This window comes from Echiichthys vipera, assembly GCF_963691815.1.
Source record: "Echiichthys vipera genome assembly, chromosome: 23".
NCBI classification, from domain to species: Eukaryota; Metazoa; Chordata; class Actinopteri; order Perciformes; family Trachinidae; genus Echiichthys; species Echiichthys vipera.
The window spans coordinates 2,912,770-3,038,530 of record NC_139848.1 but is presented as its reverse complement, the minus strand read 5'-3'; the positions used below and the strand labels follow the sequence as shown (position 1 = coordinate 3,038,530).

General features: G+C 43.9%; 5 protein-coding genes across 13 annotated transcripts in view; 4 read left to right on the top strand and 1 right to left on the bottom strand.

The window, feature by feature from the left end:
- The window catches only part of LOC310964905 (receptor activity-modifying protein 1-like), a 140,097-nt gene extending 126,340 nt beyond the window's left edge, over positions 1-13,757 (top strand). The window contains exon 4 of the mRNA XM_083938215.1: positions 13,746-13,757. The gene's annotated coding sequence lies outside the window, so the exon portion shown is untranslated. The remainder of the gene's footprint in view (positions 1-13,745) is intronic.
- Positions 258-5,795, top strand: LOC310964892 (cyclic AMP-responsive element-binding protein 1-like). 2 transcript variants are annotated; one of them, XM_083938195.1, is made up of 8 exons: positions 258-373; positions 1,322-1,415; positions 1,522-1,668; positions 1,970-2,070; positions 2,304-2,443; positions 3,002-3,178; positions 3,348-3,501; positions 3,710-5,795. In XM_083938195.1, exons 2-8 carry the CDS (start codon positions 1,329-1,331, stop codon positions 3,852-3,854), a joined length of 951 nt encoding a protein of 316 aa, XP_083794321.1. In that variant the 5' UTR covers positions 258-373; positions 1,322-1,328; the 3' UTR covers positions 3,855-5,795. The 2 variants fall into 2 exon arrangements, with proteins under 2 accessions (XP_083794321.1, XP_083794322.1); XM_083938196.1 differs by having other exon boundaries at positions 278-533.
- mettl21a (methyltransferase 21A, HSPA lysine) lies at positions 5,844-7,568 on the bottom strand. Its single transcript, XM_083937625.1, has 3 exons — positions 7,393-7,568; positions 7,195-7,306; positions 5,844-6,274 (listed from the first exon to the last, which is right to left on the bottom strand). Exons 1-3 carry the CDS (start codon positions 7,537-7,539, stop codon positions 5,877-5,879), a joined length of 657 nt encoding a protein of 218 aa, XP_083793751.1. The 5' UTR covers positions 7,540-7,568; the 3' UTR covers positions 5,844-5,876.
- LOC310964842 (cyclin-Y-like protein 1) lies at positions 8,895-13,175 on the top strand. Its single transcript, XM_083938136.1, has 10 exons — positions 8,895-9,819; positions 9,913-9,987; positions 10,088-10,122; positions 10,280-10,386; positions 10,891-10,926; positions 11,480-11,531; positions 11,610-11,729; positions 11,835-12,001; positions 12,096-12,258; positions 12,484-13,175. Exons 1-10 carry the CDS (start codon positions 9,660-9,662, stop codon positions 12,598-12,600), a joined length of 1,032 nt encoding a protein of 343 aa, XP_083794262.1. The 5' UTR covers positions 8,895-9,659; the 3' UTR covers positions 12,601-13,175.
- Positions 13,758-34,140: 20,383 nt separating the features above from the next.
- tns1a (tensin 1a) lies at positions 34,141-120,809 on the top strand. 8 transcript variants are annotated; one of them, XM_083937885.1, is made up of 35 exons: positions 34,141-34,269; positions 54,697-54,811; positions 60,108-60,145; positions 76,911-76,949; positions 79,395-79,436; positions 85,830-85,879; positions 86,561-86,732; positions 86,831-86,881; positions 86,987-87,109; positions 88,736-88,800; positions 89,338-89,421; positions 92,957-93,069; positions 93,149-93,209; positions 93,305-93,380; positions 93,465-93,594; positions 93,962-94,027; positions 94,215-94,340; positions 106,548-108,227; positions 109,115-109,195; positions 109,554-109,717; positions 109,892-109,973; positions 113,102-113,176; positions 114,183-114,209; positions 114,527-114,602; positions 114,715-115,265; positions 115,353-115,439; positions 115,698-115,826; positions 116,044-116,139; positions 116,215-116,292; positions 116,388-116,459; positions 116,706-116,732; positions 117,047-117,215; positions 117,304-117,372; positions 117,475-117,504; positions 117,624-120,809. In XM_083937885.1, exons 1-35 carry the CDS (start codon positions 34,174-34,176, stop codon positions 117,751-117,753), a joined length of 5,070 nt encoding a protein of 1,689 aa, XP_083794011.1. In that variant the 5' UTR covers positions 34,141-34,173; the 3' UTR covers positions 117,754-120,809. The 8 variants fall into 8 exon arrangements, with proteins under 8 accessions (XP_083794011.1, XP_083794008.1, XP_083794007.1 ...); XM_083937882.1 differs by having other exon boundaries at positions 109,892-110,036; XM_083937881.1 differs by having other exon boundaries at positions 93,465-93,609; positions 109,892-110,036.
- The last annotated feature ends 4,952 nt before the right edge of the window (positions 120,810-125,761 follow it).

Sequence of the window (125,761 nt, the reverse complement as noted above, 5' to 3'; positions counted from 1 at the left end):
GATAGATAGATAGATAGATAGATAGATAGATAGATAGATAGATAGGTATTACAGTAAATGTATAATTCAAAGGTATAATAATACAACTTGGCGCATGCTCAGATAAGTTCGCCGAAATCGAGTTTTCTCCTCGGCTATCTCCGTAGCGTTCCATCGTTACCTTCGGCAACCTTCGGGAGTGTTCGGCCCTTCGCGTCGGCTCGAGTTCTGTCGATAGAGCTGATTCTCGCTGTCGTCGTCTCCCTCGTCCTCCTCTCCGTGTTGTTGTTCTCGGTGACGCGACGGAGGTGTAGCCTGACGCGGTCTCTTACGTGTCGGTCTGAATAAAAGTGGAGCTCCGTAGACCCGGGAGTGACGAAGCGAGTCTGTGTTGGTAAGAGGATACGCATCCGATGTTTGCTAAACAGATAGATGGCCGCCCAGAGGAGTTATTTTGCGCCTAATATCAGCACAAAGCCAACAAAGAGATCATGGCGGCGGTGTTGCCGAGGCTCTCAAAATGAGTCAGTCTCTGCAACACAACTGAGACATAGGTATTAATATGGGAGTGGGCTTGAATGTTGTTTTCCTTTTAAATAAAAAAAACAGTATAGAAATATGTTACAGAAGCAATTGGTCATGTAAAGTGTATTCATGTTAACACAGTGTTAAACTAACAAACAAAGTCGTTAAGTGAAAGTGGGTGAAAAAGCCCTAGTTTCAAACATAACTGGCAACTGAGGCATTTCCCTCCATGCAGGCTAACGGAGCTTGCAAACTAGCATGCTAGCGTTATTACTAAATGCATTATTAGTTGTTATTACAACAAAAGCACCAGAGTGTGACACGAACTGTTGTAGCAAAGCAAAAAATATTTATTTTTTTGTAATAAATACATGTAAAATAAATGGCGGCTAAATGTGCTAGCAGTCACATTCGCTTGCCTGCTAGCATGCTAACAGAATCAATGAAGCTCATGCTGCTAATGCTAGGTAGCTACATGCTAAGTTGGTAACACTACAGAGAGCTTTGCTAGCCAAAGGAGTTAGCCTCAGGCATTTATGGGAAGTGTGAGCCTTAGAAATGTTAAATGTTGAATGTAACGTGCAGCATGTTTTAAAATATGGTTTTATATATCTAAAAGTAATTCTGTGTCTGCACCTTAGCTAGCATGCTAAGCCACACCCTCCTTTTTTAAAAACATCAACAAGCTACTGTGGATATGAGGCACTACCTTGGCGTGTTTGCTACAGACCAGAGACCACTTTCTCACTGTTTTACTGCACAAATCTATGATAAGCATGATGCATTACTCAAATATACAGTTTCTTACTCCTTGCAGATTTTAAATGACAATGGAGGCTGGTGCAGACACACAGCAAAGTGGTGAAACAGTTGTCTCAGAGTCTGAGGCCCAGCAGATCACCCTTAGCCAGGTAAATCTTATTATTTTAAATGTACATATTGCAATATAAGAGTCACTGCTACTGCTGAGAACGTTTGATGCTCACAGTGTATGATTTCTGGTTGTCGTGGTTGCAGGCGACCATAGCAGCTGGCCAGGTGACGACCAGTGGTCCCACAGTCACCCTAGTACAGTTACCAAACGGTCAGACAGTCCAAGTGCATGGGGTGATCCAAGCTGCTCAGCCCTCTGTCATCCAGTCCCCACAAGTCCAGACAGTACAGGTGAGAAGGGAAATAACCTTTTGCATTATTTATTGTTTTATTACAGCACATCATAATTCCCCCTTTGGCTTTATGGTCCAAATAATAGCCACTTAATGCTGACATGCTTGATTCATAATTTAATACTTAACTTTGCGCCACAGTTCATTCAAAGAAATGCCATTATGGGCATAGTGTCTTCCAAAAGCATTGTGATGATAGCTGTAACCTGTAAACATGTCTTGCTATTTGCAATGCATTTGCAGTGTTTGTTGGGTCAGTTGTTTTAATAAGAGTGAAATGTTTTATTGTTCCTCTGCAGATTTCAACTGTTGCTGAGAGTGAGGACTCTCAGGAGTCCGTAGACAGCGTGACAGATTCTCAGAAGAGGAGAGAGATCCTGTCCAGACGGCCTTCGTATAGGTCTGTGTAACATCTTACCACAACAAGAGCTCTTTCATCCTGCACAAACATTTGTATGTCTGAGTTTGGAGGAGAAGAAATGTTGCTCTTTCATTTGTAAAAAGCTTCTCTTGCAATTGCTTCATATGTAAAATACATGAGAGGGAAGTTCAATCATTTTGGAGCATTTCTATAATTATTATTTTTTAAATGGAAAGAGTTTGCTGAGATTTCTGTGTGATTTTTTTCTACAGAAAGATTCTGAACGATTTATCATCGGATGCCCCGGCGGTGGCTCGAATTGAGGAAGAGAAATCAGAGGACGACACAGCCCCTGCCATCACTACAGTCACCATGCCTACTCCTATCTATCAGACTAGCAGTGGCCAGTACAGTAAGTTGTTTTGGATACTGTGATACAGGAAGTTAGGGGTTTGTGTTGAAACATGCAGGATTTCCTGCTATCATGCAGTGGCCGTTTTCTCTTTTCAACCGTGAGTCTTTGCTGAGGCCACTTAAAATTAGAGGCAGTTGAAAGCAAAGCCTTTATAATCAGATGCGGTACCATACGGAGCCAATATTGTTGTATGTTATTGGTTTATATCCACTCTGGCTCACTGGATTAACAGCGCTAGTAGAAAGCCTGTCCTTACACTATCTCTTTTGCAAGGGCACCATCCGCTTAGCTCTGCCCAAGATGATTGTTAGTGCCCGCATCCCAGAATAATTAGCTTGTGTAGCCAGACCACTCTGGCCCTGACACAGTGCTATGGAGGTCTGGCAATGGAAGACTAGTTTACATCACAACAAGGAAAGAGTCTTTTTCGGATAGATGGCTTTGTGTTGACTTGCCGCTGCTTGTATTGCAAGTTATTTGTATTTTCACTGGATTTAGAGAATATCTCTTAGGTTCATTTAAGAATAATTCTAACGTGACAATGTCCTTCTGCAGTTGCCATTACCCAGGGTGGGGCCATCCAGCTGGCCAATAATGGGACAGATGGAGTGCAGGGCCTGCAGACACTGACCATGGCCAACGCAGGCCAGCCTGGTGCCACCATCCTGCAGTACGCCCAGACCAGCGACGGGCAGCAGATCTTAGTGCCAAGCAACCAAGTGGTTGTACAAGGTGGGTAATAATATAACATGATGTTGTGCTTTTGCAGGTGAATGAATGAGTTTATAGTACAGTTTGAACGTGAAACTATACCAGTTAGAACAGGAAATGTCCTAAGTGAACTTGTTTTAGTTCCTGTATCTCTTCAGTAAAACACTGTGTGTCTGTGTTTTCCTGTCAGCCGCCTCTGGTGATGTCCAGGCTTACCAGATCCGCACAGCCCCCACCAGCGCTATCACTCCTGGGGTGGTCATGGCAACTTCACCTGCACTGGGCTCAGGAGGAGGCACTGAGGAAGTCACACGCAAAAGGGAGGTGCGACTTATGAAAAACAGGTATGCGTATTACGAGTTTGGTTAATGGCGGATATTTGCTCTAGTGTTTCCAGATCATTGCTTTAATATTGGATACCAATAGGTTTCCCCAACATCCTTGGACTACAGCAGCTCATTATTGGCTGTGTGAGTTAAATAATGCCATGTGCCGCTCCCTTTTTCCGTTTAACACTGACATGTACTCACACATGTTCTTAATGTCACACAGGGAGGCAGCCCGCGAGTGTCGCAGGAAGAAGAAGGAATACGTCAAGTGTCTGGAGAACCGCGTGGCTGTGCTGGAGAACCAGAACAAAACCCTCATCGAGGAACTCAAAGCCCTCAAAGACTTGTACTGCCACAAATCCGAGTAGAAATGTCGCCAAACGCCTGCCAGGAGCTTGACAGGTGCCCGTCTGTCCCCATGTACAGAGACTCACCGAAGAGCCATGCATCTGGATGCCACTCCCCCTTTTCTACTCCTTTTTTTTTTTTTTTAACTGCTGAAAAATCTGTCAAGTGGGAGACTCACCAGGAATAGAAAAAACACCCCACCCCCCTCCCACTTCAGCGAATTGAAATTGTAATTCTGTTCCCATCAGTTTCCCATAAAAGGGTGAAGCAATGTTAAGAGTGGACGCGGAGGAGACTACAACTATACAGGGTCCTTGTGGTGACAATGAGGCTGTTCTTGACGCCACCAAAGGGAAGCATTCCAGTCACTGGTGCCTGGACAAACTGGGCGATATCACCAGCAACGGGGGGCTGCTCAATCACCATCACGGACAACGACAGAACTTTTTACTGTTTAATCTCCCCAAGACACTTCGTTTGGAGGGGTTACCTTTGTGTGCAACGTTTGTAATCTTAACTGCACTCTCGCATTAACATCTGTTACTTACTAATGCTTTGAACTGTAGATGGACTGTGTCACGGACATTTGTTCTTTTAGCCGTGTTTTGTTTTATTACGTATTGGATTATCTGCTCGCATAATGCAATTTACTTTTCTTTTTGTTTTTACTTTTTAATTTGCCTTGATACAACATGAACAAAAGAACCTCACTGTTATGTTGGGTTGTAAAATGGTCGACGTGTTAAATGCAGCTTTAAAGACACATGATGAGAGGTGGGACATTTAAGGTTACAGAATCATTCAAGGGTTTGTTTGGTCTCCGATGCATGCCCCCATCAAATCCATAAGGCTCATTGTTTTTGTTCTACCAAGCTAAACAAAAACATCCACTCGTATATAAAAGGAGCAGACCCGTTTCAACAGATCCCAGATCAGACTTTGTTTCCCGCTCGTCACCGTCTCACTGGAGTTCACTGTAACCAGGTCCTCTGTGGCGTAAGATGCCGCCTCACGCAAATGATTTGGAAAAATCGGATTAAATCCAAATGTGCTGCAGCTCATGCACCAGAGTATGTAAAAAAAGTGTTCAACTAAGTTTGTGCTAAAAGTGGTATTTAAAAAAACAAACATATTTTTGTATTATCGATTTTCCAATCTGCTTTTTAAATTCGTCTCATTTCTTTGATTATTGTTGAACCAAAAAGCAAAAATAATGAGCCTTACATGTTTCGTTCTGAGATCAGTACGTTGAGACACATTACCCGTCATTGGAATCATGGATGCTTGGTGTGTTGGTGTATTCTACTGTCTTTGAACGTGTCACCACCTCTTTCATTGGGAAAGTTTGAATGAATCCTGTCTAAGGGAGAAGGAGAAACCAATGCCTGCAGTTGGAGGTTGACGAGTTGTTAGGAAGCTACCAGGACCCCTCTGTGTTGTGGTGTCCCCGGCTGTGAAGGCATCAGCACAGGCACGATTACAAAGTGGCACGCCCACTTTTCTCGCATACACAATCCTCCCACATTTCAACCAGAAGGCAACACAGCTAACCGCTAACCAATCAGAAGGTGTCCATGTGTGATTGGTTGCTTATTAATTATCAGGGCATCATCACGCATTTGATTCGACGTTATTAGTTGTGCGGAGCGCCGATTCTCACCAAGTACGACTTGACTGCACCTTTAACCCCTGAAAGGATTGTAAAGTGCAGCCAAGTGAAAAAAGACAATGACTTCACAGTGAACAAAAATAATATTTTCATGCTAAAGGAATGCCATGTATTATTTTAGGTATTATGTATAGTCATGAGCTAGTATGCTTTTTTTATGTTGCTTTTCATTCATTTTATATTCACAATTTCTAAGTGTCAGCACCAACTTGTATAAAACAATGCGTTATCTTAGAGCTATTCAAATATTACATTTTTGGCAGCTGTTAATAAATGTGTTTCTGGTAATCTTTGAGGCTTTTTAAACTTTTTATTTGATTCCTATACAAAAACAGTGAATTATTACAAATGACAGAAAAGCAGCACTCAGTCATCACAAGTCCTTCCTGGGCGGCTGTTTCCAGGACTTGTACACATGGATGTCTCTGTGTTTGTCATAGTAGACCTCTTCAACCGTGAACCGCTGCTTCAACATGCTCAGGAAGTCCGTGTCTCGCTTGTAGCGGATCTTGCAGGCCAGAAGCACCACCGTGGTGTCCGAACACAGGTGCTCCAGGGTCTGCAGCAGCGGCACGAAGGTGTCCTCCAGGTAAACAATGTCTGCCCCGAGCACCAAATCAAACCCTCCAGCTGGGTAACGTTCAAGGCCCTCTCCCCAGGTCAGCTCAGACACGACCACTGATCCCTGGGAGTCTTGGGGCAGGTTGGCCTCCACGTTGGCAGAGAGGAAGTCCAGGGCAGGCTGTCGGTCAGTGATGGTCACTTTGGCACCTGGAGAAAGTAGGAATGTTACTGACTGACACATTTTAAAGGCCTGTTGTGCCGTTTTCAGCACCCCTGCTGTGAAATGCACCCCCTCGCATTATAGGTGATATTCTGGATCAGAAGGCTGTTGTTTGGACCTATAGGAGTAGCTTATATACAGGTAACCACATTAAAAACACATACTGTTGAACCTATGAATTGCAAGAAAAGCTGGGATTCTATTTAGGAAACGCTGAGTCAAAACATTAACCAGCTCTAACTGGGGGATCCTGAGGCGTTCCCAGGCCAATGTGGAGATATAATCACTCCACCTGGTCCTGGGTCTTCCCCGAGGCCTCCTCCCAGCTGGACGTGCCAGGATCCCCCAGTTAGAGCCGGTTAATGTGGCCCTGGAAAGGGAAGTTTGGGGTCCCCTGCTTAAGCTGCTGCTTCCGCGACCCGACCCCGGATAAGAGGCTGAAGATGAGATAAGTCAAACACATTCAAATTGCTCAAAAGATCCATTGAATTCATGTTGTAATTATGGCTGCAGTATATTTCCACAGAACAAACAAAAAGGTGTTGTTTTGTGTTCGCTATTATCCAAGTTTGTGACTTTAAACTCTAAAATAGTTTGAAGACTGTAAATAACCAATGTTGTGGGTTACCTGTGTATATATATATATATATTTATATATATATATATATATATATATACACCTGTATATAGCTGTTTGTGGGTATATATATATGTGTGTATGTACCTGTGTGTGTATGTTTATATATACCTGTATATATATAAACTACTAAAGGTCCAAACAACAGCCTTGTGATCCAGAATATCACCTCTAATGTGAGGGGGTGCATTTCACGGCAGGGGTGCTGAATACGGCACAACACCTGCATTCATATTCATATTCATATTCATACAACGTGCACTCACTCACCGAGCAGGGCTGCAACAATGCCCACCAGCCCGGTGCCAGCTCCCAGTTCAATGACCTCCTTCCCCTTTAACTCCACCTTCTCCATCTCCAGGTACATGCACATGACCACCGCCTGGGAAAAGACACACATGATATGCACTGAGTCAAACCAGTACCCGATCAGTAGGACGGTTCCCCACTAATGCACCACTTACTCACCGCCTCCCACACAACCGCTGCCACACCGAGCTTCCTCCAGTCCTGGGCGAGGCGCAGGTCGCGATTGGCGAACCGGAAGTGTGCGGATGAATTGTGGAGTTTGGAAAGAGCGGGTAACGCGTTTTCTACGTACGGAACGAGGGCCATGGTGTGAAATAGGTATTGATACTATGCAGTCATGTATGTACCTGCCCCTGTTTGCGCATGCGCAGTGCTGTTCTTCTTCTTTGGGGTGTTAAGGCTGAGTCACTGCGTCACTACCGCCCTCCTCTGGAGATAAGGAGCTCGTTCAGTGTCATTTACTTAATTTAATACTTTCCGTCCTCTCTGTCTCCTTCAACATAACAAATATGTCCCGCTTCGTCATTTCGGGATAAAATAAAGGTTTGTTTTTTGAAACATTGTAAAGTTAAAAACCCTTCCGGTACCTAAACTGTACCCGCCCACATCAATGAGCACTCTGAGCCAATAGCGTACGAGCTTGGCTTATGAGTGACCAATTGGAAGGCTTCGAATCCGAGTGGGCGTGTCCGTCAGGATCTTTATTAACGGCTGATGATGGAGGGGGCGGGGCCTGAGCGTAAAGCCCCACTAGGTGTGTGAAGCTGACGTCACATAGCAGCAATAGAGTTTCCGTTTCGTCTGCGTTCCTGTTTTCAAAATAAAAGCACAGAAATGAACTGTATGTGAAGTTTTTAAACATTTCGCTGCATTAAGTATCTTTCCCCCTAAAGGTCGAATTTAAGTTTAAACTATAAATAAAACAAACACAGAACAAGAATAAACACAGAGAAAACACAGAGTTGTCCATAAGTGTTTAATATGTGCATAACAAACGTCACAAAGTGACTTTCCTCAGTGTTGAATCCTTCTCTCTGGATAATGACTTCTTTTTCATCAGAATTGTGATCTTATTCTTAAATTCTCTCAATTCTGACATTTTCTGTAATTGTTTTAGTATTTTTCTTTAAAAAAACATTAGATTTTAAAGGATTGGATCATGGAGAAGTGGTTCTTTTTCGATGCAATTGCGATATATTGGTAACTATCATGGATTCCAGATTAACTAAGTGGTAGATGTATTTTCTTTTTACATTTGACCATATTTTAAGTACAGCTTAAACAGTATTAACAATATTTCTTTCTTCCATTTGACTTGGAATGAAAACCTGCAGCCACAGCGGCCTTTTACTGGATCAGTCTGAGACACCTGCAGGGCTTTACATGAACCATTAAACGCATTGGAAAGAAACAAAGACAAAACGACTTTAAGATTTAAAATAAAAATAATTACCAAAATAAAAAACAAGCAAATAAAATCATTGAAAATGAAATAAAACCAAGAATATCAAAGGAATATAAGCTACAGTGCAGTAGCAGTAAAAAGAAATACAAGTACACGATGAGAGCTTTTATTTTGAAAAGCAGCAGCCGGAAGTTACCTCTGAACCTCGCTGCTTCGGGTGGGTTTGACATCCAAGACGTGTCTTTGGCAAATGCGATGAGATGGAAGCTAACACAGGCGAGCTTTTCACAAACGCCTCCCTCTCCGCTCCTTTACCCGTCTCCTAGAGTTGTTTACAGGTAGGAGGTTTGTAAAGAAGCCTTTTATTGTGACGGACACTTCCGCTGCAGGCAACAATGAATGCGCCCGTGCTGCTGAAAAGCCAAGAATGGCTCGAGGTGCGGAAGCTGTCGTTAGCCGGGTAGCCATGGAGGGAGCCGGGGGAGCTCGTGACTTTGTACTGTTAGCTTTTCTTCCGTAAGATGACTTGACGTGACTTCTTCACCGCGCAGACGTGTCCAGTCCACGCGTGTTATTCTCTCTGACGTGCACCGGTGCTTTGCTGCTGCGCACACGCCCTGAATATGTCAGCTGTCCTGCACACACTGCACACACTGCACACACTGCAGACACCCAGTTGGCTGGTGTTGCATCCCATTCTACTCTGAAGCAGGATCTTTCACGCTATCCTGCACACACTGCACACACTGCACACACTGCAGACACCCAGTTGGCTGGTGTTGCATCCCATTCTACTCTGAAGCAGGATCCTTCACGCTGCAGCCACACACACTGGCCTCTAATGTGCTAAACTTACATTTCAAAGGTTGGATATTCAACGTGGTGTTACATTTATTGACTGCCACTGGGGATACATCCGGTAAACTCTGCATTAGTGTTGTCACTGGAGACTAGTAGGTGATCCCTCCCTGAGTTGTATGGGCAACAGCGCTGGGTTTAGCGAGAGTGGCGTAGGTCAAAGATGGGAGGCTCAGTGTCTTGCTGCATCTCTCCCGGAGAGAGTCCCAAGATCCACAGGAGGGAGGTGGAGCTGGAGGAGTGTCCCATCACCACCACAGAGGACGTGAGCGAGGACACCGGGACCTACCTGCAGCACATCAGTGACAGGGAGCTCCCCGATGGTGGGTGATGGTGATGGTGATGCATCGGGCCGCTAGGTTTAGAGACTGTGTTCAGATGCACTGACCCTTCACTTTCGTGCTTGCGTCTTACAGAGTTGGCCCAGGAGGCGAACCCATCAGACCACCCGAGAGCCAGCACCCTCTTCCTCAACAAGTCACAGACAGATGGTCAGTTAGTTTTCTGCTACAAAAATGACATTACTATGGTTTTTCACTCTCCTCTGAATATCCTAAGCTCACGACACACTTTTCTTTCTCCCCATTTCAGTGCGTGAGAAAAGGAAAAGCAACTACCTGAATCATGTAAGGGCCAGGTCTGCATGTATTGATGCGGTTCTGGTATTGTTTTTGGTCCGTGAGATTGGGAAAGACACACCCACGCTCACCGAATTGGACCTAGAAATGCCAACAGCTACATTTGAATGTTGTCGCTCACACTGGCGTCTCTCCTCTCGAGCAGATGTCCATGTCCCCGGGGCTACTGACGAAAAAGTACAGTTCCTGCTCGACGATCTTCATCGATGACAGCACGGTCAGCCAGCCCAACCTCAAGAGCACGATCAAATGGTGAGTGTCCTTTATCTCTGCCTTCCACATATCTTCTCAGGTACAGGGATGGGAGTGGAAAACCAGCTCCACTTGAGAACCACTAACACATTTTAATTGTAATTGCATGCCTCTGAGCTTATCAAGCATGTTTTTTTGACGGTTGCTTATTGCAAAGTCACGCGCCCACGCTGCTGGAAACTTGCAACAAGAGGAAATCGTGACAAAGCGGAAGAATGAAGGGTTAAGGTACTTATAATGCAAGCTAACACGCTAACCCGGGGTTAGCACTGTGCTATGGTTTCAGTTAGGAGTGCAGCCAAATACATACGTTGTTTTTTTCAGCACTGCAGACAAAGTAACAAGATAGTCTTCACTACTAGACTCTATATCAGCCCTTAAAACTACGATAGAGGAAGACGTCACGTGCAAAATGCAGCACAGGAGCTCTTGTTTGGTGCAAAATAATAAAAAGCACGCCCAGTGATTCACTGTTTGTCTGTGTGGGTCTCTCTTTGTTTGCAGCGTCGCGTTGGCCATATACTATCACATCAAAAACAGGTAGGAAATGTTTGAAGTGTTGTCCCAGATTTCACCTCTCATGGGTGCCGTTGTACTGTTTTCCCTGTGTCCAGTATTTAGTTATGAAACAAGCCATAAGTGAAGAGGGTTTATTTTGGGTTTATGGAAGTGTTGTCATGATAACAACGTCTTGCTGGGGGCCAGTTGGATGGATGGATACATGGATATTTTGTTTGGCGGCCATTAGTTACATTTAGATAACAGAGTAATGATCTTGGGGTTATTTCAACCATTTGGCATCAGAGCAGCTGGGTCAATCTGGTCGCTGATGCAGCTTCAAGAGGTCCTGAATAAACACAAGTAATGTCACATGTTGTCAGTGGAGCATAGACAGCTGAATCCTCAGGACCTTAATCCAATAGAGACTTTAAGAGGTAGTGAACCACAGTTCGACACTGGTTGTTTCGATCATATGTCCAGTGTGTTCACAGAGTTGAAATCCCATTTAATTGTAGGTTGAAGTGAGAAAAACACTGTTAAATCCTGTAATATACATATTTATCATCATCATAGTAATGTTCTGCTCCTGCAGGGATTCAAACCGCTCGCTGGAAATATTCGATGAGAAGAAGCACCCTCTGACGGTGAGTAGAGCTGTTTGCGTACACGAGGAAGTTCTATTTACTGTTGGCTCTGTGACGATTTGACCTTCTGCCCGACAGCGAGAGAAGGTTCCAGATGACTACTCCGTGGTCGACCCAGAACACAAGCTCATCTACCGCTTCATACGAACGCTCTTCAGCTCGGCGCAGCTCACGGCTGAGTGCGCCATCGTCACTCTGGTGAGATTCCACGACAGAGTCCGACCCTCTTACCTCTGTCACTATCATGCGTGTGTATGCGTGTGTATATCCTGTGTGTGTGAACTGATTGTATGCTGTTGTTAGGTGTATCTGGAAAGGCTGCTGACATACGCCGAGATGGACATCTGTCCTTGTAACTGGAAGCGAATTGTTCTCGGCGCCATCCTGCTGGCCTCCAAGGTCTGGGACGACCAGGCTGTGTGGAACGTCGACTACTGCCAGATCCTCAAAGATATCACAGTGGAGGACATGTGAGTGTGACCGTTCATCCATCAAGTGACTGCTCATTGAACAAGAACAGCTGCGTAACCTGAACGCCTTTCTGCTTTGTTCCATGTTCTGCAGGAACGAGATGGAGCGCCACTTCCTGGAGCTGCTCCAGTTCAACATCAACGTCCCGGCCAGCGTGTACGCCAAGTATTACTTTGACCTGCGCTCACTTGCTGACGAGAACAACCTCAGTTTCCCTCTGGAGCCTCTGAGCAACAAGCGGGCCCAAAAACTGGAGGTGAGTTTGTCCAAAAGCTCCTTTCACACATTTACTGAACCCTTAAATTTAGATCGACATTCCCTGGAAGAGCTGGATGTGAGAACTCTCCAAACCAAACAGAGTATTCCCAGGAAAGGAGGAAGTGCCTGCGAAGAAAAGTAGCTCAAGGATGCAAAATCTGGCATCTCTGGTTGTTACGTTGGTTAGGCCATAACAGTTTCATGCTTACGTTTTTGTCTCTAGGCCATCTCCAGGCTGTGCGAGGACAAGTACAAGGACCTGAGTAAATCCGCCATGAGGAGGTCTGTCAGTGTGGACAACATGGTCGGCATCAAGAACTCCACCGCCGTGCTGTCTTAAGTCTGCGACGGAGGTGAAGCACCGGGCTCAGAGCGCAGTTACAGGATGTGATGTCACATGCGAGAGGTTAGACTGCATTCGCCATGAGATTTCCAAAGTAGGTTAGGACAAAATCCATAATTGAACAGTTCCATTACCAAACGTTGAATGCTGACTTTGGGGGAGCAAAGGAGCAGAAGTTTACCAAACTATATCTCTACAGTACGATGAATCCAGTCTCTATGTGTTCACTCTAAAGACCTTCAGCTATCCGCCTTTAAAGCATGATCATTCTGGTGAAAATATTTTGCGGACTGTCACATTTTTATTTTCAAGCGGATGTTTAACTTTGGGAGGAATCAGCATGAGAACGCTTCCCGAAGACACAAACCGAGGACCTCATCTTCTTTTTGTCGCGTCAGCCGATCTTTTCGAGGAGCCGCGTCTCTTCTCTCCACCAGCTGTTTCCCCCCCTCACCTTTATTCACACGACGACAAGCCGTCTCAAACTACCCTGTGGCGTAGTTCTGCACACGGACAAAGAGTAGACTTTGTTTTGCTTACTATGTAGGCCTCTATAGCTGTGAAATGTACAAGACTCTATTTAATTCAAATAAATTTCAGTCGCTGTTTGTAGTCGAGGTTGCTTACACGGGAAATGTGTCGTGGTGTTTTTTTCTGTTTGCGGAGTGAAGAAACAACCATGACGGCAGCCACGACGATGTTTGTTTCAAACACACACTTCATATATTGTACCCTAACCCTCTCCAGTTTAGCTCCTTACAAAGCAAAATAATCCACAACAGCTTCATTCAGGTATGAAAAGACTAGAAGACATACAAAGGTCTGGGTGTAACAGATGTTAGTGTTTTAGTATCTTATAAAGCACATTATGAATACATGAATTCACTTTGTAACAATTACAGCTCTTTCGGCTGGAGAGCTCTTTTGCACACAATAACTTCTCTATGAAAAAAACACAAGTAGAATAATGAGACACTAAGCCAGTTGAGGTGGTTTGGGATCATCTAGTAAGGATGAACCCTGGGTGCCTCTGCTAGAGCTGCTGCCCCCGCGACCCGACCCCGGATAAGAGGTTGAAGATGAGATGAGATAATTATAATATGCATACAACCATACTCCTGAGATGGAAGTCTGACTTGCAGCCCAGTGGATGCACCAAATGGTTGATTTTCCAAGCAGAAGCTCGTTACCGACTATTGACTGAAATTATCCTTATCAGTCATGACCGAAACAACGAGGTCGGGGGTACAAGCAGCCGAAATGTGTTTCCTCAGGAGGGGGTCTGGAGTCTCCCTTAGAGAGAGGGGGAGAAGTTCAGCATCCGTGAGGAACTCGGAGTAGAGCCGCTGCTCCTTTGTGTTGAAAGGAGCCAGTTGAGGTGGTTCAGGATCATCTGGTAAGGATGAACCCTGGGCGCCTCCCTAGGGAGGTGTTCCAGGCACGTCCAGCTGGGAGGAGGCCTCGGGGAAGACCCAGGACCAGGTGGAGAGATTAGATCTCCACACTGGCCTGGGAACGCCTCAGGATCCCCCAGTTAGAGCTGGTTAATGTGGCCCGAGAAAGGGAAGTTTGGGGTCCCCTGCTAAAGCTGCTGCCCCCGAGACCTGACCCCGGATAAGAGGCTGAAGATGAGATGAGATGAATATAATATACATATAACCATACTACTGAGATGAAAGTCTGACTTGCAGCCCAGTGGATGCACCGCATGGTTGATTTTCCAAGCAGAAACTAATGACCACAAAAACCTCTGTCGCCCAAAATACTCACATGACATACAGGTTTATGAACGTCTTTACCATTAAAATGATACAATCAGGATCCTTTCTGTGTAACCTTCACCATCCTTCACTTTCATCTGTGAGCAGCTGAGATGAGCAGCAGCTCAAACGTTACTGCTTCTTCATAATCTGAAAATGACCACATGATGGTGCACAGAGCCATTAAACCATGAGAGATTAGCTGCTGTGTGTTTAAATTATTACCCTTTGTACAGTTCAGCTGTTAAAACGCTTCCATTTTCCGCCTGTTTCCTCAACCAGACAAGATGTAAGTCTTCAAAATAAATCACTATGACCGACATCACCTGACTTTCATTACAACACCGAGGGTTTAATATTGAGTGAAATACATTTGTAGCTATGAGAACTTCTGAAAACGTAAATGAGTGCAAACGTATTCCTTGTTTATATGAAAGCGTATACAAAAAAAGTTTGATCCAAAAGTGAAATGAACTGTCATACAAAGGCACATGTATATTATATTTTCACTTAGGGCATGGACATACATTTGTACAGCGATTATCCATATTTCATTCAGTAGGATTTTGACATAAATGCACTTTACACGCCGACTGAGTTAAGATCCAACCAACTGAGATAAACACTAGGCCTCATGCAGCAACGCTCTCTGAACTTTATCTTCATTTTCTGTTAAAAGAAACAATAAAAGTCAACTTCAGATGCCACAAACAACTGATCAGAATTGTTTATTATCATATGGTTTCGCCCTTAAAACACTTTATAAGGGCTATGTGCCGAGTACAAACATTCGGACACAAGTACTTCGCCTGGAGGGAAGAAGTAAGTGAGCGCCAGTACTGCTAAATCACATATAATCATAAAACATTCGAATCTATGATCTATAAATGAGTTATTTATTGTCATTTGCACAATTACAAGAAGCAGTCAAGAAAAAAGTCAGGGAAATATATAAAAAGCATGAAAACATCTGAAGAAATGCTCATTAAATATGTATTTAAAAGAAAATCATACAAGTAAGAGCAAAATTGCAATGGAAGATATAATAGTATAGTTGAATTATGGGGCTAAAACATCAACATAATAACATGTAAATAAAGGAATGTATATACATTTATATAGAAAGTTCAAATTAATAAACATAATGCAGTCAGGTATGGAGTCAATATTTATGTATAACTACAAGTATATAAGGTTGAGTGACGGTGCACAGTTGTAACCCCTCCTCTGTCCTTTCCTTCTCCCCTGGTAACCTATTATTATTATTATGGCTTAGATTTATAAAGCGTCTTTCTCAGAGCTCAAGGTGCTTTACAGAGTCCAGGCTCCATTCATTCACACACACATGGTGATGGTAAACTACATAGTAGTCACAGCTGCCCTGGGGCAGACTGACGGAAGCGTGGCAGCCAATCAGCGCCTACAGCCCCTCCGACCACCTCCTCAAACATACAGCAGTCATACACATTCACACAAGGAAAGGTGGGTGAAGTGTCTTGCCCAAGGACACAACGACCATGACAAGTAGGACAGGGTGGGGATCGAACCACCGGTCATTGGTCAACTCGCACTACCAACTGAGCCACAGTCGCCCCACAACCTCTCATTTAACCTCTCAATATTTCTGTTGCTGAGCCTCCAGATTTAAACCTTTTCAGAAAGAGAAAAGTGTTCTACCCATAAGGATGAATATGCACATGTGCCTTTAAATCCCTCACACAACTTTCCCTCCACTTCATCCAACATGACATCCAAAATGTCCCGCTGTGTTTCCTGGGACCTTTCCCTCCTCAGCTCGTGTTTATTGTCTTTGTTAGTGTGTCAGCAAACTCATATCCATGGATGCTGCTGTAGAGCACAGTTCTGGAGATCTGTGTCATCTTTTGGACGCCTTTGGCTCCAATGGCTGTAAAACGCTACATATTCATTTGTCATGGCACCCACTACCTCAGGATGATCAACACTCAACTTGTTCCCATTAGCATGGGCCTCTGTGGCTGGTCAGTGGGGCCTTGAGGCTTCATGGAGGGTTAGTGTTGAGCCACATTCAGCCAACCAGCTTTCACCATTAAGGAACACATCACACTCTCCCTGGTAGAGGGTATGCTGTTTGTTCCCCCATCTGTCAAAACAACCTTTTGCATATTGTCCATCTGCTGCTGCCATGGCTGCATGCATCACGCGGCTCTCAGGGCGAGCGTGGCTCTTAAGTGTAACAACACTGTGGGATTCTACTTTTGAATGCTTTTGCTGCAGCTGGCACATATTTTTTTATAAAACCACGGACTGGACACCGCTCCAATCACTGCAAAGGTGTTATAGCTTACTGCATTATGTAATATTTATACACACAGCTTTTGGGGTATTTCTGTTGTTAACAGTTCTTGTTTTTGTCAATGAATTCATTGTTACTTTTTGACATTAATATTCTTTCTGTCAAATGTCGTCATCAAGGTTGTGCTGTGACTACATTGCATATATGTGTATATGATTCAACATTTGCCGGCTCTACTTTATAGCTTGAACATGTTTTCCTTTTTCAGTCGCTCCTTTGGAAAACCTAACCAAGACCGTTCAGAAGATAAGGTAAGAGTGAACTCTCTTTAATGCTGCTTCACATGTTGGGAACGACTCGGCGTGATATCAAATTAGGCAGAGTTTTCCTTTCCTCAGGTAAATTCCTCTCACAGTGATATCAAAAGGTGTATCAGAGAAGTTAATCAGCAACTGGTCACCATGCTTCCAGCCCGACGAGCCAATGCAAAGTGCTTTAAACGTAATCATTGTAACTCATGACGGGTGGTCGACAGCAGTTTTAGCTGTGACATCATCACAAGATATCTTGGCCCAAAGTGAGCTATAGCTTTTATAAAACGCTCATCAACTAAGGCGATACGAAAGTTTTAGACACTATTTTTCTAATTTAAACTAGATCTTTATTAATAAATAACGTTCAGAATGAAACGGGCCCTCCTGGACTCTGCCTGCACATACTGAGGTGGTAGCTATGGAACAGAGCCTACACTCATGAGTGCAGATCCCTGAGAGGGGGCGGGGGGGGCATGTCCCAATTGTCTCTGTAGCCCCCCCCCCCCCCCCCCCCCCCATAAAAATACCTTAAATTATTCAAAATTGAACAAATGTATTCTCAGACTTCACATTCTTCACATTTTAGATTTACATCGAAAAAGAAATGATTGAAATAATGTTATAACAGTATTACCGACTCCTCATGCCATCTCTGGTCTTCTCCACTACAGAGCAAACGAACGGGTGGTTCTTTACACAGACGCTGATTAACAGCAGGCTTTAAAAAAAAAGGGGGGATTTATATTTTGATATTCATCCATATCAGTTAATCATGCATAAAGTAGTCCCACACACTGGGAGGAGAGATTACATGCCCGAGACCCTTAAAAGTATGATTTACTAATATAACAGTTAAGTAAGCAGTGATACACGTAGTTGGCTGTTTAGGACAAATAAACAAGAAAGGTCAGCACAGTAAATAAATTCCATTTGCAGTACTTTTGGAATGATAGGGCGAGCCTCTACGAAGTTGTGATTTACAGTGACATGGTATGAGTTGTATACGGGCAACTCATACCCCCACCCCTCACCCCCCAATCCTGACATCGGACCTGCACCCCTGCCTACACTAGCAGCTAGCATTCATCCAAGTGACACTGTTGCAGGAAAAGTGAAGAGTATAGGTATAAGGGCATCAGTTCAGACGCAGAGGAACATCTCCCCTCAGTGCCTTTTCCTTTTAACAGCTGAAAACCAAGTAGGGATGCTCCTACTTTGTAGTACCCGTTTGTGCCCACAGAGAGGCAGCGCTGCAGTGTGTAAGACAGCCGGCCTGACTGCAGGTGTGAGATTAGTCCGTGTGTTAATGCGACATCCTCTCCACTCTCCCGAGCTCTGGTGCAGCTTGCGTGTATCCCTGTCAGACTGGAAGGACGGAGAAAGACTCGACCAGGATTGTTGCATCTGAACATTTCAGACGAAGACTCAAATCCTGAGGATGATGAATCCTGGGGCATTATTTATCACATCGTGCTGAAATTGCAAGGTGCCATTTAAGAGCCATGTTAGATATTACCGCTCTTAAATTCTATTAGGTGTCACTTAACATGCTTGAGTACAGCGTGTGTACCACCCTCAGTGTATACCTGTAAAGCTCATATCAGTGCAGGTACATGAAAACTGTCATAAGGTGAAATGAATAGTGTGTGTGCATGCATGCTTGTTAGTGCGTGTGTGTGTGTGTGTATCCTGTAGGGATCACAGTGTCAGTGCAGCTTCATTAATCTCTCAGCATCATGGGACTTGTCTGAACTCTAAAAGAGGGCTGGAGAGAACAAGCTGCCCCCCTGGGGAGTCACTCCGTTTACCCTCCACACACTCAGGTCACTCCTCATATCACACACTCTTCAACTATACAATGTCAAAGCCTCCAGTAGGCCTGGAAAGGGAGAACCGCTGCTGCTGATCTCCACAGAATGCATGTATTTGTGTGTGCACATTGTCCATTCGTGAAGAACGATAGCCAGTGAGAGGTGCATATCAGACAGGGAGACTTGTGGAGCCGTATGTGGGTCGTACTGAATGTGCATGATTTCTTCATGTAGCAAAAGGCAAAACTGTGCCACAACAGTATTATAAATATTTATTCCCCCTCAATAATGCATAGGAAAGCACGTATACTGATTACATTACAAAATATACTGCTATAAATATCTCGAGACCCTCACATAGGGATAGGATTCACACAACAGAGTGTCAGAGCAGCATATCAGGATAATATTTGCCTTCTAATAAAAGCTTTTTCAATGACGCCCCGCTCGGAAACAATGAAAGGAAATCACCTTCTTTAGCAGCTTTGAACCTGACGGCTGACAAAGTGGGAATCAGAAGTAGTCGCTGTAGTTGAAATAAGTCATGAACCAATCGAATCATCAGGTTTCCCTTCCCTTGTAAAGCATTTCACGCCGCTCCACAGAACCGTCCCGGGCGGATTCACCGCAAACGTTTCTCCCAGCAGAAGAGTGCTTCCCCTGTGTGGAAGATGAATGGGAAAATAAATGGCACTTATAATTAAATTAGCCAGGGAGGATGTAACACCTTTGGCCTCCATGCTGCTCTGATCCACCAGCCAGCTCTAGTCCCTGAGACGGCCATGATTCTCCCTTTATGACGTACACTGACGCCTTTGTTTAATGCCGTTTACACCGCAGCCACGTGTGTTTAAAGTGTAAAATGTTTGCGTTATTCTCCCTCCTTGAGGAAATGACATCAGAACTATACTAGTGAAAAGGTGTGGCGCACAAATATGTCACACAAAAAATACGCCCGGTGCATATCATCTTATCGTCTTGATAGCTAACTGAAAAAGTAGAAATAAACATGTGTGTGTCGTTGGTAACGTGTTCGTCATGTCCATGTCTGGGTCTCTGATCCAAGCTCCTACTGTCTCATGGCACGACTTCCATCTCAACTTCGCCACCCCACTGTTGCTACTGCTGAGCTGGCAGGAAAACGGCGGTTGACTGCTGCTGGTTCATCTCTCCTCTAATGAGCTTGTTGTAAGATTTAAACCTTGTTTTGCGCCCCTGGATCCTGGCATTGGGAAAAAGGACCACGACAGCCCGTCTGTCAGCGTTAAAGCAGACATTAGACAGATGCCAGCAGCCAACTTAGTCAAAAACAGAGTCAAATGCACTTTGACCTTTACTGAGAGTACGAGGGGAGCTGAGGAAGTGTATCTCCCTAAACCTCCCTGCAGGCTTCACAGTTAAAGGTAGGGACACACAGTGCGTGTAGTTGTGATGATACACGGAGCTCTGCAATTGAAAATGTCATACCTGACTGAGCTGCTGTGCTGCGCTGGCTGCTAAGAGTCGACAGTCCTTTTCACAATAGCTCTCATCAAAAACACAAAAGTGCTTATCCATATACATGTTTTCATTTGCACAGCATATGAGAAAATGTTGGCTGTGCTGAACTGGGCTGATTTTTTTATTTCTTTCCTGCAAGCGGTAGGCCCTCCGATGAGATTTATCCTGAGTTTGGCTTTTTATGGTGCAGAACATTCAATACGCAGTCATGCGGTGCTCTCCAGCCTATGGCATGTTTAACAGCAGTACACTAGTGCACCAGTGTCACTTTGCCACAAGACACAAGAAGGTAAAATGCTTTTCCATCAGCCATAAGGCTTCTGGTCACGATGGTCCTGTCTGAATAACGATCAGAATTAGATTATAATGTGAACTAGCCTTTAGAGAAATGCGGTACTTTGAGTTTCAGGCAGGATGATGCCATTTCCATTCTGTTCAACTGCGATCAATATGAGATCTGCATGTTTAAAACAATCTCTGACAATCTCAAATATCACAACAAAAATAAAATATGATTTGGCAATTTCATTATTAAGTTCCAACAGACATTTGATCAAAAGTATAAAGTAGGAATTTCAAAATAAAGGCTCATCCTAGAGATGATGATATGTATCGATATGTTCATCTAACAGTGATGATATTGGATCACTGATGGTTGAATCAATATATGGATCGGTCCAGCTGGACAGGAGGTGTGAACAGGGAGCTGTGAAGGGTGGAGGGTAGTGATGAGGCTGAGGCCCCGTGTTCCCCTGGTGACCGACGGAGTCTGTGTTTTAATGTTCCTCTGTGCGCTGTGATCAGCAGATGCATCAGAGTGATGATGACGCGCTGAGTAGAACAAAACTGTGTTTAATGGGCTACAGGCCCGGCTGCTGCGCAGTGCTGGCACAGAGCAGGAACGGGAGGTGGGGTAGTGAGGTGAGCTATGTGTGTGTGTACGTTTGTGTGTTTGAGAGAGGTAACAGGGCCAGGCCTCAGAGTTCACTGAGAACTATTCAGCCTATGCAAATGATGTGACTGTATGTGCGTATATACTGTGTATGTGACACTCACTGGAGTGGCATTACTTTGGTACGGGTGCCGTTAGATGAATAGTCAGGGGATCGCCAAAGACAGTAGGCTACATCCTCTTTCATGGCAATCCATCCCATATTCGTTGAGGTATTTCAGTCTGGACCGAAGTGTTCGATCGACCAAATGACTGACCTTGGCCACCCTAAAGCCAAGCTGCTATAGTAGCTTAAAATCTACCTCAGCCTTATTTTCTCCTCATCTGCGGCCCCTAGGTAGAGGCCACCGAAGGGAGAGCCCTTATACGGCATTTCACAATGTTTGTAAACAACGGGCGTCAAGATCCTTCTGGGTGGCAGAACGCGAGCAGCTTCCACTGACCTGAAGCGATCCAGCTGCTACTGTAAACAGTGTTACACAGTTAAAAATGAAAAATGTGTTGTGGTTGCGCCGCCTGATATACAGCAAAAGGTGAAGGGTTTTATCGATATCCTTCAGAAAATACTAAATTTATCCAGCGGACCTGTGGGTGAGGAGGTCGTCAAAAGTACTAGTGCCACAGAGGAGACTCAAGACCGCAAGACTGCCTGGTGGAGGAGTAGCCACTTCTAACGGGGCAGACTGGGAATCAAACCTCCATCATCGTGTTTGCGGAGACGTTTTCTCACAGAGAACAGATCAGTGTCACCAGACAGACATTATTTGTCTAAATTCTGTCAAACTGTTTAACTTACAAATATAAATAAGGGTGTAATGTTTAGAGTTAATTTAATGTTGTAAAACCAAAGTCTAACTTCTTATCTTTGTAACCATATATCGTTTTAACGGCCTGATTTATCTTTGTGTTGACAAAAAAAAAAAAAAAAACGCTGAATTAGCCAGGTGCTACTCTCGGCCCTGGGGGACACCCCGCCCTCCTCGCCGTAAACACTGGGAGCTGCTGGTCGTCCACATTTAACAGCTCCATAATATACCGTAAAGTCTTCTTAATTTACATATTTCATGTTAACCACCACCTGAGCGTTGTTCTCACTGCTTTCTCTCATCAAGGTCACTTGTAATTTGACATGTAAATGCCCATGTTCCTACCCTCACCTATGGTCATGAAAGCTGGGTAATGACCGAAAGAACGAGGTCGCGGGTCCAAGCGGCTGAAATGGGTTTCCTCAGGAGGGGGGCTGGAGTCTCCCTTAGAGAGAGGGGGAGAAGTTCAGCATCCGTGAGGAACTCGGAGTAGAGCCGCTGCTCCTTTGTGTTGAAAGGAGCCAGTTGAGGTGGTTCAGGATCATCTGGTAAGGATGAACCCTGGGCGCCTCCCTAGGGAGGTGTTCCAGGCACGTCCAGCTGGGAGGAGGCCTCGGGGAAGACCCAGGACCAGGTGGAGAGATTAGATCTCCACACTGGCCTGGGAACGCCTCAGGATCCCCCAGTTAGAGCTGGTTAATGTGGCCCGGGAAAGGGAAGTTTGGGGTCCCCTGCTAAAGCTGCTGCCCCCGCGACCCGACCCCGGATAAGAGGCTGAAGATGAGATGAGATGAGATGAGATGAGATGAAATTCTTAGAAGTTTGTAAATAAATTCTACTTCCACTTCAGTAATTTAAGCCATTTACTCTGTTTTCTCGGTCGGAAGGGTTCATTTACTAGTGGTGCCATCGGAGAACGCTTCGGCTTTTGCCACCCGGAAGAACGAATATTATTGTTATGACGTCATGGTGAATCGTCTTATCCTCGCTGCAGGACAGTACCAAAGCCACAGTGAATCTTTTGTTGACCTTCATGATCAAGTAACTGTACAATAGCTAGATGCCTCGGTCAAGACGCTGCAATAAAGCTAATGGAGCAAAAGAGAGTGGGGAAGGGAGAGCCGCAGAGCCAGGTTCCCTGTCCAACCTCCTTTGTGACACATATAGACTGCATGTATGTGACTTCTCATCGCGCACATCTGCTCTTACATGAGCTCTCCCAGTTCTCTTTTGCTCTGCTCTGCTCCCACTCTCTCTTCTTTCATGTCTGTCTAATCCTCTTCTGTATGACTTGTTCATACTCTCTGCTTTTTTAATCGGGATAATTAGGCTTAGACTTCTCCCCTGCCATTCCTTTCCTCACAGAAGACGGAGGAATACCTAAATAATACTCCTGTGATTGAAGGGTAATCATATAAAACATTATTTCAAGGTTATGTCTTTATGACGGCGGTGAAGGTGGAAGATAAGACAGTGAGGTGGGAGTTTATGGTCCGTGATGCTTTAGATTGTCCTCAAAAAGAAATCTGTTTTAGTGACAGCTCCACAGCTGGAAATTAGATGGTGTCAGCATCCAGATAAGAGCTTAAATTCACAATTTTCATCATGCAATAATCCAGTTTGAACAGATTTTTCTTTTTATTAATCTCTAAATTAATCAAAATCAGTGTCTTAAACGTGCAACCAGCATTTAGCTTGGACGATCAAATCCAGGTTTACGGCTGCTTTGCTGTAGATGAGTGTTATTGAATATGTCTTGACACTGTGAATCATATGTTTCTGTCAGAAATCCTTCCAAAATGTAAATATGTATGCACCACTCTCTCTCTCCTGCCTCTTTGCTTCCCTTGTTCTCTTCTCCCCAATCAAAGCCTAAAATTATATCTTCTCATTTCCCTTTTTCATTTATTTCAAGGAAAGAAATAAAGCTCAGCGCCCAGTGAAAGGACTTAAGAAAGACATTTTTTTGCAGTGCAGCATTGACGAACACTTATGCTGCTCAGCAGCCGCAGTAACAGTTAACAGGATTAGGCATGGCTTACATAAACATCTCCCATGGCAACAGTGCACCGGGCGCCAGGCAAAGACAGGGAGAGGAGTCGTCACCGGAAAACATCAGTCTGGTCAGCTGGCTTTGATGCACGATGTTTACAGCCATGTGGTTCCTGCGCATGCAAGATGTGTCCATCTTAGCCCCTTTAGTCACCTATTAAAGTCCTGTTTTCACAGCCTAGCGCCGTCCGTTTTGATCACTAAAAAAGAATCCTGCAATGTGAGTCATTTACATTTGATATGTTTTGGATATTTTGTGCAATTCTGCAAAATGTGTCCCTTTAATGTTTAAGCCCAAAGACTGCAGCTCAGATGCTCTTTGTTCCCGTAGCTTCTGCACAGTCTGTGTGTGTCTTTGTTGTGTGTGTGTGTGTGTGTGTGTGTCAGTGTTTTGTGGCCTGCCAGTGTTGTGACACTTTGGCAGCGATGCCTGAAGTTGTGTCCCGTTGGATATACTAGGCCTTTAGAACGGTTCATTTCCCATAATTCCCTCAGGAGAGACACATTGCTCACTGCCTCTCATGGCTTTGGCTCTGTAGTAGAGTCGAGGTCTGTGCTTCCCTCGCTGTTTTCCTCCAACTGTCTCTGCTAATATCTAGTCGACATTTTCTGTCAATGAAAGAGGTCACATTTGCCAGAGCTTTTAAGAGGACGGAGGACGGAGGACGGAGGGGGGGTTTGGCATTTTCACTTCTTATCTGTTCTGCATGGCTCTGTGCTAAATGTACACCATGTGTTACAGACATTTATTTTAGACTAAGATTTTCAAAATAAATAAACTAAAAAACAGATAATTTGTATGAATCCTTTAGAATCAGTTCAATCCTTCCTTGTAATCATCTCACTTCCTCCACCTTCAGTCTCTGCTGCAAACTTGACCCGCTCCCTCTACCTTCTCTGTGTCGCTGTCTCTGTTTCTCTGTCTGCTTCGCTCCGTCTGTCCTTTCCCGTTTGTCCCTCTCTCCCCTCTCTCCGCCTCTCAGCTGAGATAAGGAGATTTAGAAAGAAGGGAACAGCTCCAATGCCTGCCAAGTGGGAAAGGGTTTTGCCTTTGCTCATATTTTTCTGTCCATTTCCCCCAAATGTTCTTATTTGCTTAAGGAGAAGGCCGGCTACGGTGACACTATGTAAATGTAATGTCACTCATTGTGACAGTACTGTATTTGCAATACCCAGCATGTGCTCTTTCTCTTATACCTATATATTGCTCTTTCTCATTCAAGGCCACAGTGTACTTGCTGTCCAAGCTAATTCTAGGTCTGCAGGTGTGTCCAGACGAAGGACATATTTGAAAGTAACATGAAGAAGCAGGGCGACACGGTGGTGAGGTGGTTAGCACTGTCGCCTCACAGCAATGTTCTCCCCGTGTCTGCGTGGGTTTTCTCCGGGTTCTCCGGCTTCCTCCACAGTCCAAAGACGTGCAGGTGTTCGGTTCATTGATGACTCTAAATCACCCGTAGGTGTGAATTGTTGTCTGTCTCTGTCTGTCTCTATGTGCCCTGTGATAGACTGGCGTCCTGTCCAGGGTGGACCCCGCCTCACGCCAGATGTCAGCTGGCATCGGCTCCAGCCCCCCACGATCCCGACAGGAACAAGCGGTTGAAGATGAATGAATGAATGAATGAATGAAGCAGCACCTTAGTTTTAGAACCGCTACTTCTCACCTTTCATGGGACTCTGAAACTAAATGTCTAGTTCCTAACGATGAGGTATTAGCAGGAACTGTGTTTCCGAGGATCACATTGTTGATCTTCATCTCTAAAGCTCAATGAGTCGACTACAGATTGGTCCGGACAGATCTCGACATCTTCCCGCTGCACAGTAATTGCTGGGATTAAAGCATTTTCTTGTGAACGGCTTTAAGCGTGTGAAGGAATTCGCTGTTCTGCTCTGCCTGGTCTCATACAATCTCAAATGTTCTGTGATTATCCACAAGACATTCGGTCTCCACTCTTATGTTCCCTCCTTTTGGGCTCCATGGTTATTTTCTCGCAAATTGATCCCGTCCTGATATCCCATTGCTGAGTCTTGCTTTACAGATAATCTGGACTGCAGTTGGGATGTCGCTTTGCCTTACAGTACAAGAGAGTCAGTATTCAAATCCAAGGCTGTGATTGGTGATAAATGTGTTTAATTAGGCTGAGTAAGGGCCCGTAGGCTTCCTATCGATTTCTTGGCTCATTTAAGGAATTAAGGGGTCTGCAGATTCCTAAGCACAGCAGATACGACCAAGCAAATAAATGGAGAAGGTCCCATCTTTCAGGGAGAAAAACTCGCTTCCCTGCATGTGCTTACAGATATTTGTAGAAGTAGTTGTGAGTGAGATGCACACAGGGTGCCAGACCACCTCCAGTAAGTGAATTAATTTAAGCTATTTTACGATATAGCCTATGAATAAATAATAAATCTCTTTGGAGAATACCCAACATGCTTTTTCCTAAGACTGTTTTTCATGGTTCAGTGTTTTCTTTGTCCCGTGCCACTCAGAATAAATCAATCACGGCTGAAATATGTCTCTCTGACATTGTTGTTCCCGTCCTATTTATTGTCGCTGCCACGTCTGAAGGGAGGTCTGAACACTACATTCACCTTGAGATGTCTCCCCTGGCACTGGTGTGTTTGTCGACCACAAGGGGGTCTTTAACCTACATAGGTAGCTACATTAGCGGGGCTAAAAGCACGCCACAAACCTTACTGGAGAACAGCCAAGTCAGCAGCAGGACTTGAGCTATGAGCTGGATGTTTGGACATAAGGAGGGTGGGTAGCTTTCCTCAGGCTCTTTCCAAACTTGTTCCAAATGAAAATAGCCACAATCCTGCTGCCGTGTCCCAGGTACACATCCTGTGACGACCAGAAGGAGGACAATGAATTTGTTTTTTCTATAAATTTCACGCTGGATTTTTTTTATTTCACATCTCAGTGAAAAAACAACATTGATAGATTTTCCTGCAAACAAAAATCAACCTTTCCCACTCGCTCGCCGGTCCCCAGAAGGTGAAAGCTGCATAGTGGATGATTTAATGGAACAGAACGGAGAGTCAGGGGTCGATTCTAATTTGGCCTCGGACTGCAGCTGATTGCGATGATAACGATGCTGTTGAGTTGCATTACGCTGCTGTCGTCTGGCTGATACCTGATTGCAGCTTATCAGTGGCATTTACATTGCTGATTACCTTCTGCCTGCTGTGGCTGAACCCAGATCGGCTGTCCTTATCCACACTGTGAGACAGTAAAACTGACAAAAGACCACACAGAATTCTTGATAATGACTATAATGTCAGATTTGCAAGAAATATTGTGATACCAAACGCTCTTGCTACTGGAAAACTGCAATTGTTCCCCTTGACCACTGACAGATTTTACCATTTAAACACTGACATTTGCATATTTGACAAGTGTACTTTAAGGATAATCCTGTTTACATGAATATCGTTGTTTTTTAGTGTTGGTCAGTGTTTCTAGGGCATAGGTTAAAGGATCTCAACATTACAAAGTCATCGCAAAATGTGCGACGCATAGACATCGCATGATTAGGGTCAACATAGCCCATTGGTCAGAGGATAGGACCTGAAAAAAATTGGGTTTCCGGTACAGACCGGGCAGCGACAAACCTCCAAATTAACTCATGTGGATCATTTGTTTCCAACCTGTTTGAAATTTTACAAATACAAATAAAAGCTCAATCAACAAATTGATTGTGTTGTTGTCCTGAGAGAGTGTAGATCAACTTATTTGCCAATAGCTTCATCATCACCTCTTCCCTCTTGTCTTTCTTTCTCCCTTGGGGTTGGAGGAAAGGTTGGAAGTCACTGTGAGTGTGTGTGTGTTTGTGTGTATTCGGGGGGAGGGGAGTAGACATCGCTGGATAACTGAGTTTCCCTTGGCAGCAAGCCCCAGAAGTGTCACCGCTCATAGACCTCCACTCTAAGCGCATCCAAGCGCCTCCCTGTCCCGGCCCATAATTTGCTCCCGCTAAAGATGAACCTGTCACCTGGAGGTTTTCCCCAAGCAGAGGTAGACTCCATATGACTGTTGTACAGAAAAAAATAAATCAAGGGATCAAATTTAGCTTGAGACAGTTGCTTAAAACGCTGAATGATTTGGAGATCACTGAAGTACAATGATCCCGTGTCATTGAGAATTACTGATCAAAGCACCTTCACTTAATAGACTGAATCATTGATCACAGGCCACGAGGGTCACCTCTGTCTCTGCAGCGCTTTCTCTTGGATTAGATGTGATGAAGAGGGACATTTCTGAGACTACGAGGTGTCGTCATTATTATGTATTATGGATGGCACCCTGCACCCTGCACCCAGGAGTCAGGGCTGGCATGCCTGCAGTGAAAGGGCACGGGACGTTGTCGTCTTTGGGCTGGTGTTCCATGTATGTATGTTTCGGAGATTTGCACTTTCACTGCAGAATACCCAAGTCTAAGTCTTGAATTAATTGATACTGAATTGTCATTATTGGTACATTTGAAAGAAAGGAAGAAAGGCACAGAGGGCAGATGGGAGAGAAATGAAACAAAGAACGAAAAGAAAGGAATCTAAGGGCGAGTGGGAGAGAAGTGGAAGGCAGATGAGTCTGCGTGTTAGTGAATGATGAGGTGTGTGATGGGACCTAATCTGCTGTCTGCTCAGTACAGTGCACAATCTGTGCTCTGAATGTGAATGGGGATGCTGGTGCAGGAAACTCAACTCTGCACCCCCTTCTGTTTCTCCTTTCTCTTGCAGCTTGTGTTCCAAGCTCTCGAGCTGTCAATCACAACCACGACCAGAAGTTCTCTATCGGAGGCTCGTATGACATTGCTGCGCGCCTGCAAACGGTGGCGGTGAGCTCCTTTTACTAAATATTTTAATTATGGATGGGTGAACCGTTTTCACACCTGGAAGGTCACATTTTAAGTCGGTCTTCTGTCCGTCAAATCGCACCGAGTCTGCTGTGCTGCTGGAGTACGGTCTGGCAATGCAAGACCGCTTTTCTATCGACATCCTGCATCATCTTCTGCAGCAATGACCTCTTAAAGAAAAAGTTGTCATTTTGGGAAAATCAACGTATTCATTTTCTTGCCTAGAGTAAGATTAGAACATTGATACTGAAAACTCTCATGTTTGTGCGCTACATATGAAGCTATCACCAGCAGTCAGCTTAGCTTAGCATAAAGACTGGAAACAGCTAGCATATAGACTGAAAACAGCTAGCATAAAGACTGGAAACAGCTAGCATAAAGACTGGAAACAGCTAGCATAAAGACTGGAAACAGCTAGCATATAGACTGGAAACAGCTAGCATAAAGACTGGAAACAGCTAGCATAAAGACAGGAAACAGCTAGCATAAAGACTGGAAACAGCTAGCATAAAGACTGGAAACAGCTAGCCTGGCTCAGCTCAAAGGTAACAAAACCCACCCAACGACATCTCTAAATCTTGTTTGTGTCATTGGTACAAACACGTGTGTAAAAATGTCAACTTGACAATTTAGGGACCAAACCGTTTCTTGGTAGAGGCCAGTAATTTACTTCTTGATATAAGATAGATTGTCAACTTGTTACACTCCGTTTCCCTCCTCACAGAACAGAAACTACTTGAGAGAGCCCATATCCAGAGACACAAGAAGGCATATACAAACATGTCGTATCTGATAGTCAGGTCAAACATTTGTGTGTGTTCTCATCAAACTAGGAACAAATGTGTTGATCCCTCTTTTGAATCAACACGAGGTTTAATAGTACATATAAAACATTCATAGCAGTCTTTGTTGTGCAAAGCATTAACTCAGATTAGATTTACTCCCATTTTGTTTGCATGTGATGAAAAATTTACATAACCTTGCACCGAAGATGTGAGCAGTGTGTGCAGGTGAGGCTTTAGACCTGAGGGAAGGGTCATTATGAGTTCTCGTAGAAAGGAAATTACAGCATTAAATAACGTTAAGGGGCAGGATTTAATCTCTGATTACAGAAGTGAATATTTATACAGTACATATGTTTGGAGAGAAGGGAAAACAGCCAACGTCTGATAAATATTGATGCACAATTGGTGCAATAGAGGATAAAAAGCGAACATTGTGAAGTCTCTGTTTTTTTGTGCACTCGGTGAAAAATGATAGATCCCCGATCCTGCCGCAGATGACAGGGGAAAGTCATTGAGGGAGAAGTTTTTTTGGCAGGCTGCACTTTTTCACAGGGTTTCCAGTCAAACGAATAGGCAGTGTGACAGGCCAGTCAATAGAAGTCAGCAGTGATTATGCAAGTTGCTTATGCCTAATGAGAAAGGTCAGCGCATTGCCAAGAGAGTGGGACACGGGCCCGGTCTCACACTGGGATGTACAGCACACACTGCTGTAGGAAACTGTGCGGCGCAAAAACATATCCCCCGTTCATCTGCGCTGCGGAAAGTCAAACCCTCTTTAACAAGAAATATTACAGAGAAAAAAGAATATTTTGTCACCGAAAAACAAACAACACTACAAACTCATGTACAATGCTATTAGTTTGATATGATATGTGTTGCACCCCTTGGAAAGTAAAGCAGGAAACCAGTTCAGTGTGAAAGGAACAGGTCCACAGGACATCATCAATAACGTAAAGGAGAAAATACACCGTCTGCTTTGCATTTCCTGGCCCCATTTGCTTTTCGGTGGCACATTTTTCTTCTTCCTGGACACAAGAAGCCACACGTGGACATGTGATGGTACATAGATATTTTTTCAATCGCAGCCAGATCTAAAACATCAAGATATACCGTATGCCAGGTTTTGGTGTTGATCCGTGAGACTCGGACAGCGAGAGTCTTACTATAGAGCTGCCATTTTGCATCAACATCACACTGACATCATACGTCGACCATCGTGGTAAAGGAAGATATTTCTGTTCTACATCCAACAGTAGCCTCAGTAGACCACAATGTAACGCAGACATGCTGTGCTTTGAACAAAGGATTGTTGATAATAAGGTAGTTGGCTCGGTTTATGCCCCTATTCTCACTTTTGAGTGAAAGCCACAAGTTCAAACTCATTTTTAAGGACATGGAAAGGCATTCTGGTAAATGTAGGAATCACTATAACTCTAAATATTGTGAGGTATACGCACCTTATCATTCTGATTGTCCTCACTGGGATCTTTTGTGTATGCACAACATCTACTGCATGCATGTCCATCCCTCCTCCTGTTGCTCTTTTCTGCAAATGTGTAACTTATGATATTGGGCTTTATTGTTTATTCTTCTGATTCTTTCTTGAACGGTACTTGCCCCGCTGTCATCATTAGACCTCATCCCAGGACTTTGGTCACGTGATAACAGGTTCTCAGTTGTAGTCTCCTCCTGTATTTCTCCGTGACTAGTCATGGTGTTGTTTGCAAACAGCTGTCGTCTTCTGCCGGTGGTCTTTGCATCTTTTCTCGAGGGTCCTCACCGTTTCACCAATGTAAGGTTCATCTTAGCTTTTACAAGTGATGTAATACCACCCCAGTCATTAGTTTGCCTATTGGGGCTGTAGTAGCAGAGATCTTCAAGTGTTCAACGGTTGTGTCACTGACGTAACACCCTTTCAAAATAAAATAAAATAACACAGACACAAATGCCGTACATGTGAACAATTACGATCACCTGTAACATCAGTAAGACACCTTTTTCATCCATAAGAAAGAGGAAAAATGTCAATAACGTTGTTTTTTTTAAAACTCAGATCTGTTCAAACAACGGGGAGCACGGCACTGCGGCATTGTAAAAATACGAGGCATGGACTGGCTTGGACCCGGATATTGTATTTTGAAAGGGCGTTACGTCACAACGTGACAGCTGGATTACTTGATGGAAGTCGTCTACTGAAGACATATGGTGAAGAATTCCTGCAATAGCAAAGTAAGAAGAATATTTACCCGATAGTTGTGTCCCAAAGGTTGAGAAGCGACTTTGGGATGAAGTAGATCACAGACTGAAGGCTGCATCTTGCCCTTTACTTGTTGTATTTTTTAATTTTTCTGTGCTTCTCCCCCAGTGCTTTGAGGAATCTGTCTTGCGTCCAGTGTCTGCTGTTTGTTTATTTTATGACACTGGCTTCATCTTTACATTAAATATATGACATCATACGCATTTATTCTGAATATGTGCAAATGCATTAAAAGCTTTGTTTGCATCCGTGCCAGATTGCATCTCACGCAGGAACATACATGATCGATGATGTGCTGTGTTTATATCCTGACATGTGCACTGAATGCAGATGATAATATGGAGAGTAGCTGTGGTGAGAGCAGCCCTCACATTTATTTTTTTTATTGCCAATGCATTTCAATATGGCCAAACACTTTGCGTTGTGTTCCCCCCCCAAACACTCCCCTCCTCCCCACCCCCACCCCCACCCCCCCTCAGGCTAAGCTAGCTTTGGTTGACAGAACAGCATCCTCTCTACACTTTATCTCCCTCGCTCATTGCTTTGATGTGTTGTGATTGCGTTGGTGTGGCGGTGGTGTGCTGGGTGGGAGGGGTTGAGGATGGGGGGGGGGGTATAGCAGAGAAAAGCGTTCTGCAGTGAAAATGTGCTCCCACTGAAGCGTAGAGAGACTGCAGCACAGTGAACGAGCCTGTGCACCACCTGCAGTCGTGTGTGTGTGTGTGTGTGTGTATGTGTGTGTGTGTATGTGTGTGTATGAGAGAGAGAGAGAGAGAGAGAGGGAAATAATCACCCAAGACACAATGATTCAACACCCCGCTCCTCTCCTCTTCTCTCATCCTTTCTTTCTCTCCTCCCTCCTTCTCTCCCTTCGACCCAGTTCTCCACACACACTACAATCATCTCACCCTGTGCCTGCCTTGTATCAGCCTTGCACCGTGACGGCTGCTGCGTGTCCGTTTGTGTGCGTACATTGCGCATGCTGGTCGGTGTGTTCACCAGCATTCTCTGCTCAGTATTCAAACACATTCTGCGTCTCCTCCTGCAACCCGCTCCTTTTACTCATTCTTTCCCTCTCCTGCCTCTCCTGTCTCTCATCCGACCATCTTGACTCCTCTATTCACTCTTTCAGCCCCATTCTGTTGCTCCTCCACCTCTTCCAGTGATCACTACTTGATGCGCACTTTTCGTTGATACGCACGTCGCTGTCTCCTCTTCGGTGACACTGGCCTCAACTCTGAAATATAAACACTGAGTGAATACATCTGTCATTCTCAGCAGAAACCCGTCTGTTTTCCATCTTTTTTCTCTCTCTTTCTTCCAACCGTTATGTTCCCAGTCATTTCTCCTTTTTTCCCCCCTCCTCACTCTTTTGCTCCCCTCCTCCCGTGCTGGCTGAGTAAGTGCTGCAGCATCAGTGCATGTGTGTATGTGTGAGAGAGCGGCACAGAGCGAGAGAGCGAGAGTGAGAGAGAGAGACGAGTGTGTGTAAGCGGAGTGTGTGAGCGCGAAGCACCGGGGATCCTGAGCCTGGAGGGGAGCCGTGTGACGAGAGGGGGGCTCTTCTGCCTGTGGATGTATGTGCCAGGACAGCGTTTTTTAGCAGGCGAGCGTACATGTGCGTGAATGTGTGTGTGAGCCACAGGGAGTGTGGGCATGCCCGCGTGTGTGTGTGTGTGTATGTGTAACGGTGTCGTCGATCAGCGACGGGCTCTTCGCATTATGCAGCCGACGGTGCTCATCACACTTTGAGGACTGACTCATCTTGACCGGGCTTTGGAGACAGAAGAGACGAGAGAGAGAGAAAGACAGATGGATGGAGAGACAGGAAGACAGTTTTAGGATCTTGATGCTTTTGGTCCCTCTAGACCATCCAAAGGGCTAGTCCATTTGTGGGACGCCAGTAGCTTCACACGGGCCCCCCTTGTTCCCCCTCAAATTGGAATTGCAGACACATAGCCAGACAGGTAGCCAAAATTGCCAAAAAAAACCCTGAAAGGAAAATAAATCCCCTGTCGTCGTCGTCTGACTTGAAGGAAGGTTTTCATTTCATTTCTGCTCCATGGAGTAGGAGAAGAGGGTCTCCTGTCTCTGCGGGGTCTTTTTTCGCTTGACATCGTTCTTTTAACGGGGGGTTGCAGGATCCTATCCCGGCACTGAGGGGGGAGATAAGAGGCTGGCAGACGAGACGGGACAGACGCAGGCATGGCTCGCCTCAACTGGTGCCTGGCTGCCGTCATCAGCTGGGGCAAGTTTCTCTTCGCCTGCTTCTTTCCTCTGCGGGGGGCCAAGCGAGACAAGGTAAGACTTCCGCGGAGGGAGAGAGGGGTTGCTGGGAATGGGAGACTGAGAAGGGATTCAATGGACTTAAAGGACGAGTTCTGCACATGTCGTCTTTCATGTCTCACTTCAACCCACGCAGGTGACTTTCTTCTCCAATAAATGCCAAAAAATCTATCTGGAATTCTCATCCTGCATGATATACATCCAGATGGGGCCTGGTTCTCAGTCATACCACTCATCCATTACATGCATACGGCCGGTTTCACCTAAACCACCAAATGACGTAGCTGTGAAAAGGAGCTTGGCGGCTGGTCATGGACCATGGGCTCTGGAAGACTGGTTGGTGTCCCTCTATAAGTACTGATTCAAGGTCAGTGTTACAGCTCCAAGTGTTCCCCAGGCAGCTGCTCCACATTAAGATGTTGGGGAACCATTGGGGATCATATTTTGGATATGCCACTAGGGTCAGGCACTTGCAACAACCACCTGGAACGAATGATAGTTGTCCTAATACATAGGGTCACCTTGCTTTCGGAACTGCAGAATTGTAATGCACCATTATTGGGGGTTTGCGTATTCCCATGAAAGAGCTCTTGATTCCCCCCCATTTATCTGCTGCCTTTGCACGTCATGCTGTATTTGTTCGTTTTTTGATGAGGGATGCGAGTCTTTCATCCCTGCGCCATATTCCGATGGTCGTATGCCAGATGTGTATGAGCAAGAAAGGCCAAACGGAGTTCACTGAATGGTATCAGCTGAACACACACTCTTGTTTCTTTGTCTGTTTCCCCGGAGCCAATGTTACGAGCAAAAAAACCTGGAGCAAGAGCTTTGTTTTTTTTGTTTTTTTTGCTCTTCTCTAGCAGATAATCAATCATGTGTAACAACTAAATGGCACTATTTCCTCCTACACATGCACTTACACACACATGAGGACACCAGAAGCAGTGCCTGGGGTGATCCTCTGATGAATGGTGATGGGTGGGATAATTTTCGGAAGTGATTTTTTTCCCCCCTTGCCCTTTTTTTTTTCACACCGCCATGAGCATCTCTAGTGCAAAGAGAGACCTTTTTTTTTTATAGCAGTTGTCCTAAGGCAGGAAACACTGACCAAATCAGCTTAATGCACTGCACCCTCAGCAGTTTGTAAAAATAATCTCTCCCCTTGTGAGAATATCATCACACAGGAAAGACACCTTTTGGGACTTTCATGTGCCCTCATACATTTCATTCTCATCCTCAGCAAATTTTGCATCATGAAAAGCTCCGACCCTGAAACGTAGATGTCAGGCAAAAGGGTTTGAAACTTGTGTGTGTTGCAGTGCTGTAACTCTCCGTCAGCTGCGAGCCCGCCGCTGTTGCTTGTGAGAATGGGCAGCGGTGGTGTTATAAAGTCTGGTGAGGATGGGGTTTTGCTTGTGGTGACGCCGTAGCGTGCAGTGCTGCAGCCGCCTGTCTTTTCAAGCCCCAACACCCTCCCACCAGCACCAACACCAGCAGCAAACCCCCGCCCCATTGCCGCAGCTCCTTATCTCTACACCCGCGCTCAATCCCACCACACTCCCTGTGTCGCACTCTTGTATGTGTGTGTAAATGTGTGTGGAGCTTGTTAGTGCATTTACACACACACACACACACACACACACACACACGCTCATTATATATCTCCCCGACCCTATGCAATGATTCCACAACCTATTATGTTCATTCAGGCACAGCTTTTGTCCTCGCAGCATTGGCATTTTTCTTCAATGTGAAGAGATTTTTCTTTTTGTTTGAGCACTCTGTTCGATGTGGTTAATGAAGGTTTTTGCACCATTTTTCAAATTGACCGTATCATTATAGAGAAAGGTAGCTCAGGCACATCTCCAACTCTTGGACTTACACTGTAAAATAGGACTCGTCACCAGGGATGTACCCTTGTTAAGGTATGGATATGGTATACTTAGACACGGTCCACAGTGTACCCTTGTTCCTTAAACCTCTGAAGGAACATTCATGTAGCCCCCGTAATAAAAAGGCTATTTGATCACCGCAAATATCTTATTTTTGTCTGGATTTGAGTCCTGACATTCTTATGCTAAGAATATTCATCTTTTCTTTAGTGAAACGTGTTTAAGGTATTTTACAAAATCAAGTTTTCTTGATTCCTGTGTAGCAACATCCCGTAATCTTTCTTGTTTCAGGATACAAGAAAGATGAAGAAGCTGTTTTTTACTCACTCGAGCAACAATATATTTTTAACTTGGAAAAAGTGTAAATTCAGCGAAAGACAAACAAGATGCACAGCGTATGCCTTCCCCAGTTCTACTGTATGTAGTTATCAACATGTGGCTCCAACCCTAACCCTAACCCTAACCCCTAACCCCTAACCCTAACCCTATTGGCATCAAAACTTTATCAAAAGTTTCTTTCCCACATCATGATTAACTTGGATGTTTTGCTTTTTTATCTAATTCACGCACCGAGGATTGAATGGGCTGTTATCCGTTGCTAATCATTACCATAGATACAGTATCTCCCTCATACTGTAGATGGCTCAGTAGGCCCTTTATCATCTCTTCTAGTGGTAAGCTGGATCAACCATCCACATCACACTAAGATGACATAGTATGAAGGACGACAACGGATGGAGGGAGCATCGAAAGACAAACTACCCAAACTACAGTCTTTCCTAAACCTAACCACATATTTTTGTTGCCTAAACCTAACCAAGAAAGGTTCGGTTTGTTTAAATTCACAACTGGTCTCCCACAGCGTTTAAAAGATTCAAGTTTCAAGATTCAAGAAGCTTTATTTATCCCGAGGGAAATGATTGTGCCACAGTTTCAACACAATGATGGGAAAGGATCAGAGTGACAATAAGCATAAACACATAAATCAAATCAAAATAAAGCATAAAACATAAAATCAAACAATTAACTGGATGTGACAGAGTGCAACGGACATTGTGGTTAAGCGTAGGTTTAAACAATATACAACAATACGCAGCGTGCAGTTTAGCAGCATGTTGAAATAAAATAAGTACAAACTAAAGAAGTGATAAGGAGCGATAAGTGATGAAAGTGTTAAAACAAGTGAAGGTTGCAACATACGATATTGCTCTTTAAGACTTCACCATGTGTTTGTCCAATTATTGCAACAACAGTTGGCTGATCACCGATATATTTCACAGGTGGTCAGCAGGGCTGCCCTTAAACTACTGCAACAAGTGTTTAAAGGATCGCTTCGACCAAAGCTTTAAGCAAGCGTTCGACAAATAACCAAGGGCTTCTGGAGACTTTTTGCAGCGCGCATGACAAGCATTCAGTCTGTTGCTCCAGCTGCAGCACTAGAGCTGCTCACGTGATCGACTGGGAGGTGAAAGTGGAGAGGTAACGCTCTGTGTCTTCCCTCCAAGGACCGCTGTGAGGTGTTCAGTTTCCATGGCAACGTGGCTCACACAGTCCCCCCACATGATAGGGCCGGGTTACAACGGGAGATGGGCTGGGGATGTTGTCGGCATGTGTGTGTTTGACTGTGAATGTGCGGCTGTTTCGTAAGAAGGAGATGGGGAAAACAGAGAGGGAGGTGGAGGGTTGATGTGTAAAGGTTTTCTCCATGTGTGTTACTATGGTGACACTACTGGTACTATGGGAGGGTAACCCTGCAATTTATTTTCCTTTCTGTTTCTCTCCTTTCCTTTCATTGAATCATCCCTCCTTTCCTTGTGTCTCCTCTCATCTCCTTTCCCCTCCTCTCTTTTTCTCTCATTTAATTGAATTTCACTGTTTTCCTTTCCTCTCCTCTTTCCTTTGTTTCCCCCTCTTATTTTCCTTTTTTAAAATCTTCTTTTCCTTCTCCTCTAGTCTGTTATCGTCTCCGCTCGACTCCTTGTGTCTTCTTTCCTCCTGTCTTTACCCTGTGTTTCTCCTCCTGTCCTCTGCTCTCATCTCCTCTGTATTTTGTGTTTACTTGCCTCCCTATTCATTTAACTAATGTCCCCCGGGGCAATAAATTCACATCAGGCAGTGCTGCAGACAGCCAAAAGAGAAGAGGGTGATGGGAAACCTGTCCGCTGAATGGCTCCTTATTCTCTCCCTCTAGATTGCCTCTCCAGCATATGCATGAAAACCTCATTCATTGCTCGTTGCATTTGTCACATGCTCAAAAACTTACCTAAGTAATCACGCTAAGTAATGTCGTCCGAGTGGTGTGCAGGTACCGCGCCCAGAGGATTGCAGGCTTCTGCCCTGAATGGCTCGCTGTATTCTGGGTCGGCGTTCAGCATGATGGATGCTTTGTTATTTTAGCATTAAAGCTTTAATGTGATGGATTCACCAGCGACAGAAGAGGAGACTGTAGAGTCAATGTGGACTACTTATCTTTCATTTTTTCCCCCCTTTTCTCTTCCATCTCAGTTTTTGCTTAAGCAGTATATCTAGTACAACCAAAATATTTGAACATGTCGGGTGTGTTTGGGTTGATGGAGCTGCTGATCGAATGTCACACACATTTATGTGCATGTATATCAAAGTTCCCCAACCTCTAAATAGGTAGAGGGCTGCTAACATCATTAGTCTGGGATTTAACGGGGAGTTTTACTGTCCCATGATGCTCTAAATTCTCCTAGAGTACAATTATGTGGGAAATAAAGTGTATGTGTAAGTGCGTGTGTGTGTGTGTGTGTGTGTGTCTGTGTATGTCTGTGTCTCTGTGTGTGTGTGTGTGCGTGCTTGTGCCTGCCCGTGTGTTTTCAATGAGTTCTGGCATGTTGCATTGGGAATAAGGGAATAAGAACCTGACCTCACTGTGCAAAAATGTTGTACTGAGAAAATGCACCACTCCCAATAGCAGACCCAAAATCAATGCTTTTTGCAGGTGGTTAAGTATCACTTAGATTGCCATTCTGGCTGCACCCAAACAGGAAAAAAACAACATGCATGCATGAGCTGTACTGTATATGTACATTTATAAAAGCTTACTGTTACTGCAGAGAGTGTCTGAGGGTTGCTCGGAGGCCACTAGAGGCTGCTAGCAACCCAGTTTAGACCAGTTGACTGCAGGGAGAAATTGCCATATCAAACACAGCCACCAAACCCATTTAAAAAGCAGTTCAGGAGTTAACATGACTGCTACGGCACAACCAGTAGCATTCCCCCAGTGCGTCCACGCTGTGCTCTTTGCTGACATTATGTTAATAGAGTACGCAGAGAGGGAGACACACACAGACACACACAAACACACACAGATTATGTGTCAGGTTACCCTATGGATTGAGGTGACTGTTACAGTGGAAGTGATGGAGTGCAGCAGGGATCAATAGAGGGTGTTTTCTCGAAATGAATTGGCTCTTAGCCCTTTATGGATCTGACTGTGGAGTGATGTAATATGGCCGCACCGCTGATATAATGTTGATCCAGTGCTGTTTTTGATATGGATGTAAGCATGCACGGAGCAATCCCTTATGTGATTGGGAATGTTTGCATGCATGCATGTAAAATAGGTTACATGTACACACCCGGAGGACCTTGGACGATGAAAAACACCCATATGAGGGGTATATGCAGAGTGTTTGATTGAAAATCATTACACTACCTTATGGTGCTGTCATCTTTATAATGCTATACAGTACAATTAAAGGAGCACTTGACCATTTCTTTTTTTGCATTAAGATTAGTTCACTCATCAAGGAGAGGACTACTCATTTGAAGTGTACACTATATTCCCACCTCTTTACCTTGCCATCAAACAGACTTATGCAGGGGGGACTGAAGCCATTATCGATGCTCTTGTCAAAGACATTGACAGTCTGTTAGTTTTGTTCGTACCTAACCCTTTGAAACACCAAAGTCACACAATAACACAAACAAACCGGCAAATTGAGGCAGCCGTAATTCAGCAACCCCCATGTTCTGCAAAATAAAACCTCTGTCTTTGTCAGTGCTGTCTGAAGGCTATGATTGGAGCATTGAACAGCTTCAGCTCCCCTAGCATAAACTTAAACAGGGTTGTCTGAAGACAAGTTAAAGCGGTGAAAATATTCTAAACGTAGCGTATACTTAAACATATATTGTTTTTTTTTAAGCTAGGACTTTTTTGAGGTGGCTAAATATGTTTAGCTGCTGCCCCTGTCCACAGCAGTTCATTGCGTAGCTTCCATACTGAACTGCTGGAGTTTCCTGTTAAGTCAGTTGTCTCACAAAACGTAAATGATGTGTAATGCATGCATTTCCATATGGTCATTATTGCATGCCTATGTGCACATGCCCTTTCTTTGAGTGTGTACATAAGACTGCATACGCATCTGTATATGCAATATCTGTACACCACAGTGATGAGCTCAGCTATATTTTCTTATAGTTCCCATCAACTTCTGCAGCAAGTACCTGTTAGTTTTCCATTGGCCACTCAGCTGCGTCACAGCAGCTGTCGAGTCCTGCAGATATTTTGAAGGAAGACTGGAGAAACAGGAAAGGGGTTGTCGATGAAAAATTGAAGTGACATTAGCGCAGACATGAGCGAGCATGCTTGCGGAGGAGTGGTGGAGGGAAAGAGAGGTGAGGTATGCAATGCAAGGAAGCAAAGGGGTGGACGGTGGTCAATGAATAGAATATGTGTGTGTGAGGGGTGAAGAGAGAGAAGGGAACGGAGGGGCTAACAAGGATCATTTCAAGAGAGGGGAGTTTTGGGAGGGAGAAAAATAAGGGGCAATACCTCACCCGCCACCCCCACCCCCACCACTTTCCTTAATGGAATAAAGTTACCACTCTTCAAGGGGAACACAGAGGAGGGCAGAAGTGAGTGAGCAAATAAGAGAGAGAGAGGACCAGGACTGGAAGGGGTAGAGCAAGCAAGCGAGAGAGGGAGGGAACTCAGATGCGGGAGACTGACTAAGGCCATCAGAGAGAGAAAACGAGAGCAGCATTCCCTTCCCCACCCTCTGTGCACCTCAAACGTCTGGCATGGATCTGTGTCGCCGAAGCTTTGGTGAAACCACCAGGAATTTTTGGGAATACCATGGATTTCTGCCGTGAGCCTGGAGACCCCTTTTCTAGGATGCCCTCCGTCTTTCTGTCTCTGCCCTCTGCTCTGGCAGGAAGGGCCAGGACCTGGGTTTGCCTCTCCTGCATGTTTTGGGTAAGAAATTACAGACGGGGGAAGCATGCAGTGCCCTAGCAATCAGCAAAAGGTCATCATGGGTTTAGATTTTCAGACAGGCAGCAAAAAGTGCAGTATTGTGGATGCAGTCAACCTAGAATAGTCTAATTTAGGGATGACCTGCACACACTTTAACAAATGCTCTAAATGACCTTCCGTGGTGTTGTCGAGTGGGCAGCTATGTTTATGTATGAAGTGTAACGAGATGAGAAGTACACAGCCGCACCACTGTTGCTTCAGAGGTTTGTATGTGCTTAATGTTAATATTTGGCTGAAGTTTGCATTCTGACTTGTTTTTTTAAGGAAGTCTGGTTAAAATGTGCACTGTTTACTCAGGTTCAGGGTCGTAGTGCATGAGTCCGGTCTCTGTCTCGAGTCCTGTGTCAAGACCACTTTTTCGAAGTCTTGCACTTGTCTTGGTCTTGTGCCTTGTTGGAATTGTCTTGGACTTGACGATTAAGAAGTGGTCAAGTTGTTCCTCGCAGCAGATTCGGGATCAGTTGAACAAATGTTGCGAATGAATGTTGCCTTAATTCTATGCATTGATTAGTTTGATGTTAGAGGACAGATCAATCTTGTTTACAGATCCATCCATCCATTGGAAAGACACTATTGCCTATTTATGTCTTGAACTTGATTTCCTCTGAACTCAGTCCAACTGCCTTTGGACTTAGCTTTGACTCAGACTCAACTTGACCTGGTCTTTGACTTGACTTGTACTCACTTCAGTTGGTCTTGACAACATCCTTGCTCAGGTCTAACATCCTTCTAACCAAACCTGGAGATTCTTACACTAACTTCCTTCATCTCTTATGCCACGTTTAGATATACGTGGTCGGCATATCTATAGTAGTTGACGCTGCGTCTTGATCCTTGCAGGACTAATCTACTTGACTGCTCTTTGGCGACTAGCATCGGCGCGTTCTTGCGTAAAGTCCACGCGGCCTCGGCACTAGAGCTATTTCTGGTTTCTCCTGTATAATTTAATCTGCTGCTGCTCGCTTCTCCTGCTGGGACTGACTGAGTGTGTCAGGAACCGGGGGCTTTCCACGCTTGGATAAAAGAAAGAAAGAAAGAAAGAAAGAACAAAAGAAACAAAAAGAAAGAAATAATAAGTCAAGCATGCCAACACACCTCTGGACATGTGTGAGGATGTGGTTGGACTCAAAAAAGTGTACCGACATAAGATCTTTGTTGAAACGCGTTGAAGATGTATTTTGTGTTTGAGAAACCCTTCCTCCTATACATGTGAAATGCAAAATGGGCCTTTAAGGATGCTCTCGAACCACATAATCATATATTAGAGTAAACATCTGGGTGCCTTTGTATGTTAACATATTGCTGCATCACCTTGTAATGCTCCTTGCTGCAGTGCAACACTAGCACCATGTTTATCGGTAGTGGTAATTGTGGCTTTTTTGGTTGTATAATGTATACACAGTGTGTAATGATCACACCGAGTGTTAAATGAGGCATCTGCCCTACTTTTCTGTAGCTTGCAGTGGGGTAGAGGGCCATTTAGATGCAAGTGAAAAGAGGCAGGGTTGAGGAAAAGCTCTCATGCAGTTCATATGCAAAGTGAGACATTGAGTTGTCCAGATGCAAGGCTCCCGATCCAACATTATCACATGTCAATTCAACAACAAGAAGAGATGAACACTGTAGAGGGAAATAGGGGGAAAGACACGAGTGTTGTGAGGTGTGACATCAGCAGAGAGAGGAAGAATAGTAATGAGGAGAGGCTCAGTGACGTGCAAGAAGCGGGTTCTAAGAAAGCTCCTCAAATACATGCTATAAATAATTTATCACCCCACACACGAAGAGAGCATATTAGATTTGACATGCTGACAGAAACAGCCACGAATGCAGGCTAGTTCCTACAGCTCTGGCCAAATACTTCTGTGGGCTCATTACTGCTCTACAATATGCTAAGCAGCTCCGCAATGAATAATAACAACCGTTATTTGACACAGTACCGGCGATATGATTTCTAACATATTCACTGAAGAATTTCCTGCCAGTGTTTACCTGAGTGCAGCCAGGGTGCTGTTCAGACCTCCGATTATTCATGTGATTCTGCAGTGTCACAGGTTTGACTACAGACCTCAGATGTTTTCTAATGCCAAACACCCTGTTTTTCGTATTTGCTGTCTGTCTTAACTGTAAAACAGAGGCAAACATGAAATAGAGCACGTAACTGGCTTTGTGCAATCATTTAGAACAGTATGTATGTATTACAGAACGTATTTCTGTAATGCTTTTCTTTTTCAACATTACATTATCTTGAATAGGTCACTTAGCTATTCAAAGGCACAATATGTCCTTTTGGACCACATCAATGATGGAAATATTTGAGTATGATACAAAGTTCGACTTAAAGGTCCCATTTTTGGGGGATTTGGACTTTTACAAAAACATTTTCTACGTGGTTTAATGTTCAGAACACATTTTTGTCACAGTGTCTTTCTGAATATAGCTGTATTCACCCTCTGAAATGCTCTGTGTTAGCGTGGCGTTTCCAGGTCTTTCACAGCTTTGATCTTCGATTGTGAATCACTGTGACATCACAACTGTACAGAAGTCCTGACGTCTGCTTTAAAGTTACAGTTTCTGAATACAGGCTGTGTGCGTTTCTCTGTGGATTGAGAGTTTTGATACTCTCACAGTATTAAAAAGCACCTCAACCTACTTTATAATCAAAAAAGACATGGAAATCTTATTTTTCCAGGAGTACAGTGTACTCAGTCTATGAAAACGGTTACAAAAAGTCATCTGTGACTCTGGAGGAAGCTTGAGAAAAGAAAGTCTGTGAAAACATCCCCCAGTGATGTCACCAGGGTTATCTTAAACTGGGCTTGAGGATGTGACCTCACAGAGTATAACAAACTTGGGGTGTGGAGTTTGAAAGATGTGGGCGTTAAAGGCATGGGGGGGTCCAATGAAAGTTGCTATTATGTTTCATTATTGGACATGTAGGGTCTGCTGTTATTTTAGTTTGACTCAGACTTAAAGTGAGGTTATCGCCAGCTCTGTTGCATCATTTGGATGAAACAGAAATCCTCCCTACACACTACAATAATTGCGTTTTGTTCATATTGGTGGTTGTGTGCCTTGTGATTTTATTAGTTTTGAATTTGCAATTGTTTTCAGGTTTCTAAAAAATGACTTGTATTTACTTTATTCTATGCTGAGATCCAGTACAAGGCAGCTGAAACACTTTAAGTCAAGATGTGTGGTAGATCCATCATGTCTTCAGTTGTCTAACAGAGTCCCTTATTGACTGAACAGAATCCCCGGAGAGCTCTGAAAATCAATCATGCTTTGATTGGACCGTTACTGCTTGCCACGCCTCTGTGTGTGTCACCTCTCTGTATGAGTGTGCGGGTATGTGTGTGGCCTGCCGTGTATTAGGAATGTCATTTCCCTCTGCTTTTGAGAGTGTATCTGCTAGCCCTGCCTGGTGGTTAGCTTGCGTTGAGTGAATGGATTCTTGGATAATGAATCTGTTTCGGCGTCTCTATGTGTGGGCCGCGCGGCTAATCTCCCATAGCAACAGCATCTTTATCGTTCTGAAAGGACAAAGACGTCAAGACTTAAGTGCGGCAATGTTTTGTAAAGTTATTCACTGAAAAAATGCAGGTGTTTTTTTGTCCTGTGACCATTTTTTAAAGATTAATTTTCCTAAAAAACATTGGAGAACATCCTTTTAGTTGTGAATAAATCCTAAAATGAGCTCTTTCTAAAGCACTGGCGTTTATAAAGGGCCAAGTTCTCTCATGTGGCTTCATCAACGACTGTCGTTTTTGAGGTCGTGACCTTCTGCACTGTACGTGCCGTCCAAATATATTGCGCTATTTTACGTTTCCTGTTCTTGGAGTTCATTTTTGTCCAGCATGTAATAATAATGGTGATGATATTTGTGCTTTTGATGATGGTGCCCACCTCCAGACGACATGAAACTGCACTTAGACCTGCTTTTGGTCAACAGCCTCCGAAGGGGCCTCATGGGATGTTCAGCTGCCACACAGGCTGACTGTCCGCAGCCAGAGATCCCTCACTGGAGCTTTTTTTTTCCATGCTCTCATTTTCTAACCAGTGCATTTGTGCATGTGTGTGTAAATGCCTGCATGTGTGTGGTACTGTATCTTTGAGAGTCAGACAGTCCTCAGAGGCTGTAGCCGTCACTCTGGCTAAACAATGCTCTGTGTATCTGTGACCAGGTGATTTATATGCGATGTGACCGGGCACCTCCCTCCAGGCCCCGCGGCCATCACCAGCCAGCCCTACGACCCAGCTTCAGCACACTTCCCCTGGGCACTCTGCACTACTCTGCCCCCACATCTCATGCCAGAATCTAGATCTCTGCCCAAGTTCAGTAGATCTATCAGTAGACGATCCATCAGGAAATGTTTATGCTTCAAGTTATACTGTAGATGGTCATTGTGAGCACATCAATGCTTACATCTACCTTTCAAAGATACGTCTCTTTTGCATTTTCTTGCCCTGTGTGTGTTTTTTCCCTGAGATGGACTCAAATAGAGCAGAGCTCATTAGCAACCACGGCTTTCTAAGTTCATTAGCAGCTGGCGAAGGATCATAAGCAGCCTAGACTTCATGATCGGAGCTCATTGATCTTTGCGTCTCTCCGTCTGCACCTGGTATTGATCATATCACACGCTCGCGCAAACAGTATAACATCTGCACCCTCACGTACACACACTTATGTATTTGGGTTTATAAGTTCATATAACATCACGCCCACACATAAGCAGAGAGGTAGTCATAGAAACCCACACAGTTCCTCAGCTTATAGGAGGGATCTACTACAATCTGGCAACCGGCCCACAGTGTCCGTCCACCGGGATCGGCTGTATTCAGCATCATAAATAAAACATCCAGAGCTCACGTCTATGTTCTTGTACAGTGATCCATAATCCCATGAAGTATGGATGTAGGCAGCAGGAGAAATGGGTTGTATCAGTGCCTTAGAACTGTAAAAATTTCTGATTGATGTGGCGCATATTTTTAGCTTGTGACTCCAAAGGGGATTCCACGGCGTGTCCAGGAATCAACCAAAAAACAAGACAGTGTTGTACTTTTCACTATTTCAAACAAAGCTTTGCAAACTGTGCCTATAGATTATGCAGTAACAGCGTGCTCAACATGCTATATGATTATGGGTTCTTCTGTGCTGCCAATCACCGATATACCGATAATCACAGTTGAGACGGCCCCTCGGGGGGTTATAACCACAATGATGACGATCACGTTAAGAGATTTCACTCTTCCCATCTACTGTTCTTAAAGAGGAGAGCACGGGACGATACCTCAATCAACCTGCATGGCTTTACATGTTTGGTTTAAGGGGACTTGATGTGAAGTAAAGATGGTGAGAGACACATGATTTGGCAGTGTGGTTTCATCTAAACCGTCTTGCAGACTGATCTGAGCCGCCCTGCTAAATCGAGCCGTTTGATACGCCATCTGTGTGTTGAGATCACAAACTAAGACAGAGTTCAAGAGTGGAGGCGGCCAATGAAAGCAGAGTTTACAGCGAGGTGACCAAGTCTTCATTAGCGTGTTGAATTCTGTCATTAAAGGCAGATTTTACACATAAAGGTCAGTTTACTACTCACTTGGATTTAGGGCTTCAACTAACAATTCGCCTCTTTGTCGGTTAATCTGTCGATCATTTTCTTTATTCAACGATTTGTTTCGTATAAAATCTGCGTTTCCCAAACCCAAGATGACGTCCTTAAATTTCCTGTTTTATCCACAGCTCAAAGATATTCAGTCCATTGTCATAGAGGAGCATCTATTCACATTTAAAAAGCTGGAATCAGAGAATTTTGACTAATTTTTCTTTAAGAAAATGATTAATAGATTATTAAAACAGTCTGTGTGCGAAACCCTGTAGAAGTCTGATCGTACATCTTGCTCTTCCTAAGTTTCTTCACCCCCTGAAGGAGTTGAAAGTCCCCTGTAGTTTTTATGTGTTTATGAAAACTGCTTTCTAGAGCAGGAAAGAGTATGAACCGAACCATGTAGCCGCTGAGACACGTCCAAATATTACAGATATCACCCTGGTTCTCATTTTCCTTCTTGTTGTGTTTCTCATTCTCATATTCTCTCGCTCTCTGTCTCACAAAGGCGCCCTTTGTGCCTGACAGAATTTCAATTTGGTGGAAATTGAAAGCAGGTGTGGCTCCGCTTTTTCATCTCGGGGGTTGCTGAACCTTTTTTTTTTGTTTTTAGTTTCTGTGGGGCCTGTTCCTCATGCTTGACTTCCTTGAGTCATGTCATCCACCGTTTTGGCGCTCTTTGTCTTTGTCCTTCTTTATTTTGCCAGTGTGACTCATTCACTCCCTCTGTTCACCTCGTCCATCAGCCAGGCAGTCACTCATTCAGAACCACAGTAAATATCTGACAGTGAGCAGCCTTCAGGGGAAAGAGAGATATTTACTGCAGCCTCGGGGACTCCTGTTATGTCAATTCCATCCCCAAAAAGTATTTTGAGGAGCATAAGAGGAGTAAAGAGCTCCAATCTTAACTTGATCAACACAAGAACATGTAATCCTTCCTCAAACAGCTCAATTAAATTCAATTCAAAAAGCTTTATTTGTCCCCGGGGGGCAATTCAGGGCACACAGAGCAGCAAATAACGACAGTGCAACTATACAAAAACATTTTAACCTAACAACAAGAATAAAGTGTAAGAGAAGAATAAGTGTCAGGATGTTAGTGTGTTAGTACAGGTTAGAATAAGTGTCAGGATGTTAGTGTGTTAGTACAGGTTAGAATAAGTGTCAGGATGTTAGTGTGTTAGTACAGGTTAGATACGGAGAACATCGTCGGCGTGAGATGTAGAAAGACATGCGTGTATTAGATGTAAGCAGACATGTGAACGGGTGTATATGATGTAAACATTCAGTAAAGTAAAAAAAACAAACTCCAACTTCTGGTTCGAGTCTCTAAAGGGCTGCATTTATTGCATCGTTCCTTGTAGGTGGTTATTGCACATTGGAGGACACTGAGACTGAGCGATTATTGGACCACAGGGTTTGTGTCTGTGTTTGTACGTCATTATGCACAACGATACTGTTCATTTTTATTCCAAGATGCATACGTTTGTGTTTTCAAACCATTCTCCCAATCCATGCAGATAGACTTCCCTCTAACCAAACTATAAATAGACCCACATGTGGAGTTTGACATTTGAGGAAGCATGTCGGCCATACATGTTGGAATGAAGCTGGGGAAGTTTCTGTTGATGTGTGTGTGTGTACATGAGAGAGTGTCCGTGTGGTTTTGAGTGTCTGGGCATTAGTCTCAGATTTAACAGCTCAAAATGCACCTGGCCTAAACAGGAAGCCCACACTACAAACATTATCCCATATACTGAGACTCTGCTCTCTTGACAGGGTTGGTATGTGAATATTTGTGTGTGGCTCAAGGACTTCTGGAGTTCTGTCTATTAGAGAGAAGAACATCAAATACGTTCAACTGTAGTGATCAGAGCAGGTTTTGTTGAACTGTAATTAATGTAGTGACCGAACTGTAGGACTGTTTTTGTCCCCCTGTAACTTTTGCTAGGGAAGAAGAAACGTCTCCATATTTACCAACGTTACTACTTATGATCTGATATATGTGCACAATGAAACACCTGATTGTGGGACATCATCTTTGCATTTTAGAGGGAGTCATCCATCCTAATCTCTTGTCTTCTATGTCCATGGATACATTTATTGGTTTATGCACTTGTCCAAACAAATAACTGGAGTTCATGTACATGTCTTTAGGTGTACATGCATGACTGACTACATGCATGTCTTATGATTGGTTATATGTGCCAGGACTCATTTGTGTCCAGAAGCGAAGAGCAGTGCCTTTGAGAGTCGCCCCCTCCCTCCCTCCATCCCTCCATCCCCTCTTTTCACTTCCCCTCCTGCTCCCACATCTTGGCTCTAAGTGGGGTCGCGGTCGAGGTAGCGTAGTGATGCTTTTCATTAGCTAAGTGCAACTGGGGGAGAGGAGCACAAGGCCTTGATTTACTAGGCCTGCTGTCTATAAGCCTGGACACACACACACATACACTACACACACACTCGCAGAGACACCTACTCTCCTCTTCCTCCATCCTTTGCTCTTAGACTACTCATCCCTTTATCTCCCCTTTTTCCCCATCTACATCCATTTCCCTTCATCTCTCTTTCCCTTTTTCTATCTATCTCGCTACACAGCTCCTTTCCATTTTCTCTCCCCTGGTCTCTCCTGGGAGTCTCCTTCTAACATGACACAGATGACACGACTGTTTTCCCTTTCTCTTCGTTGACTTGTCTTTTGGACGGCTGCTGGTTTGGAAGAGTCAAAAACACAGCTTCCATTAAATGCCCACACCTTCAAAAGTGCGTCGTCTTGGCTGAACATGTGTGAATCTTCATCATAGCCCAGGTGTCTCTTTGTTTTCTTGATTTTTGCAACACCCTTGGTGATGAATGGCCGTTATTTGGGAGTTTGAACTCTACGTGGGCTCTGGCTCATAACATTATATTGATATGATATGATGAAGATGCTCAACACAGATAGCATCTTTCATATTTCCTCAACATGCACATACAGAACAGTCTCACATCAATAGCCCATTTTCTTGCTATTGTGCAAGTGATTTCCTGTAAAGGTCCGCCTGTTCCTTGTCAATATTACATTTAACATTTGTTGGAGGGAAAAGTTACGGATTATTATTTCTTGAACGTTCTTTTCTCCGCAGATCTTTTTCTCCATATGAACATCTGCAGACGGCAACTTGTTTTGTCCCCAATAATAAAATCTGTCATGGATGGTTAAGAAACTCATGGCATTCATTAGTGAACTGGCTTTCTGATTACATGCCCAATTGTGAGCTTTACTAACATCTTTAAAAAAACCTGTGTGTGTGTGTGTGTGTGTGTGAGCCTGTGAAACTCTGAGGGTCATTTCCACTGTGGATGGCAAAGACTAAGCACTATGCCTGTTTTTCTCTTTGTTGATGACTCGCCATTAAAGCTGCGGAGGCCCATTTCCCTCTTTCTCTGAAAAAAGTTGAATCCCAGATGCTACGTGGCAGCCATCCAAGAACCATTTACACTCCTGTTGTGCCGATGCTCACCGTGGGCCTGTATGCCAGCGCGTGCATGCATGTTTATGTGTGTATGTGTGTGTGTGTGTGTGTGTGTGTATGCAAACTTCTGGCTGCATGTTTTTTTTTCTGACTTTTTTAAAAACCCTACCTCATCCATTGTCGTTTGACAGGACGAGTTGACCCCAGTTGCCGTGGCAGCCAGGTAACCATGGCTCCTGCCTGTGACACAGCTGGCTTCATCTGATTGGTTTAGCCGGCAGCTTTCTGCCAGGTCATCTTTAACATCAGGGCTGTAGAGTGGCACCAAGGTGCTTCAACCGCTATTTATAAACCTAGGCAGGCAAACACTGCAAAAGATGTCCACCTTACCCAGATATTTTTTCTTTTCACAAATTAAAGATTTATCCCTCCTTTTAGACATAATATCATTTTTCCACATAGCATTTTTATGGGGTTTTATACGATTTTTTTCTCCATATGTCAGTAATATTTGGAAATAGTAATGGAGATATAATATAATATTAAAAAAAGGAAACAAATAGTGATTTTTAATCCTGTGTTTCTACTCGTCTAAAGAAGCAGTAAGAAGAAGATCCCGCACAGGGAAATTGAATTTATTCAGTCTTATTATTATATATGTTACACACACACACAGGCCCGAAATACACACATGCACAAACAGGACCTATACATGCAATAAAGGAGAGATGTTAGAGCGAGGGGTCTGCCAGTGACCGGCGCCCCGAGCAGTTGGGGGTTCGGTGCCTTGCTCATAAGCACCTCGGCCCCAGCCAAGTCATCTATGGACTGAGCTACTGCCGCCCACCAGTAGTTCCCTGGACTCATACATTAATACATGGAAAGCTGCTAATACTCCATATTTGGGCATATTTGCACTCACAAACATTTTTTTGTGTTATATTTCTTATCATTTTCCATGTTATACTCCCATTTTGTTTTCCTTCTGCACTGTCTCACATTCGTCCATCTCAGCAGTCCTCCAATAATCCTGATGGATATCGTCCAGCTCAGATTACATCCCTTCACTTTAACGAAAGTGTGTGTGTGGGAAATATGCCTGCGGTCCGTCCGTGTTTAAACCTGAGCTGTGGTTCCGTATCGACTCATGAAAGAAAAAAAAGTATTTAATGAGACGGGTGGCAGCCGGGTTAATAAAGGTTTTTGCAGGAATTATCAGTGTGGCATATTGATGGTTCGATGCCACCTGTTGTAACGTGCTGCGACTGACTCTGTGCAGCCAAGGTCAACTATGATTCCTCTGTGGAGCTTATAGCAAGCGTGTCACAGTGTGACAAAAGCCATTAAGATGTAGGAAGATAGGGGAGCAAAAACGCTGAGAAATACACTTTTGTGAAAGCTTTGAGCCAAATTGACTGCAGCACACGGAGAGAGAGAGAGAGAGAGAGAGGGAGAGAAAAAGCCCAGGGAGCTTCGGAAAGAGAGGAAGAAGAAAATTAGCTCAAAGACAATGAAGCAAAAGATTATACAACTTAGTCTCGCTTTCATCCGTGAGCTTCATCACACCTGGAAACCTTTGTAGTTGGAGCAGGTCTGGTTGTTACAGTATGGTGGTAGGGACTAAAATAAGTTGTGGTAGTAATTGGAGCTTCGGTGGAGAGGACGTTCTGAGAAGATACACTTGAATCTATACAGAAGTGAAGGGAGTTCATTCATTCATCTTCAACCGCTTATCCCGGGGTCGGGGTCGCGGGGGGCTGGAGCCGATCCCAGCTGACATCGGGCGTGAGGCAGGGTACACCCTGGACAGGACGCCAGTCTATCACAGGACACATAGAGACGAACACAGACAGACAACCATTCACACCTACGGGTGATTTAGAGTCATCAATGAACCGAACACTTGCACGTCTTTGGACTGTGGGAGGAAACCGGAGAACCCGGAGAAAACACGGGGAGAACATGCAAACTCCACACAGAAAGGCCCAGGCCGGGATGTGAACCTGAAACCTTCTCGCTGTGAGGTGACAGTGCTAACCACTACTCCACCGTGTAGCCGTGAAGGGAGTTATGACTCTCAAATGTTATTTTCAAATTCGATTTTGGCTTCCAACGGTTATAAAAACAAGACAATCGAGATAAAACCATTATTGTGCCTTTTCACGAGGTTGCTCCCTCTCCTTTACAGCGGTGCACTTTAGTCCGTTTCCACTGGCTCACTGACACAAGCTGGGATCCCTCTCAGACGGTTGCATGGACCGGTTCCATTTGTGTTCATTATTCCTGAAGGGACTCATTCATTCATCCCTTTGAAGATGACAGTTGGAACAAGGTGTCTTTAAAATACTGTTTGCAATAAAGAGGTTTACAGTCCAGCGGAGCCCAACCCGGACCAGCCCAGCTGCACAAATACACAAAGGAAATGACATCATCATTAAGACTTAGCAAGGGGGGTTGTTCAGACGGAGGGATGGTGGGGAAAGAGAGCTCAGGAGACGAGTGTGTTGGAAGCTGAGCAACAAGAAAGAAACTGTCCCAGGAAAAGAGCAGATCTTGAACCCGCTCCCTGTCCTGTTGTTGTTTAATTGATCTTCAGATGAGGACAATAGTATCAAAACACCTCAAACAGCCTTGCACAATAGATAAAACATGATTAAAACACATGTAATGCATCATTCAGACCTGAACCGGTCTCACACGTGACTGAAAAGATGATGCGCTCAAGCCTTCAGTGTCAGGTTGAGCTGCTTAAGAGTTAAGGCACCTTCAAAGGGAATTCTAGTGACCCAGTTACAGAATTCTTGGCTGCATTTTTAAAGCTTCAGGTTAAACTTATCAAAGCAACGCAGAGTAATGTGCAGCTGTTTGGAGGGGAAATCATTTTTTTAACCCAGAGATGCTTTTAAAGTGTTGGAAATGTCGCTACATGTAATAAAAGATATTTGGGGTTATCCTGCCAACAATCAACACGCATGCATCAACCCCACCTTTGTCGTCATCATCACCACCACCATCATCATCATCACCATCATCCTTTGTATTTCAATAACGTTGCATTAAGGGGGACTTCTCTCACTGCTCTTCTCAGGTTTTGGTGCAGTTTCTAGAGCTGCTGTGTCCTCAGGCTGCACAGAGAAATGCCCCAGCACACACACACACACACGCACACACACACACACACACACATGCACGCGCACACAAGGGCACACACACGCGCACACACACACATGCATACAGTACAGTATGAGCACGCACACATACATAAATCTATACACACACACACAGACACACACTCACACACGCACACGCACACGCACACACACACACACACATACACACACATGCATACAGTACAGTATGAACACGCACACACAGGCGTACATCATTCCTAGAGTGTTTGAGGTTGTTGGCTGCTGTGAGGCTTTTTTTCCTCCCTCTCTCCTCTTCATCATTAATTAGTCATTTAATTAGAAAACTTCAAAGTGAAAGCATCCTCTGCTGGTGGGCGGACTATGTCAGTGTGTGTCCGTGTGTGTGCATGCAGTTGCAACATTGTGACACAACATAATGTCAGTTATGAACGTGTGTCTTTCTGTTATTTGATTAAATATGCAAAAACATTTTATGGTTGAATTGGGCGAGATAATTTCACTTGTTTATTATGATGCTTTGTTGCACTTACTGTATGTGAGCACAGAAACCTTGCTTCAGATGCGTTTAAGCATGCCTGCAATTAATGATTATCCGCTTAACTAACACTTATCTATCTGTGAATTATGTTTGACCCTGTCTTAAAATTGCTTGTTTTGTCCAAACAACAGTCCAAAAATAAAATAAATGCAATTTACAAAGATTTAAAACAGAGAAAAACAAGAAAATATAGTATTTGTGCAGAAGGAGCCAGTGAATATTTGGCATTTTGCATCATAAATGATGACTTTCACAATAAAATGAATACAACCTGTTCTTTGACTTTGTAAGGAAGACAAGTGTTTTCTCACATATAAATCAAGAAATCTAAGCCAAGACACGACACAAGTGAACCGGTCAACTGAGACCATCAAAGGCTGAGATCAAACCCCTAACGTGCAGCCGTAGACCAATATATCATTGCTGGATACCAAAAGTGTTTCTATTGGCCGTAGACCTGCTGGCATCAATTCAACCGACTCCCTCCTGATCTCTCTTCCTTCCTCTTCCTCTCACAGCCCGACGAGCTGGAGGGCGTCCACACACACACCTTCAAGCTGAAGCCATTCAAGAAGGCCAAGAGCTGTGATATATGCAAGCAGGCCATCACCAAGGAGGGTCTCATCTGCAAAGGTGAGTGTCAGAGATGTTCAAGGGCTGTGAGTTCAACTTTGAATCTGAGCAGACGGGACATTAGAATGAGTGATTTGGGACCAGACAGTGGGACGGATGAGAACAATTCATTCATGAATATGTTCCCCTGATTTCTTGTGAGCAGGGTACGAGGTATGTCCCAGCATGCATTGGGGCAAAAGGCAAAGGAAAACTAATTCTCATATACTAAAATACTTTATTATGGGTTATTTTATCTTCCCTTCTTCTGAACGTGAATGTGATATTATGTATAAGTAATATAACACGCCATGTTTACTTTAAACACAAATAAAGTACTTATTAATTAAATAATACACCTACAGGGGTTTTGAGGCGTACAGAATGAAAGAATTGCTTTTCCATAAAAACATAAATATTAAGTCTGAATTTATATTTACTTTTTTTTTTAGGGGTTTGACAATGACTTTCCGTCACATTCTGTTTACATTGTAGCACCCATAGCAGCCGGCATTTATGGGTTGCCAGGGTTGTCTGTTGATGGGTGCAGCTACTGTAGGCTGGCACTGGGTGAAACGGAGTTTGCCAATCCTGCATTTGCTTATTTGTCCCAGCAGCTGAGTGAGCGGAGACGGGCAATAACCAGAGTCAATATAGGCCTAGCCTTCACTCCATGGACTGAGAGAAAGGAGAGAAACGGCATTAAAACGCAGCTAACTTTCACGGTAACTTCCAGTGGATGACTGGCTGACGTTAAATACTGTTGTAAAATTAATTGATAGGTCGAAATTTGTCGTTACCCTGTATGATTCATCAGTTGACATGTTGCAGGCTGATCGCTTGACAAACAAACTCAACAAATCGCAACAAACCTGGCAACCCGACTGATGGATATTTTTTTTTGTTGCTGTGACTACGATCTTGAGACACTAGATGGTGGTGTTCTGTCCATTCCCCATATTATTAAAATGTGCCTTACTCTTCCTCCTTGCCTCACGGTCGACCATGCTTGCTGAAAACGGGGTATGGCCCAACTGCAGTCCACTATAGATGATGTGGAACACTGTGACTGACTTAGACATCCAATCAGATAAGTTTGTGGATTAATGTGAAGCCAGATGACAATAATCTTCTATCTAGACATCCTAGAAAAGTTGCGTCCATGGGAATGGCCTGAAAAGCGTCCAAGCACAGATCCAAGCACAGATCCAAGCACAGATGTGAATGAGAGTATAAATCTGCATCACATTTCTTGGAGACGCTTATTTTGTCCAACCAACAGCTCAAAGTCCAAAAGACGTTCAGTTCACGATGATATAAAATGTGTCCGGCAGCTGTATTCTACATCTGTCTGTGTGTCTCTGCTGTGCATCCATCTTTGTTTTGTTTGACTATTTTGTTCAAACTTAGCCGTGCATACAGAATCCATGTCTGCTGTATCAGCTTCTCTCCCCTCCTTCCTCCCTCCCTTTGAGCTCCTGCTTCCCCGTCTTCCTTCACTATCCAGTCACATGTTTTCCATTCTAATTTTAGAAGAACTGAAGGTTTTATTGTCACTCCAAGAAAAGTCCAGGGGAAATTAATGCTAGAGGACTCCCGGGCAGCCTCACATTTGTCTCTCTTTCTTTCTTGTCTCCCTCCCTCCATCTTCCTTGCACGCTTTCACTCACTCTCCCTTTCTCCTTTTTGAACTACAAACACAGCGTCTTTAGCAGAAGCCGAGTTGAGGCTCAGAAGCCCGGCGGTTGGAGAGCGGGCCTGTATAGGGCTTTGGCTGAGGATTTGCTGTTAAAATTAGCATGGCTGCTGCTGCTGCATTAGCCTAGATAAGAGGGAAAAAAGAGAAAGAGGGGTTAGGGGTAGGGGGGTAGAGCGAGGCAGGATAAAGAGAGAGAAATTGGGGTATAGGGGGATTGGGAGATATACATGGAAAACAAAGGAAAGAGAGTGCAAAGGGGAGCACAGGAGAATTATTTTCCCTTTCATCCCCCTTTTGTTCATTCATCCTCTATGTTTAAATACAGTAGACTGCAATAAGCTTTCCTTGCCAAATGGTAAAGCTTAAAGTCATCCATCTGAAAGCCGAAAAAACTGCTTCCTGAAGCCCAACAACAGATTTATGTGCTTTAATCAGCAAAAACTATCTTCTTGTGCTATCAAATTCAGTCATTTTACTGTAACGCACGGTCACAGCAAACACCTGGACACATGTTTCTCTGAGCATCCTTCCTGCCCTTTACAGTTACCAGGAAGTGTTGCTAGGCGCCCCAGTAATAAGGCCACATTGCTAGAGGGCTTGTGGCCAAGAGATAAGACGTGACAATGAGACAATGTGCTGTGTGCACTCTTCCAGATGTGTGCATGTGTTGAGGATGTACATGCTCTATCTGGCTGAGATTGTGTTATTACCTGCAAGGTCTCTCTTTTTGTGTCTTTAAAGGGATGTTATACATTGGCTGGAACCAGTTGCTAGGAAACCATGAGAAACCCCAGGAAGTTCCTTCTCCCAGCTGTGCACATAATTGTTGTTTTTAAACTATTATTTTTGTACAGATCAAACAAAAGATATGTTAATTATCCAGTTTTAAAGGTGCTGGTAGGCAGACCCATGCTAGCTGTGTCCAGTCTTAATGCTAAGCTAAGCTAACCGGCTGCTGGTTGAAGCCTTATATTTAAAGCACAGATATGAAAGTGGTATAAATATTCTAACCTAATATCCACCACAGATTGGGCCAATTGTATTTCCCAAATCGTGAAACCATTTGTTTAAACCTTTCCTTCAAATGGTGCGTCACTTGAGCTTTGATCATCACAGTCGAGCCTGACAAAGTTTGCACAGAGCTTCGCTTGCTTCCCTCGATACACAATCTCCTGCAAGGGATCAAAAATGTAAAATATATTCACACGCACGTGCATACGTCACGTCTGTAGTTGACTTACTTGGTCTTTTGCATGTGTTCCTTTGCTCTTCTCTAAGATGAAACAGTGTGAGAAAATAGACTTGCACCTCCTGTGGATAAGTGGGTCTCATTAACAGTGCATAAAACCACATGATGATAATGATTGCCTCTGGTGCCTGCATGGGAAATTTAAGGCAACTTATAATGAAACATCAGCAGATTTTTTTCAGAAATAGAGAAGAACCAAAGATTACCACTGTACTCAAGTGCATCTTTAAATTATTTAAATTATTTATGTCTTTTCACTGCTGGCTTCTGCAAACCTGACTCTCACCGGACGAATTTTGTTCCTCCTTGCTTCCCTTATCCATCGGGGATCGCTCCACTGTGTAGCGATTTTCAGGAGGCTTGGTCTTATCAAAAATCCTTGCATATGATTGGATAAACCACTTGCCCATCATCTTTATTGATATGCTACTTAAACCACTCACATTGAAACCAACCTGTGGCGCTGATGAGAACGACGCAGGGAAAAGCCAAACAGAACAACCAAAATCGTTTCCACCAACAAAAGCCTTCAGAGCCGTTCTCTGGTGTTGTTTTGAAAAAGAAATATTCGCTTGATCGAACAAAACAGATGAAATAGCAGCATGCATGTTGACGTGTGCTTCCTCGATGCGAGCCGCCACAGTCGTTTCTCCGCTACGTCACATCTATAAAACCCCACTCGGCGGTTCTGATTCGCCTGACCATTTTTTGCGGACCATGAAATCACTTTCCTGTGGAGCGAATCCAGATGGTTGAGTGGAGCTAGGCGGCGTCAAGATGGAAGCAAGGCGGAACGAAAGTCATCTGGCGAGAGTCAGGTTAAGCTTCTGCTAAACTTTCAAGAATATTATCTTCTTTTTCCCACATTTTTTTAAGGAACAAAAACAGAAAAAACCCAACATAAATCCTACTATCCCTCCCAACAACCCATGTCAGACGTGGTCACAGTTACCAACGTAATAATTGAATGACATATGACATAAGTAGATAAATAAGGTACAATGAAACCAAATAGAGTAATACCTATAGCTAATAGCATAGATAAATAAGGTAATTCAAGAAAAAGAAAAGGAGAAAAGAGGGTTAGAAAAAAAGGGGATAGGGGGGTTTCTCTCCTTCCAGCAACTATGAAGTGTCCTCAGCATCATCAGGAGTAACAGTAAGACTATTACTAATAAGAGCCAACCGTGGGTCCCAGGTTTTTGGGAATGCTGTCAAAGACCCCCTCTGTAAAAACATTAACTTCTCTAACCGTAGACATTATAAAGTACAACATATCCAACTTTTGTGAGTCGGTGGAGAAACATGTCTCCATTTAAGGAGGATGTCTGGCGAGCAGGGTGGTAAAGGCCCCGACACGCTGTGTAGTGATGGGCAGATTTTTAGACGGAGGAAGCCCAAAAAGAGCAGTCAGGGGATTGGGATCCAACAATGTTATCTTTTGACAAATCTTTCAAATGCAGCAGTTTTGAATTATCAAAACATGTTCAAACAATGTTATGGTTTTCGGGTGATGCCAACTGGTTATTCCTAGAGTACAAGGCAATGAAATAATAGTCAGTACTAAGTAGACACCTGCCTTTCTAATTGGGCAAACAAATATTCACTTAACTCTCACCATCTCCAAATAATTACCAATCAGCGCTTCACACCCAAAATGACCAAGTGCTCCATTTATCACCATTACACAGGTTTACCTCAATTAACCAAAGAGTGCTTTTCTAACAGGCTCCTTCTCCCTGGGACCACCCAGAACATTTGTACACCCAACACCCACACCTTTATCACTTCTGCTCACACATCAGAAACACTCACACCACCTGGGGACCACCTAGGTTGTCAGGGAGGCCGCAGGTGTGGGGGTTAAGGGTCACGACTGCACCGACAGCAAAACATGGCCGTTTCATGTCTGGATACTGACGTACTGTCACTCTGTGATTCATCAAATTTATACTTAAACGTCTTTTGGGAAGCATCCTGTAGTTTTGACCTATTTGCTTGCATACAAATATATTACAGGACTGACTGTTTGGATGTTTGCTTCATGTGGCCACATGGGGGCAGCACCACAGCATGTTAGAGTCAGGATGAGAGCTGACCTTGTTTCCTTCTCAGTTCATCCAGCAGTAAACATGCTTGAGCAAAAGGCTAAAAATGTGTAGTTGTCAACTGCACTTTACAACCAGTGCAATTCTGCTCTGAAGAGCTCCGTACCTGCTGCTCTGAGCTTTACTCTATGATAGAAATAAACATCTTTCCATAGAAATATGTGTTCTTTTCTTTCTAAAAATGGATCCTTACTGTTCAGTGGCATTGTTTTCCATCCAGCTCTGCTCTTGTCGGTTCAAACTTTGTCTCTTTTCTTTCAGCGTGCCGGCTGTCCATCCATAGAAAATGTGAAGTGAAGGTAAGACATCTTTTACACATTATTATTAATTAGTTATTACTCAATATCATACTCGTGCACACCCCCATTCATACTGAAAGACACACATTTCAACATACTGCTCAGATAAAACTTGACCTTGATCATTGGTGTATTTTTTTCCATTGTTATTGAAAAGAGACAAACGTCAAATGATTCATATATGACTGATGATGTAGATCGATGTGTGCAGATCGTCAACAGCACCGCACGAAAAAAATGAAGCCCTCTCATTCAATTCAATGAGGACACTGCACTGGCATAGTGGGGTTGCAGATGCAGAAGGATCCAACCCAAAAAATGCAGATTCGTTGAGCGAAAACACTGAACCCGGATCAGATCAGGAGGGTGTGTTTATGGAAGATGATACAGAGTGAGGTATGTGCTGTGAGTATGAAGCAGCGCAGCTCGAGACGACTGCTTGAACTGGCTCACAGGCACCATGTGATGCCATCTGGCAACGCACTGTATTAACAATTAAGTACTTGCACAGTCTTGGTAGATTTCTATGAAACTTGAATGGCATAAGATTCAGTCCAATTAAGTTTCTGGCCAATGAAAATGTCTTGCATCTACTACAGTATGCACAACGGATGAATTCAGGCATGCAGTTGCTCGTCAAAGTTGTAAAATCCAGACATTTTATAATTCACATCTAATTGCAAAACGCTCATTGCTTGTGTCCTGAGCTGCAGGATGTTTGAAAGAACAATCCTGAAAACAGAAGAGCAAGTAAAACCATGTGGTGCGTCGCCTCTGCTTCCTCGCATCGAATCACATCTTCCACAGTTATTCCTCGTCACAGTCACCCTCGTCACATTCGATCCCAATCTGCAGTGGAGAAGGGAAGAATGCATGGGAAGAGTAAATGAAAAGGAAGGAAGGGAGGAATGAATGACGAAGAGAAGGGAGGGAAAGGGCGGAGGGGAAGAGCTTAACAAGGCTATTCTTAGTGGTTTTAGTTGTGACTGGTGGGGAGAAATGTTGAAATGTCTCTCTACTCTTTTCCTGTCCTCTGCAGTCTGCCCTGATTCTTACCGCCTCTCCCTTTCCCCAAAAACATCCCCAAAACCATCGCTCAACCCAAATATTACTGTAGGAACAAAAGCTGTCTGTTCCCAAAACATCCAAGGAAAAATCTCCCAAATACCTCTAAAACCAGCCAAAGCCATTTGTGGTGGCAATTGGGGGAATAATCAGGACAGCCAGAGTCATGAGTCATTCATTCTGGTGGTGACAGACATTGGACAGGAAATGTTTTGAAGGAGGGTAAGTAAGAGGTGTGTGTGTGTGTGTGTGTGTGTGTGTGTGTGTGTGTGTGTGTGTGTGTGTGAGAGAGAGAGCGAGAGAGAGAGAAGGGGGGGGGGGGGGAGAGGCGATGGTAACAAGAACTGATGGTGTTGAGGAAGGAAATGTTTTGAATTTGGTTGATGTGGTTCAAAATGAGAGTTCTGGCACAGTTTCCCTAATCCGTATTTGCTAATGTGCTAATCCCTAAATAGGTTTACTTGGAGCCAAACATTTGTATCGGCTTTATCCAGTGAAATGACCCTTGAATAAAAAAATCAACACGGCACAGTATGGCGTTGGCACGCTCATTGTTTCAGGCTGTGAAAGTGCGGAAAAGTAAACTCTTTTCTTTACAAACGCGGGTGTGGATATAGGCAGACGCAGACGCTTTCTTCAGCTGACTCCACGCTGACCTTGAACAGTAAATGTGTCACGAAGCACAATGAGGTCGTCGCCAGCGGTTTCCAGTTTGCCAGACATGGGGTAACTTCTGCACTGCATTGATTTCATTTTATGCGTTTATTGTTTCAGGCCGCCGCAACTTCCCATTTGATGCCGTATAGTAACCAGAACACTAAAAGAGAGTTGTTTGAATGCTTTAATGGTAGCGTTATTACATTTTATGCAGTATCTCTGTGTTTTTATGGTATTTTAATGGGGCCCATTCTGATTTTAATGAGTGTGTGATGAAGGTAGATGCTCCTAACGTATGATGTGAGACAGTATATCTCTAATTTGTTTATACAACGTGTCTGCACTACACTCAGTTTCACTTATATTTTTGGCTTGTGTACATGATTAAGTCATTTTATTGCAATTCAGAATGGACAAAGGTGGGGTTTTAATAGTTTGAAGTAATCATATATACATTTACCTCATGGTCATGTATTGTTTATGAGAGTATTGCAGTTTGAATAACCTTAGTTAGAGTTTACATTTCATTTCATTACACTCATAACATGGTAAGGGTGAATACTTGATTCTGGTTGGCTGCAGGGTGGCTGTTAAGACGTGCTAATATACATTTACTATGTAGAAAGGAAGTTTTTTTATAAACCAGAGAATGAGACCTGGTCTTTGGTGCTGGGTGGTTTGGCGTCTGGTCCGGCTGGTTAATGTCTAGATCATTTCAGGTTGGAAGTGCATGTGTGAAAGGGGCTTTATCGGCATCCAGAAATATCCTGTATGGATGAGACGGTATATCACCCTACTACATATTCTAATAACACAGCTACCTTTTCATTTGCTCAATTACTTTGAGGACATAAATGTCTTGTGACCGCGTGCTCCAAACTGAGGTTGTGGAAAGTCCCTGATGCAGATATACAGTCAATGTGATTGTAAGTGAATCTAACTTATTCCACCTTTGAGTCTATAAAACGTTTTTTTGACAACATCCCTGTAATCTTGTTGTCAGTGGGACAATTTGTGATAGATTGAATTATTTAAGCTTATGAAAACGTCTTTGCGGAACATCCAAAAGACACATGTCCACTAATGTGCCTTGATGAAGAACGGCTAATCGTCTTTGGCGAATCTTCATTTTGTGTTTTCCTTCCCTGCAAACCGCAGCCATCTCTGTGTGAACGGCTGTTATTGGAGCCCTGAGGACGTTCTAGGTCGGCGACAGTTGCATTTTCGTCCCGCGGTGTATAGGAAGCAGACTTGGTGACCTCAGTGTAGTTGTTATGGTTGTCCTTTGTGAGGTGGAGGCCTGTCGGGACATGGGGGTGCTGTGGTTGGTTTAGTTCTCGAAATCTGGCCGGACACATAAGTTGTGGGTTGGAGACAGATGCTCTCTGTTGGTTTCTCATACCTGACTCAAGCTGTGGTGGATTCTCTGGGGTGTGTTAAGTCTTTATACTGTTTTATTGGTTAACTCATACGAGTAGATCAACACACCCCATTGCCTGGATTCATAGATCGATTTTGGCAGCATTGCAAAAAAAAAAATGCAAACAGATCCGCCCAATATTTCAGGGGTATGCGTGTGTGCAAGTATGCGCGTTTTCTTGCATTGACTGGATGGCGCAGCGTCTGTAAGCTCTCTGTTCTCTCTCACCCTCCATGGAAACAAGCCCTCATTATTCCTTATGATTTATCCCTGCCCTGTTGGAGGAGCCTCCTGGAATGCTTCTGCAGTGGTTTGTGTTGTTCGACGGGCTGGCGGGTTGGAAGACACAGGCGAGGTTTGGCAGGGGAAAGTAGAGCCGGAGAGGAATGATGGGAAGGGGTTGGATAAGACGAGGGAGTGTGCAAGAAGTTTGAATATTCCTCGTGTAAACAACAATGCTGGAGGGTGCTTTTTGCTTTCCTTGACTGACTTTATAAAATGCTGTTTACATGTTTGTGTTTTTAACAAAGTACAATGTGGTCCTGACTGACATGCCATGTGTCTTGTTGCTGCAATTCTACCTCAGCCGCAAGACAAATTTGTTTGGAGAAGTTTAGAGTAGGACTGTAAAACAGGGTAGATGCAAGTTAAGGGGAATTTGACGTTGCAGTTCAGGTATTTCTGTTTTGTCTGGCATTTAACGTTCAAGTTTTAGGATAAAAGCATTGGAAATGCCATAAAACAAAAGATCTCACATGAACTCTGGACAATGAATCAGGCTCAGACATTGAAATACTTGGTTTGCACAAGGGGTGGCGTCTAGGTAGAGTGGGCAGAACATGACGTGATTTCAAAGTTAAGCATATCTAGAGCATTCATACTACAGAAAGAGGCCATGACCAGTTGTACTCTGCTCTAATAATAACAGTGAAGGTCAGAAGGAAAAGCACAGACCACGCTGGGAATCGCTGACATTTAACCCAGGTTCTATCTGCCACCAGGCTGCCACCGCACTCAGTGTTTTCAACACGTTTTTGTTCAGCGGGTAAATTTAAATATCTCACGACTTGTTTACTTATCGCCGCTGTCAGCTGGAGCCGAACAAAGTGCTCCCGCAATCAGGCTTTTCCACTTCCTGTAGTTGTAGATGTTCACAGATCCTGGAGCAGCACCAGGGGTGAAACAGTAGGACGGGGAAGTGAGTCACGCTCGCAGTCCAGGAATAAAATAACAGAGGGTATGAGACACATGGTAAACCGAAGGAGTGTGTTCCTGTTGACACATTTAAACTTCACAGTCCATCATGGAGAGAGCACATTTTGAGATCTTTTATGCATCCTTCATAGTAATATTTCCTTTTTTTCACCAAATGTGGGTTGTTGTTTTTTTAAGCATTAATTATTAACAGTTTACAATTACAAAAATTGAGAAATGTGCTGTGTTAATACCCAGCTTAACAGGTTTCTTCCAAACCTTAAGTTCAAAAAGTACATCCCTGTCTTAACGCTGTTAAGGTCTTGAAGCCGGTTTAGAAACCCGGTCTGATGCTGAATTTCTATTTTTAGCACATTCAATAGTTCCTTTGTCATGCAAACGTAAATCCAGAGGATATTATTGCTGTGAGGAGACTCAGATGGTCCCGTTTCATCTCTAGTCACCCAAAATCCCTCTCTGTCGAGCCCAGCTCACTCGCTTACAGCTTTCATAACATGAGCAACGATGTGTGAGAAACAGCTAAGCGTTCTGGAAGAGAGAAGGATGCTTTGTCCGACGAAATACAAATATGAAACTCTCTCTAGGCTCTGAACCTTTAACCGCACACTTTGATCACTGTGATCTAATTACTTTAAATGCCATATAATACTAATTTTAAGCTTCATATTTGCATTTGGGCTCTAATTAATCCCACTTTAACAATATGGGACCTTGTTTGTCTTTTAGCCATGCACAGTCCAAACTCGACTAAGCTTGACTTCAGCTGAGCACGGCCTCCTCTAGTGCAAAATTTCGAGGTCAAGTGTTTAGTCGTGTTTAAATCCTGCCTTCCTAACATTTTAATCCACGTCCTCACATGTGTGGATGTGTGAAAGCCTTTAATTAGAGCTCGGGCAAATGACATGCTCTAAAATCTGCAACCCTGAAGTACTTTAATATTTCAGGAGGCACGGGCACAACCGCGTTTTACCCCCTACTGTAAAAGACTATTTATGTAACTGAGCATATGTGTTTCAACAAGACTCTTGATTGATCGTTAGACAGAGAATTATTTGTGAAAGAATACACGAATCAAAAGGCTAAAGTCGCTTTTGCTGTTTGTCCCTGAATAGACCTCCATGCCTCCTTATTGGTGGTATTTTAGGCTTGATTCTTCTAAGATTCTCCCCCTTTTTATCTGTTTTATCTCCCAAAGTGCACGGAGCAAGACCAAAAACACAGCGAGACGTGCATAGAAGCAGGGATGAGGAGCGTTCAAGAATGTTGGCATGGAAAAGAGAGTAACTATCCAAGCATGAAAGTGAAAAAGGTAGAACAAGAGAGAGCGAGGGAGGAAGGGTGAGGGAGAGAGAAAATGATGAGACACACACGTGCACACGCTCACACACACACACATTCACGGGAGCCAAGCCTCCTCATTCCTCAGCAGCCCCTTCACAGAGGCAAGTCTGTTTCCCCGGCGCAAGCACGTCACATCAAAGAGCCATCACGGCACGTCTCCATAGCGATGCCCTTCAGCGGTATAGACGCAGCGCGGTAGTCGGGAGATAGAGCTGGCAGACAAACTGTACGGGCGGCCTAATAACCGGGTGCTAGCAGATGACTGATGGACCAATTTACCTCAGTCCTCATCTGGAGGTCAAGAGCTGCGTTACCCCAGTGTTTAAAACCCAACGGGACGCTGGCAGACATTTTTCCTCCCAAGTGTTTTAGAAAATTGGGATTTTGGGTTAGCCTGTCTGTTGACCTAAGGTTTTTGCTCTGAAGTAAATGTGCATGCACCTGCTCCCAGCCTTTCCGGGGTTTCCGCATCTGCGCTCTTGGCGTCTCTGCACCGTCAATGCAGTCGGGGAATGACGGTAGCGGCACTTTCTATAGTATAGTTGTGATGTCACAAAGCAGTTTTCTCAGTGTGATACTATCATACAATATATACAAGCCAAAATAAAATGTAAGTACTCACTAAAATAAAATACAGCAAAGTAAAAGTGAAATAGATAAATTTGAATTGCCATCTTTTGGGGGCAAACAAGAACTTTCTCTCTCCGTCCCATTCTACCTCGCACTTTCTCTGTCAAGCATGTGTCAACAGCTACAGAGAGGGTTGTGAGGAAAAGGAGGGAGGGCAGAGAGAGAGAGAGAGAGAGCGAGAGAGAGAGAGGTAGACAGACAGACAGAGTTGGTTAGCAGAGGGAGGGATACAGAGGGATACAGTTACTGTCTGCCCCCGGACGGCTTTTGCTCTCTCGTTTTAGGTACCGGAATCATAAGGAGCCCCAAGCCACTTTCTTGGCCTTATATAGCGTGTTTCAAAATTTCTTGGCAGTTGACGGGAGGAACCAGAGCCAGCAGTACAAAGAGTGTATCCTGGTCCAGTCCAGAGGCTGCACAGACATCCACATGCTCACACACATATACACAGAATCGAGTTCAGTAGCTCTCTGGCACGCGTTTGGGATTACTGCTGTTGTTTTGAGCGAGAGGGGCGGAGGAGGAGGAGGAGGAGGAGGAGGAAAGTGTCTGTATTTGGTACTCCCTCTCTTGCTCTTTTTCTCTCCTGGAGGGGGGTCAGAAGGCAGGGAGAATGCAGAGGTAGCAACAAGACAGAGGGGGAAACAGCGTGAGAAAAAAGTGTCTTCAGTGTGCAGGTAAGACATCTGGAAGAGCAGATTTTCAGATGCGTGGACTTTTTTGCAGTGTATTCCATCCGTAGTTTGTATGTTTTCTGAATCTCTGCGTTCTTTCGTGGCTTTAAAATGGTCTTCAGAAAGCAGCATTTTGAGTCTGGAGTGCATAAAAACACTGTTGGTGCATGAGTTTGTCACAACAACAGAGAGGGAGTTTGGGATGTGTTTTCAAATTGCTTGAAATGTAGACTAGTCTGCCACACACTCATGGGAAAGTTGCTCCCATGGGAACAGGACAGACAGAGTTCATGTGAGTTGCTGTTCGAGGCTCTGGAGCCTTTCGTGACCCGACGAGAAGTGATTTGTGGCTGCAGAGTCGGAGAGAGACTCGGAGCAAGTGGACAACACAGCAGGCAAACACGTGTTTTCTCTCTCAGCGTAACCCGCATCTGCTCCGGCATTACAGGAGATAAAGTAGAGCAGCTGGTCGAGTAGAATGTTTGCAGGAAACGTCTTTATTTTTCTTTTCTTTGGTGCTGTCTTTGCCTCCCCTTCACTTTGTCTCACACTTTTTCTTTCTGACACCTTTGAGAGAGGATGGAGACGGATGATGGCAATCACTCACCTTTGACCTTGAGCTAACACACGGATGGCAGTTAAACACGAATGGTCAAGAGGTCACGAGACTTGGAGGTCCTGTCTCCCACTTAAGAGTCAAAACAACAGGGAGGAATGCAGTTGCATTACGGTGCCAACACTTGTTTTGGACTACGACACATTTTTCAGGAGCCCTTTTTGAATTTCATTTGAGGACATTACATAACCCTGAATCTGATGCTCCTGCCCTGGCATCACACTTTTCATATTGGTCATACGCCTCGAGGGAAAGTGCTCGACTTCTTTCTCTACCTTGCCTAGAAACCGTCTTAAAGAGTCGAAAGAGCCCTAACTCACGTCTCTCTTGTGTCTCATAACATAAAGATGTTCTCTGAGAGTGATGCTTATAGGACGGTTGCTTTCCCTGTAGATCTATCCCTCTTGAACTATTTGTCTCTTCCATCCGTCTCCCCCATCCTTTAATAACATGCCTAACTTCCCTCAGTGCAGTTCATCTTTTGACACATCAGAGGAGTGAAGCCTTGGCAGCTTCAAGAGATACGTTGAGATACCGTAAATCCCAGAAAATCATCTTCAAAGTAGATAACTTTGAACTCCTATTGCCAAATAGAAATTCCTCTCTCATGTTTGTTTTCCGATTCCACGCATCACATTTCTTGTTTCAAATTGAATTAACTGAGTTTCTCTTATTCAGTTTGCTTCACAAGAAGAGCACACACACAGAAAGTGTGGCTGGTAAACTGTGAAAACTAGATCCTCCAGCTGCGTCAGCTCCAAAGTATGTGCTGGGAAGTGTTATAAAAGCAGTAGTGACCAGGGAGGATGGCATTTAACATGCAACCACACAAGAGGCCGAGGCTGACTTAGTAGAGGCTCGACCTGCACACTAACTTATTTCTGTCAATAAGTGAAAGGCTGGCAAACTGTTTTCAGATGCATGAAAAGTGCGAATTATGCATAAATGAAGGCTTTCACAAATTCTTTTTAACCTCTTGTGTTCTAGAAAGACTACATATTATTGCACTTTCCTACGTGTGAACCATTGATTGTGGCTTGGAGTTGCTTCTTTATTCGCACTTCACTGTGCAGTTAATGGTGGAATGAGAGAGAGCATCCTGCAGCCACTCCTAATTAACCAGGAACTGGTAGGCATACGCTGTCCGGAAGAGACCCATCAGCACCGTCCAACATTGGCTCCATTGAGTAATGTTGAAAACACGCTTGTTTCTAACTTCCGTAGAAGGCTGGCCTTTGAAGTGTGACAAAATTGCACGTTTTATTGCAAACTTTGCTAAACTTTTAGTTTTAAATGTCCCATATTGTAATCAGTGACATTTCCATGTATTCTTTGATTATAAATCAGGTCAAAGTGCTATATAAATACTGTGAAAGTATCAAAACGCTCAATCTACAGAGAAATGCACACAGCCTGTATTCAGAAAATGTGACTTTAATCAGGATGTCTGTACAGTTGTGATGTCACAGCTATACTATATATATATATATATAGGTAGAAAGTGCTGATACAGTGTTGTAACAGTCATTCCCTGGCTTTAATGATGTTGCAGAGACACAGAGAGTGCAGATGCAGAAGACCCAGAAATACTGACCAATCAGAGCAGACTGGGCTTTTCAGGAGGGGGTCTTAAAGAGACAGGCGCTAAAACGATGCACTTCAGAACGAGAGTGAATACAAGTGCATTCAGACAGACTGTATGAGAAATAATGTGTTTTTTGAACTTTAAAGCATGAAAACATGTTCTAGTCGAAACCCAAAATACAATAATGAAACTTTATAAGAGATGTGGGACCTTTAAACCTGTGCCGAATGTTAGACCTCTCTCACAATTGAAATGACTAATATTTATGATATGCGGTCCTTCCCCTCTTGCTTAAAAGTCCTAGGCGGGCTTTAAGATTTTGAGGTTTTCAACCTGCATCCAAAGTGAGCCACAATTGCACATCTGATATTCATCATTTCCTTGTTTAATGGGGTATTTTGCAGTCTGTATTTCGCAGTGATTTGGTTGTAACCGTACAAGGGATGAAGCATCCAAACCAGAGCCCGCTCACCGCTCACTGCGGCTTGACCATGACCAAATAGCTGCTTCCTCAGTGATCCATGGTGTTTGGCCTCTTTCGCGTCCACTTGATTAAGTTCCTTTGGACCTCAAACCCGACATCGGCATGTCGGTTTCGAGGTGAAATAATGTCAGTTCCCTTTTTGGACACAAATCTGAGCTCACTGGCAATCAAAATATTTGAAATAAGAAGGAAGTCCACTATGATGAATCCCATTGTAAATAACCCTGTGTATGTTGTGGTATATTTTGTCTGAACCATTTAGGGTGAAGCAAATGCTGGTCCGCCAATTTTTATGCTTATTTATGGCGTGCTAACCATGTGGTAGAGATTTTGTTCTCATGTGAAAGATTTAGATGGTGGATTCTTCACAAGAAGACGTGTTGCTCGGTAGATTTTGCAGAGAAAGCTTTCAAACAGCAAGAGCAGTCGTGGTCTTGTCATTTGTTTGACCATCACAAGGTGGTTTGAACGCTTTGGGAAGACCTTGTTTGTGCTGTGCGGGTGTTGATGGATGCCCGTGGAAACAGCTGGTGGGCACTGTGTTCTACTTTACAAAAACAATTATTTAGACTTTCTATATAAACACCAGCCCTTTTCCATCCTGTTTGTGCCTCTGAAATAGCAACTGGACCTTCATGGACCAGCCCCGACTGAAAAGCATGTTTTTTTTAAATGTTTGGTTCCAAATTTAGATATCCACCAAATAGCTTAGACCCTTGACAAAATAACATGTTTACAGAGTGAGTTCTCGTTTAAATGATATTGGATCATTGACTCTCTTATAAATGAGCATTTCAGTGGGAAAACTTTCCCACGCTGTATTCTCCCCGGGTCGTTTATCTTGCCATTATTTTACTACAATTTGAATCTTTTAAAGTTGTACATCAGATATTCTTTGCTGACGACATCACTCAATACTGTCTGCGCACTCTTGCCAGCGACACACTGCCACCCAGTCGAACATGGCGAGTTACACACTTGAGATTATGTCAAAATGTCAAAGCAGGAAAGGAACACACTCTTCCCCATCACAGCACTTGGCGGATTTATTAGCCTTCCAAGTTAAACAGAAACCCAGCCGATGTATAAATCCCCCCAAAGGGGCTGTTTGAGCTTCAGTCCTTATTTGGCCCCCGTTTGGAAAGTGAAGAATTTACTTTCTCAGGCAAACTGCCATCAGCGCGGCAGTGGCTCTTGTGTGGGCAGGAGGAGTGCTTGAGGAATTTTGAGTGTGGTTGGACCAATGGCAGGCTTATTTATCGGAGCAAATGAGATGATTTATGCACAGTGGCAAACATGCTTTCTCCCATCAGCTATGCTAAAGTAGATCAGCTACTTCACTTCTTTAAACTTTTCAAAAAAATGGATGTAATTGGTATCACATGCAAGATATAAAAGAATGTGTGTATCTCATCTGCAAAAAATGTATTTTCTTACCTTTTGTATCTGTCAAAAAGCACAAAACAAAAAAAGCACTGACATAGCAAGCCTACTGCCCTTGTTTGACAAAGCGCAAACAAAGAAAACAAAGGTTGCAGAGCAAGCCAGTCTCATTCTTCCACGGTTATCTGAGGATGCCTGTTCCAGCCTGTTTGAAGTTTGTGAGAGTGAAGAGAAAATAGTTAATCACTATCCCGCTTGAGGTGCAGCACATTTACTTATTATACGATGATTCAACTCAGTGGACCAGGCTGGAGAGTCCTGCTTTGATATGCTGCACTCTCCATTTCCATATCAACCCACTTGAGTACTCGAGCAGCACTTTTGCTGAAATCATTAAAGCTCTTGCTGATCCACGTTCTTATTGTGAAGGGGGAGATCATGACAGAGGAGGGAAGCTCCGTGAAGCTGTCGAGACTCACCTGAGACATTTGACCTTTGCTGCGGGTAATTCAACAACGTCCCACCTCAGCTCACCTCTGTTTGCCCCCTAATGAGGCCTCTTGGCTGGATTGAAATTGCAGAGGGGCCCCCCGGTGGCTCACTCGACTCCTTGTTCTAGTTCAGCGGCTTTTCCAGACACCCCTTGTGATTCGATGAGATTATAAGCTCCCTGTTTTAAAGGCCTAAACTCACTCTGACTCTGGTTGTTGGAGAGTTCTCTTTGTGGTCTGCTGGTCACTTGACTAGGGAAACTCATCCAGAGGCCAAAGAAAAGGTCAACCTTCAACATTCATCACTTCAAAGAAAAGAAAACGGATAAAGACATTTCACTGGAAGACTACCAACGAGGCTGGGTTCTGGATTATTTTAAAGACAAACCATTACAGGCGGATGAAATTCAGGTGTTAGCATGGCCCGATGCTGAAGCGTGTGCCAGGGCCTCTTGGAGATTCCTACACTTTCATCCGTCTGAGCTGTTATAAAAACCACGTGAAGCCTGTATTAGTCTGGTTTCTAGCTGCACCCTCCATATATGGATGAAGTCAGGGTAGCTTTTGTTCTCTGGCGTTGTTGCATGGCGATGTGATGAGGATTTAAGCGTGCGCTGAGACATGGTCTTTGAAGGAATGTAAGATTGTGTGATAATGAAGTCTGTCTATTCTCTCTGCTGCTCCAGCTGCTCATGACTGATTCACTAAATATGTTGACAATATTTGCACATCACGTCTGCTCATTAAAAACCAATAGTCTGTTTTCTCTGGATGTAAACATACAGTAGCAACTGAAACTCCCAAGTCATCAGTATAACCTTCTGACCTTTGGATCAATACTGGAGGGAGTCATCATCAGGACATTTGCAGGAGTACAGTGCACCAGAACCAGCACCTGCTGTCAGCTGTAAATAAAGGCAGATGCTCTTGCTACGAGGCCTCGGGGCCAGTGGGAACGCCAATACTGATATATGAATGTCAGCTGCGCCCCCAGGTAGTGAAGGGACTGTAAAGAGCAAGCATGAGCCGACTCGCTTCTGGCTTCTGGTACAAGCAGATGCATCTCTTCTTGTGTTGGCCTCTGAAAAGCACCAGTTGGTTATTATTAGTAATGAGCTGCGTGTGACCCTACAGTTGAATCAACAACTCTTCAAACATATAACTCTGCATTGTAGCATTGATTAAGGTAGGATTTATTGCAAGAGTGTTGTATTAGACTGCATTTTGGCTAGGTGTTTAAACTGGAGTTTATTCTTTTCATGTTCCTGCGTGTTTTCTTCTCATTGGATACTTACTATACTTATATTTCCCTTCCCAGGAAGCACCTGCAGCTGCATCAGTTGTAACTCATTCACTTTATTAACCCGCAGATTCAAAATGATGACCCCCCAAGTTGTGTTTCTCAAAAAGAACGGCTACTCTCACATGTATTCGCATGCACAAACAAGTACAAGGTCCAACTGATGTCGGTCTTTTATTGAATACTGAAAGCCACATGGATTTGTTCTGTAAAATCTTTTTTTCCTGTACATTCCCTTCAAGGGGATTTCTCACTGAGGGCTTCAAATGGAGGGTTCTGATATTTTGAAGTGAGCCTTGTTCAGTTAGTTAGTTTGTATTATTATGTGGATTTGGTGTTTAACATACTTAGGAACTAACAAAACTAACAGATTGAGACAGCAGTAGAGCAGTCACTACCATGTCCTGTGAAGTAAAATGACTGTTTTTGGGGGTCTCTAAAAGAAAACATTTGAACTATCCCTTTGAGGGCCAAATAATGCAAAATATAAACTATGTTGTACCACTTTAAATGACCTCAGCGAGGTCAGCTCCTTCATGTTTTTAATGGAGCACCTATCAGCACCGACTGGTGGACCGATGCCATCACAGTGCATATCAGCATGCACTGGGTGGGATCTGTTCTGCTGCGATGTTATCCAACTACCGTATTCTGATACGCTTGATGATAGCATTACAAAGTCAATGGGTCTTTTGTTTTCCCAGAGCAAACTAATTACAGCAGCTTCCTTCCTGCCTGTTTCTGTTGTCTTCTGATAGCGCGCTCTCATCTCACCGCTCGTAAACATCCGGCAACTCACAACGCGCTGCAACACTGGCCCTCGATTAAACATGCACACGTATGAATCCATGCACTGTAGGTTTGTGCGCACACTAAAGTAAATAGAGTCAGGTGGAAGTGCTCAGCTTGAAAGGGAGGAACTGTTTGTGCATCTTAATCAGTGATTTGTTATGCGCAAAGTAATGCAGACTATCAGGAGCCTTGTCTGTCATGGATACTTTGAGCAAACTGTGCTGAGTACCTACTATTTAAAGATGCCATACATGTAGCATTGCAACTTCAGGAAATCAATACTGCTCTAATTTTGAGGTGATAGTATTATTAGGAGACAAGTGACACTGTTGCTGGGAGGTCTGGCAACAGGTACTGGCCCTCCACTCTGCATTTTATAGTACTGGTGTGCCACCCAGTTGTATTTGTTGTGAAATTGTTGTGTTACAGACAAAAGCATGTTGCACTGCACAGAGCGAGGACAGGTGGTAATACAAAAAGCCACTTTATGTTTTTTTATCAGTGAGCAGTAATCCAAGAGGAACACCTGCGACTCCTTATCACCTGATAATGGGGACCACAATGGAAATAGGATATCATTGAACTGTATCGTATCATTTGAAATGTTATTAGATCGGGGGAAACCTATTAAGTAATGGCCTAGTAAATGCAGTGTATATTCATGCAGAATAAGACATTAATAAGTGCTTTAACATGACTAATCGTGAAGCTAATGTTTTTTAAAATGCATGCTAATACGTAACTAGTTTATGCTGCATATGTGTATCTTGATATAAAGTTTTGGCAGATATTGTTTATGTCAGGCCTGGGCAGGAATGAGGACTCAGATGCGAAGGTGAACAGGTTATGCAGGCTTTTATTCTGAAACCTCAGCTCGCAAAAAGCTGAAAACCAAACTTCAAAAAACAAAGCTGACAAAAATGCATTCAAAATCAAATTCACTCTTCTTCAGAGGAAAAGCAGAAAACAAGAGCGTGTTGATACTCAGACTCAAAGGCTGTGGAACCGGCTGGATGTTTTCGATATGACGGACGAAACACTCTGGCAACGAGACAGGGGAAGACACAGACTATATACACATGGGGGGGGGGGGGGGGTCACAGGTGAAAACAATCATGGATCAGGGGGGGACGTCAGACCAGTGACACAAGAGGAAGGGCAAGTGACCTGAAACGAGAGGAGAGTTACTTTTCAAAATAAAACATGAAATTCACAAGACAGAAAACCCAGAGAGAGGACAGACCTCACCACGGTGTGACAGCTTATGTGAACTCTTTTAAAGACAATTCATTTCAATTCAATTCAATTTTATTTGTAGTGCCAAATCATAACAAGAGTTATCTCAGGACACTTTACAGAGTAGGTAAAGACCACACTCTATGACTTATTTATGATTTACAGAGACCCAACAATTCCCCCGTAGAGTACGGTGGAGACGAAAACCTTCACTATAACAGACAGGAACGTCAGACAGACCCAGCTCTGTGGAGGACGGACATCTGTCTGCACCGGAGAGAGGAAGAGAAGGAGAGAGAGAGAGAAAAGACGGACAGATGGACAGAGAGACAAAGACAGAGACAGACACACTTCCAGTAACTATAATAATATCTATAGTAATGTGAATATGACTCATATATTATGGCGGTTAATACAGCAGAATAGTAGAAACAAGAACAGCTAAGGTGATAGATTATAATAGACAATAGATAAAATACAATATGCAACATCAGAAGGTGGATAAGGAAGCTAGTGCCAGGGTTTCTGGGAGTAAAGCGAGTTATAGTTTAAATAACGGGTCAATCGATCTACAACTGTTTTGATTTTGTTGTGTTGATGGTTCCAAATTTGCTGTTCTTCTTAATCTTATATGATAGTAAAGTGAATATCTTTGTTTTTTTTAGATCACCCCCCAAACCAGACATTTCATCATTCTCTGACAATGTATTGACAATATGATGAGTCAAGACATGAACGACTTTGAAACATACAGTTCAAACTAACCACAGCTCCCACAAATCCCATCTCAAGCTGTTATTTATAAAATACGGCAGGTAGGAAGAGTAAAGTCAGTTCCTTCGCACCTTTTGTCCAATCACCTACGGGCGTCACACAAATCGTAAAAGACGGCTGCACAGACAAAGCTATGAGTGTTTCAGTGTCCCACGTGTATTCCTCCATGTCTCTTTGCCGACCGCAGCAAGAATTCATGACTCTATAATCACCTAATCTGACACAGTCACCATCTGGGAAGGCAAAAATATTGTGCGGCCCGATCCCAGCATATGTGTTGCCTGGTCTGACATGTGTTCAAGGTGCATGTGGAGTCACAGAGCAGGCCAGGCCCGCACCGGGGTCCTGCTTGCCCTCCTCCTGCATGACGTTGCATGACTGAGTTGTTATTGAATACACGTGAAATCGCTTTAGACACGGTCGATGAAGCACTTGCCTGGATTCTCTCAGACAGACAAAAACATCATGCAAAAATAATTACAAAGTCATAGTTTAAGGCTCCGACTGGTGTGTGAGCTGATAGCATAATTCAATCGTTTTGTGACTTTTACAGGAAACATTCGCTCTCAGTGTGAACGCAGGGCCAAGTGTGATTTGTCTGGAACGGTCCTTACATGTTTCCCACACAGGGACACAGTCAAAAAGGGCCTTTCTTCATGAGGCAGTGGTTATTTTGAGGGTGATTTGGGGAATACGCAGGCATTCAGGAGGGAACACTCAAAGATGTCTCTCTCTCTCTCTCTCTCTCTCTCTCTCTCTCTCTCTCTCTCTCTCTCTCTCTCTCTCTCTCTCTCTCTCTCTCTCTCTCTCTCTCTCTCTCTCTCTCTCTCTCTCTCTCTCTCTCTCTCTCTCTCTCTCTCTCCTCTCTCTCTCTCTCTCTCTCTCTCTCTCTCTCTCTCTCTCTCTCTCTCTCTCTCTCTCTCTCTCTCTCCCCGTTTCAACAAAAATAAATGCAACAGAGTTTTTAAAACTCTCTCGGTTAGATGAGATATTCTTCTTTCTGCTTCTCTTTCTCTCTCTCTTTTAATGTGATCTATAAGGTCAGATATTCCAGCTTGATTGCTTTTCTGTACTCATAATTTCTCTATTTTTCTATTCACAGGTCACCACATCATGTCAAACAACTACCAACTATGAGCTGGTGAGTGTAACGTGTGCATGATTGTGTGTGTGTGTGTGTGTGTGTGTGTGTGTGTGTGTGTGTGTGTGTGTGTGTGTGTGTGTGTGTGTGTGTGTGTGTGTGTGTGTGTGTGTGTGTGTGTGTGTGTGTGTGTGTGTGTGTGTGTGTGTGTGTGTGTGTGTGTGTGTGTGTGTGTGTGTGTGTGTGTGTGTGTGTGTGTGTGCGCGTGTGTGTGCGTGTGTGTGTGTGGAGGCCATCTCTAAAGATCTTGTTGACCTCCCTTTTAAACCCCCTTCATAATGCAATGATCCTTACTGGAAGTGTGGCAGAACCGCACACAAGGTGCACTCTGAGGTGATTGCTGGGGGTCAAATGTCAGAGTTTATAACCGTAATGGTGATGATGGTGTCGCAGCTTCTTTGAGCTTATAAGAGAAACCTGACAGGATAGATTTGAGACGCTGGTTAGCCACCTGCAAAAAAGTTTAATGGCAAAAAAAAGCAAATTACCTGATATAAAAAGTTTGTTTTCAGTCTCAGCCTGACAGCCGACAGTTGCCCCGGTGTGTCACGGCCTTAAAAGGTAGCAAACAAAAACATTTCTGTGAGGACTTAAAGGTGATTTTTCACTTTTGTCCTCACACCATCCACACGCACACACAATTTTGAGATTTTAGGATTTTTTTTCACCTTCTTTTGAAAGAAGGTAGTAGACGTTCAAGTTCAAGTTCACTTTTGTTTATACTGTATAGCACAGTTATAAAAGACCTGCAACAGTCATCCAAAGTGCTTCACAGAGAGAAAACAAAAAGAACAATTGTACAGGAAACAAGAAAACATGCATATCATCACACATACTCACACACAAATGCATGTAACACCTGCACATACAGGAACATATGTGCATACATACACAGACGTGCACGGGTACAGAAGTCATAACAGTGCAATATCATGTTAAACATTTTAAACAAAGCTAGGCTGAATTAGAAGTCCCTGTGGATCCAAAGGCCAAAGAGAAAAAATGTGTTTTTGAAGCACACTTAAACCTCTCCATGGATCCCACATGTTCACATGTAATGGCAAGCTGTTCCAGGGTTTGGGAGCAGCCACGGAGAAGGCACGGTCGCCCCTGGTCTTAACATTGACTAGCAATAGCATGTGATACACTGTGAATTTATTACATGTGTACAGATGTGGAAAAAGATGCTAAGAAGTATCTTAAATGAGTGTTTTGGTGGGAGACTTTCAGGATGCTATTTAAATCTGAGAGTAGAAGAGGACGGACACGGAGCTGCAGTCACAGTGATTATTATCCTTCCCTCCAGGGGTTGCTCCTTTACAAGACACGGTGTGATTTACGCACTGCAACACCGAGTCATTTTCCCTTTAATGAGCTTGAAAATTGTCATTCACTTCCATAAAGAATGCATGCTCAGCAAATAGTGGGACATGATTAGAAAAGCAGCAGGGAGAGCAATTTGATCACTCTCCTGATTTCTACTCAATAAAGTCCAGTAGAAAGTGGTGCAGTGAGTCCTGTTTTATATTTTCAAGATTAACCGCCGAAGATTTGACCAAATTAGGAACATTCCAAGCGATGGTAACTGCTCCTCGCTTATTTACTTTGGACGCCGGCCGATTGAAATGACTGCAGCGGCTTGTTAAACAGTCCCCGCTTTTGTTTATAGAGCTCCCATCAGCCTAAGACGCTGTACTTAACTCAGTCAAGAGGTTTTCCTTAACACATGGAGCGGACTGTCAGGCTCTGTTCGTGTGTGTGTGTGTGTGTGTGTGTGTGTGTGTGTGTGTGTGTGTGTGTGTGTGTGTGTGTGTGTGTGTGTGTGTGTGTGTGTGTGTGTGTGTGTCTCTGTCTCTGTCACGTACATTCTTTCCACTTCTCACATACTGTCTCTGCCCCTCCATCTCTCCCTACCACTTCTTGACCAGATAATGATCTGTTATTAATAATATTCTCTTACCTGTTGATAATTTGGCCTGTTGTCCCCTTGCACTTTCCTGTTATAAAAAGCACCAAACTTGTAGCCATTTCGACTATTTTCCCCCTGCAATTAATGAATAGACTTTGCTCAAATAATAACAAGTCAAGAATGAACCTTTACCTGGAGAGTTTAAGTTTTTACTCTTCAGACAAAAGGGAAAATTATTCCAAAAGGAAAATTCACTGAACATTTAATAAACAAAATGATATCGTAGACATTTCATTTTCTCTCTCTCTCCCTCTCTCTCTGTCTCTCTCTGTCTCTGTCTCTCTCTCTCTCTCTCTCTCTCTCTCTCTCTCTCTCTCTCTCTCTCTCTCTCTCTCTCTCTCCCTCTCTCTCTCTCTCTCTCTCTCTCTCTCCCTCTCTCTCTCCCCTTCTCATCCTTTCTCTCACCATGTTGTTTCTTCCTCCGTGCGAAAGAAACAATGACTAACCCACTGACTCTGTCTCGCTTCTTCCTCCAGCCTCCCACTCCTCAGCTGCCATTAAAGCATGTAGATACACCGGTGAGTAACACCTCTTCTTTGTTTGTGTTCATGCCAAGGTAGACATGCTTTAAAAGAGCTGATCATTCATGAATATGCTGTTATTGTTATGCAGCAAAGGGCTGGAATAACAATCCGTATGTGTACCCTGTATGGTCAAATGATGTGGACACCCATTTCAACATACATGTGTGTACTTCACGGTATGGAGTCAGGAGGGTGGCACTGGGGTAATTAGAGACTCCTCCGATCGCCTGTTCCTGCACGCTGCAGAAGGTGGCAGCACCGTGCAATACATGAATTACATGAAAGCCAGCCAATCAGAGCTCCTGTTGCTGCTCTGCGGGTTGGTTCTCATTCGAGGCCGCACACAGCTTACATGACTTTGAATGACTTAATTAAATCAAAGCGATCCATGTGTTGGAATCGCTTTAGGGCAGGGGTGCCCAATCCTGGTCCTGGAGAGCCTCTGTCCTGCATGTTTTAGGTTTCTCTCTGCTCCAACACACTTGAATCTAATGATGTGCTCGTTATCAAGCAGCTGATGCTCGTGGCAGGTTTGAAAATCGTTAGACTTAAGTGTGTTAGATCAGGGAGAAACCTAAAACATGCAGGACAGTGGCCCTCCACGACCAGGATTGGGCACCCCTGCTTTAGGGTAAATACCATATGAAACATCATACTACTAATGGAAAAGTTTAAAGTCAAAAAAAGTAAAAACAATTCTTAATTGAATGAAAAGAACATGATTATTCCAGGGGCACACCCTTGAGTCAATCCAACCAAGTGGCCAGAAGTAAATGATTTAACCCTCTCTCCCTCTCTCTCTCTCTCTCTTCTGTGCCAGTGAAAAGAATATTTGGTACATACCTTAGAAAATGAGAAAAGCTGCCGTGACATCTGCTGCTGCCGGTTCACTGCAAATTGTGTGTCATCTGTGCCAGAAATGGCTGCCAAGGCCCGGGCCGAGACGAGGCACGCATGTTTAGCTTGACATTGCTAAACCATGAAGGGTGTGTGCATGGCGGGTTTCCAGGAAGATTCCAGAAAAATAAGAGAGCACCATTAATGCAAAAAGAAAACAGATCCGGAGAGCCAGCAATCACAAAGGCAAAAAAACAGTTCGCTTGTTTAGAACATTTTGAGATTATAAGGCGCTCGTGTCTTTCATGAAACCAGCAGCAACGTTTACTCCAAAGATGAAAGCAGGCCGGATTTCTTGCATCTCTGTTTTTTGTCTTCTCCCTTTCGTGAGTCACGACAATGAGTCAGTGTTTGCGTCAGGCGTCGCTTGGATGTTTAGATCGGCGGCCGGAGTTGTGGCGGGGATTCAGGGTGAGATTATAAACACAGATCGGTCTGTGTACACCGGCCTGTGTGGAGATTAATTCACAGGCTGTGACTTCACACACACAGAGAGAGAGAAGGAGGTGTGGAGAGTGAGACAATCAAAGTCTGAATAGCGGGGATGAGTGATATCTGAATAATGCATTTAAAGAAGAAGAAGAAGTTTCCGGGGCGACATGGTGCTGTGGTGGTTAGCACTGTCACCTCACAACGAGAGGGTTCCTGGTTTGAATCCCGGCTGGGGCCCTTCTGTGTGGAGTTTGCATGTTCTCCCCGTGTCTGCGTGGGTTTTCTCCGGGTTCTTCCCACAGTCCAAAGACGTGCAGGTGTTCGGTTCATTGATGACTCTAAAATTGCACATAGGTGTGAATGGTTGTCTGTCTCTGTTTGTCTCTATGTGTCCTGCGATAAACTGGTGTTCTGTCCAGGGTGGACCCCGCCTCACGCCGATGTCAGCTGGGATCGGCTCCAGCCCCCCCGCGACCCCAACAGGGACAAGGGGTTGAAGATGAATTTCCAATGAGTCAGTGCTTTATAATCAGAATGTAATAGTTTGTAATGTATCCCATCGACAGGAAGCAGCTGCTGTTTGTGTTTACTCCCTTTATGGAAATGCACAAACAGCAAAGCAATGGATAAGGGGTTGATACACGTAGTAACATCCTCTTTTTGCAACAGCACGTCCACAGGGGTTATGGGAAATGTGGTTGTAATTATGACAAATCTTAGCACTAAAAATACAGAGATGTGGAGGCTACTTATTGTCTTGACCGTGCTCCTGTTTTGTTTGTTTTTTACTGTAATTATAGAAAGTTGTCACAAACAATTTGACAATGACCTGTTGATGTTATGGAATAAATACCAGAGAAAAAGCCCCGTTTAACCAGGCATTTCACATAGAAGATGAGCTCATGATGCTGTCATGGTTGTTCCCTCTTATCAAAGCCTAGGGTCAGGATTATCAGATCACTTTCATATCAAGTTGAATGGAAAATGGATTTCAAAGAAAACTCTTAATTTCTTAAATATTTCTTTGGGATTCGCGCTCTCTGCCTTGATAATCCAAGAATCACCACCATACAGGGTGTGTGTGTGTGTGTGTGTGTGTGTGTGTGTGTGTGTGTGTGTGTGTGTCTGTCTGTGTGTGTGTGTGTGTGTGTGTGTGTGTGTGGACAGAAGGGGGTGTAAGTGCTCATGGAATGTGGTTAGTCCATACAGGACACATTTATGGTGGTTTTGAGTCACAACGCCCCATCGTGACCATAATTGGGTCAGTGTGGGGCCTGTCGGGGTCATCCAAGTGCACCATGAAGACTTTTTAAAATCAGTGTGTGGCTCAGGAGAAGACAGAGAGCGAGACGCCGTAAAGAAAAAGAAGAAAACAGTTGTAATGAGACAGAGGGTGAATACAGGTAAATCCACAGGGGCAGTATGAGGAAAATAACATGTTTTTTTTACATTAAAGCACATTGACATGTTCTAGTACAGCCCCAAAATAGTATAAAGTATGAAATGAGCACAATATGTGACCTTTAAGGTTTAACAGAAAATTATATAGTCTATGCTTTGCTCTGTCAGTAGGTTCTTGAGGGTATTTAAGGTCAAACACATGTGCAGCAGACGAGCACAAAATGTATATTCATACAGTCGACAAACACGTGGGAAAAAAGGGAGTTGAGACAGGAGAAGCGGAGGGGAGTCTGAAATAATTAGACATAATGAGACCGAGGGAGGAGTAGTTCCAGAGGACAGAAAGTGGGCGTGAACGAGCGCGAGAGAGAGAAAGCAGGAGAAAGCAGGGAGAGGACACTCGAGAGGGAAAGAAGAGGAGGAAGATGCATCATTGATTTATTACATAATCGCTGAGGAAGTCTGGCACAAACAAAGCATCTTCTTCCGTCAGGAGGAACTGGGGACAAGCTAGACGGCTGTAGTGTTTTATTTCACAATCTATAACCTAGAGAAGTGGTGACCGTACCTGTAGCCATGCCTCTGGGCAGCTCCATCCGAAGGCGTTTTGCCCAACTGCGTTCATCCTGGAGGTGGAGCACCGGGTACCTGTTCATCAAGGTAGGCCACTCCCACACAGGGAATCCAAAATGTAGTTTATCATCTGGTGCTCAAACACTTAATGTAGTAGTGCGTAGAGTCTGTAGGAACGACTGGAAACAGTGTCCATGTGATGGTAATGAAGGAATACGTCACAGTGCGGATCATTGTTGCGTTTTTAATAGTGTGAATAGAAAACAATGGAGCTCAAGAGAAATAAGGTGTTTGGCTACACAGGGAATTAGTTATAAGTTATTGTCAAATCAGTTGTATTTGGGTCTTTTCACGTATTATCTTTGACAGTGAGAACCAGCCTTTATCTGTGTGAACGTGCTTTTAAACTGACACATATGTACTCCACTTAAAAAAATCTAATATGGGCTATATATAGGGGCGACTGTGGCTCAGTGGAAGAGTGGGTCGTCCTCCATTCGAGAGATTGGCGGTTTGAACCCCACCTTCCGGTCCACATGTCGAAGTGTCCCTGGGCAAGACACTGAACCCCGAATTCCCCCCCCCCCCCGGTGCTGTGCATGGGTGTGTAACTGTGGTGTGAATGGTTAGATTAGATGGTCTGTAGATGTCCCCTGCCATCAGTGTGAATGTCTGTGTGAATGTGACAAACACTGTGGGAGCGCCTTGAGTAGTCAGAAGACTAGAAAGGCGCTATACAAGTACAAGTCCACTTACCTTATATATATATATATATATTTACGTTATATATCCACATGAATATGTAGATGTGCTTTTATGGATGTTTATATGGAGGCCTGTAAATTTGATTATGTTACTTTATGTTGTATGTTATTTATAACATGTTATAATATTGATTATTGTATAGTTAGATTTACAGATTGTACATATAGTGGATAAAAGATACAGATTACAGCAATCCCATACTTGTTAAAAAGGGGTCGGATTAAATAAAACCTCTTCCTGCTCCTTTTCAGACAGAATACATTGTATGAATGTTGTTACAGGTTGTTTTTTTGTTCTCTTATTTGATAAACTAATTTAATTTTGTATTCTTTTTTTTTGACATGTCTAAAATGAACTCATAAATTCAATTAAATTGTCTTTACATGCTGCATTGACTTCCATGAGGCGCTCACGCACCCATGCTGCTTCCAAGACAGCAGATTGTTCGTAGGATGTGAAATGTACCGCCGTTAACACCCCACCCCCCTGGAGCCCCACGTGAACGGGCTGCCAACACCAGCGGCCGCGGCCCGCCCAGCATCTGGCCTTGGACGTGCTTCCCCGTTTCTGGCTCTTGGGGGTGGGATTAGCGTCATCTGTGAGGAGCTTTGGGCTGTGTGTTTAACCTCGCACCATGATTACAGCCCCTTCTCCCTAAGACCTCTGTTTAAACACTTGACCGGTAAAGCTGAACGCTCACTCGCTCGCTCTGACGTTGCGGGGGAGAGAAAGTATGTGAGGGGATGTCTGTGGAGATGAACTCAGCTGTCATTTTATCTCTTTTGGACGGCTTCGTCCTCCCGATGGCAGCTGACGAGTTCTCCACGGGGCCGACCGACAGTGAGAGGAAGAGCCGACTGCAGCATGTATTATGCAGCGATTCCTCGACAGTGCAGCATGTTTAGTGACGTTTTCCCTCCGTGAGCCTGTCACAGTGAAACAGCCTCACTCCCTCTCTCCTCAGTCAAATAACGGATCTTTAAAGAGTGCGTTTAAACCCTGACAAGACCCCAGTCAGGAGTCTCCTGGAGCATCGATGGATTGGGATTTTTCTCTCCTTCTCCTCATCCTTTTTCTTTCTCTTGATCCTTTCTTACTGCACCTCTTCTTCGTCTTATTCTTCCTCCCCTGCTTACTCTACTTACCTTTAACGCCTTTCCTTCATTATCCCTCCATCCTCCTCTTATCCTGCTTCTTCTCATTTCCTTTCACCCCCCTCTCCTTCTCCTCTCATTTATCTTCTTCTTAATCACCGTTTTCTTCCTTTACCCCGTTTATCTTTCTTCTTGTCCTTTTCTTTCCCCTCGTTCATTCTTCTTCAACCTTTTTCTTGTCTTCATCCTCTCTTCTTCTACCTTTTCTTCTGCTTATCCCAAACATTGCCTTCTCTTTCTTCCTCTTTCCCATCTTCCATTCTTCTTTTTTCCCTTAATATCCGTCCTCCTCCTCCTCTTTGGCTGCTTCTAACTCATTATCCGTCTCATTCCTCTTCTCCTCCTCCACTTCCTCTATTTGTTCCTCCTCGCTTTTATTTTCTCCTTCTTCCTCTTCTCCCTATTCCTTCTCCCATTTCTTTGTTTCTCTATTTTATCCCTACCTCTCTGGCGTAGTCTACTTCCCTTTCACCTTTCCTTCTCTTTCTCCTTCCATTTCTCCTCTACTACTTCATTTTCTTCTACTCTTCTTCATCATCTTCCTTTCTTCCTTTACCTCTTCTATGCTGCTTCTTCTCTCTTCCCGATCCCTCTCTCCCTCTTCTTCTTTTTCCTCTGTTCCATCTTTCCATCTTTCATTCTCCCTTTTCTTATGATTATCCCGGACATTTCTTTCTCTTTTTTGTTTTTCCCACGTTCCTTTTCCTCTTCTCCTACTTCTTCCCTTTCTCCTTTCTACTACACTCTTCTCTTTATTTGTCTGTTTCATTCTCATCCTTTCTCTTGCTCCTGCACCTTATTCCTCTCTTTCTTTTTCTCTTCTCCTCCTTCAATTCCTTTTTGTATTCATCCTCTTCTTTTCTTTATATTTGACTCAAGGTTTTGTCACATTGTAATAACTTCCTCATTATTTCCAGACGGAGTTTGTTTATGAATCTTTTTTTCTTCCTCTCTGTGAATGTGTGTGTTTATGTGTGTGTGTGTGTGTGTGTGTGTGTGTGTGTGTGTGTGTGTGTGTGTGTGTTTATGTGTGTGTGTGTGTGTGTGTGTGTGTGTGTGTGTGTGTGTGTGTGTGTGTGTGTGTGTGTGTGTGTGTGTGTGTGTGTGTGTGTGTGCGCGTGTGCGTGTGCGTGTGTGTGTTTGTGTGTGTGTGTACATTCCCCAGGGATCTACAAGGTCCTGTAAGAGTGTGGAGATAAGGCGAAAGCAGTCGCGGTAAGACATCGTTTGTGTTATACTGTATGCAGATGTACACGTTTACCTTAAAGTAGGAGGAGGAATGGATGTATAGGGAATAAATGAAGAGTAGATTAAGTGCGTTTTAACTCCAGCCTGTCCAGTGTAACCAAAAAGCATCTCTGCATAATCTTTGTTCAGTCTTAAAAACCTACTTTGAGTTAATTACTGAATCTTTTTGATCTAGTAAGTTCCTTAAATCCCCTGTGATCCTCAGCTCTATTTTATGTTGATCATTAAAAAAACGATTGTTTCTCCTTTTTTCTAGGAATGTAAATTATCATTCCACCCGTGTTATTCTTCAGAGCTTTACTGTACGCCCACCGGCCAATAAACCTGATCGCTGCTTGGCCGGTGAAAAAAACACTGCATAATATCAGCAGAGTTCATGTCAACACTCAGTTCGGGACTGTAAATCTTTGACTTTCCAAGAAGTATAAGAGTGAGCTGCAGGAGTTTACTTTTGATCAAGTGGATGTTTGCGATGAACTCTTTCATTAGTCCCCGAGAGAAACTCTAGAAATGTTCTCACAGCAGCTACAAGAACTAGTCACACACGATAATAATCACTGAAAATGAGAACGCACCTGGTGATCCTGACTCTTATACGTCCCGTTAATGGTCGGGTGACACCTCTCGCTCTCTTTTTTTCCTCTCCAGGAGTCAGAGTGTGGTTCCGGCCATGGAGGAGAGCTATGAGGTGGACCTGGTCTACATCACAGAGAGGATCATCTCTGTCTGTTTCCCTGCCAGCGCGGAGGAACGCAGCTACACCGCAAACCTCACGGAGGTGGCGACGATGCTGCGGTCCAAACATGGCGAACACTACCTGGTGAGCACCTGCCCCAGAGAGAATCCAGGACGTCTGACTCATAGCACTTTATTTTGAACTTATCTAATGACTGATTTTCTTTTCTTTCTGATTTTTAGATCCTCAACCTGAGCGAGTGGAGGAGTGAATTATCAAAGTTAAACCCTAAGGTACAAAGAAGCCTCATCGCTGGGTCGTCTTTATTTGAATCCACACAAACACAAACACATGTAAATCCGTCGAGGGACTTCACGGTCCTGATCATTCCCTTTCAGGTCCTGGAGTTCGGCTGGCCAGACCACCACGCGCCGGCGCTGGACAAGATCTGCAGCATGTGCAAGGCCATCGACACCTGGCTCAATGGAGACCCGCGCAACGTAGTGGTACTGCACAACAAGGTAAAGCAGGGGCGATCAGGGCACACCTTATGGGCGACACTTTCCATTTCATGCCCAGTTTTAAGTTATATTCTTAAAAGAATAGTTCAAAATACACTTGTTCGCTTTCTTGCCTAGAGTTAGATGAGATGGTTGATACCCATCACGATGAGTCGAGTCTAGATGGTAACCCTAGTTTTGTGAAACCCTTGGAAGATGATTAAAGTTAGATGATTGAGGTTCGACATTGAGCTTGAATGGTTAAGGTAAGAATAGGTCGTTGGGCAGGGGGTTCTCGCAAGAGTTCTGCACGTTTTCGCAAACCTAGGGTTAGAATCTGGACGTGACCATGAAGATGGAGGTAGCGGACAGTTAGCTTAGCTTAGCATTAAGTCTGGAACCAGGGGAACACAGATGGCTCTGTCCAAAGATAAGTCTGCCAACCAGCACATCTAAAGCGTACCAATGATTTAGTTTTACCTAATTTGTTTAATCTCACACAAAGCAAAGTGTAACGATGACAGTTTGTGGTTTCACCGAGGTTATGTGCTTGACTTCCTTTCGTCTTTGTCCCTAAGAGAAAACCAGCAGAGACTATATTGTCGTCCCAAATTGTCTTAACGATTCCTTCAAATGTGAAAAGTAGACACTGAAATATGTGGCTGCTGACCTTCTAAAATCCACAAAATGAATGTAGTCATTCGATTCTTGTAGGATACAATCCATTCGTCTTGTTTAAACATACATAATCAGAAAAAGCAGAGTTAGATGATTGAGGTTAGGCATTGAGCCTGAATGGGTAAGGGAAAGGTAAGAATAGGTCGTTGGGCACGGGGTTCTCGCAAGAGTTCTGCATGTTTTCGCAAATCTAGGGTTACAATCTGGACGTGACCATGAAGATGGAGGCAGCGGACAGTTAGCTTAGCTTAGCATTAAGCCTGGAAACAGGGGAAAACAGGTGGCTCTGTCCAAAGATGAGTCTGCCAACCAGCACATCTAAAGCGTACCAATGATTAAGTTTTACCTAATTTGTTTAATCTCACACAAAGCGAAGTGTAAAGACGACAGTTTGTGGTTTCACGGGGATTATGTGCTTGACTTCCTTTCGTCTTTGTCCCTCAGAGACAACGGGACTATATTGTCGTCCCAAAATGTCTTAACAATTTCTTCAAATGTGAAAAGTAGACACTGAGATATGTGGCTGCTGACCATCTAAAATCCACAAAAATGATTGTAGTCATTCGATTCTTGCAGGATACAATCCATTCGTCTTGTTTAAACATACACTATTATACAATATTTGCACATGCTGCAGCGGACGAATCAGAAAAAGCAGAAAGGGAAACATTTTCCCAGCTTCTCTGCGTTACTCTGCAGCAGACGTGTTGCTTTTTAGAGTCTCACCCGTCACTTTAAACAAGCAGAGTGATCAAACATTATTTCATGTTAGTTATGTTTCTAGCGTTTATTCATGCAGATTTCTGAGCAGTCCATCACATCGGAGGGTTTATTTGTTCTTCTGTTTCTTTATTTTGAATACCGAGATCGTTTTGATCTCTTTGAAATGATCCCTATTTCAAATAATGTGTTCAAATATCCACCTTGAAATCATGTAAGTGAGTGTTTTCTGTTGTTTCTGTGTCACAGGGGAACCGAGGCCGAACAGGGGTGGTGGTGGCCGCGTACATGCACTACAGCAACATATCCGCCAGGTATCAAACATGTCACAGTCAGAAAACACATCCAGCAACTTGTTGAAATTCACTATTACATTGTTATTGACTGCAGTTTAAACAGAGATTGATTGGAGGTGAATCCTTTTGGCTGCCGGTCTTCAAAAAGTAGGATTTAAGCACCTTCCTTTGATTCTCCTCCTCACGAGGTTTTGTAAGGACAGCAGAATCAATCAATCACGGCTAGCCCTCGAGGTCTGGGACTTGAGCAGCCTTTAAAATTACACGCCGATGTGATTATTATGGCAAAACACTTGAGCTTGTTTTTCTGGCTTTGTGAGAAGAAGTGCTCCGAAAATGTCATCATTCTTTAATGCAACCAGATGTTAATAGGTGGGATGGAGCCAGGAGGATTTGAAGCTGCTTAGTAAATGATGAAGGCCAGTGGATATTTCTAAATCTCAAACATGGGAAAAAATGTGCAGTTCTTACAAAAATCCAGGCAGTTATTGTTGATGCTGCAAAAACGCACTCAGACTAATTCTGACGATGCCCGTCGTTCTTTGTGTCGTGCAGTGCTGATCAAGCGTTGGACAGGTTTGCCATGAGGCGCTTCTACGAGGACAAAGCACTTCCTGTGGGTCAGCCATCACAGATAAGGTCAGTTATCACCTCATTTCCTGTTTGCTGACATCATTTTGAAGCTTTTTGAGTCTTTGAGACACATATCAACCACAGAGAGATGCGAAATGACCACAAAGAGACACACAATAGATACAGAGACATAAAGCGACTACAGAGAGACACAAAATAACTACAGAAATGGACATAACAACCGCAAAGAGACACAAAATGACCACACAGAGACACACAATAACCACATAGACACAAAATGACTACAGAAATGGGCAAAACAACCGCAAAGAGATGCAAAATGACCACATAGAGACACACAATAATCACACAGACACAAAATGACCCCAAAGAGACACAAAATAACTACAAAAATGGACAAAACAACCGCAAACAGACACAAAATGACCACAGAGAGACACAATAACCACAAAGACCCCAAAGAGACACAAAATAACTACAAAAATGGACAAAACAACTGCAAAGAGACACAAAATGACCACAGAGAGACACAATAACCACAAAGACCCCAAAGAGACACAAAATAACTACAAAAATGGGCAAAACAACCGCAGAGAGACACAAAATGACCATACAAAGACACATAATGACCACACAGACACACAACAGCTCCCAAAGAGATACAAAATGACATTACAGAGATACAAAATGACCACACAGACACACAAAACAACCCCAAAGAGATACAAAATGACCCCAAAGAGACACAGAACAACCCCAAAGAGACACAAAACAACCCCAAAGAGATACAAAATGACCCCAAAGAGACACAAAATGACTACGCAAAAGGGGCAAAACAACCGCAAAGAGACACAAAATGACCATACAGACACTAAATGACTACAAAGAGATACAAAATGACCCCAAAGAGACACAAAATGACTACACAAAAGGGGCAAAAGCATCACAAAGAAGGAAAGCTGTTAGGCCTTTTGCATATCACTGCCCAGGGACCGGTTGTCTCATCATCTGTCCCATGACTGGACAATCACTGGGGTTTACCAAACAATAAACGGAAGAACGGAACAACGAGACAAACTGACTGATCAGTGTTGTTGCTCAATCTCTCTCGTTTCATTTGAGAGACGTTTTACAGAGGAAATTCTTCCCCTTTTTTTCTTGTTTATCTCCAGTTTAGTTTTAATTGGGATAATTGTGAGAGAACGTCACGGCAGGGGGAGAAGCCATCTATCTTGTCCGTCTGAAAGATTCCACTGGTGTCTCCGGGGAGGCTGCGGGACTTGGTGGCATTCATCCCTGTCCCTTTAAGCATATCAGAGCATATTTTCCTCCACTTTAAGCATTTAGCTTTTGGAGATAATGGCCTTCGCATGGACTGAAAGGAAATTCAGACCAGAACGGGTCAAACCAATCAAGAGGGGTTTGAAGGTATTTAAACAATTTCTTATTGTGAAAGCAGCTGCCTCTAGGAGGAGCACCTTCTGAGTTATCCTCCTTTAACTCATGAATCTGCTCCTACAATATTAGGAGCCCCGTCCACTTCATTAGATAGTTAGCTGCTTAAAGGCTCGACCTCTCCACGTCTCTCGTCTCCACCTGCAAGAGACCAATCCTGATCTTGGTGCTTCTTGGAAAAGATGAGCTGGGAAAGAGGTTACAGGGAATAAACCGGGATACACAGGAAACAGCAGGGGACTTAACAACGCTTCATACCAGCCTGTGAATCAGGCAGCGAGCCATTCTCTTAACAGGTCTATAGGCTTGCCCTCTGCCCCGCTGCTATTTCCTGCTTTGGATATAATTATCTCTGCCCCTGGAGTCTGCAAGTATTATGGTCTGGAATGTGTGACATTAACATCAAGAGTTGGAGATGAGCTCAACCTGCTGCGGCTATAAAAGCTCCTAACAGTTTGTCAAAGATGCAGCATTTAAGTGGGATTAAAGGGTCGGTTGTGAAATGATCGACCGCTGTAGGAAACAATCTTATTGTTGAGACAATAGATAGTTGAGACCCCCTGAACCGAAGAGCCATGGCAGAAGACCAAGGCTGTCCGCCGAGGCTTACCCTTTTTTAGGGCAGCAGTAGCTCAGTCCATAGGTGACTTGCCTGGGAACTGTAAGGTCGTCGGTTTGAGTCCCTGTGTGGACTATGAATGGAGCGTGGACTGGTGGCTGGAGAGGTGCCAGGTCATCTCTTGGGCATCTGGCAGCCCCCTCCCTCTAACATCTTTCCATTAATTGCATGTATATGGTCCTGTTTGTGCATGTGTGTGTATTTCGGGTCTGTGTGTGTGTGTGTAACATGAATAAATTGAATTTAAATAATAATAATAAAGGAATTCTTCTTCTTCTTCTTGATAGGCTCCGTCTTATGTGCTAATTGATTAATGGTTTATCAAGTTTCTCGCCTCCAATGACTTGTTTTAAAGTGCATTTTAAAGTTACTCACCTTGAATAGAAGAAAAAAAACCTTTAATAATGCGACAGGTTTATCTCACAGAACAGAGAAGCTTCGCCCTTTGGGGTTTCTGTAAAGATGCATGTCTGGATCATATTTATCATCAGTCAATATTTGATTGATGACAGAAACATGAAGAGACATTGCATTCAGTGTTCTTATATAAAACAGGGTCTGTACACATGCTTGAAATCCTTGAAAATGCTTGAATTTTCTTTGAATTTGTAATGTTGTGTTTTCAAGGTTTGAAAAGTGCTTGAATTTTGGATAAAGTGCTTGAAAGTGTGTCTTTATTGCATTTCTTTCACAACAAATAGCCATAGGATAGAAGATTAATTTATTTTCTTATCTTTCTGGTATTACAAAACACAGTTGTAGTTGTTTATAGCACAGTAACATTTCTTTTAATGGGATAAAAAGAGGTGAAATGATAATTTTCATTATTTATTTGTAGAAATATGTAATTTATCACAGCCCTAAGGTGCTGGAAATGCTTGAAAATGGCCTTAAAAGTGCTTGAAAGTGCTTGAATTGTACCTTGGAACCCTGATAATGAATAACATATTGGAGGCTTTAAATTGTCAATAACTAAATGCTCAAAGAACGGGTGCATTTTATTCATAATTCTTGCTTAGCTCCAGTTGACAGAAGGAATATGTTCTTCATTTTGAGCAGAACCACTAGTCTGAAATGTAACGTCTTGTATCACACGCACACACACACACACACACACACACACACACGCACATACACACGTACAGCGCTGCTCTCTTGGCGTCCCCACTCACTTTAATTGAATTTCCCCAAGGCTAAACCATCTGGACACTGACAGCAGAGCAAAGGGGGGTGTGTCTGCATGCGGCGACCCCACACTCAAGGTCAGGTTCAGTACCATCATCGTTATCATCATTAACAACCAGACCACACTAACTCAGCAGACCCCCGACTGGCCTCTGAACACACCCGTTCACTCTGACATTTCCCGTAGTGCATAAAGGTTGTTTAGAAGTGAGAGTGGGGTGCACGCCGGACATGGTTGCTGGAGCTGACAGCCGTTGTTTAAACCGGTCATACCGTGATTGAGAGGCTTTGCAGTCAGTGTTGACTTTACCTTCTTTGCAGGTACGTGCGATATTTCAACGGCCTTCTTTCCGGACACATAAAAATCAACAACAAGCCTCTGTTCCTGCACCATGTCATCATGCACGGCATACCCAACTTTGAGTCCAAAGGAGGTGAGCATGTTACGGATACACAGGAAGCTCGGTTTTTGCTTGTTTTTCGCGGTTTTAATTTGTTTATTTCCCCTCGCAGGCTGCCGTCCTTTCCTGAAGATTTACCAGGCAATGCAACCAGTCTATACATCAGGAATATAGTATGGACACTTTTATTCTGGTTCAGTGCGGTTTGTGTTTGAATCCAGGGCAAAGCTTAGATTTTAACAGGATATTATTGTTGTTATTTCTATAGCAATGTGCAAGGAGACAGCAACACCAGTATCTGCATCACTATTGAGCCCGGCCTGCTTCTGAAGGGAGACATCCTGGTAAGATTTGTATCATAATTCTGACACTAACACCGACTGATACATCCGTTCATGCTATGATGTTTTCTCTCTCACTCACCGTAGTTGAAGTGCTACCACAAGAGGTTCAGGAACTCCACCAGGGATGTGATGTTCAGGGTGCAGTTCCACACCTGCGCCATCCACGACCTCGGGGTGGTGTTCGGGAAGAACGAGCTGGACGAGACCTTCAAAGGTAACGGCTCTCCGGGTGGGTGTGATTTACATATACATATCATATCATACACATTGCACGTGCATATTTTAAAATATTTAGTATAGTGTATATATAATGAAGGCATCCCAGCATTCAATAATAATAATATGATGAAGAAAATGCAAAGAGCAGCTACTTCCATTGAGTATTTGTTAACAACAGCAAGACGTTTGCCCTACAATGATGTGAAAATGTGCTTAACTTGCTAAAGTGAAATTGAAATGTTGATATTTTTCACTGTAATGCTCCATGCAGGTTTAAAACATCATATTTGACCCGACTGAAATGTGTTTGTGTGCATTGTTTTGCAAAAAGAAAAACATTTTCACACTGTGTGTCTGTACAGATGAGAGGTTCCCAGAGTATGGGAAGGTGGAGTTTGTTTTCTCATATGGACCAGAAAAGATCAGAGGTAATCCAACATGAACAAACGCTATCTAACCTGATGTATGTGTAACAGTGCGACCATGTTTACTGAAATTATTCAATCAGGTTTCTTGGAGTATTTCAGTCCCAACTTATAGATCCTTTTTTTAATTTTCTTTTATTTTGTATTTGGTGTGGGGACTCCATTACCCATCATGCAACTTGTTCCTCAGGCCTGGGCCACCTGGAGAACGGGCCGAGCGTTTCTGTGGACTACAACACCCAGGACCCTCTGATCCGCTGGGACTCGTACGAGAGCTTTAGCCAGCGCTGTGAGGACACTGTGGACGCTGAGCAAGGTATGTACACACGCACACACACACGCACACGCACACGCACACGCTCACACACACACACTAACACACACACACACACACACACACACACACACACACATTTTGATGGATAGGTTGTCTCCACTAGTCCACAGTTACTAATAGGGACTTTCAGACTCACGTGATGGTACATTTAGTATGCAGAATTGATTTTATTTTTGTATTTATGTTTATGTATATATATATTTTGAGGAGGAAGTCGTATAAAAAAAATATCATTTCAAACATATTATTATTATATACTAATTCAGACACAACTTTCAGAGCCGCACTTTAAATTCAGTGCACCTGAATCAAAAGAATTAGCTACAGGTGAAGGTCTCTGGCTTTGATGCCCTCTGCACTCTGCCTCTGCCTCTGCTAAAGAGAAGACATCTGTGAGCTGCTCAGGCAAGGAGCCCCCCCACCACCCCACGCTCCTAAACCCTGGTCTGTCAGTCAGTCCTTTAAATAGCCGCTGCAGAAATAGGGGGCGTCAGTCGCCCTTTCAGTGGCTGCCCACTTCCCAGGGGGGGTTGTAACCTGAGAAGCCACCAACCTCCAAGTCCCACAAGTTCCCAAACCTACCAGCATCAACTCCCAGCCTACCTCTGTCCCAGGAGTTTAGGAATTTGAAATCGAGTCACCCCATATCAGGTACCCCCTCCTACTTATTCAGGCATCCGTAGAAGTATCAGTGTAAGGAACACTCCACATATGACATGTAATAATTACAGAACCCCTTTACCCTCTGAGCGATGATAAGATTCATGAGCACTGCTGTTAATCTGAAGGAGAAGCAGGAGGATGTTCTCACACTGGGTTGAGTCAGGACTTGGCAGCCATTGTGGTGCTGCATCCACTTTTATATATGGGATTCTTTTACGGCTTCACAAAGACCCATTTCATTTTTATGAACATCCCTGGAGAAGCGTTGTGGTAATTGCTGTGTTGCTAGAAGGTCAGTGGGAATTGGGCCAGGATTGTAAGTTTGATCCTTATTGAATGAGTAACCTCTCGGCCAGTTTATCCATTTCTCTAATTGCGGCCTTCGCTCTTAGGTTTGGACATGAGAATGTTCAGAGGAAGGAAGCTGGAGCCGATCTTGATTGACAAAAACAACTTTGCAGTTCTGTTTTGCTGTCGTAAAAAAGTAGTGAACTACCATTGGGAAAAAGAGAATGTTAATACACATTTGAGTTGGCAAACCACTGATGCCACACGAATAACACTGACCTGACAGAATGGCCTATTTTTACTCGCTCCAGTACACTGGACGCCAATCATTCATCAGGCATCATTTGGAGAATCCAGACTTGCTTATTTGTCCGGTTGTTAAACGAATGTTTCATCCTCAGCCGGTGGTGTCCGAATGCGTTTGGGGCTCAGCTAACTCATCCTAGCGACCTTGGAAATCCAGTTGAGAGGGCTAAACGAAAGATGGGAGTCTTAAAAGGGTCTGCAGGATTAGGCGGCTTAGAGTTGTGTGCATTTCATCGTGACACACGCTCATTGGGGACGTGAGGAAAGGCGTCCTTAGCTTTCTTCAACAGAAAGTATTTGTGACGAATGTTAATTGCACTTAAGCAGTTATTGATGGCGGCGGCATGAAATGTGTAAAGTTATTAGTCCAGCTGTTTGTGTTGGTGTTACACAGTATTTTTGTGTTATACGGGTGTCTGCGTATGCCTGTAAATCTTTGTTTGTGTGGGCCTTTTGCTGTTTTTTTATGGGGTATGTTAAGAGTGTGAGTGTGTTCACAGTGCACCTTGTGTTTGTCGGCTTGCCTTTGCTCCACTAATAGCCCTGTGGTGGGGTGGCAGCTGTCGACCCGGAGGTCAGACCAGTCAGAAGGCCACTGTTTGGGCCACCGGGCAGTCAAAGAGCGACTGTACTGCTACGAGAAAATGCACTTTTTTTAACGAAGTGTGTCATTTTAACATTAGATAAATTGTTAATCTCAAAACATTGACATTATCACATCATTTGCAGGACTTTTGAAGCTTTATTGCACAAATTCCCTTCCGTCAAAGGGAAGCCAAATGCTTGGAGAGATGCCAGGGAAGAAGGTCCGTGGCATAGTTTGGGGTGAGATGTTGAGGACGTTAAATACTGTTGACAAGTGCTTCATTCAGAATCCTTAGTGTATTAAGTGGATGTTTGTAATTTGATCAAAAGTCCTAATAAAAGTACTCAGCACGACAGCAAAAGACCACTTAAACGTGTTCTAGGATTATAATGATCCCCTGAGTTAGAAAAATCACTAAACATAGTGTCCTGCCACAGAGAATAAGTGTGTTTGTGTGTGTGTTCCAGTGTGTGCGTGTGTGTGTGTGTGTGTGTCGTGATGGTGGGGGGGGTAATGTACAGTAAGGCAGCGGGCCCACTGACAGCACAGGCTGCCTTCTTTGTTTACCGCTCCTCCCATATTTGGCTGGGGCAGAGCCCTAAAACATGTCTGGAATAGCTGGATAGAGACAGACACACAGACAGAGATAGAGAGACAGGCACAGAGAGGCACAGAGAAGACCGGACTTTTGAAAAGAGTTGCCAACTGTTAAAACCGTTCATTGCTAAAGTTCGAAAGAAGTAGAAAGGAAAAAGAAGGAGAGATTAAGGAATGAAGTCAAATCGAGGAGAGACGGAGAGCAGCTGAACTGCACTGGTGGGTGAGTAGGACTGTGAGGCCTTCGTATTACTGAAAGTGACTTTCTTCACAATTTAGAAAACTCAAGCCAGGTTCAAATGACCCTGTGTTACTGCCTCTAACAAAATCAATTCAAATATTATTAATTCTGAGACAAAAAAATGTTTTTTTTGGGGTTGTTTTTTGCACTGGACAAATGGTTTCAAGGCAAAATGAACAAATCTCCAAACTATTTAGCCCGTACCAAAAAAAAACAAGAATTCAACTTGTTGTTCTTTTGGTCAGCAGATATGAGCGTCTGTTTGTCTGTTTGTTGCGTTTCCATGTCAACGCGGATGCATCCTGTGTGTTTGGCACCTATATGGTATAAAATGAGTCATGGAGCGAGCAATTTGTGTGTGGAACATTTTATGAGCGAGCTGCAATTTGGGTACACCAAAACCATTAGGGAGCTTGGTCGGGAGCTCCATGTGAGCTCCAGAGCTCGCGCTGCGATGCAATGCATGCTGGATAGTTTGTTATTCAGTATCTGAAAAGTTACAACTTTGTTTGTTGGCTATATGTATTTATTTTATGTATTCATGTTTTTACCTGTGTGGGTGAGGAGGGGTGTATTCTCAACTCAACTCAAGGTGTATTTCTATAGCACATTTAAACAACAACCTTAGTTGCTCAAAGTGCTGCACAACATACACAGTCAAGTGCTCGCAGTATTGATAAAAACAGCATAAAACATTAACATTAACAATGAGAAAGGGCGATAAAAACAGTTACTATGATAAGGTCAAACAAATAAAAGCCGTACTAAAAGACAAAAATAACATGTCAGGGTGTAATCTGTTACAAACGTCAAAACAAGTCACTTTGATTTTTAGTTGAATTTATTGTAACTGGTTTTACGTCATGACCAAAAGAACGAGGTGACAGGTCCAAGCGGCCGAAATGTGTTTCCTCAGGAGGGGGTCTGGAGTCTCCCTTAGAGAGAGGGGGAGAAGTTCAGCATCCGTGAGGAACTCGGAGTAGAGCCGCTGCCCCTTTGCGTTGAAAGGAGCCAGTTGAGGTGGTTCAGGATCATCTGGTAAGGATGAACCCTGGGCGCCTCCCTAGGGAGGTGTTCCAGGCACGTCCAGCTGGGAGGAGGCCTCGGGGAAGACCCAGGACCAGGTGGAGAGATTAGATCTCCACACTGGCCTGGGAACGCCTCAGGATCCCCCAGTTAGAGCTGGTTAATGTGGCCCGGGAAAGGGAAGTTTGGGGTCCCCTGCTAAAGCTGCTGCCCCCGCGACCCGACCCCAGGTAAGCGGCTGAAGATGAGATGAGATGAGATGAGATGGTTTTACACAGTTTTCTCAGAAGACACGTTCCCAACTTTTCCACATGCATACAATACATGTATTATACTGTTTATGCTCAGTATCAAAGCTAGCACAGTTGTGTTTAAAGGAAAGTTTACACACTAAAATTGTCTGAGAACATTCTGCAGAAATGAGCAGTCAGGTATTTTAAAAGCACCTTGTGTGTGTCTTGCATGGGCACAGACTGCTTCTAGTTAGACCTCTTGCTGGCAGCACGGTGAGCTACAGCAGCAGGTTCAAATCCCGTTCCTGGAAACCCCGCTGAGCCAGTACTCATCTCTTAGTGCCTCCTTTCTCCTACTGTTTGTCTAGATGTCTCCATATGGCTTTCTCTCTCTCTGTCTGTCTCTGTCTGTTAGTGTCTGTCTCCTGCTTGATATCAGCTAACTCAGCCTCATTTGTCACTGTCTCAAAAACACAGTGGGCCTGAGGTTGACATCGTTGTATTTTAAATAGCGCATTTGAACTTCATTCATAAGAAATCCACATTTGTAATCAACAGCAGCAGGTGATTAACGCAACTCAAGTGCTTAAAATGGTTGTAGGTAGAGAGTCTATGAGAGTTAAACACAGCATCCCAAAGCTCTCAGAGAGACAGAGATGACAGACCGACATCTAGGTAGACACTTTTTACGATAGCCAATGATCCTCGTGAGTGAAAGACAGATAAACAGAAAACCAGCCCGCCACACAGGAGACAGCCAGACGTACAGAGGCAGACATACAGTACAGGCCAGGGATTTACTATTATTGTTATTATTATAGTGTATCTTTGAAGTTGAATGTATTCCCCTCCTCCTTTTAATATTTGAAATTGTGCAATCTTTACATTAGGGCTGAACGATACGAGGAAAATATTCAATTGCGATCATTTTGACTGGTATTGAAATTGCGACATGATTCACATTATTGAAGGGAACGATCATTTTTGCATCATTATCCTCATTGTCATTGAAAAATATATATTAAAATGATTATGATTGAATGGTTTTCCAGGATCTGTACCAAACACAGATTGTTCACCATCTCTCTCCAGTTTAGACGCATGTTTGCTAACTTGCTGCTTAGCCTAACTTCACTTAGCTCATTCAGGTTTAACCGACCAACTTAACCCAGCGAGAAACCTGCTTAATCTGACATTTTCTGTCTCGCAAAGAGAAAAGAGATATGAATCAGACCGGGGATGCAGCTGGTTGTCAGTCAGAAATACGGACAGTCGGAGGGATAGTTTTTTACGACACTCAGATGACAGGCGGGTGGATGACATCACCCGGTAAGCAATCATGGAGACAGACACTGATACAGCCACATCACATTAGCTCAAACTGTGACAGCTGGACAGTCGGACAGAGAGGCAGACATGGCAAATATAAAACCGACCACGACCGCTCACTGATACAGTACACCAACCATGACACCTTTTTCACTGATGGACTGTCACATCGGCCTTTGACTGGGTGTAGCTCTTGGAAATGGAAGTATCTGAGTATTGCCCTAAAATCAACAAGAGACTCCAAAAAAACTCTCTTAAAACCAGTTTGAAGACAGAAACAGGACTGAATGGCTTAACAAGGATGTTTTTCCCATCAGTTAAAGCCAGTCACCCGCTGCTGGCATGCAGACCAGCTGTCATCACGGGGATATGAAAGCTGTCTAGGTGAATGTCACATCTTGCGGAGAAATACCCAAACACTATGTGTGTAGATGTCAGTGCATGTACATGTCTGCCGCTGCATGTCAGTGTTTCTATTCGTACATGTAAGCAACTGAGAATACAGGCATTTAAGATCTCCAAATACTGCAAATAATCTCAGAGGGACGTTATTTGGCAGTGCACCACTCTCATCCTGCTCTTTGAAGTTTCGTATTGGTACATTGTGTCTTTAATTCATGTTGGCTCTTTAAATCTTTGTCATCTCAGCCTCTTCCGAGCAGGATGCTTCCCTTTTCCCATCCTCCCAGTTTTACTGCTCTCACACTCGCACACCCGTTTTCCTCCTGACCCCCAGATCTTCTCCCAACTCCAAAGAGACCTCTCTAGCACGTCAGCTCCCCTCTCTCTGAATAGCTTTTACTGTAGATATCTGTATGTATGTGCGTGCACATATGCATTTATAAACATACATGAAATCATACACCATATCCAATAAAACTGTGATTGCGGACTCGGGTGAGATGGCCATCATGGGGCCGTTATAATTATACATGTAAACTTTAGGTGTGTTTCTATATTTACGTATAAGTGTCTGCGTTTTGTAGAGATGGGTTTGGTCCTTTTTATAAGGTCACCGTGACCCCTATGAGAGAGTCGAGCTGGTTTCCACCGCCCATGGAAACTTATAAAGCAGCTCATAAGAGAACCCAAAGGTCGAATCCAACCCAAACCAGTTGAAGAAGAAGAAGAAGAAGAATTACTTTATTAATCCTGCAACAGGGAAATTCGATTTTTTTCACTCTATTATTATTAATCATGTTACACACACACAGGCCCGAAATACACACACATGCACAAACAGGACCTGTATACATGCAATTAATGGAGAGATGTTAGAGCGAGGGGGCTGCCAGTGACCAGCGCCCCGAGCAGTTGGGAGTTCGATGCCTTGCTCAATAGCACCTCGACAGTGCCCAGGAGATGAACTGGCACCTCTCCAGCCACCAGTCCACGCTCCATTCATGGTTCACACAGGGACTTGAGCCGCTGACCCTCCGGTTCCCAGCCAAGTCACCTATGGACTGAGCTACTGCCGCCCCCATAGTTGGTGGGGGATTTTGAAAATGACCAATCACTATATACAATTAATACACATTTAGGATCAATAGGTGGCAGTTCAGGGACAATCTACTATTAGAAATTGCCAAAAATTACAACATATAAATGTTACTATAAAAAATGGCGTCTACATAAAACTATATGAATATGCAGGGACAATAAAGGTGGTGCTTAAACAATTTCCCTCTGGGATTATTGAAGTATTTCTGATGCTGATGTGAACACAGTCCTGAGGAACCTGATCCTTGGGACTTATTTTGGTCTTTTGGACTTCAGTGTTTTGAAGCTGACTGAATGCTTAAATGTTATGATTATGTTAAAATAATCATTATAAAGACATATTAAACTGAGTGGGTTAAACCTCTTATGTGAGAGGGTTAGGTGGTTTAAAAAGGGAAACATTTCAACCGTGTCACTCGTGTTTTTCTTTCATGAGGGCGATGATCCTTCTCCTACTTCTGACTTTCCCCATCCAGCGCTAACCCAACACACGTTTATACCCCAAGAACCCATGGAGTCATTTATAAAGTATGAATCATCACATTCCACTACAGTGTCCAGCCCTAAAATGGCCTACCACCCATGTTCTCATTGCTTTATAGGTGCGTTGACAAATGTGCCGCCTCAATCACTCAGCTTGTTAATCTGAGATGTACTAACTATGGATATAATCCCCGTCCCAGCTGGCACATTTGAAACAGCAATAACAGTGGTTGTAGCACATTGTCTATTTATAATAAACCATTGGCCACAGATGTTTAAATGGCTTTTTAATGGCCTCCAAGTCTGCGATGGGGCAATGAGACACTCAAGCGAACACTTCAGAGAATACAACCAAGAAGCAGGTGCTGAGTGTGTGTGTGTGTGTGTGTGTGTGTGTGTGTGTGTGTGTGTGTGTGTGTGTGTGTGTGTGTGTGTGTGTGTGTGTGTGTGTGTGTGTGTGTGTGTGTGTGTGTGTGTGTGTGTGTGTGTGTGTGTGTGTGTGTGTGTGTGTGTGTGTGTGTACTGTGCTGTACGTGCAATGCCTCTGGCACTTTCACTGGCACTTTTCACTGTCGCATGAGAGAACATAGGGGATGGACAGGTGTGTGTGTGTGTGTGAGTGAGAGGGAGACTGACATTAGGGCTGAATTGTTGAAAGGCCCTGTTTAGATGCTTCATTTAATAAGCATTAGTCAAAAACATTTTTAGTACTTTATGTACGAAGTCTTCTTGATGTGCATGTAATTGAATTGGTAAATGAGCAGTGGTAAGCAAGGCTTTGTCTTTTGAAGTAGAGAGAACAGCATGTTACACTCGTTTACCGCGGTAGGAAACAAGTTGTTAGCTCTTCGGTGCGTTGGTGACTCAACCGATCTAATTTGGGGTCTGCTGCAGATATTTATCAACACCAGAAGAAAGGCATTAGTTCTCTTCAGACGGAAAGATGCTTGTTTGTGCCAGTCACTGGATTTTCTACCAGGCTGCTGCTCAGATGTGACGCTCTCTGACACTGATGCTATACTGTACAGTCGGTGATTCAGGGTCATTAGATGCTTTTGGTTTGTCCTCACACTCGATTCATACCTGGATCACAGTGTTCATACTTGAACGCAAAGTCAAATTAAGAGCTTGGAGCTTTTGATCTTGTATTGCTCAATTTTTTTGGAGCACTTTAAGGAGCCCTCAACCATGTTGGCTTCAGAGTTTGATCCTCCTTAAAGGTTGAATATGTACAATCTTTATTAAAAGCTTTATATATTTTTTTTAAATAATACACCCACCGGGGGGGGACAGAATGAAAGTATTGCTTTTCAATAAAGTAATACATTTAGTCTGGATTAATATTTAAAACATTTTTGGACAGGTTTGACAATGACTTTCTGTCAGGCTCTGTTTACATCGTAGAAGCCAATAATGTTGGGTGTTGCGGGTTGCCAGGGTTGTCTGTTGTCGGGTGCAGCTACTGTAGGCCGGCACTGGTTCAACTGGAGTTTGCAAATCCTGCAGCAGCTTCAGAGCCTCAGCGAAGGGGCTGGGATGACTGGAGATGGGAAAAAACCAGAGTCAATATAGGCCGAGCATTCACTCCATGGACTGAAATAAAGGAGTTCAACAGCTTTAAAACTAATGCCGGAATGGCTACGTTTCTTCTTGATCGGCAAGCTAACTTTGATGTTTACTTAGCTGCTTACTTAACGGTAACTGTCAGTCAAACTCCTCTGCAATACTTGTTTTTATGGTGCTATTGGCCGGAGGTGATGGGTTCAAACAGACTCAAACAAACTCCGGTCTCCCGTAGGCTACTGGGCAACTAACATGGCAACCCGACTGCTGGAATTATGTTTTGTTGTTGCGACTACGATCTTGAGACACTAGATGGCGGTGTTCTGCTCATTCTCCATATTCAACCTTTAACTTGGGGAGACCAAAGTCATCTTAAAAGGAAACACTGGCTTCCTCAAAGGTTAGAATTTGGAGACAAGCTGCTCATCTCTTGGTCAACTCTCTCAACTCCAGTCTCCTCTGCTGCCATCGTATAAGCACAAAGTATGTGTGCATATGTAGTTGTAGTGACGTGTACTCATTTCACCCAGCTTATGCACATGCCATGAGTGTGGGGCAAATGTAAGGGTTGTGACCTTGTAACTCTTGTTTAGTAGGTTGTTTGGCACTTCCGTTCTTTACTTGGTCAAGAGGACTACATCAAAGTCACGGGCCTCTTCTTTCCTGTTGGTGAGAGAGAAAATAGCAAGGAAGGTGTTAAAAGAGGTGAGACTCACTCCAGAAACATTCATACTTGACCTGTGAGTCAGTCACGCCTGTGACGTTTCCGTCTCCACTTTATCCTGTTGGCATACATTTAACCAAGATCAGCAATTTCACCTTTTTTCTCATTAAAAGACAATCGTTTGCCTGCTGATTGGTCAAACAGACAGATTTTAGGTTGGTGTTTTCATGGAAACATTTCAGGCACCAAACTGAGACACCAAATCCAAAGTAAATCAAAATGTTTTCTGGTAATACAATTACCATACCGCAGCAACATCTTGGGCCTCTTACCCAAAAACGGTTGCTTCGTGCACTTTTAGTTTCTTTCTTCCCACTAAGAGCCATCACATGTCATACACAGCAGTGTCCGCTCCCTTGGTTTAAACTCAGGAAGGGGTTAAACAGCAGCTGGAAAAAGTGTCACCCTGGTAAATTTAAGTCAGTTTGCCACAGAGCACTAAAAGATCATCTTTTATGAACTAGAACAAGGGCATTCCCTATTCTGCTTAAAGTCAGGGTGAGAGAGACGGATGGAGCTCAGCTGGTGGAAAATTGAAACCACAGTTCTCTTGAAGAACACAGATTATTTACATCCAAGCCTTTAAAAGGTAATACAATCCAGTTATTAAGGGTTTATGTCGTGCATTAATACTGGGGGGAAGGGGTGACCCTGAGTGAGGGGATCCCCTCTGATGACATCACCAGGCAGGGGAGCTGCAGTCAAACAGATGGCGTGGGAGTTGTAGTTTATGTGAAACGAAGTCACTTCACGGGCAGCTGGGAGGTGGTGGTGGCAGTGGTCCCTCCCCCGCTGCCGGGAAAAAAAGTCACAGATCATCCTAGAGTGCCAGCTCACCCCTTTCCGCAGCTTCAGTGGTACGGTCCCGCCTCACTCCAATAAAGCACATGTTGGGTGATGAGAGGACATGAATCAGAGAGGACAGGGAGAGTGAGAGAAGAAGCCCAGAGGCAGAAAGTTCAGTCACTGAGCGGCAACTGGAGGACTGAACAGGACTGTATAGACCGAAATGTGGCTCTTTGCTGTCTAGTTGGCTGAAGGAGAGGACATGTATAATCTTTTCTAGAGTGGTTTGGGAAGAATGAAGTAACACTTCAGAGGTTTTACCTACAGTACAGTACAGGTAAGGAGAGTGTTTCCACTGAGTTTGATGCATAGATATGTAATTGTGATTTCAGTATCCAGGATTTGGAACAATGGTTGCCTACTTTTATCACACTATGGACAAGAAAGAAAAGTTTGTTTGTACTCTCATTATGTTTATCCCGTGTCATCATTAAAAAACAACCACAGAGACAAACTGTGTTTACTACTTCCTCGCCTGCCCTCTCGTTCTTGTTGCTACTGTGCCTGGAAGTTGTTGTTGACATGGGTTTTGAAATAGCTGTGGCCCGAGTGATTCACCATCTGTCCCCGGGGGTCGCTCAAATTCAAATATCCCACATACGAGCCAGCCGCGGCCATGTAAACGTTGTGTATCATTTCCGAAATGTATACTGGATACTGGATACTGGATACTGGATACGGGAAGCCAGTATTGGTGTATTACTTTCTTCTTGTAAGCATAAGTGCTCGCACAGAATGAGCTGCTGCACGTGTGGTTGTTGCATTTCATGGAAGCAAGTTCAGTATTTTACAGTTTCAAATAGTGTCCTTGTGTGTGAATTGCAGTACTGTATCTGACCGTTCATTTGTTATGTGCCACAAATTAGTTTAGTTACTTTTTTCAAACCTTTTCTGTATTTTTCCCCATGGTTGCACTATGACTTTTTGAAAAAGGACCTTCAAATAACATGAGCAAGAAGAAATGTCAAATGAGTTTCTGCACACTTCCCATGCTATAAACAGATGCTGAATTTTCCATATGCTTAATGTTTTTAATTGCTGTTGCCAGGAAATGAGTTTTGAACTTTTCCTGAAATTGAGAGACTACATGGCAAACTTACGGACTGTTTTAAAAGTTACTCTTCGTTATTTTGTTTGAACTACACCCAAAATAATTCGGTTCAGTTCTTAAGTTGAGATGAAATTGCCCTTGTCCATTTGCCTCAAACTAAATACACCAAAAACAGATCTTAAAACGTTTTACATATTCCTGTGGAAGAATTCAGTGGATACTTTGATTGTGCAGCATGTAGGCAATCGGTCTGACTTTGCCAGCATGATTCAGCAGCCAGAAATCAATTTGAAGACATCCTCTCCCAGTCCGGCTCTGGGCTTTCAAACTGGCACTGCAGCTCCTCGCTTTGGCTCGCTGAGACCAGCTGTTTCAGTGTGTTGGACAGGAGCCGCCCCAGTTCACGTCAGACCATGTGGGCCTGCACTGACGCAACGTGACAGAGGTTTTAGCACTGCAAATTGGCTATTAATAGAGCTAGAGGGGCTGTGTTGCTTGTGGCTGGGCTACTTGCTGAACCTTAGGGTCAAAAAAGACGAGTGCAGAGGGGGGTCACTGTGCATGTGATGTGAGGGATCCTGTCCTGTACAAATGTGACTAGATGAGTAGAGCCAGTGAAACCTAATTAAACCATTTTGTGTATCTATGAATTCAAGATTACTTGACTCACCAAAAACAGGATTTGTATACATCTGAATCATCTAGGGTTCAAAAAGGATAATACTGTATGTTTCTTTACATCTGTTTCAGATGCTATTCACACCCAAGGTCCACTTGATGGAAGCCTATATGCCCGGGTCCGCAAGAAAGACTCCCTGGAGGGAGTTGTCACCATCAACGGCCTCCCAGTCCATGGAAAGTCCCTGACCAATGCAGAGAACCTGTTACAACACCCCAGCCATCCCCTCCAAACAACTGACCAGACTCTTCCTGTGACTGGCCACGCCTCCCTCCCTGCTGTTGACCACACCCTCTCTGTGAGCAGCGACTCAGGCAACTCTACTGCATCTGTCAAGACTGATCGTACTGATGAGCACAGCCAGTCTGTGCAGGGCGCCGTGAACCACAACAACCCAACAGCGACCCACCCACAGCTCAGCCCGCAGGAGAAAAGAGAGCTCGACCAGCTTCTGAGCGGCCTCGAGGCACCAAGTCACCAACGACAAGTCTACCTGTCCACGTCCACCAGCCCAGGAGGAGGTGTCCGACACCTTGTTCCAGCACAGGTGCACGTCAACGGGGGCCACACCAGGCTAATTGGCGCTCCTCCAGCGGATGAGCGTGAGACAGATATTCTAGACGACGAGCTGCCCAATAGCCAAGAGGGCAACAGTGTGGACAGCTTGGGCACGCTCTCTTCCTTAGAGGGCCAGGCGACACCGGCTGACCTCTACTACCAATCGCAGACACCAACAAGCAGGCAGAACGACGGACCCTACCTTGAGAGAGTTGTTCTTGGGGAAAAGTTGAGCGAGATGCCTGTGCATGGAATACAAACGCCCACGGCGATGCAAGAAAGGTCTGTGGACTCTGCATCGCCACAGGGGGGATACAACAATTACGAGAACGGAGGAGGGATGTACCGTTCACAGTCCTTTGGGAATCCGCCAGAAAGCAGCCCTGAGACCAACCCTAAACTGATGCCCAGGGCCCCAGAGAGGAGCACAAGTAGTCGGGAGGCTGTTCAAAGAGGTCTCAACACCTGGCACCAGTATAGCCTCCCAGATGATCCATTTGGCCCTCCTCTTCAGTCAACCCACAGCTTGCCCCACTTCCCCACCTCAGCGACACAGCGGGACATCGAGCAGTCCATTGAGGCGCTCAACATGCTCATGCTCGACCTGGACCCAATCAACTCCCATATGTCCAAGTCCAACAGTGCACCTCCTGGGGAGAACAGTATCAGTTCATCCCAGGTGCCCTTCTCACAGACCCTTGCAAGACCCTCATACCAAGCAGACTCTGCCATCCATGGTTACAACAACTCAGGGTCTGTCAACAGCTCTTCTCCTCAGCTCCTGCGGTCGACTGGAAGAGTCTCAACGTTGGCCAACCAGAGCCCTGTGATTGAGTCGCCGGTCTATTCTCCCCAGAGGTCCAACGCCGGCTACCAAAACACAACCCCAACACATACCCCAGAGCCCTACCTCCACACACGCAACGCAGCCCACCATTACCCTACAGATCCCTCCCCTACTTTCAACCAGCAGGTTCCAGTGAAGCCTGCAAACTCGTACCCAGGAGGCGGCTCATCCCACTCCCCAGACCTGCAGGGCTCATCTCCTTATCCAGGCTACAGTGCCTCTTCCTCTCCTCTACCCGCACTCACCCCCCAGCCCAAGGATACATCTTCTTCATCCTTGCCAAGGGAACAAGATGCAGAGGAGGAGACACTTAATTTGGAGGGCCTGGTGGCTCACCGCATCGCCGGTAAGGCTTAGAGTTGTTGACGAAAATTAGGAAGATGAACAGGAGAATGCATTGAATTGAAAATATTAAAATGAATCTACAGTAGTACCGTATGATTTGAAAGTATTAGGCTGTAATGTGCTGTTATTGTTTTTTAAATAGACCAAGATTGTATGGTCTTCAAAATGATACATAAGCAATATGTGCATCCAAACGACAGACACAGCTTACTGGATTGGACAAGATTTCTGTCTATCTTGTCTATCACCGTGCTGTTTTCAGTTTATATAGTCAAGATTCAACTTTAACTGGAGGAATCTTAAGTCTCGAGCACCATGCGGTACATGAGCAGTGCAGCTTTCAGCAGTTCCTGTTACAGATCCATCATGGGGGTGCCGTGCCAGAGGAATGACTCGTACTTATAAAATTAGCCCTGCAGCTGTAATAAAGCAGAGCTGGTGAGAGTGGAGATGGTATGAGAGTAAGAATAGGCAAGCGTTCAGAGGCTCCAGCTTCCATGCATTGTCCGAATCCATATTTACTTCTATGTGAAACCATGTGGGTGCTCCCAAGCGCCTCCCAGTGGACCAAAGTTGCAAATTAATCCTATTTGTTTTAACCATTTTTGAACCCTGTAGTAATGAAACATAATTTCATCTTGCAGTAATGCAATCTAATAGGACTATGAACAAGTTTCCACCTCATTTTATATTTTTTTCATTTTCATAAGATCCATTTCTGTTCTGACATTTCTTCTCCTCTTCTGTTCAATCCATCTCTCCGCTGTATGGAAAACTCCTCCCACCATTTTGCTTCCTCCACTGCACCTCCCTCACCTTACTCCTCCACCTTTCTCCTCCACCTCCTGCCCTTTATCCACCACCCTGACCTCCCTGCCCCTGGAACAGAGTACAACGCTCGTATTCGGGGCATCAGTGAAAGCATGACATCGCAACAATCTGACCGCCACCGCTCCTTTTCCTTCTCTGGTTTGTCCATTTTCCCTCGCCTTTATTTTCTGACTTATTTTCTGCATTTTTTTTAATCTCTCCTTGCCTCCTAACCATTTTCAAGATTATTTTAAGATATTTTATGATTACTTTCTTCATCACTTTTCATGAATTCCTGTTTCTGCTCTATTTGCTGCTTTTATTCCCTTCACTTCTCTGCATAACTCTTTCTCTCTGCCTGGCTCTCTCCTAATAAACAACATTGTTCTATATTTCCGTGTGTAGGTTGCTTTTACACTTTTGAAGGTGTAGCTTCTCATAAACATGCTAAATAATACCACGGTATAAAAAGCTGTTTTTATTATATAGCTACTGAAACTATTTTTGGGTGTTTCAGGGGTTCGTTCTAGAGGAATGACCCCAGAAGTGACGCAGGAGACGGGTCGGCGCCGGACCACCAGTGAGGGTCAGTACCACAGCAGCCATGATAACACGCAAATGATGGATTCACCGGACTTCGCCCACAATCTGGCTCTAAACCCAGGAGGAAGACCCAGAGAGGTCAGTTTTAGTTGTGTGATACCAGTCAATAAGTATTGCAGATCACAGGTGTTTTGTTTTGTGAGCGTGGCAGTGTTTTTTTACCATTTACCGGCCTGTGTCGGGATTTGGAAACATGCAAATTTGACTTTTCTGGCACATGTGTCCGATATCGTCCTTCTTCATCTCTTCCAGGGTCCCATGCACAGCTACCGTGAGGCGTTCGAGGACGACGATACAGACGGGTTTGCCAACAGTCCCGCCTTCGGAAGCGGTGGTGAGAATTCCCCCCAGACCCCCAGCTTCCCTGTGTCACCACAGACTCCTTACTTCAACATGTGTAGGTTCACCCTGCCTGCAGACTTGGGGGGCGCTCTAAAATTCTCTAAACACTGACCTTTGACCTCTCTTTGGTCTTTTTTTTCAATTGATAAAAAATGATTTGGTTTGTGGAAAGATTGGGAAAGAAAAGACAGGAAAGAACTTCACAACGAGATCAACCAAAAGAAATGCGTTTTTATTTGATGGAGCTTATTATTTCATACATTTTTATTTAGTTTAGTACAATGTTTCAACACAGAAGCAAAATTATAAAATACAGCACAAAAACACATGTTCACACAAAAAATAAAAGGTATAAACCTTTAAAAAAAATCTACAAAATAAAACAAATTAACAATCAAAACTGCAGTTTAAGTTCAACTAAAACAAATCAAACTAATTAATAAATACTAACTAATGGTACTACATGTTAAACTCTTAATAGCAAATAAAATGGTGTCTCTCCACGCAGTCACGAGCCTCCCATGCACTTTCTATGACACCTGCAGGTTCATCACCTTCATCTATATACTGCTGATCCACTGCTGAAGTTTTCACTCCATAATGTCCTGCTGGATCTGCCCCCATCCCTGCTGCAGCATTAGTGAACAGTGTAGAGTTGGTACCGTTGTTACTCTGCGTCCCTCCCGTCCCCTGCATGGCTGCACACTTCATCTTCACTTCAGGACATTCAGGCTTTCCCTCCTGACCCCAGGCCTCATAATCCAGAGGCTGTCCGTCCACCCACAGCCAGCCTCCGGGGAAGAAGTGCAAGCCAATCCAGACGTGCGCTGTGGTGGCATTTTTGTTTAACTCCTTCTGTATCAGCAGCATCTCCGTGTCCGACGCCACGCTGGCCAGGTCACGGTGATTCTTCCTACAGTAATTCAAAGCACCCTCCCAAGTCCTTTTCTCCCTCACCACGATCACACTGTAGCACACGAAAGGGTTATAATAGTATGCAGTTGCATCGTGCCACATGTAGTCACCCATAATGCCGTAGTCTTCATATGGGCGGTTATTGGGCTGACTGCTCGCCCAGAAAAATTTGGACACGGCCGCACCTCCTGACCACCTCCATTTCTCAGGGTCTGTAGAATTCCTTTCCAGTCCCATCCAGATGTACTCATCAGTGTCTCCAACAAGCAACCGCAGACGCTTTGTGTCATGCGCATTACTGATAGGAGCCAGGTCTGTGTGAAACAACCGACAGTACGTCTGAGCTTCATGCCAGGTTACAGACCTCTCGATGAAGACGTACTTGCTCAAAGTTGCAGACAAGAACAGCAAGAGCAGCATGGAGGTGATGGTTTGATTCATCACTGTCTTGGGTTAAAGAGCAAGCGAGAGAGGGACGTGCAGCGCACTGAGGGCGCAGAGGGGTTTGGAAGATCTACATGTACATGCTGCAGTCAGTGGCCCTCCGTGTTTTGCATAGGGCGGGTCATTCTGTGTTCAGGGGCGACATGAGAGCCCACAGCTCACTTCCAAAAACTAATTTACTTACAGAAAAATATTTGCGAGCCAAGCATCTGAAGTTAATACATGATATTCATATGTTAGAAGATAATATTTTAACACACACATACAGATATAAATCTAAATGCTACTGCAGTTTTCACAGCACTCGAAAACAAATTTTGCATTTGCTTCAGGAAACACATGAAGTGTTGCATGACTTTAAAACCAACAACAGCCCAAAGCAGGTGCAAATCCTGTTTTTGAATGACAAGAGGAGATAGTTTGTCATGCTGTCGTGTGTTTTTCCGGGAAAGCAAATTTAGAGAGGACACATGTAAAGAGGAGTGAAAGGACTTTCTATAACTACTGTATGTTCTCCTCTAATTCTCTTTTCTCCATTTCTATCATCTGTTTATTTCAAATATGTATACTTCATCAAATCAGTAGAAATATGGACGCTGGACTGTAGTGGAAAAACATCGTCATGCACTTGCAATCCGTCACTGCAGCACCAGAGCATATGATAGAAGTATTTCTTGTCCCCCGCAATATTTAAAAGACGATTTCAGACCAGTGTTGCATGACCACCGTCCCGTCTGTAGCCCTGTGTCCTCGGGTATGTTGGATTCTCGTTGCACCAGTTTTCTAGATATGAACAATTTGACCGAACCCCTCGAGACTTATCTATCAGACTTCCAGACACCGACCGCCCTGTTCAGCATGTTTGTTTGACAGTGAGGATACTTTTGTAAACCAGCCCTGCCCCCCCTCTCCTGCAGTCAGCCCTGAACACACACAGCTGTTGCAGTAAGAATGTGCTCTGTGGCACAAACCTTCATATCCAACTCCCCCTCCTCACCCCTCTTCATGCTCACTTTAAGTGGGCACTTGTTCCCAATCCCTGTCATGCTATTGATCTGGATTCTTGTGTAAGTGGAGGCTTAATGAAAATGAAGAGTTCATTTCCATTACCTGCAGTATAGAGATTCTAGTCTATATAAAGTATGCAATATACCACTTTACATTACTTTGACAACAAGTTGACCATTTTCTGGCATCTCAGTTTGGAAATAACTCTTCGACTTTCACGTGTCTCTTCCGCAACGCATGCCAAAATGAATATAACCCATCTTCAACCTTTAATCAGTGCTGTTGACTCATCCGGCCACAATCTAACCTGGATCCAGTCCTTGTTTGAGTAGCAGCATGCTATAACTCTTCCAGCTTTTGGTTTGTGAATGGATCCTCATTGGCTCGTTTTCAGCTACAGCTTGTTCAGGGTCACAGATTCGTCATTGGTTATATTGTTGTTTTTAAGGTGATAACTGACATTTACACGTCAAATAATCCCGTTTTTCCATGAGTGCACCTGTTGTATTCTTTATTCTTTTTGTTTACATGTGTTCTTGGACCTTGTGTAGCATTGTATTGATGCTAAAGTCAAGACTTGTGTCTCGTCATGCCTTACATTTGTCAGTTTACATCCTTGCACGGCTTGTTTGTACAATCCTCATCTCACCGTCGTCACTGTCGTGTGTGTTTTGTTGTGTATGTTTGGTTGTGTATGTTTTGTTGTATCATTCCTTTACATCCCTCTTTCTCTCTGTGCCTTTTCCCCTGCAGCTCGCTCTCCTCTAGGATTGGCCAAGACTCCTCTGTCAGCTCTGGGACTGAAGCCCCATCACCAAGGTGGATCAGGTCAGTTTACACACATAAAATATCAAAAAATCGTCTTTATTTGAGTAAATGTCCTGTACATTTTCCGTTGGGTGATCCAGTTATTATCCAGAATGTTTTAAAGGTGCAATACAGACGTATACTCACTCTGGGTGTTTTTAACCCATTTTTAACTTGTTTGATTTTGATTTAAACGTCTTGACAAGCAGCTTTTTTCTTTCTCTTGTTGATAAAGTGTCCAAAGATACCCACTCAGTGTTAACACCATACATCTGCAATAAAGAGAATCGTTTGCTTCCATAACATGTCGGCTTTCAGGCTATTGTGTCTGTAAATAGTCAGACAAACGTGTTCAGAGTACTGATATACAGACTGAATATCTTTGAAGAGCGTTTCTTGAAATGAGTTTTTTCTCACTCTGAGCCAGAAACCTTACCTCAGTAGCACTCACACTAAACCTTCCAGTTTCATTACGATCTATATTCTGAACACTTAAAAACATGGCCAAAAGTGATTTTTTTTAACAGCTGTATTTTCTGATTTATGGAGTAATAACAAGAGGTATCCAAAACCCTGTTTGTAAAAAACATTTGCTACAATATTTGCACAAAATGAAACAAGAAATAGCTTGGTTTTTCATTTCTGTTCCTTGAATTTATGCAAATAAGGCCCAATTTAATAAGATAATGAATGATTGAAGCATAAGATTAAGAACTGTAATCTAAAAGATAAACGGCTTAATGTTTCATGGTGATATCCATGAGTCAAAATGTCTCACGTGTAGCGTCTTAAGAGGATAAACGCTGGAAGATCAGCACCACTGCATTATGTCATCCTGTAGCAGAGTGAGCCCACATTGGCTTTCACACTGTGGTGGTTAGTGTGTGCTGCCCTCTGCTGCTCAAAGCTGTTTACACTCCTTTCAGTGCTCACACAGTTCTGTCTTTGCGCTCAAATGTGTCCTCCTTGTCTCCTCCTCTTCCACACATCTCTTCTTCTCTTGCTTTCTATCTTTTCTTGCTGTCAGACTCTGATTCTAATGACGGAGAGCAAGGTAAGGGTATTTCTGTGGCAACAAACGTCTCTGCACCCCAACACCGTCACCGTCTCCTGACCTCGGAGCCTTTTTCTTTTTTTTTAGTGTTTCACTGCAACCAAAAGTTTTCCTTTTCAGTTCTGCATCCCAGATTTCTACTGAATGTTTGTGGTATTAGGAATGAAATTTGAATATTTTCCTATTTCTGCTATTTCAACTTGTTGTTTTGGGGTCCGACGCCTGATAACTGCATCCCATTTGGTTCTGGACAAAAGAAGTCAAATGACACATTAAACTGAGACGTGTGTGTGTGTTTCTGTCTGTGTGATCTTCAGATAATCGCAGTTTTGGGGACTACAGACCACAACCGTTCCCTCTCTCCTCCAGCAGTCCCCTCCACAGCGCTGATGGGTGAGTCCAGTTACTATTGTGTATCATTTCGTGTGTAGATTCATTGTGTATCTGCAATAGGTGAGCACCATCTTTAAAAAGTAAGTATTTAAGGGGTTTTTTTTGTCTGCAGAAGGAGGATTGGTTCTTCAGACAGTGCCCCGCACAGCCCTGTTCCCTCCTACCCTCACAGACCCGCCTCCCCCGAGGGCTCCCAGGTCAACATCATGGGCGTCCACACCGTCCCCGGCAGCCCCAACACCCTCCACCGCACAGTGGCCACCAACACGCCGCCGAGCCCCGCACTCCAAAGACGCCTGGGTCAAGCCAGCCCCTCATTGGCCAGACACGGTACTCCATCCGGTGTCCCCTCCAGCCCTCTGATTGGCCGAAAGACAGCAGCCACGGGGGTGCCTCCCAGCCCCTTGATGGGCCGCCGCACAGCGGTGAGCGGCCACAGCACGCCCGATGAGCTGGGGGCAGCTTCTCGTCAGGGGAGCGCCCAACCGCCCTCTACACCTGCGTTCCCCGTCTCCCCACAGCTGCCGGAGAAGAGGCACATGTCCAGCGGAGACGCAGAGAGGATGGACAACAAGAACCTGACGCCCACACCGGCCAGCGGTGGCAGCACGCCAAACCTGTCTGGCACACACACGCTGCCAGACGTCTCAAAGTCCATATATGGTGAGACGCAGAAGCACGGCATGATAGTTTATCTCACAGAGTGTTTGTGTCTTCTTCGGTTACCATTTGTCTCTTTGGTCCAAACAGATGGTTATCCAGACATTAAGATGAATGTCAAGTTCGTCCAGGACACCTCCAAGTTCTGGTACAAGCCAGACATCACCAGAGAGCAGGGTGAGGGCTTTCAAACAACCCACCAATATGAATTTATCTAGCGCTGAGTGAAAGAGTAAATAATAGTTATAACAACACTTGATTGTGTATTCTCCTTTCATCTTCTTTGCCCCTCTGTTTCTCATCCATTGATCAATGACTCCGTTTTCCTCTGCTCATTTCCTTTGCTGCCTCATCCTTTCCAATCACTCCATGTTCCTGCTCCTTCTTCTCCTCCTCGTGTCGCCTCCTCGCTCTCCTCCTCGCTCCTTCCTTCAGCCATCAATCTGTTGAAGGACAGGGAGCCAGGGGCCTTCATCATAAGGGACAGCCACTCCTTCCGCGGAGCCTACGGCCTGGCCATGAAGGTGGCCTGCCCCCCACCAACCATCCAACAGAACAAAAAAGGTGCAGAGACGGGCTTTACATTTACACAAGCTCTGTAGCATGAGTACAATTTAGACATACTATTTTATTTATATATACCCATTTTATATTAACTTGTACTTCTACTTGTTTGTACGTTTTACTTTGACACTTATAGCCACTGGTTACGAAAAGTAAAAGTTTAATATCTAACTTTTGAACTAAAACAAACCTGCTCTGTCTATATATTGTTTTCCAGTTGGGGACATGACAAATGAGCTGGTGAGGCACTTCCTGATCGAGACGAGTCCCAAAGGTGTCCGTCTGAAGGGTTGTCCCAATGAGCCCTACTTCGGTGAGTTAACAGCGAAGCCTTTCATTTGATCTCAGATGGATCCAGTTTAACAGAGGCGGTCCTTTGTGCTCGTAGGTTGTCTGTCGGCTCTGGTTTACCAACACTCCATGACTCCGCTGGCTCTGCCCTGTAAGCTGATGATCCCCGCCAAAGGTCAGCTTCACCCTCTTGTTGAGAGATAAATGTTAATTGGAATTTAAACAGCTGTTCGTTTGTTGTAATTTGTTTGCTGTGATCTTTCCTCGCAGACCCAAATGAAGAGGCGTTGGAACTCGCCACACCTACCGATCCAGTTGTTGAACTTCTGAAGCCGGGAGCAGGTAGACATGTTTTTCTCACATGGTCACTTTGAAGAAAGCATCCATGGATATTATTTTAACAGAGTTATGGGGACTTTATCGATGAGTAGTAGTAATGTAGGAGCCAGAGTACGGATTAGACAGTTTAAACTCTTAAATTGACCTTTAAAACCATTAAAGAACAGAGCAATTGTAATTTTGAGCATCTATACATCTACATCAAACCTTTCATTAATCAGTGCCTTTGCTCACACCCTTACCTTACAGTTCAGAAGGTTCCTGAGGACGCTCATGGTAAATACTGCTGCTTCATGCACTTTGTCTGCATGTGAATGTGGTGACGCCTGCTCTCACAGAAACAGCGCTTCCATAGAGTTACAGTTATTCCTCCATTTTGTATTTGCATCTGAGAGCAAATGAGCCTTTAAATGAAAGTTGAAATGCATGCACAATATATCCACAGTCAGTTCAACCGTGCGGTGCATGAGAAACCTCAATACCTCATCAGTCTTCATTTTCACACACACCATCCCGTTACATTAAACTGCATGCATATTGTTTTCCTCTTGTGTCGTTTTTAACAGTGCCTCTGTATTGTTTTCCTCCAGCGTGCAATGTTCTCTACATCAACTCTGTGGACATGGAGTCTCTCACGGGGCCTCAGGCCATCGCCAAGGCGATCAGTCAGACAATGGCGACCAATCCACTGCCTGAAGCCACCACCGTTCACTTCAAAGTGTCCACACAGGGCATCACACTCACCGACAGCCAGAGGAAGTGAGTTCACACGCAGAGACCAGCACTCCTGACGTTCCCTTTGCTTGTTATTTCTAACGTTAACGGTAACGGTATTCTCTTGCTGCAGACTTTTCTTCAGGCGACACTATCCCATCAACACAGTCACCTACTGTGACACCGATCCCCAGGACAGAAAGTAAGAAACCACAAGACGCGTTCTCTCATCCCAATATCAATAACAGAAAAGTATTTTATGATTGTTTGATTCTTTTTATTTAATTGTGTTCTCTTTCCATAGATGGGGCAAAGAAGGAGGTGGCTCCGTGAAGTAAGTTTAGATACTTTATAGTTGGGATAAATATGTGTTTTATACATCTCAGACTTCATCTCTCAGATTATCGTGTTGCTAGAATATCACAAACATACTGAACTTCTCAATCTCACCAGGCTTTTTGGATTCGTGGCGAGGAAACAAGGAAGCACAACAGACAACGTCAGCCACCTGTTCGCTGAGCTGGACCCAGATCAGCCCGCCTCCGCCATCGTCAGCTTCGCTTCCAAAATGATGAAGCGGTGAAACCCCCCGACGTTCAAATGGCAGCGGCCATTTTGAAATCTTCCATCATCATTGGTGCATTTTTGGCCAGGACTCGATGATGTCCTTATTTTCTGTTTCCTGTTGGTTTGTTTCTGTTTCCATTCTCTCTTTTTCTCTCTGCCTTGCTGGTTTGTCTTGGTCTTTTTCGGAAGAGTCTCTGTTTGAAGGATTTCGGTGTGGATCCAGAGTGGCACTAGAGGATGTGTAGTGTGGAGCTGTGAACGTCACAAACACGGAGGCCATCGAAGGGAGAAAATGTACTAACAGGGGAACCTGTGCTAGGATAAAGCGCTGGCTAAAGACTAAAGGAACAATGCTAAGTTCAGTCGAGGAACACGTGAGGACTCGTATGTTTCAGGGTTTTCTGTTGTCGTTTTTTGTTGATTGATTTACCAAAGGTAGTTGCAATACAAGTGCAAGAATGACGTAGCTATTAAGCCATTATTATTTCCTCTTTTCAAAAGATGAAGTGTTGAACAAAAAAAAAGAAAAAAAAAAAAGAAAAGAAATACGGTTTCTTCTTGAACTTGTCTTCAGGAAAAAAGTTGGCCTTGATGGCTTTTAGCAAAACAGTGTCTGAAGACCTTATGCATGTTAGCTTGATCTTTAAGCTTGGTTCTTCTACCTTCCACAAAAAAAATCATTGTGAAATCCTTAGAGTGGTCATTTCCAGGTCTGTTGTGTGTTGGAAAGGGCTCTGCAGTGAAACAATGACTGATCGAAACTGCGCATAGCAAACCAGACTTTTTAAAAAAAAAACGCCACGCTACGGTCACCGCACTTTGTGTCAGTGCACACTTGCATCACCTCGGCATCCGGTCCAAGCCTGATCCCTCCCTCCCTCTCTCTCTCTCTCTCTCACAAAACGTATTGGATTTCTGAAATCAGCTCCTGATCGCATGGCAAACGGAGAGAGACAGACTGTTTGTCCACAAGATGGCGCCACCCCTTTAGGCTTGGACCCTGCCCCCCATTACCAACTGCTTGCAGTAGTGGATCTGTTGATAGACGCTGCCACTGAACACACTGGAAATCACCAGGGACTGGCCCAATGACCTGGACCTATGCACTGTTCTTTATGCATGTTGTTGTCCCAGATTGCACCCTCCCTCATAGCTACATTCAACATCACTGAAAACATTCTATGCTGTGTGCTAAAAATGACTTAAAAGCCTTCAGACACGTACACTGAGGTTTATGACTTGTCAAAGACTGCATGAAATAGACAACATTTTTGTACTCTTTTAAGAGTCCTGAAAAGAAGTAGACAACCCATTGTTGAAGTAGTCATGATGGTGAGATGCTCTATTTTTACGTTTATGTTTGGTCCATTTGAGCCAGGGTTACCTTTCACTGTACCAAGGACAGTCCAGTCTTTGTTTTTTCCTTCCACAGTGTCGTCAAAATTTACATTTAGATACCTTTTAGGGGCGAAGAAGAAGAAGAAGAAGAAAAAAAAAGAAACACACTGTGCGCAAATGCCTGCTCGTTGAACACACGCTCAACCATTCACGATAAGCTAAGGAAAATTGATATTGATATAAATGTACATAGATATACTACTTTGAAAGGTGACATAGCGAAAAAGTATTTATTTTTGTTGCTTTGGTCCCTCATGATTACTCATATATACATATATTGTACAGTCTAGATAAAGAAGATTACCTAATGGGTTGAGAAAAAAAAGATATACTTATTTTGGCTAATGATTTCAAAGTCAGACGATTTTGAAATGTGTTTGAATATATGGTGTACATTACTTTGTACATGTATATGTTTGTTTTTGGGCTTGTCATGTTTTTCATTTTCTTTGCGTTCTCTCAGAACGAGGTAGGGCATGAGTGAGATAGAAGCGTCTTGCATGGACAGAAGCATCCGGGTGCGTTTCGACAGCAGGGACGCACCCCTAGAAGCAAACGTAGCCGGTAGATCTTAAGGTGCCCGTTTTAGAAACTAAAGGGAAGCACGAAAAAAGTTCCGATGCCGACCTCAAATGCAATATGAAAACAGCTGTATGCACCCATGACAGTTACGATTTTAATTTTGCCAAAGATTCAAACACTTTACACCTATGCTGACTGGCTGCATGCCGCTTTTTTACATTCAACCGCGACTCCATTTCACACTCCACACACCTCGCGACGCTTTAGCGGCAGATTAGAGGAAGCTCAACCAGCCGGGACACACACGCAAATGAGTCTTCTTGGTCATGTGAGTACACAGGGGCCCTTGGGTTTATACAGCGAGACGTTCAGCTGCAGATGACGAAAGCACGGACTTTTTATTAATTTGTTTTTACTGGTGTCTCAACGCTCCAAAAATGTGTCCAACCTCCATCGCCCGTTCAAGAGAGAACAGGTCTGCTGTGCCCCAGTTGGAAGTGTGTAAACAAAGCACTTACATTCACAATACCAAAAGAAAATTCCATATGGGTGTCACTGCTGGAGGTAAATGAAGTTTAGACGTGTCTCACCGTGATGCTAAAGCTCTGCAGCTGCAGCTCTTGTCAGACTGCCAAAGGTGTCTTCTCCGGGCCTCTCGAAAAGTCACTGATTTATTTATTCTTATTTATTCTTTTTTTTGTTTGTTTGTTTTTTCCTGACATGTTTTTAAAAAAAGTCTTGTTTCATTGTCATCGCATTACGGCAGTTTAATGGTCAGTGTTAACAGAAGGAGGAACGTGCGGTGGCGCTTCATTGAAAGCGAACATGTACGGTGCACTTAAATGAGCATTTTGAACCATTTGGAGAGAGAAAAAGATCAAAAAAAATAAATGTTCTCTAAATAAATAACAATAATAACCTAAAAATGCATTCTACCTGTTGGCTTTGAGTCAAGCGTTACCTTGTTCCAGTGAAAAACAAGTGGTTTCTGTGACCCCTATGTACATATGGGACTTGTTGTTGTATGAATGTGATACTATGAATGTACAAAAGGGTCTCAGATTTGGTTTGCGCTTATCATTTACATTATATTGTCATGGCTTACCTGTTCCTAAGGAGAAAAAAAAACATTAAAGCAATACAAATCAGTTACATGCGAGCTACGTGGGTGTTCATTTGGTCCTTGTCACTGGATGAATAGGTTTTATAAGCATCTCTATTCACCACTTTACTGCCAGGAGCTTATTTTTAGACTGCATGTGAAATGATTTAACTCCTTCCTTCGCTCTCCGGCGTCAACCTCAATCATTGAGCTCCTCTGTCAGGTGTGCAGCTCCGGGGCAGAAATCACCTCGTTAGGGTTGATTTGTGACACCTTGGGGAAGTTTATTTAAAGACTTTCTGCCGCTCGACACGCCGCGCTCATGTTGGGAGGTTGCCTCAGATTAAAGCAAGGTTATAGTCTCCGTTACATAACAAAAACCTTCCAAATCAAAACCTTCTTCGCGTACGAAACTTTGAATTGAAGGCACATGTGAACGCTGGCTCCCCCGCTCCCCTTCTCACCTTTGCGTCCTGCCACGTTATTTTACTGTCAAGTTACTGCCTGTTTAGTTTGTACTTCCCCCTGCGTGTAGTCCTGTGGAATATCACTTTATTCCTGTGAATTATTTGCATTTAAAACACATAGTGTATTGTTTGTTAAGCCCAGCTGCAGGTGATGAGGTCAGAACGCACAAAAGCCACATGTTGAAACAAATGAAAAATGTCCTAAAGTAATTCATCTTTAAAGTCTGAAACTTTTTTTCAGGCGCCAGCGGCTTTTCCTGCATGTGTTTATGGAAACACCGGTATGCACATTACAATATCAGTAATCAGTCGTTTCAAATGTAAAGTTGGGCAGCCCTCCTATTTTTCTGTATGATTTGATCTGAGGTCGAGCCTTAAAGCCTCATTTTCTATATTTAGTTTTATTCTATTTATTTAATAAGTCATTTAGTTCATTTCTTCAGGTGGTTATTTGCTACGTGGTCTCATGGGAGGGCGTATAAATAGCACGCCACTTTTCATGACTTTTCGCGTGCATGTCTACGCATATTAAGCTTTTCGTGTGTCATTTAACGCCCGTAGTTCCCCGTACACTTCTATTTGAGCTTTCCGCGTGTCATTTAACGCCCGTCATTTCAGCCATCCTTCACATGAAATATTGATTTAAAAAATACCCTCTGACAGAAAGCTCCGCCACACGTGGGTTTTCCCTCAATGACATTTGTGTGTCAAATGACAACACCATCTCTGCACAATACAAGTCTATTGAGACTAAATGGCGTGAAATGACACGCAAAAAAACATTAAATACGTTGTAATTATACGCGAGATGGCTTGAAAGAAATAGCGTGTCATTCACACGCCTTTTGGTGAGACCAGGCTCTTATTTGTTATCTATTGCTCATTTGGACACAAAACGTTTTTAAACCACAACCAGGAAGTAAAAGCACAAGCAAACTGATAACAGGTGTGTATTTGTGGCCGCGCCACTGAGCCACTTGGGGAAATCCAGAGTCAACGCGGCTGCCCTCCAACCAGTAGTCTGTTTGTTTGTTCGGTGCTCGATTCCAAGTTTAAGGCCTGAACCCCACCACGCCTGAGACCAACAAGAGTCAGAGGCATGGGAGACGGAGACAGGCAATAAAGAAATATAATCAAAACTCTGCGAGGTTCTCACGGCTGCAGACGGTGTTCAAACTCCCAAATATGCATGACACACTTCCCCCCTGACAAATTACACACACACACTGTCGCTCTCTGCTTTGCCGCGGCACATTATGAGCTGTAAGGGAGGTACGCTCTCACCGAGTGCATCATGGCTCTCTTGGCTGGGTTCGGGCTTAGTTCGTAGACACTACTGCATTTACATTCACACTCAAATGTGAAGGGAAGGCATGTCCGCGGCCACTGGGATTTGATTTGATTTGACTCGACACCTTTATTTGAACAAGGAAATCCCAATGACAGCACAGTTTTCTTTTACAAGAGATCCCCTGTGCGCGGAATAAGTTTTGCGTTTCAATAACACGAAACAGAGAGAAAACGAAGCAAACTCAAAACATATAATCTGTCATGGCAATAAAAACACAGCCAAAGTTCAAACATCAGATCAGTGGCACAGCGGTTAGCGTCCACACTGATACCGGGTGGCTTGGGGTTTGATCAACGTCCAATTCATCGAGTAAAAAATCAGGACCAGATGCCTCTCCGCTTTGAAACCTTCTTTGAAGAAGTCTGCTGGGAGGTGAGCTGCAGCGTTGGAAGGACATCCAGTCTAAAGGTTGGTGTGCTTTGCTGTTTTACACCAAAGAACATGCGGCAAGAGAAAGAACAATCAAAGGTTTGTGGCCTCTGATCGACCAAGGTTCAAAAACACCTGACAATGCATTTTTAGCACGTTTCGCATCAACTAAAACACAAGAATTTCCAATCTGTCAGTCTCCAGATTTGAGCCGTTTTTAGGAGGTAAATAGCAGTTGACACATTTATTTAAGTAGTGGTTCACGCAGTTTTCCCTTCCCCACGTAGAACACTACTGGTAATTGTTCATGTCTGATGCGTTCTCTCTTATTGAAAGTACTCTGTTTGGTTTAGGTGAGGGGTGAACAGGAAGCAGGACATGACGCAGATTACAACACGGTCACGTAGCCAGTTCATAATTTGGTCAAAAACAATCTTGTCATCTCTCCAGTTAGACATTTTCACTAGCGTATTTGTGTAATTCTCCCTCCTTCTTCCCTCTTGTATGTTTCTTTTCTTCCGAGCCACATGATAACCGTCATCAACACTCCCACTCACTTTGAATTCCCACACATGGAGATTACACAGACTTTGTACTAGGGCATTACTGGCAAGGTAAAGTCTGTTGATGCCCAGACTAAGTGATTTAGACATTTGCGTTCTCACATGCAGCTCCAGCGGATAATGTCTACATACTGTGTAGTCAGGCTTGCAGTGCAGTGTCTTAGGATACCTCATCTGGGAACCATGAATGTCTATACAAAAGGTTGCCAATCCATCGGGTAGATGTCAAGATATTTGACTTTATAGGTGACAATTGTGACCCACAGGTGCATGAATTAGGGGATCACCAAAGTCTTTAGGATTTATCTTCAGGGTACCTTTGATCCATGTACAACATGCCATGGGAATTCATCCTGATAATTGTGGAGTATCTAACACGTCCTTATACCTAAATGAAAGACTAGGTCATTTACCAATGATTCGCAGTTATGAACATGTGGCTCACAGGGGCGGATTGGCCATCGGGACAACCGGGAGATTTCCCGCGAGTTAACCTGATGGAGGGCAAGAAGAGAAAGGAGAAAGGAGGAGCTGAAAAGGCCAAAATGAAGAAGAATCAGATGCTGGAGGAGAGTGCATCAAAATGGTCAAAAATCACGGATTTATACCGAAACAACCAGGTGTCAACTATTGCTGCAGGTGAGTTGACAGGAAAACGGTTCGCTCAGGCTTTGACACTGTTGCGAATTAGCAAAACATTTGAACTGAGTTCTTTATAGTTCCTCCTCAGTGGGGCGGTGTCGTCATATCACCGTCTGCACCATTTCACACACACACACAGAGACACCCCTTGTCCTGGTGGAGGGGATGGGTTGGGCCCTTTGTGGGCCGGTGCAGTCCGAATTGTCTCGGTGGATTGTTGTGTCCCACTCCGCCCCTGGTGGCTCATGTGTTGAAACAGAACTACTCAGTTATGTTTATGCAACAGTTGGTTAGGTTTGTTAGTAGTTATGACAATATACTTTGAGTGAGGAGGATAGCATGAATTCAGAATTGTCCTTCCCTACGATGTGATCTCAGTGTCAAACTCATCCTCAGACACCTCTTTTTTATCACTTTCATGCAACACATGGCCAAAACATCAACCAAAGTGTGCAGTGGAAATGTATACCATCTGTGAGAGAGGCATCTCACCCAGGTCTGACCTTCCTACACCGACTCAGTGGCTTTGGAAAAACCTGACCCCTGCACACACAGATGCTACTGGACTGTAAATATTCAAATAAGGGAAAATTCCCACTGCGCTCTTATCAAATGGAAAGATCAACCTGCTTGTTTTGGTTTGCACTCCTACTCCTGCATGTTTTTTTTACCTCCCAAAGAGGACTTGATATTTCCTTGATTACATGGGAGTGATAGGTTTAATCTTCTGTATCTAGCGAAGCACAAAGCAGAGCAGCATGTGCTTATTACAAGTGACGCTAAATGCATAATTGCCTTTTTGCTGCCTCCAAACAGCCATGATGAGATGATCTTGTCAGGGTGATGAGGAGGAGCAATCTTTAAGGAAATTATTAAAATCTCATCAGGGATGTTCTCTTGTGCGTATATGCTGTTTCTGCCAGTGGTAATCTTCACAGGACAAGGTTTGATTTAGCCCATTTGTTGCGGAAAACACCTCTAACCCCTGTCATAACCGTAGCTTGACCCATTCACAGAGGGTTTCCTTAAGATAACAGTGCTGGGTTCAGGCCTAATTAGGGGTGGAAACTATACGCTGGCCTTCTCCTCACATCCACATGTTGCTCAGAGAGAGGCCGGCCAGCTGTTCTCCCACCAAAGCTGCACAACAGTCCATGTTAGACTCTTGTCGTGTCCCCGCAACAGCTCACCTTTTTATCTTCACGCTCGTGTGAAATCTCTACGGAACAACTAGCGTGCATTAATCACTAGCACTAATCAGCGCACATATCTGTCACACTGACGTATTCAGAGTCGTGTGAGGATTCAAAGCCAATTCAGCTCTTGAAGGGTCAAGTTTTACGAGACTGAGTGGAGACTGTGAGGCATCTCAGTCAAGCATGGAGTTAGATTTGGAAGAAAACAAGCAGGTTTCATCCCGCCAGGATCAGAATAAGGATGGCTGTTTCCTCTTGTCTCTGCCACAAAAAATATATGCAGACGTTGCACTTATTTTGTGGTTTCAGAGACACGTTGAGAGTTTTAACAAGGCATATTATCTTCTGTGATTGGCCAAGTGATTTGAATTTTGGGGGAAAAGTTCAACAGAAAAGGGATAGTTCGGCTTCCAC

What these genes read in the sequence shown, in the direction of transcription:
- LOC310964892 (XM_083938195.1), top strand. Translation starts at nt 1,329, where the DNA reads ATGACAATGGAGGCTGGTGCAGACACACAGCAAAGTGGTGAAACAGTT. An exon ending in TCCAGACGGCCTTCGTATAG is followed by an intron (nt 2,071 to 2,303) that starts GTCTGTGTAACA and finishes TTTTTTCTACAG; the next exon opens with AAAGATTCTGAACGATTTAT. An exon ending in GACTAGCAGTGGCCAGTACA is followed by an intron (nt 2,444 to 3,001) that starts GTAAGTTGTTTT and finishes GTCCTTCTGCAG; the next exon opens with TTGCCATTACCCAGGGTGGG.
- mettl21a (XM_083937625.1), bottom strand. Translation starts at nt 7,539, where the DNA reads ATGGCCCTCGTTCCGTACGTAGAAAACGCGTTACCCGCTCTTTCCAAA. An exon ending in CAGCGGTTGTGTGGGAGGCG is followed by an intron (nt 7,307 to 7,392) that starts GTGAGTAAGTGG and finishes GTCTTTTCCCAG; the next exon opens with GCGGTGGTCATGTGCATGTA. An exon ending in CATTGTTGCAGCCCTGCTCG is followed by an intron (nt 6,275 to 7,194) that starts GTGAGTGAGTGC and finishes TACTTTCTCCAG; the next exon opens with GTGCCAAAGTGACCATCACT.
- LOC310964842 (XM_083938136.1), top strand. Translation starts at nt 9,660, where the DNA reads ATGGGAGGCTCAGTGTCTTGCTGCATCTCTCCCGGAGAGAGTCCCAAG. An exon ending in TGACAGGGAGCTCCCCGATG is followed by an intron (nt 9,820 to 9,912) that starts GTGGGTGATGGT and finishes TGCGTCTTACAG; the next exon opens with AGTTGGCCCAGGAGGCGAAC. An exon ending in TACTATCACATCAAAAACAG is followed by an intron (nt 10,927 to 11,479) that starts GTAGGAAATGTT and finishes CTGCTCCTGCAG; the next exon opens with GGATTCAAACCGCTCGCTGG.
- tns1a (XM_083937881.1), top strand. Translation starts at nt 34,174, where the DNA reads ATGGCTCGCCTCAACTGGTGCCTGGCTGCCGTCATCAGCTGGGGCAAG. An exon ending in GGGGGGCCAAGCGAGACAAG is followed by an intron (nt 34,270 to 54,696) that starts GTAAGACTTCCG and finishes TTCCTCTCACAG; the next exon opens with CCCGACGAGCTGGAGGGCGT. An exon ending in GGTCAGCCATCACAGATAAG is followed by an intron (nt 89,422 to 92,956) that starts GTCAGTTATCAC and finishes CCTTCTTTGCAG; the next exon opens with GTACGTGCGATATTTCAACG.